The sequence below is a fragment of the Anser anser genome (genome assembly GCF_964211835.1).
Source record: "Anser anser genome assembly, chromosome: 1".
Classification (NCBI taxonomy): Eukaryota; Metazoa; Chordata; class Aves; order Anseriformes; family Anatidae; genus Anser; species Anser anser.
Genome location: NC_139720.1, coordinates 143,235,536 through 143,379,714, shown reverse-complemented (window position 1 = coordinate 143,379,714; position 144,179 = coordinate 143,235,536). Strand labels below are relative to the sequence as shown.

The 144,179-nt window shown below is 40.2% G+C and overlaps 3 protein-coding genes across 4 annotated transcripts; 1 reads left to right on the top strand and 2 right to left on the bottom strand.

Moving 5' to 3' along the window:
- Positions 1-58,265: 58,265 nt before the first annotated feature.
- On the bottom strand, positions 58,266-108,121 carry TMEM182 (transmembrane protein 182). Of its 2 annotated transcripts, none has more exons than XM_083843670.1 (5): positions 105,216-108,121; positions 83,043-83,142; positions 81,072-81,170; positions 71,680-71,817; positions 58,266-59,771 (listed from the first exon to the last, which is right to left on the bottom strand). In XM_083843670.1, the coding sequence occupies exons 1-5, from the start codon at positions 105,294-105,296 to the stop codon at positions 59,548-59,550; spliced, it is 642 nt and encodes a 213-aa protein (XP_083699796.1). In that variant the 5' UTR covers positions 105,297-108,121; the 3' UTR covers positions 58,266-59,547. The 2 variants fall into 2 exon arrangements, with proteins under 2 accessions (XP_083699796.1, XP_083699795.1); XM_083843669.1 differs by lacking the exon at positions 105,216-108,121 and adding an exon at positions 83,562-83,906.
- On the top strand, positions 94,115-104,986 carry MFSD9 (major facilitator superfamily domain containing 9). The gene is made up of 6 exons (XM_083843661.1): positions 94,115-95,132; positions 97,978-98,065; positions 99,451-99,494; positions 100,773-100,902; positions 101,202-101,411; positions 101,929-104,986. The coding sequence occupies exons 1-6, from the start codon at positions 95,046-95,048 to the stop codon at positions 102,717-102,719; spliced, it is 1,350 nt and encodes a 449-aa protein (XP_083699787.1). The 5' UTR covers positions 94,115-95,045; the 3' UTR covers positions 102,720-104,986.
- A 1,144-nt stretch (positions 108,122-109,265) lies between the features above and the next one.
- On the bottom strand, positions 109,266-142,784 carry SLC9A2 (solute carrier family 9 member A2). The gene is made up of 12 exons (XM_083843633.1): positions 142,478-142,784; positions 136,470-136,933; positions 130,893-131,143; positions 123,866-124,083; positions 122,382-122,584; positions 120,563-120,652; positions 119,063-119,133; positions 117,413-117,574; positions 116,694-116,790; positions 115,352-115,483; positions 113,367-113,460; positions 109,266-111,570 (listed from the first exon to the last, which is right to left on the bottom strand). The coding sequence occupies exons 1-12, from the start codon at positions 142,767-142,769 to the stop codon at positions 111,200-111,202; spliced, it is 2,445 nt and encodes an 814-aa protein (XP_083699759.1). The 5' UTR covers positions 142,770-142,784; the 3' UTR covers positions 109,266-111,199.
- Between the last annotated feature and the right edge of the window lie 1,395 nt (positions 142,785-144,179).

Genomic DNA, 144,179 nt, shown 5'->3' with positions numbered 1-144,179 from the left:
CTCTCACTTACACAGTTGTTTGTCAAACTTAGTTAAGATGGAAATAATTATTTTCTTATAAAAACTGGGTCTCCATCCTGAATAGTAAACCAAGAAAATCTATTAAAATCCTGACCAAACAGGACTAATTTCCAGGACTGTAAAACCCTAATCATAACCCTATGGAAGCCAGCTCAACCTGACCCATGAATTTCTTAAAGCAGTTAGACCCAAGTGGTAGCATACCAAGGTAAACCGGGATACTTCACTCCACAGCCAAAAAAATGTTACATATTTCTGAAGGAATGAACTTGCCTGTAACATACAGTGAAGAGAACTGTGGGTTAGGTAGGCTGACAATAAAAAAATAATTCCGTGGCATGCAGTTTTTTTATGCCCCATTTTTCTCTCATTTAAAAAAGCAAAATGGAATATAACAGTTTTCATTTTTATAGAATTATTGTTCTTGATCATTGTCTGGGTATGAAGCAATTGAACATTGTGTGAAATATAGTACTAACATTCAGCAGCTGGCATCTGTTGTTCCTGTGTTTTGTTTTGTTTTGTTTTTTTTCTGGATAAGCACCATACAGTAAATGAGGAAATAGCAACTCATTTGTTAAAAGGAGTGGGCATACATACTCAGAATTCTGGTTATTTAAAATATTAAGATTGTGAATAAGACAAATTATGTCAAATTCTCCATGCACCCACAAAGAACTCATGTTTTGCCATTGTATGCTTGTATAATTATTTGCATTTGCTTGAAACATTCCCATATTAATTCTGAATTGAGCTTCTACTTTACTGGTGCATGAATATAAAGATAAAAACTATAATTTCTGCTATTGCTTTTTTATTATTATTAATGCATAGCTATTAATAATGCACTATCAGAAGGATACTCTGTGGTCACAGTCAATATGGGAACTGACAAAACAACAGGCTGTAAAATAAGTAATAAGAGTAGAGTCGGGGAAAAAAATAGTTTAGAGCTTGAATATAATACCCTGACAGACACACCATTACTTAATATGTGCATGGGTGATCTTCTAAGTCTGAGGCCTGACTGCAAGTTAAAGAATAGGGTGGAACATATATAATAAAAAATGAAGGTTAAAATATTCATTATTTAACTGCTTTAACAGAAAAACAAAATACTACTTGAATATGTGTTTTATCTGATCTCAAATAGTGTCAGCAAACAGCATTTTACAATGGATAAGAATTAAACATTACAAGCATGTCTCACAGCCATGAGTTTGTATTTTACATAGGTATCATAGATGCATATGCAAAACCAGAAAAATGTAACCCATTCATTAACTGAGAAATTTTCTTTTGCATATCTAGGCTACCATTACTATTTTGGACCCTGGCTTATACTGGACGCACTAAGAGGCAATTAGGGATTTACATATTATTTAACTTCATCTTTTCATTTACATGAACTGAGCTGGCGTGGGAATGGTCCCATGTCCAGGATGTAATGTTGGTTCAATCCCCAAAAGCAGAAATCTCTGAATGAGCCTAGTACCCTAGCTATAAAGAAGGCTATAAAGAAGACTGTGGAGAGGAACCCCTCTTTCCTTCCAGACCTGCTCCTCTCTAACTTCCCCAGCTCAGAACTGTAGTTGCTCTCCTCTGACTTGTCTGGGTTGGCTGTCTCAGTGTCACCACAATACAAAGTCAACCAAATATTCAGACTTAAGTTTTTTCATTAGAATTGTAGCTTTCTAGCCAACCACTGGAGTATGTTGAATTGATTATGTGTGGGCTGAAATTTTCCATCGCTGAAGGTCAAATCTGTTTTTTGCTATTTTGCCATCTACATCCTTCAAAGATTGTATGAGCTGGTTTTAATTCACAATAGTGCATTAGATAATTAATCTAGGAGAAATAAAATTTATTCTGGTTTAAAACTGTCAGAACCAGTGCCCACACTGCCTCCCACTGACATGAGCAAATGTGTGTGGGAGATGAGAAATGACTGAGGCTACAGCCACCAGTGTAAGTCTCAGCTGCTCTTGAGCTAACAGAGTTGTGGAAGTTTGGAATAATCCACACCATTCAGAAAATGACAACAGCCTCCCTTTTTGTACATTTGACTGAGTCAGGTATGAACAGTTTGGTATTTTAAACATCTTTCTAGCATATGTGTTTTGTGCCATCTTTGAACATGAGAAAATCAAGTTTCCCCTTGTGTAAAACTTATAATTTATTTTTTTTTATTTATGTTTTTTTTTTTTGGTCCTCATAATAACCTCTACCTTAAATGCTTCGGATCTGAAACGGAAATTTGGCACGAAAATAGCCTTTTTTTTAAGAAGCAGGACATAACCTTATTCTGGATAAATTGATTTTATATGAGCAAGATGCAGACCGAGAACATGCAGTAGATTTTTTTTTTCACTATATTGATGCATGCAGTGGTGAAATGATGTGCAGGCATATAGCTGATTTGAATAAAATGAAGAAGGTCCTCAAGTGTTGCATCTTTTAGGTGTAATGTGTGCTCTTTGGGATGTTCCAGAAATACTCTGTGAAAATTATCTCTATCCTAATTGAACAGTGATTTGTATTTAGAGTATACTCTTCTGCAGCTTAAGTATGAACTCTGTGTATAAAAATGAACTTTACAGTTGTATACAGGAGTTTTCAGCATAGCTGAAGCTAGCAACACACTTGCATTGGAGATATACCCAGCAAGTGTGTACAACTAAGCAGTTCTTCGGAGTTTTGGGGAAGAAAGATATGTGTTTTCTGAGAAATCATTTAAATACATATCTTAGTATGAAGCCACTTGGGACACTGCATTGAGATCAGGAAATTAAGCAATGCATCATAAACAGGTATGTCCAGCACAGCCTGGCTGTCTCCTGCCAGGCACCTGTGAGCTTAGACAAAATGCTGTCTAAGAGCAGACAGACTAATGAAATGAGTTTTTCCTATAGATTCGTGTCTTTTAATCCTTAAAGGCTCTGCCCAGAATAACCCAGTTTTCCCTCACAGTCTCTACAACACCATCCCAGACAAGATATAGCAAAGCCACTAGACAGAATATCATTGCTGATTGGCTTCAAGTTGCTGCCACATGGGACAAACCATACTCTACTTGGTTTATTTTTACAAGGGGTTATAGGTGCTCTTTTACTCAGTTGCCAATATTTATGACAATATTAAGTGCTTCACTTACTTTGAGGCATCATCTTTTGAATCTGCTTCATTCAAAAATCTGGTTGAACTCAACAGGCTCAAAAATCATTAGTGGGGAGTGGGTGGTAGGCAGATAAAAGAGACAGTACAGCTGCATAAAATGTAGCAAAAAAAAAGGGGGGATAAGATAAGGGAGAGGACACCTTTTTCTTTATGTATTGCTATTACAACAAGCGCTGCTGAACAGGTCCATGTTCAGGATCCTCTATTTCCTTAAAGAAGGAAAGAGAAGTCCCTTTGGTTCCTCAACTTCCCTCAACTTTCCTCAACTGCAAATGGCTCCTATCTAATGAAGGCCAACATGTGAGACAAAAGCCATCTGTTTTCAAATTTTGAGGTAGAGACCAGGATTATGGATGAGACTGAAGACTGCCTTGATTCTTTGCATTCACTTGGTGTCATAATCTTGTTTTTCTCTACTGAGCCTTGGAAATGTGCAGAATTTACAGAAGACAGGCTTACATTTTGTAATACAGCTTTGTGTCAGCAAGCTGCCTGTGAGCTAGCCATCGCTCTGCATGGCTCACAACATCTGCCTCTCTCCTCGTGAGTTAATCAGTGTTTGGGACCAGGCCTATGATCATCCATCGTGCTTAATTGCTAGTATACTGCTTGGCACATTTTGGGCACATGCCAGCTAGCAGTCTCCCAGGCACTGCTCAGGTAATGGGTTGAATCAAGGACCCCAGGAGACAACAGGGACAATGCAGGGAGAAGGGAATTTAGCCGTGCAGGCATGAGCATGCCATCCACTTGGTGTCAGAAAGCAGCTCTGGTCATTACATTTACTGGGACGGAGTAGTAGATAGAGACATGCAGGGTACTGTTTCAGGTATTAAAAGCACGACGACCGTGTTATCATTGCGCTTATACTTAAGCAAGCTGGCTGAGTTTTCAGAAAAGCTCATATCCAAGGTGCCATACTACCTAGCAATTAATTAAATAATTAATTCTGGTTATTATTTCATACCATCCTTAAAAATGGTATGGAGGCATGGCAATATGATGGAAATGTCTTACCATGGCCCTGTCCAGAGCCATTTATGTATGTCTCCATCTCAGACCACAGCCGTTCTCACATTGGTTGAGCCACCCACTGCCATCAGCTAATGCAGAGTCCCAGTGCTGCCCATTTATGCAGACACATTGCCCATGCTATCAACCAGAAGGAGAAGTGGGGTAGAAGCAGCTGTGAACAGTGACTCTATCTCCCTCAAGGCAAAGAAAATGTTCATCTGCCCAGATCTACCGCAGTTATTGCTGCTTTGTTCCAGCAAATAAGTACAAAGGCCAAAGAGTGTATGTGAATTTAAGTATCCCTTGCTAGGCAAATGCATAAGAGAATTCAATTAACACTGAATGTGCACTCTTAGCTCTAGCATTCAGACGGTTCATAATTTTTTTTAACTATGAAGCTTACCCTTCATTATAAGTGGTTTTCCAAGTAATACTATGTCTCTGTATATAGATATGCATTTCTACTTTTGGGCTGCTAAACTTTTTTTCTTCTTGGAAGATATTTTTAACAAGATACAGATTTCCCACCAAATGTGCTCATTATTGATGAGAAAACCAGAAACAGATAAAAGAACAGAAATGAAAAAATGTTTATCTTTTTTAAAAAAATGCTTAGATTTAATTAATTCTTTTGCTAACTCTGTTTTGATTTGTTTTGCTTTTTAAAAAAGGGGCATTCCTCTCATCCCTTCTATACCTATATTTTTTAATAATTAATGATGTCATTGAAATATATGGGTTTGCATTTTTTTTATTATTCAAGAAAAACAAAAAACATGGGGAACATCAGAGGGGAAAGAAAATAAAAAATAAAAATAAAAAAAAATGACATTTCCCATGAAAACTAAATTACTTCTCCAACCAGCTGAAATAGGCACCTAGGAGCATTCTGATGCTTTTCAAATTGTAGTAGATAGAGATACTTAATCACCAGTTTAAGTAGAAAATGGGCACCAAGGGAATTTTTCATGGGGTGATTTAGCTATACGCAAATCTGTTGTGCACTGCAGTACTGAGGCACCCAGGAGTTGAACACTGTAGAGGCTGTCAAGGGATTAGGTAACAATGGAAATTTAAGAGCCAGGACAAAGCTAGAGGTGGGTGGGGGATAATATCCTGGTCAATATATCCACTGATGTAGACAGATAGATAAACATGTAGATAAAACTTGCCATGGCAATGTTCAAGCAAAGTGCACCACAGGCAACGAATTGAAGAGAGGCTCCCACAAGACACTGACAGCTTCTTCCCTTTTTCTTTCTCTTTACTGAGTATTTATTGTATTAGAATTGTTGTGGTAAAAACTCAGGACAGAGCCCGTCACAAACCCAGACCTTCAGGGGATGTAATTGGAAATGTTTCTCATCACTAATGTGAATCCCAGTGAGCTTTGGGTGCATGCTAGTTATTAGATAATTTATATGTGTGGATTAAAAGCAATACCCCTGTAAAGTATATGCATAAGGCATTTTTTATAAACAAACCAAAGGTGTAAATAAATTGCAGCTTCATGTATTCATAGAGTTAGTATTATGCATCATAAAAAGACCTACATTAAGATATAGTCTGCCATTCTCCAAGAATACGCATCAATTTCTATCATGCTCATAACGGCTCAGTTACTATCAGTAAAGTAGCTACAGTAAAAGCATGCCAAGCTTCCAGGATTTAAGGAAATTTATGTTCTTATCCTTGAACTCCTTTGCTTGGAGACGGGTGGCTGTTGGTACAGGAAGGTTCCCATGCACCACCCTAAAGCGATGAGAGGTTTTTATGGGGGGCAGGGCAGCCAGCTCAGAAAACAAAACAGAACAAGTGCATTATAGAAACACAATGTGGCAGCCATTTCACTCAGAGTGAGAAGAGCTTTGAGTCCAATTCAGATGAAGCAAGAAAGCTTTGGATATTTAAAAATTTAGACCAAGGATTACCAGGTGTCTGAGGTCCAGCCTTGGTCAGTCTGTCCATGCTAAAGGTCCCTCACCACCTGCACATACCAGAGTAGCTCCCATAGAGGTGACTGCAAGGGACTCACTGCAAAGTAACTGCTAAGCTGTTGGGATCCTCCAAACACATCTGTAAACATCTAAACTGCATTAGGCTGAGAGGAGCTATTCCAGAAGGTGATTCACCTTACATGTCTCTCTTAGGTAGGGGTAAACCGATCTCTTCAGACTTATATCTCTCTTTGCACTGAGGGAATTTATCTGACTAAAAAAAAGGAAGAAATGCCACCTACATGCTTTAGCCACTCCTCTACCCAATTTGGCAGAACCTCTCACCCTTTACATGCCTGATAGGTGACTGGGCAGTGACTTGGACTTTCCCCTTGCACTTCTCTTTGGGCAGTAACTTGGACTTTTTCCCCTTTCTCTTGAAAAAACAAAACAAAACAAAACAAAACAAAACAAAAAAAACAGCTGGTCTCACAGCCACCTCCATGCAAATCTGGAACACTAAGAACTTTACATAGGACAGGAAATTCATTTCCCCATCACCTGCATTGTAGTGTTGGAAAAATGCTGATCTAGAAGCACACGTGAAAATAAATCAAGCCAATGATCCTCCTCAAGTTTTGTACCACAAGTTAAGCTCTGTATTTATCACTGGGTGTGAAAGCTGACTCTCAAAGTCAGCGACTAAAAAACGAAGCATTTCAGTCCTTTTTTCACATTGTTCATCTCTTCCATCTCTCACCTTTCTGAAGGAAAATGTAAGCTTCTTTCTGCCTCAGTTTGTCATCTTAAAATCAGAGACATTTTTTTTTCCTCTCTCCTTTGTCCTTCATGTGTGTCCTTTGTAGATTGTAAGGCTCTGGGAATAGCTTTACTATATTGCAAAGGAGATCCTAATTAGGTGCCCATGTAATACACAGGAATAATGACAATTAATATCAATATCTCAGTTCATTAGATTTACTGAGTTCTGGCCTGTTAGCTAATAGGAAAGAGTTTCTTTAAAATGCATGGAAGTCAAAGTTAGTTTTGATTCTGTTTTTTGGTTGTTTCATTTGGTGCATTTCTGCAACAGAGACTGATGAAAGATTTGTTTCTGGCTGGCTTGTGCTCTGAGCTGAAAGTCCAGATTCAAGCCCAAGGAAATCAGTGCTATTGAGAGTTACTATACCCTGATACAGGCTCGGTATAGTATTTCTGTGACCACATGGCATTTGGTGCAGGAATGCCCAATTTTCTGCCAGATCTGATGCCCGGCAACTTGGTGTATGTTGAGATCTGCTTAAAGTTGTAGCTCAAAATACTTAGACTTGAGTTGACTGGAACAATATCTGTCTCCACCAAATGAACCCTAAGATCCTTAGTGGTGGCAGGAGTTTCAATACAGGAAGCCAAACAGGGAAAAGATGTACTTTGTCCTAGACCAAGTGCTGTAGAGGGGTTGGACTGGTGGGATAGGAAAGCAGGAGGCACAGTGGAGTCAGTGCCACGAAGATCAGGAGGAGTGCAGAAAGCTGTACAGTACAGTTTGCATACTCGAGGAAGGATACATCCCTGAGCAGTGTAACACAGTGACACATCTCAGCTGAGTGCTGCTTCTGATGCGCATTAAAGATCTGGCTTGACCGGCATTACATGGCTGCTGATCAGCTATGGAGGATTCTTCACGAGTGGAAGACACATGATTACTTTTTATGAGCAAGATACTCTAATTATCCTGTAGGGATTCATTTTAGGTTACAGATTTTTTATTGAAAACCATTTAATTTTCAGTGGCTGTCAGTTGAGGTGGACAAAGTAAAGGAGCACAGGAAAATTACTTAGCACGGGTCCAGACCCTTCATCATGTGCATACATCTATATAATATAATTTTTATTTTCTGCTCATACAGAATGGCAGTGAAACTGCATATATATACATATATATAATACAGTGTGTTGCTAGTGACAAACCATTAATAATAGTATGAAAAAGTATATAATTTTACATTGTACCTGTACTCATTATCTGTTTGAAATAAATAGCAAATATTTATTCACGAGTGTGTGTTACAATATTGTAATAGTGAAAATTCTGAACTTTAGTATTTCAAAATATCTACATTTTCTTGTAGTAAAGAGCAGGAAAATAAACAAAAAAAAGATTCCAAGACTTTTGGGAAAGGATGTAAATTCTTATGCTTCAGGGCATAAGTCTGTGGATTAGAAGGAAATTTTCCCTGTGGGTAAGTTGTCTTTGTAACAGCCTAACATAGAGTTTCTGGCATACTCATCTGAAGCTAGCCAATTTTATAAACAGTTTACTGAAGGAGGTGGACAGCTTGTCTGATCAAGTATGTCCTCTGTGTACCCACACAAAAAATGAGAGCTTCTTATGTATTATTCCTGCTATGAACAGTTTTGTCTGCTGCAACTCTGTCCTTGATCCTTTTCCAAATGTAAATTAAACCAAACAGTAGGTAAGGTTTTCTCTTCTATACTCTTTCCCTTTTTCCTATTCCTCTCCCTATTGCAGAGGGCTGTTAAATGCCACCTCCTTTACTCTGCAGGCAGACACCACATCAAGGAATAATATCCGTAGCTCAACAGAGGCCCTTCATTACCCATTGACAGTACTGTAGAACAGAAATATTGACAGGCTGCAAGTCTCCTCTAGCTCCCCTCCCAGCACTGGTTATCACAACTGAGGATCCTCTACACCTCCCTGTTTAAGGGATGGAGAGTGGAGGGGCTGCCTCCCCCTGTCTCTAAAGGGATGCGGGGAGCGAAGGGGCTGGAGAACTGGCACTGTTATGGACATTTGGTGCTATATTTATTGCTTTGATTTTAGGCCTCTCAGTGTGAAGTCAGTGAAAGCTGCAGGGCCTCAGCACATTGGAAAATCAGACCCAGCTTGTCTTAAACTGACTATCCAGAGCAAAAAGTCCCTTTGGAAAAAATTTACTCCAGTTCTGTACATACACCTTCTTGCCAACTTTTTTTTTTTTTTTTTTTAAGGGTATAGCAGCACTTTCCCATCTCAATCTTAATACTATATTTTTTAAAAATTTTGTTGTATTTTATTTTTTTGTATTGCTGGTTAGTACATTTCACATCACTACATTTCAAATCTTTCTGGGTTTATCTGCATGGAGGATGTATAAATCACCCATCCTGGGTGCTCCACACAACATTTCTTGATAGCTAAGCTGTGCTGAGGGTGAGACTTGTCATTGAGGGTTGGTGCACAGACTATCCCAGGTCACCCGGTCCTTAAACCACAGGAGCTTTGGTTATGGCCCATTCCTGCACTAAGTTATAGGCTCTGTTTCTCTCCACAGAGTCCAGCCATCTAGAGATACTCCTGGGCACAGAGCAATTTCCACGGCAGGACTAATTTTTGGACTGCTGAGAGAAGTTTTCAGTGCTGCTAGTTCAAGTTTGGGAACCACTGGATAGGACAACTCACAGCTTAGCAAACTGTAGCCTTAGGATTTTTTCAGGAAAAAAAAGAAAAAAAAAAGCAAAGTAAAACCATATGAATGTATACTAAAATGGTCCTCTGACTTGGGGCATTTCAATTTTAAGTCAGAGTGGAGATTGTGGGAACTCAACATTTTTACAAAGCACACCCAAATGCTTCAAATTGGCCACCCAAATTCAGAAGCTGCTTCTGACCCTTTTTGCTCTTATTTTTTATATGAATTATTAAACTGCTATGAATTACCCATTCATCTTCAGGCTTCTATACTAAGTCTGAAAGACTGTATAATACAGAAAAGACCGTATAATACAGAAAATCGAGATTATGCAGATGGAAAATACTTCCCTGCTGCAGTTGTCTCCTAAGATGTCTTACAAATGCTGAGAATCCAGTCCCTGTGCAGAATGCAGCTGGGTGTTATTCAAGCACTTCTTGAGGGATGGTACACGGAGATGCTATATGTATGGAAATAGGAATATACGAGGTTTCCACTGAGAAGCAGCAATGCCAGGAAGTACTGCTCACAGGAAGGTGTGGTGCTCCTTTCACCAGTTATATTAATGCTTGCCAATTTGTTTGGACGATAGTGCCTAAGCATTTTAGAATTGCTCCCCCCACCCCCTGCCCCTAACAAGAACTTCTGTTGAGACTGATGAATGTTTATGTTAGGACTACTAATATGTAATTTAACAACCCACCACTAAATTCTTCAGGTGCCTTTCTCCAAAATTCCTTCAGCTGTTCTGCTAATGGCCGAAGTTTGCTGAATATGTTATTAAGTAACATCCATTAATTTAATATTCCAACAAAAATTAGGACTCTAAGCGGCTTTCTGCATTAGCTCTTACAGATTTCTCTGAAACTTTGTCACATGACGGTTTTCAATCTCAGCAAGCTACTCCAGGTCAGCAAGTAAAAGGCAGTAACAAAGCAAAGCAAAACATGTAACAAATTCAATGAGCATCTATTATCAGCCTGATTACACACTGCACCACACAGAGTCCTAATGATTTCAGTGAGGCTCCATGCAGCATAAGGAGTCTCCCATGCAGATTAGTTTACAAGATCAGGGTCTCCATATGGAACATCTCCTCCCTCCACCCTTTCCCATTCTGCACAGAGCAGTGTAAAACAAAGGCCTGTCTTCTGTCTTCTTGCTTATTTGCAAGGCTTTAGTGGTCTATAGGCATGTACAGTGATTTAAACAATAATTGCTAAACAAAGATTTCTCAGTGCTATTTCAAACCTATCTTGGCTTTTCTTAGGTTGGTCACTCACTGCAATCTTCTCTGTCCAGTCACCTTTCCAGTAATCATTTTGATGCACTCCTGCTGCCACGGTGCTCTGTATCGATGCCTGAAGTTGTACAACTCTGTTTCCAGGAATAGCTTCATGGAGTGGAAGGACTGCATGTGCAATATTAAGTGAAAAAAAATCAAATGTCAGAAACTTCATATTGATACTTTGATCAGAAGCAACATGAGACCGAAAGTTTTTGAACAACAAACCATTTGAGAGTGTGTAACATGCTTGTGAAAATATTCATAGCATAATTAGATAAATAACAGATCCAGTGTCTATTTTTACTTTCCCTTGATGAGAAGCTTTGCAGGAGAGACTGCTGGTAGTTAATTCTCCCTAACAACAATCTGTGTAATCACAAACCCCAATTAGCTGTGCCTGTTCTATGCTATACAAACTATTTCCTTAGCGCTTCACATCACTACTTTGTAATTAGCTTTCATCTACACGAGCTTTGACTAAAAAAATATAAAAGAGTGTAAGTGATTGTACTGCCACTCAGTATTCTGCGAAATAATCGCTAGCGATTTCAATCAGATTAATTTTATCACCCGTATTAAGGAAAATTACCTCCCTCTTCACTCTCTACAGCTGAGGGCTATTTCATTTCCTGAGATGTTCATAAAAGCATAATATAAAGCAATCTGTAATTGTAAATATCCTTCCCTAATAACTTTGAGATATTTCCTTAATACATCTTTACATTTGGAGTTTCCGTTCCATAAAATACAGTAACAAGTGCTCTATTATGTTTTAAGTGTGTGCTGTTAAGCTGGACAACTTAGTGCTGTCCTTCCTGTTTTTACATAGGGTTATATTTAACTTGCAGATAATGGGAACAAGGTTTAAAAGTGATGGAGCGGAATAATGGCGTTACAGCAATAATATATCTTGCCTTTGTGAGGAATAGAACTTTACGGCCTATTTCAGGTCAGCCAACACCAATTCCATTTTTCACAGCCTGACAACTTTCACCTTCACCCACACTCCAGGTGGGTATTAAAAACTACTTTCCAAACAAGGCTGAGGTTTGGCTGAACCAGTGCTCTAAACCTGGGGAAAACCCTCGTAACACTAAAAATCCAAGTAAAATAATGAAAAAAAAAATTAAAAATAAAAAATAGGCAGCCTGTAATATCTGCATGCCACTGGCTTGGGTAATGAACTTTCCAGGTACTCACAGAGCAAAGCAAGCTGACCAGATCCTGCGGGAGGGGCTGTTTCAGGGCAGTTTCTGCAAAAGAAAGGCTTGCATGGTCAACTTCTGCAGGGATGAGGTTGCATTAGCACAGTTTTAGCATCCATTTTATAGGAAATGTGATGTGTGTGTTAGGACAAACACAGCAGCACAGTATATCATCTGCAACAAGACTCATTAATCAGGCTACCAGCACTTTTTGTTAAATGCAGATTTAGGAGATCTGCATGTGGGGATCAGCTGTGTGGGCAGCTCCCAACCAGGGCAGCTGGAAACACAGCATGACTCTTGCCTGACTGGGTCAGACTCTCATTTCTGTCTGCAAGAGTTGGTTCTCAGTGTACCTGTGTATTTCATAAATAAATAAATTACTTTTTTTTTTTCTTTAAATCACAAAAAGCATTGGATGACTAAAGCCCGTTCTCAGCTACCCATCTGTGTGTTGTCCAAACTGCAGGGCTTTTCCCCTACCATCCTCAGCTTCACCACAGTGGCACAGGGTGAGTGATGCAAAAAGCACGCCACTCACACCAGGACCAACACTGCACAAGGCTGTTTGAAGCTGACCCTGCTCTCCTCAAAGCAGTCTTTAAGGTTTTCGGAGGCAAAGGCATCTCATCAGCCAAGCAGCCTCATTTATACGTGCTCTGCATTTTGCTTTAGCTGGCTTATCCCTTGGCCTGTCACCCTCTCCCCTTATTATTGCAGCCTGAGAGCTGTCTGTACATAGGAAGTCCACCTGTCATGCTGGAGAGATGACTAAAACGTGATCCAAGGTGTGAGAGAGAGCATCCCTGCTGGAGAGGGGAAATCACTCTGCCTGCTGCCATGGAGTTTGAATTGTTCTCAAAAAGCAAAGGCCCTGGGGGAAATGATGTGGTTAGACCCCCTGCAGCAAATCACAAGGGTTTTTCCCTGTGAAATGCTGTGCATGGCTGCATGTCCCTTGGCATTTTGAGACTCTATGCTACGTGTGAGACAAAGAATAACACATCTTGAAATGTATCTTGAAATCTTGTGAATGAAGAGGGTGTTGTTAGAGAGGTGATACAGTTTTTCAGTGTCATAGTGTCAGGATATGGAGGATGTTACAGATAAGAGCTCACTGGAATTAAATGTATTGTACTCACCCTTCTTTCTACAGATGTAAGATAAACTTTCCAACCTTTTGAGCAGGCATGAGAAGAAACTCATTCTCAACTGGAACAACATCATGACTATCTGCAAAGATGCTTTTTTGTATACGTGGATGGGACACACCAGATAGGCTGCCATGGGTTAATTTCCTTTGCTATTCACTAAGACAGAGGACAGATATTTAACTGCCGCAGTTTCCCAATATACACATTTCCATAATGGTTGAAGACACTGAAGACCATATTACACACTGCACTTGAGCATGACAGAGGCCATAAAGGCTCTGACAGAGTCCCTAAAGAGAGCGACTTTCAATTGCCTGAGTCTCTGAAGGAATCACTGTGACTGAACCTTTCCCAAGGACAGTGTCAAAGAAGAGGCCTGGAGCCGGTATATCCCCACACAGACCAGGGACTCCTAGCAGAAGAGTCAGTCTCCACTTCCTTCTTTTCTGTTTAAGGAGCACCCAGGGAGAGGGGCACATCAAGCAGAAACACTGAATCCCCCGGGGAAAATGAGACAGAATCACCGCAAGAAGAAAGGCTCCGGTTCATACCTCTCCAGAGAAACTCAAACACATGCTGAATTTTCAGTTTTTCCTATTAAAATTTCCACTTCTGACAAAGCTGGCTAATAAACAAAGTCACCTATTACAGTTGTACAAATGTTACATCCCCACTGTTTCATACGGTAAGGAAATAAAGTGAAACTAGTCAAAATTCAGTATCTCTGGCAAATATCTGAAACTCTTTTTATGTGGAACAAGGCTACAGCTAGGGCTGAAAGAACATGTGTTTTCAGTCCCACTGAAAATTTTACTGTCTTCATATTTGCTTTTATCCCAATTTGGAACAGAAAGTCAAACATCAACTACTGAAACTTCTGAAAATCACAAAGTTCTGAAATGTCAAAACATGCCACTTTAGTATTTCTGATCTAAAGGAAATGCTGTATATTACAAAACTACAACACTGTATAACAGTTTTTGAACAAAGCCAAAGCATTTTATTTTAACTCAGTTCAATACTAATATAAGTCCTGCTGAAATGATCCTGATATCCCACAAATGCTGGCATTTAAATGCCTTGTATTATTAATTTTTCACTATGGACAGGTTTTCCGAGTGTGCCACAAGGTACATCACCATACAGATCCCCAGATTCACCTCAATGAAGACATCCAGCTGCATCCTTTGAAATGCAACCCAGCTAAGGAGATGTTTGCATAGAAAACTTGGTCGCCAGGATGCTAGGCGCCACGACACTACAGGGCAACACAGACAAATGTGGAACAGATCTGAAAAAAAGTGTTTAGGTATGTTCAACAAGCCAAAGGGGTTTGAACTGTGTTTATGCAATCCCAAGCAAGACACTCTGCCAGGTTTCTGAACACTGGCAGTGTAATTGTTCACCGTTACACGTTTCTGCATAGTGGTCGTTCTTAAAGATACTCTGGATTTCATTGAGGTAAAATAATATTCATTACTGAGTAGCTACACTGCAGACCTGTGTTACTTCATCATTATAATTTAGAATACTTTGAGCTACTTTACTGAGATAAAGTTAGTTAATGACAAGTTTTCTGACCACTATAAATACATAATGCTGTCACATTTAAACTAGTAGATAATTAATGCAGAGCCAGCTGCTACTAATATACGGCACTAAGACTTGTTAATACAAGACTCTAATAAAGCTGTTAATACTGATATTACCATACAGCATTTAAAACTGTTGCAGAATTTTCCATAGAATTGTTTCCTTACTATGGAGGATTTTATTGCATTTTGGGTTTCTTTTTTATAAATAACCTCCACCAGCATACATCATGTTATCCGTCATAAATAAAGTCAGTCCTTGCCTCAAGGATCCTGCAGTCTAAAAGGCAAGAACAAGTCAAGATGTGTTAGAGATTTAAACCAAGTAGGATTCATTATTTGTCTTATAACAGAAACCAGAGACCCACTCAAGCACAGGACTTCATTGCTGTGTGCACATTACAGGCAGAGAAGAAAAGACAGAAGAAAAGACAGTCCTGAAGAGCTTGGTTTAGAATATTTTGGATCTAGAGGAAAGTATACCTTGACAAGATTGTTTTTTCTTGTAAGCTTCTCTTCTTTCTGCTGTTCACTCAAACTGAAGAAAACTTGCAGTAGGAATGGATAGTTAAAGGCCCAATCAAAACCTCTTGAAATCTGTGGAAGTTTTGAAGTATCCCCTTAAAAGCTGAAATCCAGTTACCCAGATGCCTGAGGAATATCCTACTATAAATGAAAGGAAGGCATTCTCTTCTAATTCAGTTCCTTTAACAATAAAGCTAACTGAAAATGAGAATAGTTCTGATCACCAGAGTCAGAAATTGGTATTCCAACAGTTTCAGAGCAGAAATTGGTTTGCCTCCATTTTACTAAATTATACTGTTCAGTAGTTAGAAACTCATTTTATAAGCAAATACATAGTTACCTATTTTTAAGGCTCTGACCCGCTGCTCATCTTAATGGCTTATAACTAAGAGTGTTCCAACTGGTTGATACCATCTGTCTGAATCTGCTAGACAAAAGGGTAGCAGACTAGATCTGTGGCTCTAGCTCATTTAGTTTATATTCAAGAAACTGTGACATTAGTCTTCAGTATGGAACACTGTTGAAATATTACGAAAGCCAAATAATTGTTTTTCTTTAACAGGAAAAAAAAAAGGAAAGAAAGAAAGAAAGAAAGAAAGAAAGAAAGAAAGAAAGAAAGAAAGAAAGAAAGAAAGAAAGAAAGAAAGAAAGAAAGAGAAAAAGAAAGAAGGAAGGAAGGAAGGAAGGAAGGAAGGAAGGAAGGAAGGAAGGAAGGAAGGAAGGAAAGAAAGAAAGAAAGAAAGAAAGAAAGAAAGAAAGAAAGAAAGAAAGAAAGAAAGAAAGGAAGGAAGGAAGGAAGGAAGGAAGGAAGGAAGGAAGGAAGGAAGAAAAACCCTAATTAAACAAAAATAAAGGAGAATGACATGGCAGCTGTAGACTGTGTTATTCTCTAGTCCCTTGATACGGATGGGCATTGAAATAGCTTATATTCTGGGAATAGGATATTTCTGAGTGCCCAAAGTTAAAACCTTCTCACTAAAATAACATCAAGAGGGAAGGGTACTAGCTGGCTATACCACACTGAGTCTGCAGACTAGATCTGCAGGCTTGTGTATCTTAGCTGTGGATGGTCCTATGGTTTGTTCCCATGTGAGTTCAAGGAATACGATCACTTCCAATAAGCAGAAAAGACTGTCAGTGATAGATGGAAAAATCCTATCTGCCGCAGGAGGTGTCAGAGGACCATTCAGTGCATGGATGCTACCTGCCTTCAGGCATAAGCAAAAAGCAAGTTTGTGTCAGTGACCAGCATAGTTTCTGACATGCAATGCCCATGACACTGAATATTAAGGGTAAGAGAGATCAGTGCCTCATTTTATAGAACTCAAGGTTTATATTCTAGAAGCCTGGTTAGAGCATGGTTTTCACCCAAAGAGTTAAACGCTGACTGAAACCTTTTTAATATGAAAGGCCCAATTTGCTAATGATTTGTGTCCATGCACAATCCAACTTAATAGCACAGTTTCTGGAAATACTACAAGCAGACAGATAAGTTTCACATTCATCAAAGCTGTTTAAACCCATTTGGAGCCTTTCTTTTTTATTTTTTTTTGTGTGTGTGTGAGAGAGAGAGAGAGAGAAGCATTAAAAAGATTTAGCAGTTTAAGGGGAGATCAAGGCTATTTTCACACAATTATTTAAAATTATTAAAAACTGCCTCTGCTTTTTCTAAAATGCACATTGTGATTCCATTAGAGCAGCTCTGACAGAACTGTAGACAATGTATTTTTTTCTCCTTTTTTATTTTGACATTGTTTGGAATTGCTTTAAGGACTCTATTTTGGCCATTTGAACCAAAGCTTTCTTGTTCCCTTAATAAACAGATATTATCTGTACTAATTTGTGGAGAATAGGAAAATTATTTGTCTTTTGACACTGGTGAGTATACTTACACTCCAAACTCTTACCAACCAAAAAGCTGTCTTTAAAAAGATGGTGTTAGATTTTTTTTCTCCTCAGCAGGAGGGATGATCACAAAGTTTAGATCATGGTGAAGACTAACAAATTCTTCTTTTCTTCACAAGTTAATTAAACATACCCTCAGTTGCTGCGTAACACAGTTTTTCTGTGCTTTACAGGGTTTATCAGTCTCTGTGGCAGTTCTGAGTACCTTCACTGAAAGAAATGGATGCAACAATATTTTCTCCCATATCTCATATGTCTTGATTCAGGCAAGACAGTTAAGCATGCACAGAACAAAGTTTCCATAAATCCTCTGTGATTCAGCCCTGCAACAGCCATCAAAATTAAAATTTCCTTTTAATCCAATCTAATTAAAATTAATTGAAGGCACATGCTTTAAACTGGCTTGCCATACTGTCAACCTAATCAGTTTGTCTTATTCTAGATAAAGCTGTACCTGCTTGCTAAAGGTACACACATTCTGGCTTCTTCACTCGCCTTTGAATATTAATATACTACCCAGAAGTCAGGTGAGAACATTTTTCTTAGTCAATACTTTGGCCTTTGGTGAAAAATGAGAATAGTTTCTTACTCTTGGTACCAGCAGTGCCCCACTAAGGCCCCTGCTTTCAGAAGTTAAAATGATAGCCATACTAGCCAGAGAAACAGCCAGACCAAGAAATGAAGCTGAAACAGTCTTTCAAGGGACTTCTTCAGCGCTTAGGAGATACATGATCCATGTATTATAGGAAAGTGTAGGAAAAGGGATGGGAAAAAAATGGTCATCAAAGTGAAGAACACATACTGGAAATAATTAGCTTGCACAAATATCCAGCCAGCATTTAATGGCACCATAGGTCGTTACAAAAAACTCTTTCCTCTTCCACTGTGGGGACTGCCACATAATATTATAGACTGTGCATAATACACATCTGCTTATTGAATGAAATGAGACAGTTAAAGATAATCTGAGAAATATTTCTAAAGTACTCAAAAAGGTAAGGAGGTTTTCTTCTGGTCCCACACCTCCAATCCTTTCCCTGTCTGCTCATATTCTCCTTCTTTTTTTTGACTAACAAAGCTTAGCAGATGAGACACATACAGACGTGTATGCACGCAAACACACATACACATTTGAACATGACATTTGTTTTAAAGGTTACCATGCAATGTCTGGTGGACTCATAACATGCATCTCCAGGATACTCATACACCCACTCTGTGTTTTGGAGGGGCTTCTTTTTCCCGGAAATGATTCCACCTTTGCCAGCTTTCAAGAAATATGGTAACTAGAAAAAAAAATGTAGCTTAAAAGCCAGAGGATATACCTGGCACAGCTAGAAGACATAATGTAGGTAAATCAGGGAAATCAGCTTCTCATCAAATTATGTCTCTTCCTTTCTCTATGTTTGTTTTTGTAAATATGAATTCCTTTATTAAGGATTAATCACTTTGAACATCTCATGACCAGTGCTAAGTGGGTAGAATCAGCTCACTCATGCCCTCCATTTCTACTGTGACTTTTATAAAAAGATCTGGGAGGATGCTTCTGCAATATACAGTCCCCTTAATGCCAGCCTGAGTATTATCAGCTCTTTTGTTATAAATAAAATCACAACAGTTTTTTGGCAGCAGAGCCAATATAAGCAACCCACTTGTTTTCCTCTTCTCCGTTTCCAGCCCCTAAACATGTTTGTTTCCACCTCTTTAACTTGCACTAGTCCAGTGCAAATATTTGGTGAGCCACGTGGTAGACAGGAACAGGGATGTGAATATGCTGAAAAAAATACATCTTTGTTTGGGGCAGAAGAGACAATATTTCAGCCAAGGCAGTCCCCAGCTGTGCTTCACCAAATCCATGCTGGTAGAAACAAGTGGCTAGGAGAACACAAGGGAGCGCTGTGGTTGCTGAAGCTAGCACTGCCATTGAATTTCTACTTAAAAAAATAATAATAAATAAAATCTAAGGTCTTGCCTCATCTCAGCTTAGGATCAAAAAATTTAAGTTACCTGCTCAAGGTCACAGAGAAAGTCAGCAGAGACAGGATACAGTCCCCATGCTTACTGGTCTGCATTGCTCTGATAGAGAAATCCTGTTTGAAAAAGCCCTTAAAAAGTTTTCACTGGCTTGCTTCTCAGGACATATAATTGCACATTACTCATGGCATTTTATTCACTTCTGAAGCTACTGTCTGGAATTGCAAAGTTATTTGAAGACAAAGCAATCTCTAGAATGCATAGTCTAAAACATGCTGAACATGGAAGCCTGCATTGTTCACAGGCACAGTAACTAGGCCCTTTTCCCCCTCCTCCCTTAAACCGAATGCCAAAAGATGTATGATCCACTTTCTGAGCCAGGTCACCTTTAAGAGCACAGTGACATGCCATAGAATTACTCGCCAGTCCTCACCAGAGATGTCTGCAAGTGCAAAGCCTGTGACAAAGGACTGAAATGACAGCACTTTGACTCACTTCTACATTGTGTTTGTTTAGGAAGGTCCTAGAAATTGTATTTCACCAACCACATTCGCTATCAACACACAATTATCTGGCTTAATCATGTGGAACAGTGGCAAATTCACCTGGGGCTTAAGAACTAATGACATTCTCGTCTGAGCTGCTTTAGTGAAATGGCCTAGCACCTGAAGCAGGAACAGCAAGATTGCTCAAGAAAATTTGGTTTTCTTTTTTCATTTCACAGCATAGGGGCTCTGCTCAAATCAACAAACGCTCCTGATTAAATAGCTGTGGTAGTTGACTTATTTGCACTTGTGTGTATGGCTCTGAATGTACATTGAGAATCCCTAACCTTTACAGGAAAAGGATTGTCTGTGACTTGTTTTTAATATGTTGTCCTTTTGACATAAAAAATAGTCAAATAATGTGGTGTTTGATAAGTTTGGTATGATAAGATCTGTAAGTGGGGGTAGCCCCAAATACAGCCAAAATTGGTGCAGGGGTAAGAGAAACAAATCAAAACAAAACCACAACCTTTTCTCACACTGAATATATTTGTATCTATTTTTGCCTGCTGCCTGGGCAGGGCCATTTAAATTCTGCCTGCTCAACAGAAATTCAGACCCTCATGTTGGCCTTCCCCCCCCTAATATACAGGAGATGAGTTGCTGCTGACTATGCCACTCTATTTCAGACGTTTACAGGCTGGCAAAGATGAGAAACTGGGTGTTCAGGCTCCCAAAATCTTCAGAAAAGTGGCAAGGAGGGCTCTTGGATCACCCACTTCTCTTATTTTGACTGCGGGAAATAAACTAACCCCCTTTCCGTGAATAAAGTTAAAAAAAAATGGAAAAGAAAAAAAATATTGAGAGAGATAATAGTAGATGAGAATTTCCTACCTTTCATAGTCACCTATAGCATTTCTTGATCAAGGACCCTGTGTCCTTGAGCAAAACACCCACAGACTTGCATAGACAACTACAAAACAAGGCAGCCCCAAATCAGGTTTGTTGTGACCACTCTGCTTCCTGTGAAAATTAATTAGTGTTAACTACAATATGCATGTTGGCTCAGATTGATATACAGCCAAAATTTAGTTCATATGGATAAGCTGCACAGACACGTACTCAAAGCTGATTCTGCATTGTACTACTACAAATATTGTATCCTGGTAATGTAGCATCATCACCAAGATATATTTATAGCAGAAGCCCCACACACAAACTCTATACCCTGCTTATGAGAAGCACTTGTGTGAAGTTGTGCACAAAGCCATCTTGTCTAGGTCAGCCTTTGTAGCCCACGTTTTGGAAGCACAGTATCCTACCACTGATTTGCCTAGCCCATTGTAACAAAGCTTTGACTACAAAATCTTTGGTAATTGCTGGAGGAGTTAGTGCTTCATGATCGCAGATAGTGCTGGACATAGTCAGGCATAAATCTGGCCAAGAGAGTCCTGCTGAAAGTTAGCAAGGACAAGTCCAATCTTGGACATACAGAGCTAGAAAACAGTCATATCCTTGGAGGCCCACAAAGAAGTTATTCAAATATGGTCACAAATGAAGTGAGTTTGGTTTGAGGTTACGCTCCAAAGGAACCGGCTGCTGACATGTCATGCCACTTAGCAGTAAAGAGCTGAAAGTCTGCAGCAGATGGACTGAGACTGGAAAGAGCAGAGAAGCAGAGTTATTCTAATAAGCTTTAATGCAAAATTCAAGCACCTCAGGAGGAAACTACAGTTTTCTCATTTGCCACGGCGTTATAGGAGCTACCCCAACAGAAAGCAAGGCAAAACAAGAATTTTGGAGGCTATGAGGGAATTCAGTTCTTCATAACAAGTCTTCTGTGCTGCAAAATGTTGGGGCCTACCTGGAGAGCCTGTTACAGAACAGTCAGCAGAATAAGCTGGTTCCACCAACACCATCTTGGAAGCCATCACCATATTGCACAGTCCCTGGATGTTTTCAAGGTTCAGAAGACTTGTTTTCTAGCATGTATAACAACATCACTGACTACTATTGACCTCATGGGGTCAAGAGTGTGGGGTCTCTAGGAGCCCCCAAAGACAATCCCCCTACTTAATTAACAAGTACTGGGATTGGCACTGTCTCAGGAATTGCAAGACAGCCTGCCTTTGGTCTCTGCACTTGGCTTTGCATGATTGCAGGGATTATTTCCCCTTTGAAGTCTCACTCTGTCAAGATTGTAGTTTCATCAGCATGTCAGATCACCTCACTTTTTAAATCTTAACTCACCACTAGTATAAATCAGTATAGCAAGACTGAAGTCAAACTATTACAGGAAAAAATATTGACAGAGCATCCAGACAGTAAGTCCAACTCTCTGACTTACAGAAAGTGCTTTTTCAATGTATCTGTGCCACTGCTTCCATAAGACTTCAATGTGCTCTAAGAAAAAGGCCACGCTTTAAGACTGGAGTATTTAACATCTCAGGGAAAAAAAAAGTAGCTACCACAGCAACCATATTTTAGTGATAAATAAGGGGATAATTGCAGTTAGCATGGATTTGTGTGCCTTCCATGACATCAGTGCATTGCCATCAAGGTTAATTTAGCCCATGAGCTTGACAATATGAGGACACAATAAAGTCATTGTATGCCAGTAAAAGAGTGGCACTGTGATATAGGGGAAATGTTACTTACAAGTGGTCTCACTCCGTGGTTGTGAGGACATTTTGCTGTTAAGGCTGTAGGTTTGGTTAAATGAGAGAAGCAGGAAATGTGAGATCGGGTGCATTAATGCAGGTATGTATGTGAATCCTATCATTAAAGCATTTCATGCCAGTCCCTGCGCAGAAGTTACTATATGTACAGTCACTTATCACTAATACTAGGCTTCATCAGGCATGTCTGAATCAGGAAATAATATGGTAATTTTCACAGTCACCAAGTGGAAAATATTTATGGTGCAGCAGTTTAATATATCTGTATTTTATATTTCTAAGATTGTTCCTGATGACATAATAAGGGTTTGAGTTTAAATAACAGCTGGATGAGTTCAGGAAGAAAAAAATAAAATAAAATAAAAAATCTGCACTGGTAGAAAGCTTACTCCTTTTATAAAAAACGTTTTCCACGTTCATCAGGACTGCCAGCCTGGGGCAAGCTTAATTAAAGTCAATGGAGAAAAAAATTGAATACTTAAAAGTGCTATTTGGGGCTCACAGAGCTTGAATGACTCAAAATATGAAATATTCAATTACTAATAATTGTGAGGTTTTGTTTGGTGAGCATTTTGTCACTCACTCCACACTTCACCTCCTTCCCCTTTCTTTCTCTGCTAGACAGAGGGGTTAAAAGAGAAGACAATTAGCAGTTCAGCTCCAGGGGTGAAGAGGCACCCATGTTTCCCTATCCCCTTTCTCTTCATCATCCTGGTCTCTCCTATTGATTCAAACCTTATGTTTGCTGCTTGCTTGCTTGCTTCCTCCTTCCCTCTTCCAGGAACACACGCTATCTCCTCTCAGTCTTTCTTTTTCGCTTGTTCAGAGTGTGATCATGATTCATGAGCCGATGATCTGGTTTTGAACGTGACCTTACATTTAGCAGCTCTGTTGGCTTAGGTGCCTAAGAGAGTTTGAATTTCTTACTGACTTGGGCACGCCATTTAACAAACCCAAATGCTTTGAATGGTGATTCGGAGGAAATGATGCCAGGACTTACTTTTCAACACAAGCTCAACAGGCCTTGTAAATAGAAAATCTGTTGGGCAAGGACAATGAAACTTGAAATGGTTTTATTTACTGAAACGATTTTATTTACTGGATTGCAGTACTAGAGGAGGTGAGCTCAAATTTAAATATATGCCCTGCCCAAAGGTTCATCCTATTCCAAATATTGAGTTTAATATCAAGAGAGGCATAGCTCATTGGAATTGATGCTCCACTAAAAGAAAAATAGTGCTCTGTAAGAGGTCAAGCAATTTCCTCAACTTTAAAATTAAAAACAAATCAAACCAAGGTTTAGATCAATGTGTTAAAATGGGACACAGAAGAACTTAAGTCAGCCTGTGAGAATATTTTAAATGTTTCCTACTTTATTCCAAATATGCTCCAAGTATTATGAACAAAGGACATACTGGGATCAGTTTGGGGCAATTCATATATTCCAGAATTACTGGAAGAAACAAGGGTAAGGTTCATTAAGTGACTGATGAGGAAAGGCTATATGAGAGAAAAAAATCAGCATATTTTGCTTTCTTACCATAAAAGAAAATCCTTACCTGGAGAAATGGCAAATTAATTAACATATTCTCCAGTACTTAATGACACCTCAGTGGAAGGCAACTCTTAAAATGTGAAACCCTTGACTTTGCCAGTACAGAAAAATAAAGTACATGTCTCTCAGTGGGTAACAGGGACCTATATTATGTCCTACTGTTGGTTACAGAATTTTCAATATTTTCTTATCCTTTTTCACTCATATGAACTGCAGCTTATAGCAGTGGTAATCATTTCCTGTGTTTGAAAAAGAGATGAAAGCATTCATGGATGAAAGCAAGTTGGATTTAATCTCCTTCTCTCTCATCCAGTGCACTGTACTGATCATTTTCCAAAAAAACAAGACTTAAGCTCATTTTTGTCATGACAAAACTAGTTTCATAATAATCAGATGGCAATTCCTAGTGTACACAATTCTAATATAATTACCAGGAGGAAATGTAGAGGGAGTTGCAGGTTTGAGATAAAGAAAAGCCTGTGAATTTTGTATTAATGTCTCAGACTCTCTTATTTGTGCAAGTAATCAATCTTTCGGGGAGTAGAATAGTAATTCTTTGTGAAAAAAATGACAAGAGTCTGAGGAAGAAAGAAGATAATCTGAGTTTCATTCTGTACACAGCAGGTCAGCTGTGATTGACAAAGCTCATCACAAAACTATAGCTCCCGGAATAATCCCAATAGCAGAGTTTCATTTGCAGCCGAAGCAGTGTTAATGACATGTTTAACAGCTGCTTGTTGAAGTTTGGAATCTGCATTAACCTGCAGAGCAGTGAACAGAGAAATGAGGGGAAGTATTGAAATCAAGCCTTCATTATGCTGACAGCCCGGGGTAAGGGGTAGTGAGGGGTTTGTGGAGCAGGATGGTATAGAGGCCCAGGTTTGGAGGGTTCAGTTGCAGATAAGGATAGTCAAGGAGATGACAGCATCCGATCAACAGACACAAAAGGCTGCAAAAGGGACTGTCGTGCTTGACTCAAGACATTGAGGAAGAGAAGAATTAGACAACTGGAATGAATAAAAAGGAGAGGTGGAAAATGAAGGGCCGGCAGCATGACTTGAGAAGAGGAGAACCAACAGCACTGTGCTTTTCAGGCTATCACACTCTTTGGCCAGCGCATTCTCCACTGTGTATTTGTTCTCTTTTAACCAAAGGCCTTCATTTTCCCTATAAAAGGCACTGATTTCACAGCATTCAGTCTCCTGCTGGTAATCCATTTCAAGATAAGAGGCTATTCCCTAATGAAGAAACAATGACAGGACACTGAATGCCTTTTCATGCCACACTAGTATCCAGCAATTAGAAATTCAAAGTCCTGATCTGATTCCAATCTTCCTGCACCAAAGTACATGTTAAGACCCAGAGTGTGTGGTTGAGTTGCTCAGATTGCCCATCTACTGTACAGTTCCACACCAACCAGTTTTGATACTGGTAATACTAACATTAGTGACATAGATACAAGGAGAAGGCAAAGTCCTGGAAGTCTCTGATCTCTACGTATGTGCTTCAAAATACTGGCAGTGCCAGCAGGCCTCTCTTGATGGAGATGGAAATAATAGAGACATATACACATAGTACCTTCATAGCTTAAACAAAATGCTTCATACTGTGTCTTGTTTTCCTGAGTAGTGGGATCAGCGATGGCTTCCATGAAATGTCATTGCAAGGCCACACCTCACCCTAATTATGTTGACCTTTGTTTCCTGAGGGGCTGCTAAGTCAATGTTTTTCATTGGTTTAATTTATTCTCTGTTGTCTCATGGTATAAATGGGACAAATTTGAGCCTGTAAGAGACTATATAACTTAGTCCTTAAATTTGAGGTGGAAAGCATTTACTTTTCAGCTCAATCCCAAACTGTCTTTCTAGTATTGCTTAGGTTTCCTGATAAGTAAATCCAAGCACATTACAGCTTGACTGAAGAGCTCCCCGAGTGCCTGATAAAATGTCCTTCCAGAAGTAGGCACTTTAAAATATAGGCACATTTATGGTTAAACTAAGTCTAGCTAGGCTAGATTCGGTAGACTGATTGCAATGCTTCTGATAAACTGCTATAGTCACCTTTACCATTAACCTGAGTGACCATTCCTGGGAAGCTGGCAAAGACTTTTTATCTGACAGTAATATTTGGTATTCAAAGCCAAAATATGCCAAGGGTAAGCACAGGCCATGCACAAGCAAATACATGTGTTTGGAGGTATGCAAGTCTGACCCAAGTATTAAGGTCACAGTAATGATAAGGTCTGCCATATGAATTTCCTCACATGTCTACAGCTCCATTGTTTTACTTATTACCTCTTTTTTTTTTCTTTTTTTTTTTTTTAATTATTTTTAGTTTGTATTTCTCTGTCTCTAGTGAGGGTCAAAATCTCTGCTCTGGAACAACATTGCCTGGGAAGCAAGCCAAAATACAGATGATGCTTTCTGAAAACAGGAGAAAGCAGAGTAACATTGAATTGGCATGGTCCAGAGGCTACAGAAGGAGTCAGAGACCTGTGTTATATAAATGCCGTCAGAGTGACTTATCATGGCCATGGGCAATGTTTCTTGACATTCTTAGTCAGAAGGGTATTAGTTTACAGAAAACAAAAAAAAAAAATCAAAATTAGGCTAAATATTGAATGTTTCTATTGTCATTTTCTCTCTCTTGCTTGACAGCAAGGAAAACACATTTGAAAATATTTTGGTAAGGAGATTTTTCACAAGCACATTTGCAGACAACCTTCTGACATCTTAAAGCACATAGTAACCTATTGGTTGCAAAACACTGCACGAAGGTGAAAACAGAGATAGAAACATATGGAAAATACAAGCAATATACATCATCTCTCCCAGGCAAAATCTTCTGTCACCACAGAAAATGCATGCACTTTATCATACTAGCTTTGTGCCCAGAAAAAGCTTCTCATCCAGTGAAAAAATTCACTTACTCTCTCAGCTGTCCTGTGGACTTAGGTGTTTAAAATCAGCCAGACTTTGGGATCATTTTCTTAAGTTTAAACAGCCATTTAATGTCAGTGAATAATATCAGATACTGCTTTTAGTCTTCTTTATGCATACCTGCTAGCTATTACATTATCAAAAGACTTAGATAGTATTGTTAATTTTTCCCCTAAAACATATGCAATGGATTTACACAGATCCTGATGGTTTTGACAGTAAAATCTACTCCTGGGACAGTATTCTTAATCCATTTTCCCAAACAAACCTGAGGGCAAAGACTGAATGATAGTAAGCTATTGAATGTGAAAATAAATAACAAACAAAAGGAAATGAGATAAATCTATGGACCAATTTGGCAGTGTGTTTAAATGCCTTTGTTTTGATTTTTGCAGCTACTTTTTTTTAAATAAAATGACTAGGTTAGACAGAGAATTTTCTCAGTAAGGGCTTAGGAAGCCATATTATTTTTGGCTCAGTCTCTAATTTTGCCATGGACAGGGAATTTATTATAGGGAGTACAAAGTCAGACGCAAGGTTAGTCCTTGGATCTAAATACACAAAGATACACGGTCACTAGAACTAACAGCCAATTCAGTTGCCACTCCATGATGCTTAAAAATATCATATTAAAACTGCTATTGATGTTTACTATAATTTATCAATTTCAATATTTTCTATATGATAACCATAATTATTGAGGTGTGTGGTATAATCATGTACTACTTTTGCTCTCCATATCTGACTTTATCAAGTCTTCTGTCTTCTCCTGCTTGGCTTTTCCGCTAATTAGCTAATACATGCTAATATTATATTTGTAACAGTAAAAGCTCAGTTTAACTTGGCTGTGCATAAGTTGGAAGACAGAGTATTTAGAATTTACAATCTATGGGAGTTTCCTTGGAGATAAGTATTTCCTGATATAAGCAAGTAGCATTTAAATCAAAACAGCAGCCAGTACAACTTTGCCTGAAAACATACTTTGGGAAACAATACTGAAGTGGTCAACTCTAACGACTGTGACCTTATATCAGGTCTGCTTAATGTTACTCAGCTTTGTAAGCACTTTAGAGAGGCAGAGAGTATCATTCAAAGAGCTGAAGCACAGGGAAGTGAAGGTATTTACCCGAGACCCCTCATCAGACCAGAGGTATGCCCTTCAGCCACACAGCTTCCATGTGCATAGTACTCAGCTGACTGGCTGTTGAACTAGTAAGGCTTTCAGGCTTGTCCAAGTAAAAGTCAGCCATATTCTAGTAAACTGGAATAAACACTCATAGAAATGATGATGAAGCTACTGAAATGTCCTCCAAGCCAGGAGAGGCTAGATATATAAACATAATTTAATGTCATTTGCTTGTTTTAGTGACCACTCTTACTGGACAACTCTTTGAAAGTAAGCACATTAATCTACAGTGGTATTTATGCTTCATCATGAACTCTCCACATCCAGTGGGATCAACTCTGCTCATTAAGAAATATTCAAAACAGAAATTGTCTAGTAGGAAAATGGAAATATGCACAATGTCCCTCCTCTTGCACCAAGGAAATCCCTTTACCAAGTTGTGTTAAAGGTAGTCTTTTGGAATTGTATACCCTCAAAGTCACGTGCAAAGCTCCAATGCTTTCCAGCCACAACACTCCCGAGCAGCTAGGTGGTATTTGTCTGGCCAGGACTGCAGCGCAGTAGCAAGAACAGGAATTAATGAGGCTACAGCCACTCAATCACTCTTAAAGCTGTATAAATCCACAACAGGCCCAAAGAGGAAAGGTTTGGGAACTGTCATGGAGGTTCTCTCTGCTATGGTTTGCAGAGTGATCTTCATGATAGCAGGAATGAAAGGGAGGTAGTAGGATACAGCCTAATGGGAAATAACCTCCACTCCTAATTTAGGAGAAACGAAGACATTCGAGGAAAAAAAAAAAAAAAGTAAAAAAAAAAAGTTTGAGATTATTTTGATTTTCATTCTGTGTTGGTGTAAAAATACCCTCATATGGCTTTTTTACATTTGTTTCATTTCAGAACAAAGAAAATCAAAAAGAGAGACTCAACTTTTTAACAAATACATATAAATTACATACATGCACTATAGCCTAATTTGGTGTAAGGAAGCGAGAAGACTGTGACACCTTGTAGTGGTAGCATATGCTATAGTTACAGTTAGTATTTTGGGGCCTTTTTCATAGACAGATAAGAATGAGGTGGCAGTAGCACAAATGAGACTCAAACTCCATACCTGTCTGAACAAATTTCTTGCACTAATGGGCTGAATTACAGGAGATGATCTTGTTGCCATATGTGCATTTTGCTCCTCTTAACCATATGGCTTTATTGCTAAGCAAAATATTTCTAGATTTCTATTTTTTTCATCCTCAAGCTGGGACAAATGTCAGCATTTTGAAATTTTTCCCACATTAAGAATCAGGGCAAAAAAATTGTCTCAAAGCAGTTAAAATATTTCCTTTACATCTCAGACTTTCACAAAAGTTTATAGTATAATTAGTCTAGCTTACAAAGCAATCAGTTATTTTGGCCTAGAAATGGGGATTTTTACCCAGAGAAGGTCAGAACACAATGTTTCAAAATAACATATAAGGATTTTGGAAAGTTTGAGTTTGAATGAATCAGCATATTTAACACATAGCATTTAAGTTGAACATTTTTCCAGCCAATTCCAAATAAACATAATGAATGCTTTGTGATTCAAAGGGAAGCCAATAATCTTTGTTTTGCTGCATGAATTCTCCTATGCATAGTGCTTTCCAAGTGAATAATCTTAAGAAGAACTCAATGAGAAGGGGGAAAGAAGGAAGTGATTTAGGGAAATATTTAAGTGGGAGAGGCAGAAGGAAGAGTGGAGAAGGCAGGCAGAAGTAGGTTTTGTAGAACATCCACACAAGAATTTTCAAATCATGTATGGAGTCAAACATGGGAAAAAGCAAAGAAGATGAACAAATAATTGGTGAAGGGCAAAGTACAGTACACAGCAAAAAAAATATTAAAAAATTAAAAAAAGGAATTAGCAGAGCTTTGATAAAGACTCTGATTTCACCTGTGGTAAAGAAACATAAGTCTTCATTTGTCATTGACCTAGTTATGACTTAAGCAAATCATTGCCGTTATTTTGGACTTGTGACAGACAAGAAGTGCTGATGAAACCCTACGGTCAAGAAACAACATTAATGTCATAATGATCCCTTCCTCCCTTTAAACCTGTGGAGATGAAGATGTGGAAGTTTGAAAAGGCCTCATGAATGTTGTGGAAATATATGAAATTGGAAATGTGAAAATTGCAGCTGAATATGTCATATGAGACACATGCTAATGGTATCACGTGTACAATGTGAGCATAAAGTCATTAAAGGAACTGTTTTAGACAAAAACAGAACCCCAGAAGGCATTGTGAGCAGCTAAGGTTATACTATTAGCGTGCAATACTAATAAGAGCAATGGTAATGTCAGTTCACAATGCTATTTGGGAGTTGCAGCTCTGCTTATTTAAGCACAAGTCAGTGACAGTCAACGACAGTCAACAATCATCACAACTGAGGTAAGCACAAATCCTCAGGAAATCTAAGCAAAGATCCCTGGGGCCTGTCCATATCCATATGAGTGGGTAAAGCAGATCTGTAATGCAAAACATGGTGCAGAATACTGAAATTTACAGTACACATGTAACAGAGGGCTTGCTTCAGGATGGTACTTGCCCAAGCCTGGGGTTTCAAAACCCATTAGGACATAGAGCAGACTAGGTGCATTCCTGGAACATATCTCCTGGTTTAGTTTAAACCAAAAAGATCAGTTTCACACACTCTGAGACACCACTATGATGTGAAACGAGTTGTTAAGAAGAGCCAAGCAGCATATTTTCTTCAAAAGCATGCTCCTGAGTTGGGGAAAAAAAAAAAAAAAAAAAGTCTTTATGCACCACATCCTTGGCTAGTTTTGTATAGAAGGATAGAGCCAGTCAATGCATCCTCCCTTTTAAAATGATTTCCTAACTGGAGGGAGAAATTGTGGAGGGCTATGTGGATGAGTCACAGCCTTGTTTCAGCATTTTCTCATGAATAGCCAGCTCAAACAATGAGAAAATAATCTTTCACCTTTCCTTTGATCACAGGCATGAAAGAAAGATCAAGACCACTGATAACCAGGAGAAGGAGGATGGAGAAAAATGGGGAAATGATCTCCACCATCCAGCAAGTCAGAGATGCTGGTTCTCTGCCACATTTTTGGGCAAGGTGTTGCTGCAGTCCTGCCCTCCAGTGCCCAAGACCAGGAGGTATGTTCCCCAGGTGTGGCCTAATTGTATGACCCAACACTGTGAACACTTTTCCCAGCCACATATCCCAAACCAAGGTTATTCCACGTTAAGAAAGAAGACACTCAGGATGTTCACCTTACTACAGCTGAGGGGGTAGAGAGGGCCTTGTCTTGTTTCAGCACAAGTTTTCCCATTCCTGAATTATTCCTAGATAACTCAGGAAGTGAGAGACCTCATCCCGTTTAAATCTGCAACATTGATCTAAAATGCATTCTCTGAGGATATTGTCAGTGAGAGCAAAAATATGGGCAATTATTGCATATTTAATAATCATTTCAGGTTTTAAGAACTCAGTTATTACAAAATTAATACATGTTTTCCCTGATAATTTTAAATGTCATCAATCCTTTTCTTTAAAAGATCAAAAGCATGAACTAATACCATAGTAAATTGCCAAGCCTACAAAGTTTTGCTCCTCTGTGACATGACTTTGGTGGTTTTTCATTTCCTTGTTTTGATCTTTTTCTAGTAGCTTGCAAGTACTGTAACCTTTATGTCTGAATTGAACTCACAAACCCCTAATATCTTAGCAGGTTCAAAACCAAACAAAAGTCTGCCACATCTTGTATGCATCTTCAGCATGGAAGAATATGACCAAGACTGTTTGCCTTTAAATTAAAGAAGAACTTCTCTACAGCTGTTGCATAAACTAAATTTTAGACAGTTTCTCCATGCAGCTGCCCTCACAAAAAAAACACTAATAGTTTTGCTAGTAATTAGCTTGGAAAAGACATGTTGGATGAACCCTTCAATGGTAAACAGGATTTATTTATTTATTTATTTATTAGCATGGTAGGAAATGCGCTGGTGAAGCACCTTCCAATAGATCTTTGTTGTCCAAAACTCAAAATTAAGAAGTTAGGGGAGAAAATCAAAAACACTTTCCAAGAGGTGGGTGCTCATGCAATTTGCCCATTCCTAACTCTTCTGGATTTTGGAGCATCGTTATCTCTAGTGATGCTCTTGTGTTGGAGTCAGTTGCCACTTGCAATAGTGTTGTTCACTAAATGTACAACAGATCTCCTTCTAGACCATTTATTTGTCTCACATTGGCCATTAGCACCTGGGATACCTACACCATGATTTAATAAAGCTGGAGGCTCTCACAGTGCAACATCTTGACTCCATGAGAGGTATGAAGATCATGAAGCAGAAAGAAGGGGAGTTAGCAAAGAGATCTTCAAAAGAACTCCCAAATGATATGGGAGATTATGAGGCACTGCAGTAACATTTTGTCCTGTTTACAATAACCATAATAACCATACAAAAATCTGTAAAATTAGGCCTTTTTTTTTTTTTTTGAGACAATTTTATTTTCCTGGGGGCAGGTGGGAGTGAAGGTCTAAGCCATATCCCATCCTTGCTTGGGATGAAGTATTACTGAATGGTGACAACTGTCAACTTGTTCAAGTCATAGTCTTAGTATGTGCTAAAAAATGTTCCAGGATATACATGCATGCCAGCACTTTCTCCTTGAATTTAGAGGTATGACATATTTCTATGTAATGACAGTGACTAAAGACAAGTTTTTGTTTATTATGTGGGTAGGTTAGGAATCACATTTAATCTTTTATTCTAATGTGTACAAATTTAGTTATTTAAGAGCAAAATAATAAGCCATTAAAAAACAGCTGGCTGAGGGACTGGAGTGAGTGATTAATCTATCCAATAAATTTAGCTTTCTTTTTGAATCATCTACCCCTTATTAAAATCTTTTTTAAACTCTATGACTTGATTTGAAGCAGAGCTCTGTGGATATCTGATATCTGATAAACTTTCTCCAAGGGAATTCGGAGCTCACAACATGTTCTGAAAGAGCAATGAATTTACTGTCCCTTTCCATGTTGTCCCCAGGGACTGCTGTCCTAGAGAGACACAAGCTGGATCTCAGTAAGAAAACAGGTTGAGAACTTCTGTTTTGTTCTGGGGTGATTAATTTGAGTTTCTTATTCAGTCATCTTTTTGGGAGGAATGTGTACTGCTTCCAGCCAAATTTTGCAGGCAAACTTGAAAACCAGTATTTTATTTTGTGCATGTATGTTTGTGTATTTCAATTTCACTTCCCATTAAATTTGTACATGTAATGTCAGACAAAAGGGACACCCTGTACTGCAAGAAATAGATTTCTTGAAATGTGATCACATCACTATGCAGGAAGTGTTTTTTGGCATACTTGCCATTGCTTTTTTCTTTGTTTCAATCTGTTATATTTCGGGTTTGTGCTGTTCATCCATCTCTGATTTAAGAAGTAATATTTAAAAAAAAAAAAAAAACAAAAAACAGTTACCCAGCAAAATACACTGGACTATGCAGAATTTGCCCAGAGACAATCCTACCTGAAGGGATAGACAACCTCAAATTGTTTTTCTGACTCTGCAGTACCATGACAAAATAACAGTCCTCTCCTTGCGCAGGAAGCCAACGCGCTTCACTAAAGCTAAAATCTTACTTGAGAATTGGTTATCAGAAAGGAGAAAACTTTGATTCTCTAAGGAGTAGATGAGTGCATATCATAGCAACGTTATGACCATTTAATCGTTTTTCCATAAGAAAAGATTAAAATGCCTTAGTTATGCTAGATTAAATGCTCATTCGATAATTGCAATGGACAGTATGCTTTCAGAGTAAGAGAATTAAATTAAAAAAAAGACAACTACAGAAAATGTACTAGTGGTAGAATTAGACAATGTTTCATCAGTCCCCGATGTCTCTACAGTAATGAACCTGTCAAAAGATAATAATATTTTAGTGAAAGGTGTGATTGGATAAGTCACATTATTTATTAACTGTTACCCTAAAATATCACTTTTGTCTTATTATTAAAGAATGGTTAGAGGGCAGCAGGGATGCCTGACATAAAGCATTAAAATATGGATTATGGCTATAACAGGCCATGGAGTGTATATGCTTTGCTGTAAACTCTGTAGCATAACTTACTAATACCCAATGACTAGCAGCATTCAAGAAACCGTAAACCAGCAGAGACTTTATGTAAGTTCCCTAGCTTGATACAGTAATTCAGGAGTGTATTTAGATAGCTCCCTGGAGCTATGTTTGTCAAAACATCTAAACCATTGTGTCTACATTTTTAGGATCTAAACTTGATCTTCAAAGCATTGCATATAAATACTTTATTTTTTTATGATGGTTGTAATGGAAGTAGGCAGGGGTGTGCTATTATGGAAAAGGTAACTATATAGCAGCAAATGCCAGCAAAATATTGGTCAAAGATCACAGAAAGATCTCTGGTATTCCCACAGTACACACTTTTTTACTGTGTGCCCCGACAAGGTGTATTGGGCTTAGGTGGCACGGTTTGGGTAGCAGGGGTACTGTGCTGGTGGCCTCTGTGAGCAGAGCCCAGCAGCTGCCCCATGTCAGATCAGATACAGCTCCAGATGGCTCCAAAAGGGATCTGCTGCTGGCCAGAGCCGAGCCAGTTTGCGACTCTGGTTAGGCCTCTGGGAGAGCAGGTTGAAGAAAGGGAAAAAACCTGCTGTGCAACAGCAGCTGGGAGAGCGGAGAGAGACAATGTAAGAGAAGCAGCCCTGCAGACCCCAAGGTCAGTGCAGCAGAAGGGCAGGAGGTGCTCCAGGCAGGCAGCAGCAGTTCCCCTGCGGCCTGCGGAGAGGCCCCTGGTGGAGCAGGCTGTCCCCCTGCAGCCCATGGGTCCCACACGGAGCAGATCTCCACGCTGCAGCCCGTGGAGGAGCCCCCGGTGGAGCAGGTGGATGGGGCCTGGAGGAGGCTGCGGCCCATGGAGAGCCCCCGCAGGAGCAGGCCCCGGGCCGGAGCTGCAGCCCGTGGAGAGGAGCCCACGCAGGAGCAGGGGGCCTGGGGGGAGCTGCCGCCCGTGGGGGACCCGTGCTGGAGCAGTTTGCTCCTGGGGGATGGACCCCGTGGTACGGAGCAGTGTGGGAGCAGTTCTTGAAGAGCTGCTGCCTGTGGGCAGCCCCCGCAGGCTCAGTTCGGGCAGGACGGCATCCCGTGGGAGGGACCCCACGGGGAGCAGGGGCAGAGAGGGACCATGAGGGAGCGGCGGAGATGAGGTGTTAGGGACTGACCTCAGCCCCCATTCCCCGTTCCTTTGCACCACTCGGGGGATGGAGGTAGAAGAGGGTGGATGATGGGGAAGGTGTTTTTAGTTTGATACTAGTTTCTCACTGTTCTAACCTGCTAGTGATAGGCAATAAAGTATATTAATCTCGTCATGTTGAGTCTGTTTTGCCCATGAAAGTAATCGTTGAGTGATCTCCCTGTCCTTACCTCAACTTTTGAGCCCTTTTCCATCGTATTTTCTCCCTCTCTTCTCCACTCCCCTTTGAGGAGGAGGAGTGAGAGAGTGGCTATGATGGAGCTCAGCTGCCCAGCAGGGTAAAACCACCACAGTAGGCCAGCTGGATGTATGTAAGGAAGGAAAGGATCTTGGTTAAGTCCACTACATGAGATAATGAAGAGAGAGGAAATAAGCAGTGGCACTATAGATGAGAGCAAAGGAGCTATTATGAGAAGGGAAGGATGTGGCTACTATAATGAGGAGTCTATACCAAAACCACAGATAATATGTACATAGAGCGGGTCACTCACATTACTTCCTTTGTTTTTGTAAAAGCAGCGGAAATGAAAAATCAGGAAGCCAAACTTCTCAAGCACTGCCTGACATTTTTCAAAAAAAAAAAAAAAGCAAGGCAAAAAAAAATTTGCATTTTTTTTCCATCTGTATTTCCTCAGCTCAAGATCAGCAATTGCAAGTAGGGTTCTGCCAAATCATGCTGCCCTGTAGCAATCACTGGTTACTCAGGATATTCCGTCTTTCCTGTGGCTGTTAGATCACATCACACTGATAAAATGTATACACTAGAAGCTTTTAAACAGCAGACTGTACCTCCTTCAACTAACCTTATGAGATTTCCTAAAGCTGTTTCTCAACTTCATTCTCAAGCAAAATATAGCTTGTATTTTCAGAAATTGTTTTGATTAAGAAAAGATTAAAAGTTACCAATTATACCAAGAAAAAGCTAACTTTGTGGAAGGAAGAGCAAGTACTTCAAGTAAACCCATTCATTGATAAAGATGCAATTACTCCTGTTAGAGGCAACTTGATCCAAAGTGTGAAGTGTAGTTTTATAATCCCTCATGTTTCTTGAAATACAAAACCTTCAGTCAGGGGCACCAGCAAGTTGTTGACTTTCTCCATCATTGCCAGAAAAATTTCTGTTAAATGCATTACTTTGGGAATGATAGTGCAACACTGGACGACACTGAACTAGCAAAGTCCCACAGATGCAACCTAAACTTTCAAGCCTCATACAAAAGACTGCTCATGAATAAATCAAGATTTTTTTAATTGTAGTACACACACACACACACACAAAATACACAACACACTGGAAGAAATACCAGGAGTGTGCACATCACCTCAGCTTCATCAGTAGCCTTGCATTCCTGGGCCTGTGTTCTTACCAGCCTGCAGATCAAGCACTTGGAGTACATATGCGCGTTTGTGGTTCTCATACTTTACTCTTAGTATTGAGTAAATTCCATGCATGCTGTTCCACTAATTTATTTTTTAATGGATTAATGTTATCAAAACCAAAGCAGAGGCTACATCACTGAGAAAACCCAAACTCTAGAGCTGAGGCTACACTCCCGGTTGGTTAAGTATACAAATCGTGCTCCATTTTCCTTTCTGTGAAAAATAAAATAAAAGAAAATCCTGAAAGACTTCATGACCTGATTTGCATTTATCTAAATTATAGGTGAATCAGTATTCTGACGCCAGATTGCTGCCAGAGTCAGATGATCATTGAGACCTTTTTTATGACAAACCCAGGCTCATCAGCACTGGAGAAATACTGTCAAATATTTTTTACTATTTGATTCTTTTAAGGATGATTAATGCCAACCTAATATGTGAGTGGGGGTATCAGAAATACACAGATTATACAGGTTTAAACCCTAATGCAGGATTTAGGGAGCACCTACTATCACAGCTTTATTAAAATAATGTGGCTGTAGTAACCAAAGACACCACACCTACCATGTCACCCAGTTTCCTAGGAGGGGAGGAAAAAGGAAGTAATCAAAGCAAATTTGTGTTTTACTGAAAAGCTGAATGAGCCCAAAGTGCACACACATTAAAAATAAAAAATAAAAAAATGTAGGCAGTCAACATATCCTCCTAATTTGAACGTTTGAACGTCCCCCAAAGTGCTAGCCACTCATGACAGGAGTTGAAGAGGAGGTTTCTGAGGTGACTTGTGGAAGGGGTGTTAGACTGCTTATCTGGACTTTTATGGCTGGCACTTAAGCACAGGAAATAACACATACCTGCACACATACCTCTATACACTTACAGGAATACTCTTGCCCCAAGGAAGTTTTGGACTATATGGTACCCTTTGGAAGAAAAGTTACCTTAATGGGACAGAAGATAACCCTCAACTCAGGTTTCTAGAAAAGCTGAAAAGACTAAAAAAAAATAGCAGAGGAAAGATTTGCTTTCAAATCACAATATTAAATTGATACAATTTGTAAAGTAGCAAAGCAAGAGTTAATCTAATTCCTTAAAGCTCCTTATATAATGACAGTTCTTTAAGGGGCTGTACCTACACGTACAGCTAACGATGAAAGATGCAAGGAAGTAGAGAATCAGGCCCATTTGACTCTAATCCTACAGGGTAAAATATGTATTTGTACATTAATCAGAGTGTGCACAGAAATACCTATATAACAATACATAAGGAAATGAACGGATTAAAGCACAGAAAACTCCAGATGCTGGAAAAGATTTTGCGTCCTTATTTTTAGCAGTCAGCATCAGCAAGATTGTCTTTCAAAGGAAGGAGAGAAATTGACTTCACAAAGACACTTGCGTTTCAGGTCAGCGGTACTTAGTGAGTATTTCTGTTCCCAGATGGCTTCCTGAGTATATTTATAAGATGGAACAAATAAATAAATAAATAGAGAGAGAGACAAAGAAAATAAGGAAATAAGGACCTCTGAGCATTTTCACACTCACTACAATTTAATTTGGATATGGATTAAGAGGAGGTGCTTTCCACTGCTTGCATAACACTTACTAACCCGGTTCACATAGCAATGCCAAAAGGACTGAAGATACTTGGGCCCAAGGCCCTACTAGAAGAGCCACAGAAAACCAAAGGATGAACACACACATCAGCACCAAGGATCAGATGCAAGTTATTGCCAGTCTCTGTTATTTACTACTGAAATTCTTTGCATAAGCAACAACAATGTACAATGATCTGATAAAGAGTACTGGTTGAGGTTTTTGTTGTTGTTGTTGTTGTTGTTTTTCTTTCAAGGTCAGTTCCAAGAAACCCTCACTAGAATCAGCTAATTAATTTTTGGCCTCTTTAACTACAGGGTATTTGAAGCCACATGTTATGAATCATTTTCAGTTGAGATATTAAAATCAGATTACAAGAGAAAAGCCTTGTAAATATTTGCCTTCAAATGAGGCTAAGAATAAATATATATTCAGTAATTCATCCATATTTAGCAGATATTAAAAAGACAAAGCATAGCTTTAAATTCACTTATCATTTTATACAAAGAAGGGAAATATGAAACTTGGCTTGATTAGCTTGTTTCTTCCTATGCTTTGTAATACCTTATTAAAATTTGAACTTTGAAATTGATGTTATCAGTCAAATAATGTCAGCAGAAATATTTAATCTGTGGTTAGAGCTTTATTAATAGAACTTTTATTTGAAGCGTTTTATGTCCAAAGGGAAAAATAATAAAAAGAAAGCCCGAAATGGACTTGGAAGGTTGATTTTGCTTCACTGATTCCATTTTAAAACTCTGCATAACTTGCTTCTAAATAAAACTCCCTAAATCTAGCATCCCCCCTACACTCACACTTCGGATTTATAAGGCTACTGTGCTCTCACTGTGGAAACTTCTCCTTTTTGACTGGGAAGTATTCAGGTCTTCGTGCGACGCAAGGTTCAAATGGCCAACCACACCATGCAGACAAAGGCTAGACTGTTGTGTTCACTGAGAAAGGCTCATAAAACATGTGTTCCCTTTTCCTCCCCTGCCAACAACATTTTAACAATTAAAGAATAACTGCATGGTATAGAAGTGAAATAGGATAATCATTGTTTCTTGGCTGTTTTTCTGACAAATCAGTAGTGTTAACTGATGAAACAAGTTTATAGAGATCTGATAGACCAAACCCCAAAATTAAATATAATTATTCTAAAGAAAATGAGGATGACATTTCAGAGCCTCCAAGGGTGACATTAGAAATAAAAATCACTTAAGAGTTTCAGCTATAGAGGAGCTGCATTTATGGAAATCTGAGTGACTGTCATTCATAGTATTACATTTTGTGCTATAGTAATGTCATTGGAAATAGATTGCAGTTTCTCTGTAAAGTATCTTTTCATCTCCGCTGACACATGCACCAAATACTGCAGAGTGCACCCTATAAAGAAATACATATGAGAGAGAGAATCATGAAGTCTTGCTGTGCATTCCTGTTTTTTCCAGTAAATATTCTAGTTGTCAGCCCTGTCAGTTACGAATTTGCAAGGATAGAATTTATCTTGAAAATAGCTGAAGGAGAGAAAAAAACAAATGATGAGATGAAGGGGAAAGGGAAAGGAGATGGGGAAGGGAGAAGGTGAAGCAGAAGTGGAAAGGAAGGGCAAGGTGAAGGGGAAGGGAAAACAGAAGGAGAAGGTGGAAGAGGAAAGGAGAATGGAAGGGAGAAGGGGATGGGAAAAAGGAAGGAGGGAAGGAGGGAGGGGGGAAGAGAGGGAGGAAGGGAGAGAGGGAGGGAAGGAAGGGAATGAAAGAAGGAAGGGAAGGAAGGAAGGGAAGGAAGGAAGGAAGGAAGGAAGGAAGGAAGGAAGGAAGGAAGGAAGGAAGGAAGGAAGGAAGGAAGGAAGGAAGGAAGGAAGGAAGGAAGGAAGGAAGGAAGGAAGGAAGGAAGGAAGGAAGGGGGAAGGAAGGAAGGAAGGAAGGAACAGAACCAGTGATCAAGCTGTCCTTGAATTTAAAGAGGAAGATTTTCATGCCAAACAGGAAAAGAAAAAAAAATAATTCAGAAGTGAAGGCTTCTACTTTGTGCACCTCCAACCTCAGTCTTCATGCCAGCAATAGTCATTGCTGGATGCATATAGGTGCTACTGTTTGTAGCGTTCAACCTGCAGGATAGCAGAGTTAATTTTGCTGTGACAATATTAGCATTTGCCCTTTCTTAATAGGCGTTAACAACATGACATTACTGGCGTGCTAAAGCAGGCTTTTGAATTTTACTACTTTTATAAATAAAAAGTGTTAGCTGCTTTGAGATTGGTCACAACAATGAAGAAAAGGTGATAGCAGTGACATGAGATCAACTTTTCTAAAAAGCGTTCATTACTAATGAATGTGCTCCAAATATTTAGATATCGTTTAGTTTAATTTATTTCCAAATGCCAATGGGGTATTAAACAAAGTATTCATGTTTACCTTGATATTCACAATTTTGTCTTTATTGTAGGACAATTTAAAGACAACAGTGACCTTAAATGGGAGATTATTAGAAGGAATCAGAGAATGAGGATCCCAAGTGCCACTGCTGTTCATAGGGAGTTCTGCCCCAAACAGCAGCAGGAGCTTCTCAGAGCCCTGCACCAACACAGTGATGTGAAAGACACTTTGGATTTCCTCTCCAGCACACCATTATTCTGTATTAACTCAATTCTTCCTTTGAAATGGATGCATAGAATAGCATAAAAAGATGCAAAATAATTATCTATCTTTTTTTTTTTTTTTAACAGAGGAGCATATTTGTGATGTTTTCAGTAGCACTGAGGTCTTCTTATTAACTGGAGAGTGCAGTTGGTTTAACAGGGTTTTTATGTGAAGATGCAACTTTTGGGCAACTCCACAGGGCAGAGCAACTAGCTGAGACTAGCAATCTGAAGTATGCACAGGTGTCTCCCCTGGACATTAATACCCCGGCTTGTCAGGCACACAAAGCTGGCCAAAAAAAAGTACGTCCTGCTTAAAGAGGAGGAGCAGCTGGGCCACAAAAGAGGTAGGACCTGACCTGGAAGTTACTTCGTTTCCTCTTTGCTGAGCCCATGTCAGGAGCCAGTGCAGGCAAGTGGAGGCCATCAAGGGGATGGAGGTTTGGAAAGATGTGGCAGGGAAACCTCAATGATTAAGGAGAAAGGAGTCTGCTGAGGCATGGAGGGAGGAAGGTGGCCCAAAACAGCAGGCTGAGTCCTTGGTGTTTATAAGGAGCAAAGTAAGCAGTGTTCTTGCTTTTGCAGTAGGTATGCCAAGCATATGATTGCTTATGATGGGGGACAGTTTCAGTGAAGAAGCTGAAATCCTCTTTGTAATGCAAAGGAGGTATTTCATCACTGAGGAGCTGAGGAGCATTACTCCAGCTCTGTGTGTGCATGAACTGGTGAGGGGCATCCTGAGCCATCTGGCGTAACCCAGCTGTGAAGGCACTATGGCTGCACAGGCCAGAAAGCTGGCTTTCCAGAAACATCACACAGAATCATCTCCTAGGCTTTTATATTACCACCCTTGAATTTAAGTGGGTGGCAACTCCCAGAAGGAGAATGTCCTGTAGTTGCTCAGCATGCAAGCATAGATATATATGTGTGTATATATATATACACACATGTATACACATATACATACATATATATACATATACATATATGCATATATATACACAGATATATATAACCTGAGCACTTAAAACAATAGTTGAAACAGGTTTTAAGAAGGAAGTAGAAAAGCCACTCTCTTCAGTACAGCATTCAAACAAAAACATAGACTGCCTGATATCTTTTTGGCTTGTAATACCACCTACATGGCTGCAGCGTGAATCTCTCTCTGACAAAACTCTGCAACGCCTGGGTGGTGAGTGCCATTGAGAAACATTCAACCTCCATTCAATCTCCCTGAGGGGACTTTTTTTTTTTTTTTAACTGGTAAAAATGTTTCTGCTCAGCATCAGTTCTGCAGTTTTCTCCTTAAATGAGTGAAACCAAAGCATGGGGCCCACTGTCATACTACAGGAAAACGCTACTGGTGCATGCTGTGCACAGCCCTGCCCAATGGGTAGACTAGGCAGCCTGCCTTGGTGGTAGCACAGCAGGCCCCAGGAAGGATGCCTAGCCCTTTGTATGAGACGAGGTAGTGGGCTGCCAGCTGTTGGAAATCTTGTGTTACTCTCAACTGTGGCCTTTTGTACAGCCTACTCCACTCCTGCTGCGGTTTCAGCTGTTGGAGTGACATGGGGGGATGCAACCAAAGGCAGTAATATTGGTATTTCAGGGAAGAAGAGGAGGGAATGTGAGGTAAAGGCTAAACACAAATGTGTTATTGGAAGAGCTTTATGTACAAGGCCTGTTGTATAGGCTTACATGACAAGGTTTTGGGAAGGGGGGTTGTGCGCTATGGGGTGGCCTCCGTGAGAAGGGTCCAGCAGCTGCCCCATGTCAGATAAGAGCCAGCTCCAGACAGCTCCAAAAGGAACCCACTGCCTGGCTGTCCCCTGCACCCATGGGTCCCACACGGAGCAGATCTCCACGCTGCAGCCCGTGGAGGAGCCCCCGGTGGAGCAGGTGGATGTGGCCTGGAGGAGGCTGCGGCCCATGGAGAGCCCCCGCAGGAGCAGGCCCCGGGCCGGAGCTGCAGCCCGTGGAGAGGAGCCCACGCAGGAGCAGGGGGTCTGGGGGGAGCTGCCGCCCGTGGGGGACCCGTGCTGGAGCAGTTTGCTCCTGGGGGATGGATGGACCCCGTGGTACGGAGCCCTGTGGGAGCAGTTCTTGAAGAGCTGCTGCCTGTGGGCAGCCCCCGCAGGCTCAGTTCGGGCAGGACGGCATCCCGTGGGAGGGACCCCACGGGGAGCAGGGGCAGAGAGTGACCGTGAAGGAGCAGCAGAGATTAAGCTTTAGGGACTGACCGCAGCCCCATTCCCTGCACCCCTGTGCTACTGGGGACAGGGATGGGGGGGATGGGGGGGTAGAAGAGGGTAGATGGAGGGGAAAGATGTTTCTAGTTTGCTTTTAGTTTTCACTGCTGTTATCTGTTACTAATTGACAATAAATTCCATTAATCTTCCCCAAGCCAAGTCTGTTTAGCCTGTGACAGTAATCAAGGAGTGATCTTCCTGTCCTTATCTCAACCCACAAGCTTTTCTTTAATTGTATTTTCTCCCCCCTGTTTTTCTGAGGAAGGGAAATGAGAGAAAAGAATAGCATGGTGGTGCTTAGCTGCCTATTGATGTGAAACCACCACAACTGTATTTGCAGAGATCTGGGCCCTGTGATGTTGGAAAGGGGGTTTGCCCCCTGCAATATTGACCTGTAGCAGCAACCATTACTACTAGCTTGTTTTGTGAGTGTAACTGCTTGTAACCTCATACATGCTTTCCCACTGTCATATCATATTAAATGAGCTATAATTGTAGTCTATTAGAGTGCAATAACCTAAGAGTGATAGTGCATGACAGCACCTGTCAACACGTCACAGAGGATTGTATGGGATGCTGAATTATACCCATTTTATACCACATTAATGAGGCAGCTCACTCTTATCCAGTCATAAATAAACAGGTTTCCATTTCTTTATACACCATAAGAAGCATTTTTTCTTGCATACATACCCACAGAAGTCACGATAAGGTGATCTATTGCCTGAAAAAAAGTATCAGACTGTAGTCGTTAATGACAATGATGATGTTATTTTTATCATTATTAATTGCCCTATGAATACATCTTGGTGGGTCTGTTTCTTTCCATTTTCTGGAGGAGAAAAACATAAAAATAAGATTGGCTGCCCTTAGTAAAGTTTTAATACAAAATAAATGAATTGTCTGAATGTTTCAGTAGCACCCGAAGGACAAACCCATATGGGCAGAAACCTGCTCCCCTTCAGATCAATGGCTGTGCTGGGGCCTGGCTATAATTCATAAATTCTCTGTCTGAAATGGGGATGGAAGGAGAAAAAAGGGAAATGACTGTAAGAAGAGGAAAGACAGAGAGCAGGAGGCTTTCAGCCAAATCAAAAGAAAAGCAAATGCATCAAAGTACATGTATAGTGCCCATTATTTTCTGTAACCTAACTGGATCAAGGTGTCTTCCTTTCAAATAGCTGCTTAGGGCTCAGAGCCATAAATAACCACCTGTGCTCTAGTGCCAAGTCCACATGAGAAGAAGCTGAGAGAGTCCTCAGCAAGCCCACGTTTCCCTTTCCAAATCCCAGCAGAGGTCCCCTGCATCAAATGCACCAGGTTGGCCAAGTAGGGCTCAGCCTCCAACCTGTTTGGCAGCACCATTCCCTTTTAGCTGATGGTGAGAGGTGGTGTGGGAACAACAGTTTTGTTGGACAACTTTTCTCTTCTTCTTGCTCTATATTACTCAGATAATGTAAGAAGTAACACACTCAATAATTTTGAAGTATGATGTGCAAAAATATAACACTCCTTGAGAGAGAAAAGGACCAATAATGAGTGGACAGTATATATAAGATAGCATTTTTACAATAAGGAAAAATGGGGGTTGGAAGTCAGGAACTTGCAAGTAACCAAAACAGTCACTAAATCCTGGACGAAACCTGTTCCTTTGCCAAGCACCTCTCGCAAAGCCCATGTGATGGGTCATCTTTCAGGATCCTGAAAAACAGCCTCTGTTCTTTCTTTAATCTTTGAGGAAATCTTTGAGAGAACTCAAAACCCCAGCCCACAAAGACACATCAGCTTTTTCTTAACGAGTAAAAATGGGTGATTTCAGCCTTGGGAGCTTCATTCTCCAGGCTGACACCTGGGCAACCAGTGCAATCAGACATCAACCTTACCTGTCTTCAGCCCCATACAGAACCCTGGAGTGGCTCAGCACATCCATGTTTGGTACCAATTTGCTGCAGAAATGATAACTGAATAACTCCAGTGCAAATCCGTGATACTTACCTGAATACTCTGGCACCACATTATTTTATTCTGTTTTATTTGTTAGGACTGGTAATTGTTAATTTACCAGTAGCAGTTTTGATGCACTGTTCAAGAATAGCTATTTTTTTCATTTGTCAAGCCTTATTTGCATATTACCTTGAAAAAAATCCTACAGAATAGCTTCCCTGTAATAATTTCTTGTTAATTTTAGCTTTGTAACAGAGGAATAGGTTTAGAGTTTTGTCCTTCTTCTCCAACAGAAGTGAGTTAAAAATCCTCATTTAAAAATCATATCATTTTCCTCAGAAGTTGTTTCCAACAATTCTTCTAAGAAATGCACTATCCTGTGAAAACAAGGTTGAAGGACAGGGAGGACTAGTGTCATTATGTACTAGGAAAACATATCAGGCCATTGTTCCTGACTTTGGCTTGATTGGGCCAATATTTTAACTGGAAAAAAAAATCCAATAAAGAGAAATTATGCCATGTTTCCATAATATTTCAAGCTTTTGTTCAACAGTGATTATTTTTAAACTTCTTGAAATCAAAAATGTACTCAATAAGCATTTGAATTCCCACAACTAAATAAACTATTAACTTTGATTTCAACACCAAACCAATTTTTCTATTTTTTTTTCATTTTGCCAAGAAAGCCAATAAAATTTTGTTTCAGATCAACCCCAAATGAATGCTTTTTTTTTTTTTTTTTCCTTCAGTTTGAGCATTGAACTAAAGAAACATTTACTCACATAGCTCCACTCTAAAATGGCTTGGAATACCCAATTGCACATGTAAGCACTTTCTGTGAGATCTTATTGGTACTCTCCAACTTCTTGCTCTTTTCCCTCTTAATTGCTGTTGTGCTTTATTTTAAGTCAAACTGTAGGGTGTTAGGGGCAACAGGAGCCTTCTTGTATGTCTGCAATGTATGTGTGGGGCAATTGTCTTTATATTAATGGTAAAGAAGTAAACAAGGCTGTGTCCATCACATGTCCCTCAGCCCTCCCTAACACCTAGCCACCATCCTCATCACTACAAGTGGCATTCCTAGCATGCAGGATTCATGACCTTCTGTTTTCTCCTGAAAATAATAATTCAGTCTTCCAGACTAATCATTTAACATCTCGTATTGGTCCAGTCTACTGCCATGTGAACTGGAAGTCAGCTTGAGTACAGAAATACAACAAAAACCTTGCAAATCTCCATAGAAGAGGGAGAGCTAAGTGTTTGATTTTGAACCTGGAAGGCAGATGAAAGAAGCAGCAAATGACAGAGAAGGTTGGAAGAATCTAGTTTCTGCTTGCTCGCCAATGCTGGCAAAAGAAGAATAGATAGACAAATGAATGGCTCTCGGTATACATATAATTACCAGATCATTCAAATGCATCTTTATCTTTCACTGTCTTTTCCAGCGTTTTTGTTGTTTGGTTTGTTTGTTGTTGTTTTTTGTTGTTGGATATTTTTCTTTTTAAAAGAAACATGTGGTACTGTTTTCTGGTCTCTGCTTAGACTTGTCTAAGCTTATTTCAGTGGACTTATGTCTCATTTACTGTGCAGTAACAAAGCTTTCTTTGCATCCCAAGAATAATGCTTTGAATAAGATGTGCTGTAAAAATATTTAATTCCTCCTCGAAATGGAACAGATATTTCACTTTGACCCAAACAATGGCAGATCCTGCCAAAATCTCACTGTAGGAAGCAGAGAAAGAGGAGATAGCAAGGTTTCATTCATACAGTAGTGCCCAGATTACTCTCAATCATTCATAAATATTTTTTGGTTTTCTTTTTTCTTCACTGATTTTTAGTGTCCTTATAAAGTTTCACTGCATCCCTCTTCATCCTGTAACTAATAATGCAGTTACCACAAATCTGCCTTCAAACAACATGATGCCCAGTCTGAGAAACATGTTTTTCTTTGAAAGGAGACTCAGTGGCAGCATCTAAAACAAGCCCCTTTGTATTTGCAAAGCATTCTCCCTAAATCCTTTGTACATATAAGTCATAGCTCTCTGCCTCTGTGAACGACCGAAGCTGATGCTGAATCTCTGCGTTAGACTACTGCGTAAGGTTTCAGTGTATTGAATGAACACTGGTGGGGAAGAGTTCATGCAATGGGCATGAAACTTCTACAGAAATCCAGATGGCAGCCTACAAAATGGACCTTTCTTGACCTGTCCCCTGCCCTCCATACTCTTAGTTTCCAACAGCAAACAATGTTTGCAAATCTTTGGGATCCTAGTTAAGAAAACAAGCTATAGCAAAAGTAGCCAGATAAAGACCATGGCTAGTCAAGACCCCGAGACCAGCAAGACGTTAGTCCAAAAGAAGACTGAACATTTTTGATGCCAGTCATGGCTCTGTGGCCCCTGGTACAGGCCAAGGTCCTGTACACAGCATGGGGGAAGGAATCAGCACCTGAGACCAGGACTACAAGGGACGACTCTCAGAGCAATGTCCTACATTGCTACTAGAAAACTGCACGCTATTTTGTATGTAGGGAACATACTATGGAATACATTGTACCTACTTAATTAACTGTACTTTGCCGTTCTATATTATTAGCTGCTAAGGGCAACTGGCTGCTTGGCACCGTAGGCAGTGTGGATTACATACGCAGCCTGAACTTGCTAATTGAGTATGAGCAAGTGTATGCAGCTCGGTTGGCTGATGTCCCAGACCCTCCCGCACCACGAGCAAAGTGTCTCAGGGTCTTCTGCTGGACACCCAGTACAACTCTGTAGGTTAAAGCAGTATCACCTCCATGACCTACACGTGGTCAACAACTTGCAGAGCAGTTGCTCTCTCTATGATAGTGAATTCAAGCCCTGATTTGCAAGGGCTGTGCTGGGTATGGAAGGAAGTTTTCTTCTCCCCTGGTGAATATCTAAATGAATCTTTATCCAGCTCCCTAGTACCACCTACATTTGCCAGCTGACGCCCTGCGTCAGATTGTGGTCCTGGTTTTGCAAATTCCATGAAGACCCTGGGGACAGCTGAAGTGCAACAGTAAATATATCTGAGGGCTTTTTTTTTTTTTCTCTTTCTCTTTTTGTTCCCTGCTACTCCTTCTGTATGCCAGTGGAATTTAGAAAGATCACTGCAAACGATACAGACTTGTGTAACGCTTAACATCGATTTCAGCAACATCTGAGCTCTCTACAAAAGAACTTTGCAGTTTAATTAGAATGGCTTACATCCAGCAACTGTGTTCAGAATAAACAAAAATTAGAGCAAAGGGATGATTTTTTTTTTTCCTAACAGTAGCTCAAATAGGGAAATGGGAGAATTTAATTAATTATACTCACACAGTCATAGTTTGTGATAGAAGCAGTCTGTCAGGGCCATGGTTGGAGGCCCAAGGGGAGACCCCACAGGGTTAGATGGGGTGCATGTTGCCCAATGTGCTAGTGGGAGAAAGCAGGGCTCAGTACCAGGCCTCTCACCAGAACCCTTCTTTTTGTGGCCCCAGCTCTGCATAAAGTACAGGAAATGAGATGTGAGGCCTGATTTTCTTCATATATGATTTCCTATCTTTTGAACTCTTCTTCTTGCTGCAAGTATCATGGATAAATCACATTAGCTTTGATCTAAGCCTTTCCCAGCACCCCATAAAACACACCCTGAACATGAACAACACCAATAAAAGGGATGCACATAAGAGCAGGATTTTATGGATCCATCTGCCAAGTGTTTCTTCACAAGAGGAGAAAGAACTCATGAGCCTAAGCAGATGCCAGGACTCACCAAATTGTTCATTGCCAACAAAGCATCAAGCCAATTTGGTGCTCTCTGCAAGCTGTTTCCAAAAGAACTGCATTGTCCCTGATACATTTTTTTTTCCTACTTTGCAGTCAATGTCTGAGGACACTTGAGTTCTCCTAATGGATTTGACCTGTTGTATTCATACTTCAGCTATATGACTCATGGTGAAGTCTCATGGTATGTTTGGCCTTGCATCTTCCTCGTGATTTCTGATGGTAAATTTGGATTTGCCTCTGTCCCATGGTAGCTGGACCTGCTTTCTGTGCTTTGGGGCTGATTCTGAAGAAATCACTGAGGCACTGACTCTGAGGGAGCACTTTAGGGAAAGGTGCATAGCAGGAAATGATGCTGAAGGCACTGAAGCACTTTCCCTGTTCTCCCTTGAGCAGGCGTGGTTTTTATCTGCAGTCATGTGAGGTCCTCCCAGGCTGAAGGAGAGGGAAAGACACACACCAGATTCATAATCAGTTAAGGAGATGTCACATTCAGCCTTCCAGCGTGGAGATCTAGAGCTCAGAGGATGGCAGGGCAGAAGAACAAGCATTGCCACTGTATAAAACTGGTAAATGATATGCAGAAAATATGAGGGCACTGCTCAAGGACATGTATAAGTAAATGGCACCCCAGAGTCATAGAATTGCGGAGTTATTTTAGTTGGAAGGGACATTTGGGGGTCATCTGCTCTGACCACCTTCTCAAGATTGGGCTAGCTTTGATGTTAGTAAATCAGACATACCATACTGAGAGGGTTCAAATCAGTCAGGAAGGAGAACACGATCTGCAAAACCCTCTGACACCTGGAATAGCCAGTATTTGTTTGAGTCCCTGATGAAAAAGCGAGCAGAGACAAGCAGCTCATGCAGTGTTCAAGCTGCTGTGTAATATTCATCAAGCCTTACAATTTGGCTGGGACAAACCTCTAAGATCTTGATCTGCCCAGCGTTCCCAGTGTCTCCCATGCCCAGTTTTCCTCTCTTCCTTCTTCCCCTGTTGCTCCTGATGATGTGGAGATTCCTGATATAGCTTCAGAGAGGCGACCATGTACCCTCTGCCTCCCCAAACACCTTCCCAGCTGCAAACACAAGGGCATGGGCGAGCACGCACCAGAAGGGCCCATGCCCTAAGGGAGATGCACTATTTGCACAGACAAAAGCTCCTCCTGCGCACCTAGGCACCAGCAAAACCTGACCACCCAAATGTTTGTGCAAAGGGAATAAGAGGAGCAGGAACGTGATCAGATGGAATCGCTAGCCAGCTTTAGCAAACATGGGCTCTAATTAATTTTTTCCTCTCATTGTTTACCCAGCTTTGTATGTAACTGAGAGCTGAACTGGGCTTATCAGTAATTACCAACAGTTCTGGAAACTTTACATGTCATCGTGCCGTGTTACTACACAAGGCAGTGATCCATGAAGAAGGGTGTTTCTTCGCTCACTGCCAAGCAATATTTAAAAAAAAAAAAAATCGGAAAACTCCCCCGACCCGTTATCGTGGTTGTCACAGTGGAGGGGCAAACAGGAGGAAAGCAGAGGACGGCAGCACCTCTGCTCCAGCCGTAATCGGGAAACCTTCCTGGACATAGCGGCGTGCTCCTTCCGAGGCCGTGTCGGTGGAAGCGCTGCCTGCAGCCGGGCTCCGGCAGCCGCTCTGCCAGCCCTGGGATTGCATTTTGCCATTCCATAGTGACACCTGCCGGGAGCAACCGAGCCGATCGAGCCGAGACTCCCCCGCTGCTCCACTTGGCAAGGGGCTGTGGAGTGCAAAATGAACGGTCTACGGCAATCAGGCAGATTGATTCTCCTCCTTTCCTTCCAGATTGAGCCGGGCTCTTATCAGGGGGAAAGCGGATCTCTGCGGCGTGATTAATGGTTAGAAATGCCTCGCGTGAGCAGCCCCTCAGAAGCGGCGCTGGCGTAGCAGCCAGCGGGCTGCGGGAGAGAGGAGCAGAGGATATCACAGGGTTTGTGTGGATACTGAGGGCCAAATTCAGCCCACGTAGCAAGGAGGTGAAAGCAGGGATGGACCTGTCCCCTTTGCAGAAGCTCACCAGGAAAGGTCATGTTACGCTTGCTGTTTGCTGATAGTCTCTCTGTAAATATTGGCCGCTGCAGGGAGACAAGATCCTAGGCAGTATCTTCGATACAGCCGCTCTTATGGCAGCCTGAAGTGTGGCTTCTCTGTGCTATTCGCCTTTCCTCCCCAGGATTTTACTGCTCCTGCCCTGCACTTAGCTCCTGCCATGCCTGCAGTGGGGGCTGCAAGGCATGCATGCAATAACCAGGGAAATGGAAAAATCTGGCCCTACCTCTGCACTTTCCCTTCCCTCACTCAAAGCTGAAGGGAGAAGACAACCTGGCAGGAAAAGTGCCAAAATGTTTTAGAAATAAACGACAGACACCGGAGTCATCACACATTTTCCTAGGCAGGATAGTAATTTCTGTAATGTATTTTTAACAGTGAGGAGTGATGGGAGGGAAGCCACTTAAATCTAATGCAAACGGCGGATTTGTCAGTTAACGCAGTTTGTATAATGTCATACCTAGAAAATGTTATAAAAATTGAGGGATTATGGAGACGAGAGACATTTCTAAAATTGGAGGCCTCTGTTAGCCCCCTCACTCTTCCAGATCACTGGGAACGTTTTTCTCCGAGGAAGGACAGGAGCCGATCTCAAACCTGTGACAGCTCTCTAGGCTGCGTGTTACTTCAGAAACTCTGCTCTCCCTCTCCCTGCCGCCTCTCCCAGCTCTTGCCAACTGCTGCCTCCCCTCATTTCAGCTCTTCAGTGATCCCCAACTGTTTCGACCACAGCAGGGCAGTTTCCAAATGCTTCCAGACGATTTTCTTCCTCCCTTCGAGGAGGCGGCAGCTCCTGAGACCGAAAACCTTGTCTAATACGGGGGCTTCCCGCTGTTTTGCTTTTGGCTGCAGCCTTGGCTTAAAAGTGTTGGAAATGGGGACCGAGTGCCCGGCTGAGGCACAGCAGCTGTGGTTATGAGCATGCCTGGAAAGTCTTCGCAGCAGCGGTTCAACAGGGTTAATTGTGGTGGCCTCATTTGAAAAGCACTTGGAGATCTGTGAATGAATAAAAGTGTTAAAAAAAAAAAAAGTATTATTATTAATAATATGCATTGCTCTCACAGTTAATTATTTAAGCAATAAATTGTTGAAGAACCCTTTTATAGGAAAAAAGTAAAAAAAAAAAAAAAAAAAAAGAGCAGTACCTCAGGAATAGGATTTTGTAGAGGGTTTTTAAGCCAACGTCTGGGGCCGGCTTGCCCCAGGAATAAACAGGGGGGCCGAGACGCCTTTCAGTGAGGAAAGCTTGCCCTAAAAGCGAGGGGAGGAGGAGGAGGGAAGCCGGGCTCGCCGTTTCTGGGGAAGCATCTCCCGGCTGAGTCCTTGCGAGGGGAAATGAAGCCCCCCGGTGGCCACCGGCCGCCTTGCAGCCCCCGGCCGCCCCGGCTGCTCGCCTCATCCCCGGCTCCGGCGGGGGCATCGGCTGGCCGGGTGTCCATCCACCCACCCTGCTTGCAGCACAGGGTGCAAGGCTGTTACCTGCGTTTCCTTTCGAGCTAAACCACTTGTTTTTTGCCAGCTGTTGGTCTTAGGCTGGAGGAACACGTAGTTCAGGGGCTCACACGCTGCTAGTGCCTTGTTCCCACTGAAAAGGACACCTTCCACATCACTCACCAGCAGAATCTGCAAAGGCAGGCAGGGGGCTTTTCGTTAAATCGCTCTCTCGAGGCCCTGTCTTTTTCCATTATTGAGTGGTTTTTAAACACTCTTGCATCTGAGGGTTTCCTTGTGTCTGAATGTACAGGCAACGACTGAGTGTGTGCTCATACTGGAGCAAGCACATGACCAAATAACCCAAACGCGCTAATGATCAAAGTTTCAGATACCAAGGTGCAGGGCATTCACTTCTAACCGGGGCTTCTACTTTGGTCTCTCTAGTTCAGGAATTTCTTCCCTCTCTGAGTGCAGAGGCTCCTTATTAAATTAAAGAGCCCATAGCTGATTCATGCACAGTCTTCAAGGGATGTGCTCATTTCACTGGAGCAGCAGAGACACGGGCACAGATTACCAAGGGCAATCTGAAGGGTATTTCACTGCCATTGAAATATGCACAGAATTTGGTGGGGTTCTTTACTTGCACAGAAAAAAATGTCAGACATGCCTTTTTATAGCAATTAATAATAGGAATATAATTACTTAGCACTCCAATACATCTGAATTACGACTTAATTCTTCTTACTGCAGAAAGGTTATCCAAATATTTTCCTATTGGGTGAATCACAGGTTAGAGTTATAAGAGGGTCTCATGTACTAGAACCAGCTGTCACCATCCTGTCTTTGAGCATGTACGTCATTGCCCTGTGACGCTGACTTCTGTGGGACTGTTCCCACAATAAGGTGCAGCTAGGTTTTCATTAGGGCTGAAAAATCTCAGCTTATAAGAGCTGTTTTTTGATTTTTTTTTTTTCCTGAGCAGGCTAGAGAGTTTTTCCTGACAGTGACAGGAAGCAGATGCCTCCTGTGGACTGCACTCTCTGTAGACACAGCGAATTAGCAGTCCATCAGAAATATCTTCCTGCGAAACATGAAACTGCACAGCTTCTGTACAATGCCATATCAGTCTAACTGCAGAGTCACATCTTACCCATACCACGTCCGGTTCTGAACCCAACCAGGTATGCCCACATCCTCCTATGTCTGGATGCCTGTGTGGGTCCTGGAGAAACTCATGTAGTGATGCAGGCTTTTCTTCCAGCCCCAGGCATGTCCGGTGCTGCTGTGTGCATGGCAGCAGCACACCAGCGCTCTGAAGGATGCGGTGCTCCCCTCCATAAAGCCTGCTCCTCAGGGAAGGATGAATGACATGCTTTTGTATTGGATTATGTGGTGCACATCCTGAAGAAACAAGTTATGGAATAACCTTCACACTAGTCCAGGAATGTACACAAATATGCTCTTTCCATTGCCTTGACTAGCAATAGAAGTTGCTATTCAAGTTCAGGGTAAAGCTTTAAGGCCTGAAATTGTTGGGGGAGGAAGAAGAGAGGATAGAACTTCAGAAAAAATAAAAAATAAAAAAATAAAAAGGAATCACTGAAGGATTACATCCAAAACTTCAATTTCCTGATCAATAGGAATCACTGGTGCTTCTGGGTGTAGCACTACCCTGTATTTCCTGAGAGAGGTTAAATGCAAGCTGATCATCCCAGCTCCTCAATTTAATCTATCAGGGTTAACAGTGACCTGGGTTAGAGATCAGTCACTCTGTTTCCTATGGAAAATTCTCCTATTCTCCAATAATAAAAATAATTACATTTCCTGCAATGTAAAGTATTTATTGGTTAATTCTCCCCGTGAGTCACTTGTCTTGACTTTGTTCAATGTTTTGTAAAATTCAAGGTTTAGACTCATATTAAGAGCAGGATTCAAATCTATTTTGAATGTAATAACAGCATCCTCTCCTGCTACAATATCTCATCCTGGACTGATTATGAAAAGACAAAATTAGTCCTTTTCAAGAAGTAATGATCAAAGATCAGTGACCACCAAAGCATGTTACTTGGGGAAAAAAGAAAGAGGCCAAATTTCAAGATAGCACAGACAGTCAGTGAGACTGGAGTGCCTGGAACTGGAAGAATTTTCTTAAGTCATTCATAAATATGATATCTACCCTTGACAGGTCATTTCATTCTATTTAGCACTTTTTATTCTCTGTGGTTTATAAGCTCTTAAGCAAATGTAAGAGGAGGAAAAGCTAACGTGTCTGATAATACACTGTATCAGGCTGACAACCTAACTGAATTTCCCCTGTGGTGCTAGCAAAATGCTGTTCCAAAAAGTAATAATGCATACAAAGAGAAAAAAAAAAAAAAAAAAAAAAAAAGGAGAAAGGAGGAAAGTGGGAAAAAGGATCACAGAGATCACGGCGTCACATTTAATTTCAGAGAACAAAACCTGAAGCTGATTTCTCTTTAGATCAGTTGTATACCAGTTGGAACATGGGTGCCTAGCACTGCGACAGAGTAATATGATCTGAGCTTTAAATAGCTGCCAAATAAGCATGTGGTGGCTGGCAGCATTAAACGTGTTGCAATGAGAGTGATCTGTTTCAAAGTAAAGCCACATAACAGAGGATAAGTCAATCTGATGTGGTATAGGAAAGGAGGGGGGAACGTTTTTCATTATCTTTCAGGGTTTCTTGCTGTCTTAAATGTGTTTCCATCTTAGAGATGGATTAATTTGAGGTCTTTTTCTTAACCAGCTTAAAACCTGAATCACGTGCAAGTCATTTCAGAGAATGTCTCCCTGGGCACCCAGGGACCAGGCTGGGGGGCACAATGTGCCAAGTGTAAAGTATCATTGCCTTGATGGTACTGAGAAAATCCCATTGCTGATACCCAGTTTAGAGTGGCTGCATCCCAGCGTGAAAGGCAGCTTCCACGTGTATGGGATCCCCTTGGTTTGTACCTAATGCATTCTTGACAGTTTTTAGGAACAGACCTACAGCAAATAACCTGGGGTGACTTCTGTTCCAGGCATTCCCCTTAAGCTCACAGCAAACCACAGAGCCCGGCAGCACTCTGTGAGGACCATCTTAGAGATGCAGGGAAAAATCAGGTGCAGAGTATGGAGGTGTCTAACACAGGAGATACTGCCGGTCCTCCTCTCCTTCTCACCTTCATGCCAAGTGGCTCTCCAGATTCCTGTTGTCAGTGTGTCTCCTGGGTAGATGATAAACATTTTGGACTGGGTAGACCATTTTAACTAGTAACATGAGTAAGACACACGGAGGAAAAAGTGGTACTGTAAATACTTGTGATTCTTCAACCCTCCTGACACTTTTGATTATAGATGATTGATTATAGATGACTGGCTTCTGTTTTCAATTTCAGCATCTCCACAAACTTCAGCAGCATCAATCCAGATTTACTCTAAGTTAACACAGCAGAATTTCTTACTTTATCTAGTCTTCACTGCCTGGAAATCACACTTCCAAAGGTACAGATAGGAACAGGAGAGCCAGAGGAAAACCCAGCTGCTTCATCAGAAGGTAGATAGTTCATTTATCAGGATCAATTTGACTTCTTAAAAGGTAGTAAACACAACATATTTGACAGCCAGTTAGGATTTTGCAAGAATGGGGACAGCGATACAGGCGCTACTTACAATTGTCCTACTAGCAGTTTACTAGCGCGCTGCAGGGAACTGATGCAGCTGCAGCAGCAGCTAGATACCCTGCGGAGAAATAGAGCAGGCTTTACTTTGCATTTCCTCAAAGGAGAACATTGCTTTAGCTCACTAACATAAACATCAATAAATGACCACACATTTCATCAAGGTCGGCTCCAGTAGAACTTCCAGCAGCCACCCCAATGATTAACAAGGATAAAGCAGGGCCAAATCCTTTTCCATCTGTTTTTGTCGGCAGCTGCCTTTGCCACATCGTTTCAGCATGTCCATCAGGAATCCACAACAGCTGCACAGCGGGCTGGCAGAGGACAGTGCGGAGGGACGCTCATGCTCCTTTCTTGCCCCCATACTCTTATTTTTGTACTGCCCCTTTGGTGGGCAGTCACTGTTCTCGCCACATTTGCACGAAAATGTTTCTTACCTGTTCCTTTTAGCATCACTTTTCCAAACATGTGACTTAAAAAAATTTCTTTTCTTTCAATTTGACCACAGGCTGTTGAGCCAGCCAGACAACTAAAAAACAACCCCCGTGCCCTATAGGTTTGTGAGGTATAGAGTTCTTTGACCAATTTCACTGAATATCATGATTAGAGCATTTAATCCCCTTTGCAATCTTTTACCCAGCTTTAATCACAAAAATCCCTGCATCGCCGCCAAGGATTTTTCTGGACAAAAGGATATCTGGAAGAATGCCATGGAATGAGCCTCTCTCACTGGCCTGTCTTCCCACAGCTCTGACAAACCCATTCCTTTGCACATAGATTTTAATGAAATCAGAAGAACAAGAGTTAGACTATGCTTTTAGGTAATATTTATATGTAAATGCCTCCCCATCACGCTCAACACAATGCCCTGGTGCACAACAGCTCCACATTTTGTGCTCAGCTATAGCTATGTCCTGGTGTGAGCATGCAACCTGTCCACATCACTTCAGAAGGAACCCAACTATCAGCTCTGCCATTAGGAGAAAAAGGTGGTATCCAGTTAAAGCAAATCAACAGAGTAAGTCAGAGTGAAGAATATTCATAGTTAAGCAATTTCTACCGATGTCGAAAGGCTTCCTGAAGTTTTTAAGGAAACTCCTTGGATCTGCAACAGCCATTATGCCCGCAGTCTGACCCAGAGGGTTGCCTCCAAGAGAGGTTGTCTTGCACATAGGAGTATAGCTAATTTAGGTTGCCTCCAAGAGAGGTTGCCTTGCACATAGGAGGGTAGCTAATTTAGCTGCATAATGGAGAGAGTTCTGAAGATGCACATGGGCTGAATTAAGGGCTCCACAGGAGCCTTTGGCTCATTCCTTGCAGAGTTTATTAGTTGCTGCTGCGCACATGGTTAGGTTCCTGGAAGAAGTCCAGCTCTGAGGCACCTCTCGATTCCTCCAGCTTCTAAAAGTTGCAAGAAAGTGGCTCAAGCGTATTGCCCCCTCCAAGCTCTTGTGGAGAAGGACTCTCCCCCGCAGAGAGCCAGACAGGGTTTGGGAGGGGTACCTAGCCGAATGACTGCTGATTATTGAATTTACCTCCCCAATTACCAGTGAGTATCCTAGACTGTAAAGGGGGTAAATACCACAGATTGTATTATTTGAGAAACAGTATGTGATTGTGTAATTACGGGCAGGAATATAATACCATATGCACAAGGGGCAGGGTTAATTTCAGCATTTCCTGATTAACCAAGGGCATTATTGTGTAACCCTAATGTTCTCCGGATGGCTATCATTTATATGGAGTTCACATATAAGTTTATGAATATTTGGTTAAAATTCACCCATCATACTCTCTGACACAGTAATTAAAAACACCATGTTAGCTGCCAATAAAAATATTTTTATGATTTGGTAATTATTCCAAACATCATAGCCCCATACTCCTCTACCCCCTGCCCTTGTCATCTTCCTGTTCTGTATTGTATAATGCTAATCTTGATGATGGAAAAATAAATAAGTAGCAGGGAAGGCTGGAAATCTTCCAATCACAAAAGCTCCTGAAATGGAAGCAACATCCAATCTAGCCTACCACATCTTCTAGGTGGGCACTCCTTTCCTGCCTTTTAGTGATGCTTTTAGTATTCATAACAGCTGTGGAATTAAGCATTACGAACAAGAGGAAACCAACATGCAGTCTTTATTTTTCCCCATCAGTCTCAAACTACTCTGCATTGAGTTACAAAGTGAAAATGAACACACTCTCAGATGGATTTAATTTCAGCTTGGGCCCAATGCCAGACAAACCAAGTTTCCCCATTGTTAAAACTCCACACCATCTTTTCCATATCATGCATACAGCCCCATCCTCACCCCATCTTACACGCACAGACACACACACAAACACACCTCAAGAACCAGCCACTCCTACAAAACAGAACCAAATCCTCCTCCCCTGCTTTATTTGCTAGTCTCATTGATTTCCCTGGGATGACTAGTAGCGAGGATGGATTTGGTCTATAATGTAGATTTTTAATATTTAAGAAAAATGATGGCTACATTAAACATACATTTACATGTCGTAGGTATTATCTTCATAATAAACCTTTTTATGATTAAAAAAAAAAAAAGGCATTTGACACAACCAAGAAAATGTTTCAGGGAGGAGGAGCCAATTATTCCATTCAAAATAAAAGGGTTAAAACTTGATTAAAATATTAAAGCAGTAATTCAAAGTACAGTTTTGGCATAACTTTAACTAGTGAATAAAATATGGTATTTTGGCCTACAGAATCATGCAAAAAAAAACAAAGATTTCAGAATATAGAAGTATACAGCTTTCAAATGCATACAGAAAGGAGAAACATGTAACAGAAGTAGTTAAGCTTTTACATGTACAGACTAGCACCAAATCGCTGTTTACTGTAATTGTCTTCTCTCTTACCCTCTTCCCATGGACTCTGCGTGAACAACTGCACTCTATTTTTATAAAGTGCAGATAAGTTTGCTTGTATCGAAGCTGAGGCAAGTAGTGGAAAACAGGAGAGGAGGTAGATTAAATTACTGTATTTGAATGTTTGTTTTCCCTCCATCTTTTACTGTTCTCTACAAGCAGAAGCACAAGATACATGTTAAGAAATGTATAAAATGTTGATTTGGCCCATTTCACATTGGGCTTTCAGTTGCAGAATATTTTTGCCTTCCTCTGTTTGCAAAACTGCAAAAATGCTGCTAGTAGTACACTATGGAGAACCACGTGTGTACTTTCTAAAGAATTAAAAGCAACTAGCTAGGACTAAGGGTGGTTTCTTCCTGTATTGAATTTTGTGTCCATCAGCCTTCAACAAATAACAGAAGAAACTCCAGAAGTGTGCCTGCATACTTAGGATTGCCATAACAGTAATAATGTATAAAATTGTGTCATGAAGTTTCACTAGGTTTCCTGTATTCCCTTCAGTATATGACTAGTCTGAGCGTAAATAAATAGCACGCCCTACCAACAAGAATAGCATTCCTGCTAATAATGCAAAAAATACTCCTATTGGAGCCAGCATAAAAGACCAGCCATAGCGTACATAAACAGCAAAGTCTGGGCAATCCAATTTTTTCATGTTTGTGTAGTTTTCCAGATCAGCCACCGCCTGGACCCAGATCACATACATCACGACTACCAGTGAGAACAAGACACCTGGAAAAGAAACATAAGGTTTTAATGACAGTGTGAGACAAACACTGGGTGCACTTAGCGGTTATACAGTAATACCTAGAAACACATCCACACTTGTGGCCCCCTCTGCAAGGCACAGTCAGTGATCACTGGATATGTTTTGTCTTTGGCTTTCTCTGACAAGCTCTGTCTCCACCTTGCTTCTGTTTTGCCTGAAAGTCATATTCCAATGACAAAGGATATATCTATTTTTGGTGGGCAGACCGAAACACGGGTGTTTTTAGGGACAAAATTCACTGTTTTGAATTCAGTGGCCAGGGGAGGAAGAAAGGGGAGATATGATAGGATGATCTAGAAAACAAATTCTACATTTACTTCCCAAACTCTGATACTGTTTCTATCACAGACTTCTGGATGAGGTATGAAAAGGAGGAAGGGGTGGGAAATCTTTCTATTGTCTTCACCTCTCTACATTTTGCTTTTTTTTTCCTTAATGAAAAGGGCATGGTTTAGAATATTCAGAGTATTCTACTCAAGTATTTTGCAGACAAATTCAAATGTGTTCCATTCAAATCTTCCACATTATAAAAGAAGTTGCAGGCTATTAGTATTAACTACTATGAAGCAGGCTATTAGTATTAACCTCAGATTGTGCAGAACAGTTTCCTGGAATTAATCCACCACATAATTCACAGCATTTTCCCAACCACTCCTCTGAAAGGCCTTTGGATTGTTTACACATGCTAGCAATGGAAGCACATGTCCTTACAAACTTTGTTAATCTCTTTGTTACTATACACCAGAAGGAGATATAAGAATAAAGTGCTTTCCTAAGTATCAGTCGCATGCCTAATAATTTATTTTAGTTTAGAGGAATGTTCCTCTTTATTTTAGTAAGAGGAACACTTAAGAAATGCAAGCCTGCAGCACAGATGCTCTAGCAGAAAATCCACTGGAAAGCTGAGGGCACAAGTCTGAATTTTTTGCATGCTCCAGCCTGTACCCACATGCTCCCTGAGCTCCAGCTGTCATAGCACAGTTACAAGCAGCAGGGTTATCTATTCCAACACTAAGATATTAGGGGGACACCACCTATGTTTTCCTGCCATGATGCTTAGGTACCTCGTTAAAACCATAAGCCAGTGAAATACTTCTGGGAACACTTATTGCCAAACTTGAACCTACAGGCTGTAGGGCAGCAGAGTACAAGTCAAAGATATTTGAGGTCTCTAAATATTTACAATGCCACCTTGAACAAATATGACAAAACCCACAAATGCTCTGTGTAAGTACTCATGGAGAGGTATTTGCCTCCAGATCCAGCTGTCCTGGTACTCTTTCATGGTTGCCTTTCCTTATCCCCATGCTGAGATGCTGCCTCACCACCTCCTTGCCCTGCCATTGCTATCCACTTACCAGGGAACGACTCCTATCATCATTCTCTCATTTGCTTTGAGCAAAGTCAGACAGGTTAGCTGCAGCAATTTACATTGGTGACCTGTTGACATTCTTGTTGTTGCTTTATTGTCAGAATGTAATAGGTTTACATTCTGGATATCCTGAACATCTGACAGGTGAAAGCTCACAACTCAATGTTTATGAACACTACCTTTTGAAGCCAGCCAGAAAAATGAACTGAAGTAGTTAACCTGAGGCATAATCAAAAAGTGACTGAAAATCCCAAAGAATTTCCTGTCTATGAAATATACTAATATACTTCCAGGATTACATTTTTTGTGCAGGCTTGAATTCCTAACGAAGTTATTAAAACAAAACAAAACAAAAACTAAACTCTAAAAGACATAAATTCAAATTTGAAAATATTTCACCTAAGCAAAACTCAATTTTGATGGAATTTAGTGCTGCAATTGTATTAAACACACAGATGGTGAAACAATCAGAGAGAAGGATCACCTCGGGGCCAGATATAAACAAAATAAGAAATTAAATTGAAGAATCTCCAAATATAAGTCAAATTGAGCAGAAGATTCCTGTAACAGAAGGTATAATGATAACAGATAATGTAGGCAACATGGAAAAATTAGAACCAACACAAATATTTGGAAAGATACATCGATAACATGGTAAAATCCATATGAACATTGGAATTTACCTCATCGGATGGCTGTGACTGTTTAATTTGAAATGTCCAAAGTCTTCTATTTATTTTATTCTCTACAATAGAGCAATCTTAATCCAGAAGAATAATAATTACAGAAAGTAGTGGTGTATATTCCCTTACTATATCAGCAGGTAAGTATAACCAGGCCTTGCACATCTGGAATGCTTTTGACCTCCAGCAGGCACCCCGGGCAGACACAAAGCTAAACAGCCCAGTTAGTCAGAAGCATTAAAGCAGGAGTCTTTCAGAGGTGCTTTAATTTCAAAATGGGCACCCCTTGCTCCTCAGGCAGTCTGAAGCAACGTCTAGTTAGTTAAACTAGAGCCAGCTCCATGTAGGCGCAAAATAGCAAGCCAGTTCTGTGAGTGGTAAAACAACTCCAGCTAAGTTAAAATCCATCAGGTGATATCACAGCAAGCTGCTAACTTCGGCCTTTGTCAAATTCTTGGGTATGGAAATTTCGCTGAAGAAATGTATGTCAAGCAGAGATAAATGTCCATCTTTAAAACAGAAGAAAAAGGAAGGAAGAACATGTAAACCTTCTTAGTTAATTAAGGCACTAAAAAGAGTATTTAAGGGTTCTGACTACCTGCTAATGGAGGCTAATTAGTAGGTATGCTGTTCAGAGTGTTCAAGAAATGTTCTGAGCAGCAGAATCAGACTAAGTAAAAACTGGCCAAGTCCCACTGGTCCAATAGGATTCCATTTGTTAATGCCCATCTTTTCTAATTTTCACAGAGTTATGATTTCGTGGGAGTTAAGCACTTACAGGGTAGTATACTGAGTCTCCTCTATGTTGTAAATGGTAACATAGAGAAAAAGGAAAATAGAGAAACATTTTTTCACACGCTGACCTTCTGTTTTGTCTGTTTGGTCTTGTTTCCTGAGATGTTAGAGTACATTAGAAGCAGTAGTGAGAGCAGGGAAGCAGATCATATACTTCTATTATCACTAATGCATCTGCTGAAAATGTTTGATGTTTAGGGCCAGAGGCATTGGTTCCTTCCTATCCATTAAGCACTTCAGGTTGTGCTTAAATTTAAGCACATGTGCAAGTCTCTTTGACTTAAAGGGTTTTTCCTCCTGGCATCAACATTGATTGCATCAAAACACCCGATTCAAAGGCAAGTTATGAGCTTAATGAATGGTTACTATGCCTTGAATATTTATCTGGTTGTTAGAGTCTAAAAGAATTATGTTTCTTTTCAGAGGATATAACTTCATGCCTGTTTGCATTGTCTCTTTTTAATAAAACAGTGAGATGCTAGCTGTTCAAGAAAGGTTTGAAAGAAAAGCAGTATCAAGAACAGAACACTTTGTTCAGTGGACTGGGTAGCATGTAAGATTCAGATGCATATAATATGCGAGTTATTTTTTACAGACCACAAGATATTAATTTGGACTACATATTATGAACTGCAATGGACGTCAATTTACAGTCAGAACTTTATATGCTGTTTACAAAAATGTAGATCAAAAGCTGTTTTGTAGAAAGAAAAATGAAGCATAGAAAAAAAAAAATCTGATATTCAGAGGTTCTAAGTATTCACGTTTTGTTCTGGCTTTCAAAGGAGTTTTGCTCCTCAAAGCCAAGGCAAATTTGCTTAACATAAGCAGAGTTGCTAATAAACACACATCTATCCGTCTTCTGCCTCTCCATCCTGCTACCTTGTGCATACATCTACACTACTTCTATCCTACTTCTACACTGCAACATTCTGTTTTTGTTATATATACTTGGTGGTGGATTACCATTCACTGGAGCATACTTTAAACCAAAGTAAAGTCATCTGATTGAAGACATAACAAAATTTTACTAAACAGTTGTCTATTGTGGTCTGCTTAAGTGTTTTAAAGTAGCTCCTAAAAAAAAAAACAAAACACTCCAAAATCACAGAATCACAGCACCACAGGATGGCTGAGGCCCTCTGGAGGCCACCAGGTCCAAGCCCTGCCCCAGCAGGGCCACGCAGCGCAGGCTGCCCAGGCCCATCTCCAGGTGGCTTTTGAAGGCCTCCAAGGAGGAGACCCCACAGCCTCGCTGGGCAACCTGTGCCAGGGCTCTGTCACCCTCACAGTAAGAAGTGTCTCCTTATGTTTAGACAGAACTTCCTGTGTTTCTATTTGTGACCTCTTGTCCTGCCACTGGGCACCAGTGAGAAGATCTGGGCTCAGTCTTCATTGCACCCTCCCTTCAGGTATTTATACACATTGATGAGATCCCCCCTGAGCCTCCTCTTTCTGCCTGCGTCAGTTTATGTGTAGATAATAGAGTATTTTTGAAGAAAAATCATTTATTGCAAAAAGTTAAAAATTAATATGTCTTTACATCACCCCCAGTCACAAGATTTAGACTTGATTCTGAAGAATCTAGTAGAGTCACTGAAATACTGGTAACTCAGAAACATTGGCAATGACCATGTAAATGCAGAGATGAGAGTTAGGCGTTTTATTGCTGGAGAGTATTTTCTTAAATAAAGTTTGTACTGCTTGTTGAAGGCAACAGGGAGAATCCTTCTATTTATATAACTACTGCTATTCCACCCTACTTCTGCATCGACAAGTTTGCCTCACCAGCTTGTCTCTTTCCTTCAAAATATTAGTCACGGCAATAGAGTTGAGAAAGCATCCATTATAACTGTAATAGGAAACCCTATTCATTATGAAGGAGAATATGCTAAAATGAATATATATTTATTCAAGGAAATCTGTTTCTGCACTCTTGTACTTACTATCTATCATGAATGTCATGAACTCCCATGGCCAAGCTTCCAGGCAAAATCACTGAGATTAAAAAAAAAAACCTCCACAATTTCATGAAGCAGATATTTTTAGGAACAATGTATACTATGATGTATTTCTACATTTTCAGCATTTAGACCTTTTTCATAGCATGCGGATGTCCATTTGCCCTTGCCTTTTAGTGACTATAAAATAAAACAGCAGTTGCATGAATCAGGAATGATGGGGGAAATTATTTCTAGAACATGAAGTATGTCTGAGAGAGATTAAGACAAATAAATACTTCCCTCCTCCTCCTTTTTCTTTCTTTTTTTTCCATTTTGCATTTTTTTAAGAACACACATGTTTGATACACAGCTCTGTGCAATGTGATAAGACATGGACTTCTCTGAGGTCACTCTTTTCTGTCTTTTGCATTTATTCTTTTGAATTTCTTTCAAACAAATACTTGTGCATATTGCAGAGGAAAAAGAATACAGAACCTTTAGAAATGTCTATGAATTCAAGAGGCAGTTTGCTGGCCTTTAGTACTTATTCTTCCCACGTAGAAATGCCTTTCACTTGTCAATGGTGAATGGCTGTTTATGGCACGAGTCTTTTACTATGCAGACATGAAGACAAAAGGTCTTAGAAAGAATGATGTGAGCTTTTTGCTTCTGCCTAAAAGTTTAGAACTCTTTCTCTCACTTGAGGAAAACTTGCACGTCTGTGTATACCTATTTTTTTCAATTGCATTTTTCTGTCCTTGTCCTTATTATAGTTACTTCCACCTACCTTGGCCTCTTGTGACCTTTACTTTAAAAAGTATGGTTTACATTCAACTCTAAAGTATTTGCAGAGGATCCCACTTTAGAGTTATGGTAGTTGGCACACACATCTCTGAAGACAGATTTTGTCCTCATCTAGGAGCTAGAATTAAAATATCAGCTTTTTCACTCCTTTGGCAGGAAGCAGAAGTCATATTTCTAATCTTGCGTCTTCACAAGGGTGTGATTCTGTAATGCTCTGTGCACATCGTGAGGTCTTGCTTGCCTGACATCAGTACAAAATGAAAGTTTTAACTAACATCCAGACATCTTGCAAGAACAGGCCCGGGATAATCTGAATTTTATTGAAGGTTGCCCTAAGTGATTATTTTATGGCAGTTTCCCCTTCTTTTCCTATGACATTTGAAGAAATTATAGGGCTTCTTACAGTTTGCGCTACTGTAGCTGCTCTTGTTCCGTCCTCTGAGGCTGAAGACATGGAGGTGAGCTTGCAAAGAGACTGCTCAACTCATTGACTGTGGTATTGTTAAACTGATAGGCACTTTTTCCCCACAGGCATAGCACGTGTTTCACCTGTAAACTTGGGTGAAACTTGAAAGCTTAATACGGAAAATTGCTGGTCAATAAGCTGCCACAGATACTAATAATTGTGTCTGCCTCTCCATTTGTAGTACTTCAGAGGCACCACTCAAGAGGAGAAGCTTGAAGCCTTTAGAATCACAGAATCATAATATCATTCAGGTTGGAAAAGACCTCTAAGATCAGTTAGTCCAATCTTTCTTAAATATTGGGATGAGCAAAAGGCAGGTGTGTGACCCTGCCACAGACCAGACATCAGAATTGCTCTTTTAGGCACATTTGCTGATTTTCTGGGGCTCAGATCTGGGATGCTCTGGAGAACCTGCTGAGGCTCCCTTGGCCCTTGGAGTATAACCTCTTCCAGTTCATCCACATGGGGACTAGTGGTGCTGGCAGAAAGACCTTCAGTCATAGAATCGTAGAATGGCTTGGGTTGGAAGGAACCTTAAAGATCATCTAATTCCAACCCCCCTGCCATAGGCAGGGATGCCACCCACTAGACCAGGTTGCTCAGAGCTTCATCTAACCTAGTCCTGAACAACACCAAATCCATCTCTTTCTAATTTAGAGACAGGGATGTTGTGCAGGACAGTTTCAAATGCTTTGGACAAGTCCAGGTTTAGACAAAACACACCTTTAGGATGGCTAAATAGTTGACTTGAATCTCATTTACAATAACCTCTTCACCTGCTTTCTGAACCCTAAGATAGGACAACAGATTATACTACAAGCTTTTTCTTCATTTGAGGCAAAGTTTTTAACTGCTACCTAGTTTGTCACTTAAGGTTGCAAAACAATACAATCCAATAGTGGGTATTAAAATTGATTCATCTAGCATTCTTCTTTAAAGTACAAAAGTAGGAAAATGACTGATCTTCCTATCTTCTGCTTTCAGACTTCTACAGAAAAACTATGGTGACTGACTTCTTTCTCAGAAGCCTAATATTCTCCCTAGTATAACTGCCACTTGCACCTTGGCAGTGAGATAGCATGGACACATGGGCTGTGTGGGTACACTGACTTGTGAGAAGAGCTTCTGGTTTTGGTTTTGTGAGTGATCTGAAGTGTTGAACGGCATGATGATATTTACAGTAAGTACCTTCCTTGAGCAGCTCAGCTCTACTGGTGTGATTGGGAGTAGATGCAGTTCCTCAGTCAGAATAGTTCCTGATGATAGATCCTCAGTCAGGAACTCTGTCCCCACAACCAAGCCAAAGTGTCTTGTGCTAGCCTACTGGCTGCAGGGTCCAGTATTCTGTTACAACCACTTCCTTTTGAGAAATCACAGCAGGATTTTTCTAAATATCCTTCATTTTCAACAACAAAAATGGTAACATATAAAATAACACAGCCCTGCTCTGAAGTTGTGGTTGAGAACAGTGCTGAAGCTGAAAGATACTAAGTATATGCTTAGTAAAAGTCAGGATTTCCCTTGAAGAACATCTGCTATATAGGTTCAAAGGGTGAGAGGGGCAAAGAGACAGGCCCAAGGTCATATACAGGGTTAATAACAATGACTTAACTTCAAGAATCTAAAAATAGTCCAGATTCCCTCAGTAAAGGAAAGAGAGGTATAGATGCTCTCCTAAATGTCAAGTTGTGGGAGAAAATTAGAAGGGCCAAAGCACAGCTGGAATTCAGTTTGGCTAGCGCAGTAAAGGACAATAAAATGCTTTTATAAATATATCAACAGCAAAAGATTAAGGAGAATCTCCATTCTTTATCGGATGTGAGGGGAACTCTTTCAGTTCATCCACATGGGGACTAGTGGTGCTGGTAGAGAGACCTTCAGTCATAGAATCACAGAATGGTTTGGGTTGGAAGGGACCTCAAGGATCACCTAGTTCCAACCCCCTGCCACAGGCAGGGACACCACCCACTAGATCAGGTTGCTCAGGGCCTCATCTAACCTGGTCTTGAACACCTCCAGGGATGGGACATCCACAGCCTCTCTGGGTAACCTGTTCCAGTGCCTCACCACCCTCTGAGTGAAAAATTTCCTCCTAACCTCCAATCTAAATCTCCCCTCTTTTAGTTTAAAACCATTCCCCCTCATCCTGTCAATATCTGACTGAGCAAAGAGTTGCTCTCCATTTTTTTTTATAAATCCCCATCAAGTACTGAAAAGTTGCAATGAGGTCACCCCGGAGCCTTCTCTTCTGTAAGCTGAACAGCCCCAGCTCTCTCAGCCTGTCTTTGAAGGAGAGGTGCTCCAGCCCCTTGATCATCTTTGTGGCCCTCCTCTGGACCCGTTCTAACAGCTCCACATCCTTCTTGTGTTGGGGGCTCCAGACCTGGACGCAGTACTCCAAGTGGGGCCTCACAAGGGCTGAGTAGAGAGGGACAATCACCTCCCTCTCCTTGCTGGCCGCTCCTCTGGTGACGCAGCCCAGTTTTCCTTCTGGGCTGCAAGTGTGTACTGCCAACTCATGTCAAGCCTTTCATCCGCCAGGACCCCCAGGTCCTTCTCTACAGGGCTGGTCTCAATTACTTCTCCTAGTCTGTACTCATGTCCGGGATTGCCCCGACCCAGCTGCAGCACCTTGCAGTTGGACTTGTTGAACCTCATTAGGTTCATGTGGACCCACTTCTCAAGCCTGTCCAGGTCCATTTGGATGGCATCCCTTCCTTCTGTTGTATCAACTGCACCACTCAGCTTGTTGTCATTTGCAAGTTTACTGAGGGTGCACTCGATCACACTATCTGTGTTGTTGATGAAGATATTAAACAGAGCTACAAAGATGGTGAAGGGCCTGGAGGGGAAGACATAGGAGGAGCGGCTGAGGTCACTTGGTCTGTTCAGCCTGGAAAAGAGGAGGCTGAGGGGAGACCTTATCACAGTCTACAGATTCCTCACGGAGGGGAATGAAGGGGTAGGCACCAATCTGTTCTCTTTAGTGACCAGCGACAGGACCTGAGGGAATGGTGTCAAGCTGTGACAGGGAAGGTTCGGGCTGGATATCAGAAAAGATTCTTCTCTGAGAGGGTGGTCGCGCACTAGAACACACTCCCCAGGGACGTACTCACAGCACCAAGCCTGTCGGAGTTTAAGAAGCATTTGGACTATGCTCTTAGAATTTTTGGGTAGACCTGTGTGGAGGCAGGAGTTGGATTTGATGATCCTTGTGGGTCCCTTCCAACTCGGGATATTCTATGATTCTGTTCTATAACTGTACTGGTCTCAGGACAGACCCCTGAGGTACACCACTTGTCACCAGCCTCCACTTGGACATAGATCCATTGACCACCACTCTTTGAGTGTGACTGTCAAGCCTATTCCTTATCCATTGAATGGTCCACCCATCAAATTCATCTCTCTCCAATTTGGAGATCAGGATGTCATGTGGGACCGTGTCAAAGAACTTGCAGAAGTCCAGGTAGATGACATTGATCGGTCTTCCCTTGTCAACTGATGCAGTCACTCCATCATAGAAAGCCACCAGACTGGTCAGGCACTATTTGTCCTTGGTGAAGCCATGATGGCTGTCTTGGATCACCTCTTTGTTTTGCATGTGTCTTGACATTGCTTCCAGGAGGATCTTTTCCATAATCTTGCCAGGCACAGAGGTATGTCATTTCTTACGTGACATAAGTTGTGCCAGGGGAAGTATTGGACACTAGGAAGAATTTCTTCACAGAGGGAGTTGTCAAATATAGGAACAGGCTGCCCAGATAAGTGGTGGAGTCCACATCCCTGGAGGTGTATAAGAAACACATGGATGTGGCACTAAGGGACATGGTTTAGTGATGGGACTCAGTAGGTCAGATTGATAGTTGGTGATATTGAAGGTCTTTTCCAATCTAGATGTTTCTATGATTCTATAGAGCATTCATGTGAGCCATCTTAAGCCCCTCCTTCAAGATGAAATGAATTGCCAGCTGGGGACTTCTTACCTAACATTTTGACTGTTAATTAATGTTATTGCTTCCAGCAGGCCTCTTAGGGAAGCCAAGGGTGACTAACCCAGACTTGGGGATCTAACCTTCACTTGCCTAAATTAGGGTGGATGAAGTGACCCATAGTGGAAAAAACACACTTTACTTCAGAGGTCTCCCTGCTAGTTCCTGGTGCTTTCCCATTTCCTCCCAAACAGTTTCTGCCACTTTCTAGAGACAGCAGAGATTTTTACAGATTACAAATGCAGGAAAAGAGCATGACTTACATGGGCTTTTAATCTGCAACTCAGTACCAGAAAAACCTTAGAATTTCCAACGGATTATGAATACTTTTTTCATGTCTTTTAAAACTGGGGAGGAGTAATCCTCAATGGAGCAAATGCAAGTATTCAGGAGTTTTTCCAACAATAATATAAAATACTTCCCACACTTCACTGAAGGTCCTTTACAAGTAAATTATGATCATTATTAGTCTGTGTATGCAGAGTTCCAAGGTAAAGTGGATAAGCAAGATCAGCAGATCAATAATAGAAGGAGAAAGAGTGCCTGGGCCTTTTGATTCTGGCATGGGTGCTCTGCTCCATAGCACAATGCTGCTCTTAGAACTGACTCTCACAAGGCTGTATACAGTTTAGAATGGTGATTGAGCGCATATTATCATTTACATCCTACACAACTGTTATCTTACACATCTTCCCAGACTCTTCAAGATTAACAGAGAAGTGTCCCAGAAAGCTGGTCAAATCAGCTGAATCCTGGAAGGATGCATCCTACATATTAGAATATATATAACTCATATCCAGCCGTTAGGGCAATGAAGCTGGTGAAGGGTCTAGAGAACAAGTCTTATGAGGAGCGGCTGAGGCAGCTGGGGTTGTCTAGCTTAGAGAAAAGAAAGCTTAGGAGAGACCTTATTGTACTGTACAATTACCTCAAAGGAGGTGATAGTAAGGTGGGGATCGGGCTCTTCTCCCAAGCGCAAAGTGATAAAGTGAGGGAAAATGGCATCAAGTTGCACCAGGGCAGGTTTAGGTTGGATATCTATCAGGAGAAATTTCTTTACTGAAGGGGTTGTGTAGCACTGAAATATGCTACCCAGGGAAGTGGTTGAGTCACCATCCCTGGAGGTCTTCAAGAAACGCATAGAACTTAGTAGCATGATTTAGTGGTGAACTTGTCAGTAGTAGGTTAAATGTTGGACTAGATGATCTTGGTGGTCTTTTCCAACGTGAATGAGGATGTGGGTTATGAGGAAAGAGGTAATTCAGTTATTAACTATGTTTCATTCACAGAGGTTTAGAGCTTCCACTTACTCATATTTGACAACTATTTTGTGCGTTCCAATCACATACAAAAAATGTCTCCTATTCTTGTCATGTGAATGTGCTGTGTCTTGCAACTTCTTTAGAGTCTACCATTACCATCTTCATTGCTTTTGTGCCACTGATTAAAAAAACTCTTCTTAGCTAAAGCCCTTGAGAGTCCTTCAAGGCAGCATCCCTAAATATGCATTCCTTTTCCTGCTAAATAATTAGTTTGAAATTGCAAAGTGATTCCATGAATGGTCCTAGACTTTTTTTTGTTGTTGTTTCTATCTTAATCAAATGGTAGCTTTTTGAATGGCTTCATGACTATATAACTGTGGAAAGAATTGTCGCCAAGGCAGGCGCTCCAAAAGCCAAAGGACAGAGGCATGCACTTTTTCTTTCTTTTACCCATGATTAATATAATTTATTTTTTTTTGTCACAGAAAATGGGGTGAAATACCTTGTATCTTTTCTATTCTAACAGCTTTAATTGACTGAGCAAACAGTATACCCACCAGCAATGATGTAAAAGCCTCCTCCTGCTTTGTACAGAACGTGGCTGGCAAAAGGAGCTGCACAGATGATGAAGAAACTAGCCACCACAATAGTGAGCACTCCCAGGAGCATAAGAACTGTCCAGAAACCTCGATAAACTGCAGAAAGGGAAGAAGGAAAAAAGCACACAACACTTTTTAGAACTTAAACAAGTGACATATTTGGCTAACAAAACTTTTTCCTTTCCTCTTCTCTTTTCACTTTCCTTATTAACAAACCAAACATTCATTCCATTGTGTATGCACATTATATATCATGTGGATCAAAGTAGGTTTGGACCACAGTTCTTATCCAACTGTTGTGGTTTAACCCGGCTGGCAGCTAAACACCACACAGCCGTTCGCTCACCCTCCCCCCTCCCTCTCTGGGATGGGGGAGAGAAACGGGAAAGTGAAGCCTGTGAGTTGAGATAAAGACAGTTTATTAAGACAGGAAAATAATAATAACAATAATAATAATAATAGTGATAATGGTAATAGTATTAACAATAATAATGTGTAAGAAACAAGTGATGCACAATGCAATTGCTCACCACCCGCTGACCGATGCCCAGCCTATTCCCGAGCAGCCGCCCCCCCACCCCGGCCAGCCACCCCTATATATTGTTTAGCATGACGTCAGATGGTATGGAATACCCCTTTGGCCAGTTTGGGTCAGCTGTCCTGGGTCTGTCCCCTCCCAGCTCCTGCTGCACCCCCAGCCTGCTCGCTGGCAGGACAGAGCAAGAAGCCGAAAAGTCCTTGGCCTGGTGTAAACACTGCTCTGCAACAATTAAAACATCAGCATGTTATCAGCGCTCTTCTCATCCTAATCCAAAACATAGCACCCTACCAGCTACTATGAGCTACTTAACTCTGTCCTAACTGGAACCAGGACACCAACGATCATGGAAAATAAGATGTAAGTTACCATGAATGAAATCCATATGCTTAATATTTAGACAGTGACTTGCAACATAGCAAATTTATGCACTTTAGAAAATGGTGCACCAAAGCTGTAGCAATGATATTTTGGAGTAAATGACTGGACTGACTGGATTATTTTTTTACCAAAATTGACTGGGAGAAGCAGAGAATTCTAACATTTTGACATTGTTAGTGGTCAGAACCTCTCACCAAAAGCAATCTTTAAGTTCTCTATAATTGACTAGTGGATAATTCTCCTTACATATAGTCATATTCAATACAAGGAAATTTAAGCAGGAAAGAAGTGCAACTCAAAAATGTAAACTGAAAAACATTTTTTAAAACCAGCCTATTCCTGCTCTAATGCTCTCTGTATTTTATTAAATTTAAAATGTGATGTTTCAGAAGTCCCTGTTAGACAGTGCCAAACAGTGCTGAATTAATGGATGCAGCTGGTGATAAATGAGCCGAGAGTTTTGTGACATACTCTGGCCAAAAGAGTCTTTCTAACAATTATTTTTTAGCTGGTTAATTGCACATCCATTTAACAAAGTCATCATTTTACAAATGCTACAAGAGTGACATAAATTTCTCCCATGAATTTAAAAATTGGTACATTAACACAACCCATTAGTAAAATTATGAGTTGCAAAGATCTCCATCGTCAGATCTGAAAATCTTGAAGCACTGACAATTCAGTCAGTGAAAAACATTTCCACCCAACTGAGAGAAAGCATATAAGCCAGCTGGCATGTCAGAAAAAGTGAGTCACAAAAGAAACTGCCACTTATCATTTGACAGCACCTACTTACTGTTATAGCAAAACACAGCTAAGCAACTATTATACTGGTTCAACTCCTGAAAGTTTCAAATCCATTCAGGCTGCGAAAGCCAGCTATTCTGGAATAATTCTGGTTTGCTCTCATCTAAAGACTGAAGGTGCACTAGACATTATCAGTTTGTGTTTCCTACTAATGTGTTTCAAAAATTTATGGTTTTCAACTTGACCAGCTTAACTCATGTTAAAGTACACATCATCTTGCCTACCTCAGCCCTGTAAATGTATTAGCTAGATCACATTCACCACATCACATTAGACACACTTTTTAAATAACAACCTTTTTAATCCAGGCAAAGATTCACAGACATAATTTTCTGCCACAATGATCAGCAGATTTGGGCACAGGGAAGATGAATGTGTCTGAAAGTAGTTGGCAGAAGGGCTAAAACTGTGTTTTGGTTCATATCCAATACAAGGTTTCCTTCCACATAAACAAATAAATATGAAAATAGTAGGTAAAAGATAAGGCTGTGGTTCAGCAAATCAGTTGTGTGTTCTGCTTTAAGTACTCTAATTCTTACGGGATTGAGGCACCTGTTTAAAGTTAAACACATTGTTAAATGATTCACTTAATGCAAATGGACAGTGAATGGAGACCTAGAAAGGTAAATCTCTCAAGTCCTTCGGTCTTGGGTATTTGAAGCAATTTCATATTATTTTACTCATGGGTCTACTTTGCTAAGCTTCATCGCAGTCCCCAAGTCCATGGGACATTACTTCCTCATTTAAAACCTAATACTGCTAAATCAGCCTATAACCACCCAACTCCTTTACATGGATGGCCCAAGGTACTTCAAAGTCATGCTACATAATAGGACACATTGGCCAAAATGGACCTTGAAAAAACTTACTTCAATATCATTATGGTCAGTCACTGAAATTATATAGCAGTGTATCTATTTTCTGAATGGATGAGGACACAAGCTTCTCCAGCATTATGAAATTAGTGTGCAGCTTCATTATATATTCTTTATACAGGAACTTTGAAGATGGCTTTTAGTGAACTTTTACCAGAAAAGCTTGATTTCCTCAAGTATTCCTGAAAACTAAACATAAATGGAGTACAAATGTACCTGATGAAAATCTGTTTAAACCTCTCTGTGACTATACAAGAGAAAATTTGTTTCTCTGCTCCAACAGCATAACTGTTTTATGCATTATATGTGAAATACTGATTTGACTTACCTATCACCTGAAATAAGCTTCCACTGTATTCCTCTATACATAATTATTTTCTCTAGACAATCATGGAGATATTCTGATGATCCTAATACTTGTTTATCTAGCTAACTCCATCATTAAACTTCAATTAGAAAATAGAGAAGACAGGTAAAAAGCCTTCAGTGCTCTCAAATTTGTGACTTTTCACGCAAATGCTTACCCCTTCTAATCTACAAGACAGGAAGTCATTAAGGCCATTTGTGGCACAAGTCCAAGTAAACACCCTAAGAGCATCTAGACTTTTTATTTAATAATGGAATTAAAATGCAACCATTCTTCTACAGAGAAGACTTCACTTATTTCATATTCAGACCATTTTTACCCAGACCACATCTCCTACCTTCTCTGTTTAGATGGGCAAGATCACTTCCTGTGGAGCTAACCATTCAAAATTATAGTGCAGCCCTATTGCAGTCACTAGCTTAGCTGGCATCAACAGATGAACACAAGAGAGGTGGTTGAAATAAACCTACCTAAGGATGAAATTCTTAAGTCAAAGACTCTGCTGCTCTAGGATTGAGGAGAACTTTGACAGATAAAAAACAACAGAAGATGCTGCTTTGAATTATGCTTCTTTATAACCCATGAAAAGGGATGACACTGTGATCCAAGCAGTCTGTTTCAACTGTGGTTCAGTGTATGTACACAAGATGTTAAGAGAAGTTTGCACCATTTCAAGTCCCACTGAAGCAAGTTCATAAGATGTTCTGGTCCAAACAAGGAACACCCTTGCCTCTTCAAAGTCAGCAGGCGCTAAGTAAATGAACCTCACAGATATGTCAGAATTAGCTACCTCAAGTACTTGCGTTATTCCAAGTATTTCCTGCAGTGGAAGAAATAAAGTACAAGCACTACTGCAGAGTCTGAGGTAAACCTATCTGCAGTGTTAACCTTAGATATCATTGCTCTATGTTGCAAGAGTGCTAAACAGAGGGTTCTGTAACTTGTCTTGGTAAGCCGTCCCTTCATCAGGGTACAACATTTGTTTTGGTAGTGACAGGCAGGCCTAAAAATAAAATAGTACTTAGAAGAAAAACAGGAGTACAGCCAGAATGCTTGTCTTTGAGCTCTGCACCACTCAGTCTATATACCATGAGAATATTGCAGCTGAATTATATTCCTTTCAAATTGCGTGACCTGTGATTTTGCCTTTCCACCTGCTTTTCTCCCAAAAGAGAAACTTAGATTAACTAACTAACTTAGATTCCTCTGGAGACTTCTGCATCATTTGAAAAGTAGCTGAAGTATCACATTTTAAGTAAGGGACTGAATTTTGAATAAGTCGCTGAAAAGTACCGAAAGCCCCATTTTCTTGTATAGTAGATCCCAAACCTGTTTAGAAACTGACACCAGAGTTTCATGTTTTAAGATGTTACTGGTGCATGATATGGAAAATAAGTAATAATATATTTGACACGGTTACACAATTATGTCACCTAAAAGACACACTTTTTATGTAGTAGCAACGCACACCTCAAAACCTCCATAATGGGCTATTCAGGAACAGGTTAGCTAAGGATACAATGTAACACCCATCTAAAACTAGAGATGTTAACACCAAACTCATGAAACCACACCACATATTTTATTGCCCTTGCCAACTTCAAGTCCTTCAAAATCTTAGCCATGTAAAAGACTTGGCTCATACATTTCCTATGGCCTACAAAAACAAACAAAAAAACCCCACCACCACCAACAAAAAAAAATCACTTAATATCGAACAAGAATTATTAAGTCCTACAAAGCTGAAAATGTTTTTGAAGCGTGTGTGAGTACAGTGATTCATAAACATTACAAAGAATCATTAAAATGACTTGGAAAAGTTGTCGTGAATTTTCACCCACAAACTCAGGTCCTAAAGTGAACCTTTCCTGTGATTTGGCTAAATAGTGCATTTCAGAATATCTTTTTTACCTCTCTATTTAATGTAAGTGATATCAAAATGATTTTGACAAGAGGTATCAAAATGTCACTCCCAATATAAAATATGATGAAAGGTAAAGTGCCTGAACTGTACTATATCTGAAGTATCTTCTCTGCAGATAAACAACTGCAAATGTGATCACAGCTCTCAGCAGCAGCACCTGAGACACATCTAGCAACACAATAAACCTTGCAAAACTTTTATCAGTTTCACTCAGTAACCTTTATTATCCCTTAGTAGTAATAATCTTTTTTTTTTTTCAAATAACCTTAACAGTAAAATAAATACAATATTCACATTATGAATACATTGCTTTTTTAAATACTTCTTGCTTTATCACTGCTTAGTGGCTGGGGATTTCTCCCTTAGTAAATGTACTGTATTACAACCTCTCATGGGCAATTATGTGACCGTATTACATAACAGCATTTTTTGCCCTAAAAATAGGCTAATTCTAGCATCACACTATACAGTTATTATTTTCAGATTTCGTTGCTGATATTTCCTAGATTACTTTAGGTTAATTTCAGCCCAGCAACAAACCTGCCAATAAATTTGATCACACCAATTTAGATGTAACAGTTGCTGAACCAGAACTTCTCTTCAGTCCTATAAACATTCTGTATTCCACATTATATTAGGCACTACTTCAAATGTTGGCAATGTGCCCAGTACTGGACAAAATAAGATACAAATGGTCAGGAAAAAAAGTACTAGCAGCTACAAATCAGAGTATTAAACTGATGTGTCAGTGCAGCCCCATTAAATTGCTTCCAATTTAACCTCAAAAGGTTCTGGGGCAATTTACAACAGTTAAGAAACTACTGCATATTTCCAAATAAACTTTTTTTTTTTTTTTAATTGATGACTTGACTAAGTGATAGATCCTATACTTCTTTTTCTTAGGAATTATCTCACTGTTGCAATATGGGACTATTTGTATGAGTAAGGACTTTGTACAGTAAAAGAGTTTTATAAAAGTATGATAGCCCTTGAATATCAATGTTAAGTAATGTGATGCGATACCATGAATTAATCTAGCTTGCAATGAATTATTATTTAATATAATTATAATTATAAAAATGTATATGTAAGTATGCTTATTTTAGAATAAAATATTTAGAATAAAATAAATAAAAGGTCACTCTTCTGGTACTTTTACTGTATGGGCTATTTTTTTTTTAATTATTATACCTAGCTTGTAGTCTGTTGCACATATGTTTGTGAATCATCATATAAATGAATCTGCTGGTGACACAATGAGGTGCTGTCTGTCCTCTTAATAGCTGCACATTGTAATAGCTGTCACTATAAAACATTGTAACATCACAGAAAGTCACTAGAGTCAGGCTTCCCTGACTTCATTTAGATGTCTATTTCAGGTTAAGATAAATGACATGGCCTGCAAAATTATTTAAGTGCATAACTATAAATGATGGCTAGCACAGCTGTAGACTGCACTTTACACTGCAGGTAGGTGATCCACCAAGATGCTTAACAAAACCAATGAATGAACAAAGCCATAATACTTGTGATTAAGATACAGAAAGCTGCAATTTCAAAACAGTACTATCTCACCCTTCCAAGCTGATCATGTATCTGACAGTAATGATGAAAGGAAATCTGAGACAATAAAACATGCATTTGAATCCCCAGTGTAAGCACTACTGTAGGCTTTTCTGTCTTCACATTTCCATCTAAGGCTACAACTCTTCACAGCAAGAACTCATAGTCTAGGTTTCCACAGGAGGATGAACCAGGCCTTTTGTGTAAAGCATACTAACACACTAATAAACTTCAAGGTCTTCAGACTTTGAGGTTTTTGGGAACTATCAAACACCTTAAAACCAACACATGAAAAAATATAAATAAAGGATAGATCAAGCCTTTTTTGAATTATGGCCATGGCCCAGAAAAACTCTGAAGCAAATTCTTACTGATACTAAAGCCAAAGGAGTTATGTCAACAGAGGACTTGGTTCAGTCACTCCACTCAAAAATCATCAGAGATTTTGTAGTCCTCAGGAAACTGATTTTTGCCTGAGCTATCCTAACTGGATGGTAACATGGCACTCCAACTACAAACCACAGTTGTATTTTCACTAGTGTCTGTAATTAAATCCAATCCGCTCTGACAAGTTCTCATATTCTCTTAAGCCGAACTGTCCGTAAAAGAAGGTGCATGCCTTTGCTTGTTCAGAAAGTAACAATTCTGTTAACATGAAGCTAGAGATTTTTAGAAAATTGTGTTGTGCATATACACTTGATTTCTCTAATGAAGTTTAAAGCTTTTTATTCAACTGTTTATTTTTCAACAAACTATTTTTCAGATGACATAATATTTCTTATCCATTCCTAATTAAAATAAGACTTGGGGGTCTCACGAAAAACTTGGTGAAAAATCTTTCTGAAAAGACCAAGAGTGGTGGATTTTTTTTTTTATCCCCCAAAGTGAATGTTTTGAGAAGACTATAAGACATGAAAAAGGAAATATTGTATCACGATACAGTAGCAGAAGCAAAAAAAGGAACAAGAACCCTAATCTTTCAGTAGTGCCCTTTTGTTCTATGTTTTGTTGACAGAAAGTATTAGATACAGCCAAGTGGATGTACAAATAGCTGACAAAATATATATATAATTTTTTTTTTGCATGAAATCAGATGGAGGGCTTTCTCCACTGACTAATTCAGAGAAGCATTTCCTCCACTGTGAATCAAAGAAAACAACTTTCTAGTATTTCTTAATTTAGTAAATGCAGATTCAGTGAGGTTTTAAAAGCCTGTTTGCCAAATATCACAGGCAGGACTGTCAAAGTACAATAGAAGAGGAATGAATTTTGAACTAACAGAAGAGATGATGATATAACCTTCTTAATAATAAGTTGTGGAAGATTCTTGAACAAGTATACCTGCTCTAGATGCTGAAAATGAACTGGTGGCATTAAAAAAAAACAAAAAACTTCTCCGGTTTTAATGAGCTCCAAAGCAATCCAACTGTATCTATTTATACAGCAGGAATGGCTCTGAATATACTCTACCTGGGCCAGCATCTATAGTACAGTTCTGTCTATTTTTAATCTTGTAATATAAAATATAGATAGGAAAATTATATTTGAGCAGTGGTTCTTTTGGCAAACATTAACTGAAATTAATTAAACTTTTGATGATATTCCTTCTCCTTTCTTTATTCTTTGTTTGTCCATTTCTGTGTAATCATGCAATATGATTTGAAGATCTTTTGTGAATGTATGAGTGAATGGTGGAATACAAACTCTGTCTAGATTATTAGGAGCAGATGACTTGTCACTTTCAAATGGAAAGATAAACTGTTCTAGATGTGCTTCGAAGTTACAGATTAGATCTCTGACTCTGAAGGATGAGGTATGAATTCTTCCTGGACAAACAGTTCATAATTTCTGAAGATTAACAGAACTGTTACCAGTCCAACTTCTTTTTCATGTCTGTAGCATAAAACATGGATTCTGAAGACACTTCAAAGTCAGCAAAGGTATAATTACAGCTTCAGGGATCACTTAAGTCATTAAGTCAGCAGGCTCAGAGACATGCAGCATCCACATATCACAGGTTATTTAAAAAGTCATATGAAATAGGCATCAGAAGCAATATTTTCAAATACATTTGCATAAAGCCCTTGATCTGATGAAATGTGACCAATTTTTTAAGTGGAGTAGTAAAAACAGAGCTTTCCAGGCATTATTCAAGTATAAGGTTTTCGATTCTGTGTATTTTACCTATACATATGTATGTCTGTTACTACACTATAGTTTCTCGGTGTTAATATCTCAGTTTAAGATATCAAGTATTTTGAAATATTATAGAACATATATATTTTTTCAAAAAGAACTTAATTTACAAAACAAGATTGCACATTGCCACACTCTTGGTCTACATTATTCATGTATGGCACGCACTGTTCAGGGTAATTTTAGTGCTGCAGCTTCCTATAGTGTCAGTGGAGAGAAGCTGGCACCTCCAGCACTTGGTGCAGTATATCTGAGTTAGTTGAATAAACTTAGACAGTATCAAGGCCCCTCTTTTCCCTTCTCATAAAGTAAAAATACAATATAATTCCACATGTGGTTATTTATTTAACAAGAAACAGTTTAATTGGGATATATGAGGAGTATTTGTTTAATGCATTCAGCCCAAGGAAGACACTTTTTCTGTAGGAAAAAAAAAAAAAATAAAGCACTAAAAAGAAATGTTTCTGTTTTTAGAAATGATTTCCATTCTGCCATCATACTTAAAGCTACGCATTCATTTAAGTGCTTTGCTAAATAGTGTCTTAAATATGCATGTTGTAAAAGTATGAGAAGTATGAAACACCAAAACTCTATAAATTAAACTGTTTGGAGTGATAATGCTGTTTTGTACTGAAGCATCCAAATTGTTTTCTTGAAACTATAGGCATTGTATCCATTTGCAGCCAAAAAATTACTTACTGACTGCAGAGTCATAGGAGGTTGAGTTGTGTTCATCTCGGATATGAGGAAATGGTGAGAGGTAAGCATGTGTACAGTTCTTAGAAGGTGACTGGTTGGCTAAAAGAAAAAGAGAGAAAAAGATTAATATTATCATGCCTTAGAAATAAAATATTTTATGCCTGTTTTTCAAATAGGTAAACTGAGTTTCATAGGTCAAGATTCCAGGTTCCTTCCCAGGCAGTAGCCCTACAGTGGATTTTGCGTTGGTAAGAGATACCAGCCTTGATATCCAGCCAAGGATATTCCTTAAATGGCAGCTCAGATTTGTACTACGGGAACAGTAAAGAAGCCTCTCTTGAGAGCAGGATCTGGTACACTGCAATTTATATGCAATGCCTATGTATGCTTTTATATGAATATGTTCTTTTCTCTTGTGAAGGTTAATTATTTCTGTCTCATTACTGCATATCCCACCAAAACAAACAAACGAGCAAATAAAACAACAACAAAAACAGGAAATTAATTTTTCTCTTGTGAAAAGATAATGACAAATACCGAGCATCTTCAGAAATTTTACAGTCTCAACAACTATGAGTTCATTCTATGGAATCAATATCTCCAGAGAAGTGTTATTTCACCCTTTTTATTAAATGCCTGTAAAAAGGTGATGGTGGTGACCTTCTTCTTTGCAAAGGATAAAGGCTTTCTATAGTTTAAATCACATTCAGATTTCATATTCCTGACTGCAGAATTATCCAGATAAAGAACAAGGGGAAATTACAGTGAATATTACATTTGCCACCTAAGACCAAGCAACATATTTAGAAAAATATGGATATTGAAGTCAAAATGGTATGATGGCACCTGCTTTTCACAAGAATTGTGGAAATCTTGCGATAAGGAGAGGGAGCTCTGTATATCACGAGTAGGGTCAAACACAGTAGAAGTTTTGCTCAGTTTCTTCTTCACTGGAAAATGTGCTGGCAAAAAACTCACTATCTTCCAGAATCCTGGCATGTAGTGAAAGAAAACAGGTCATCCACGCAAATAGAAGAGGGATTTTTCTGGAGAGGATGTGTACGACACTATTCTCACCATGGAATTGCTCATGTCCTCCTTAAGCTACTCGTAGAACTAGCTGGAGAAATAGTGCAGGCAAAAACTCACAGACCATCCTAACCACAAGGCTCTTTTTCCAATGTTACAGACATAAACAATCTGTTAACAACACAAAGCAAAAGACTGTCCTGATAAGAATGGACTCAGACTTAACAGGTCAGGTATAACATAGAACTATATCCTAGAATCACAGAGCAGTTTGGGTTGGAAGGGACCTTAAAGATCACCCAGTTCCAGACCCCTTGCCATTGGTAGGGACACCTTCTGCTAGACCAGGTTGCTCAAAGTCCCATCCTGCCCAGCCTGGAACACCTCCAGGGATGAGGCATCCACAGCTTCTCTGGGCAGCCTGTGCCAGGGCCTCACCACCCTCTGAGGGAAGAATTTCCTCCTAACATCTAATCTAAATCTCCCCTCTTTTAGTTTAAAACCATTCCCCCATGCCCTGTCATTGTCCGCCTGAGCAAAAAGTTGTTCTCCATCTTTTCTACAAGTGTCCTTTAGGTACCGAAATGCTGCAATAAGGTCATACTTGAGCCTTCTCTTCTTCAGGCTGAACAGCCCCAGCTCTCTCAGCCTGTCTTCATAGGAGAAGAGTAACAAAGGAGAAGAGTAACATAACACTTCAAGAATAGACTGATATTTAAACATGTATGTTTTTGTCCTGGGGATTCCTTTAGTACAAATTACAAAAGTGTTTGTCACTTTTGAATTTATTTAAAGACTGCTGAAGAAACAAAGAAGCCAAATGAAACTGAGTGATTCACAATCACTCAAAAAAAAATATCAAGAACAACAACAACAGAAAAAAAAAAAACAGCTTTGAAATCAAGCTACGGTAGATAACAACAAAGGAAAAGAGTTACTTACTGTACCAGAACTTCCACATGCTGGAGTTATGTTCTCCTACTTTTCCACTAAACCAGCATCTCCAGAAGAAACCTTCATGATGGAAAGTGGCCTTCTCTCCCTATGGAAATAAAAAACAAAAATAAATAAATAAATAAAAAGCTATTATCATACCCTTTTTCAGCTACCTGAAAAAATCAAGTTCACGTGAAATTAAATGTTTAAGTAAAAAATAACACCATCACAATAAACTGTAGACTGTCAGAATATAGGTTAGCTATAGTATATCTATACAGTTACAGTTCCTTTGAAAGACTATTATATCACAAAAGTAGTATCACAAAAGACAAATTATTTTTGGAGTTGATAATAACTGCTTAAAAACGGTTTTGAAGTAGCCCTATTTTGAAGCAGCAGACCTCCAGAAGGTCAAAATGAACATGATCAAAAGTTCCTACAGAAGTAATTTTTTTACAAAATAAATACACCCATGAAACAACCAATATATAATTCCCATTATAAATAAAAATCCATACTAACCCCAACATCCTCAGGTGCTTTTGAACATTTTCCTATTTCTGTAGCAAGAAGCCAATAATCAGTTCCAAACGCCACCAAAAAAAGCAAAACCCCTAGAGCTGCAAAGAAACCTCCAAAAAATATTCCTACACTCAGTTTCATTATCAAAGTTATCTTAAAAAAAAGCAAGTATTTTTTAAAATTACTTAAGAAGAAATAGTAAACTAAAGAAAATTATTGTGCGAGTGACTAGAAAGTTTGGAGAATACAGCTCATGTCTGAAGAAACTCCTCCTTGCTTGACTTTCTCCCTGTGTTTCCCAATGCCCTGTGAGCTAATTTGTGTCTCCTAATTTGTGTTCCATGTGGCTGACTCAAGACTGACAGATGAAAAGGGCCATCTATTTTAGGACACTGATGGCAGAGCTTCATTCTGTTTCTCTGTCTGGGCGAGGCCAGTCAGAAATAGCTGACCTTCCCATAACTAATCAGGGATTGACTTGAAATATTATTGCAGCTGGTACATCAAAATCAGGGGAGATGGAGGTGGAGCTGCAATGGCTCTGGCAGTCTACGTGAACTGTGTTACAGAGCCCAGAGTAGCAGTAAGGACTTACAAAGTTCAGAATTGGTGGTGAAAACTTGCCTGGCTACTACCAGGGAAGGATATATGAACAACACTTTGAAAGTTACTATAAATCACTTTATGAAGTTTGCATTTGTTTGTTTCTTTATGGAACTCTGAAAATACGGCAGCCAAATCACACAGATGCCTTTGGAAAGTCCTGACCTTTACTGCAAATACACTTAGCTTTACAAATTTGCATCTTACCTGTAAAGTAATAGCTTTAATGACACTAAGCATTTAACTGCTTTATTTGTTCCCATTCAATTTATTTGCATATCTCACAAATGCATGCAAATAAAACCAAGAAGAAAGTCCTAAAAATGAAAAAGTGAAACCAATTCCTGCACCACACCAACCAAGCACCTGGTATAGAAATATCAAACTTTTTTAAAAAGAAGAGACTTCCCCATCTGTGTTCCTTGGACATTTTGGAAGGTGATCAGGTAGCACATTTAAATTCCAATGATTCACTGCATAAGAAAAAGGCTTTTCCAAAAATTCTTGTAATGCCAAGCAAGCCTTCCCTGCCATCTCCAGTGAATTACAGGGCTTCCTCCTGTAGAGATCTGTTGAGTTTGTACCATGCATCAGATCTTGCAGTCCTTACCCAATAAAATTCCACTGGTGTTATCTGTCACTGGAGTAAATAATCCTCCACTGCTTTCTTGCGCTGGGAAGTGCTGTGACCAAGAGAAAGATGAAGTCAATTTACCCCAGAAAGAACTTGTTGCAAAATTTTATTCAACAGATTTAGCTCTCCGTACCGGAATTCCTACTGCCAATGCCTACTTGGACAGTACTGCAGCATGCTCACAGAGGGTAACAGAAAAGACTGTTTCCACCTGTTCTCATTTCCAGACAGATGAAGCAGAGAAGTGTCCTGAGTGTTTTCATAACACTATATTATCTGCCTAATGCCTTATTTGCATATTACAATTCATATTTTGTTCAAACTTGATACTATACTATCTTAATACACAAGCATTTCTGATATTTGTTGGCCCTTCTGCACTGCCCAGTTTCAGTGCGGAACAGTAAACAAACCTCCAGTCAAACCGACTCTTTGTGTCATATTTTCTTTCCCTGGCAGACACTGATGCAGTTCATTTTGCTATACTTGAAGGTGATCTTTGGAGAGTATGCTATTAAAGAACAATAAGCAAAAAGGTATTCAGAAAAAGAGCACAGAATGTGTTATAACAGGAAATAAAGCATATTTTAGAGCATATTTTAGAAAATCATTACTTGCTAGTTAGAATAATGTCCAGTCAAAATAGAAGAAATAGAAAAAGTCAGATTCAGCTCAGAACTAACCTGTTCAAATTTAGACAACTTCATGTGAACTAGATGTCCTTCCATTATAATCGATACAGATCTAGTAAATGCAAAGGGTAGCTCCAGCTAGTTCTCAGGGGATCCTGCTGGCTTTCAGCTGCCACTCTAGAGGGCACTGTTTGTCTCCTGGCTTTAACTACATTTGCTAGCACCACACAGGGGTCTTAGGTACCTTCTACCACCTGAAAAGGCACTAGGAGTATACGTGAGGGTGACTAAATGAAGCCTGGAGAGAGGCATACAGCTGCCTTGCCATCATTCCCTACCAATCCCTAGCAGTGCCACTGGATACTCCAGCATGTCTAATACATCTACATTTGGCAAAGAGGGATGACAAAGGACTTAGAGGAGATCCACTCTTTTCTTAAATGACTGCTACAGGCCAAGTTCACATCACCTAAAACTGATGCTAGATACCTCTGTTTAGATGACTGAAACCAGTCTCCACTAGTTGGTCAGGTCATTCTGGAGGTACTGCTGCCTGTTTTAACTAGACCTCCATTGACTTTTACAGCAGCACAGATCTCTATTTCACATGGAGACATGAATTTCAAGGTCTTACTCTGGAACTGAATCCCACTCTGCAGGTAGGAGTTCCCAACAATTTTGCTGATGTATGGGTGGCCTTACAAAAGATTTGCCCAAAGCTTATGAAATTTTATTCAGTGAAAGCCAGAGATGTAGACACTCACAACATAAACAAAATCAATAAAACATAATCAATGTCACAGTTTTTCAGGATATCCATTTAAAAAAAAAAAAAGAGCAAAAAAAAAAATGAATTACTTCAGATGTGCTGTTCAACATAATGCCATTTGGCTCATCTTGAAAATTATATTTTTGAGTGTTACATGACATTATTTTTAACCCCCAAAATACCAATTAGGCAAGGCTTTGTATAAGTACTGAAAAACTCACTACAACCTGAATTTGGTGAATTCTGACTATGAAAATAATAAACAGGCTTTTCACTCTTGTGCTTTAATCTGCAAATCTTAAAGTTCTTTTCAAAATTGTTACGCACTGCTATTGGTACCTGTGAATAAGGAAACTGTGGCACACAATGGCAAAATGCCTTTTTCAGTGTTACATCTGAAGTGAAAAGAGGACTCCAGTCTCCTGACTCAGCCACCGAACCACATATAATAAAAGAAATAAAATGGTTGGTTTATTCTTATTGCACCCAGCTGCCTCCAGGTGGCTTCAGGTCAGACAAATAAATAAATAAATAAATAAATCAGTGACTCTGTGAACCTATTTCTGCATGAGAGTAACTTACTCTCAGGACTAGCTTCACTGAAATCAGTTTGTATGAAGTTTCACTGAATTCAAATGACACCTGAATCGCTGACATGCATTCTGTACATGCATTCTGGTCTCCGAGTAGAATGTTCTTCCTGAGATGATCTAATTTAATTATTCTCTTTTGTATTTATGGTACATTCTCTGGCAGCACTATCTTCTAAATACTCTAACATCTCCGGTATTATGCCCAACTATGTCTGGAATGAATCAGAAGACAGATTTAGATCTGTTATGTCATCATAAAAAATCACTTTTTTTCCACTACTTGAATGCTCACTGAAAGTTCCAGGGCACTTTTTCATCAATTAATTTAAATTAAATTCTGAAGGTTCCTCAACAGAACAGAGAAAGTTTCAAGGCAGTAAAAATAGGGCCAGGCTTATCAAATCAAAACAATCATTAATCTGATTCTTAAACACGGTCACTCTCCAATTACTTCCCAAACTCCTAAATTTCTACAGAAAGACTGACACTTTAAAGACATAGCCAGATTTATCCCTACTATAATGACAATGATGTAATTAAATCTGTTTTAACATACAATCAATTTGGCCAATTATGCCCAACATCCATTGATTTTGTTGATTCATAGTGTGAAGATTGAAGGCCCTCATATAATGGATGCATTCCAATCTCATTTAACAAAGCTGGCAAAAGTTTTATGATTATATTTCTGTTTATTTTTCTTTTGCAGATAAGGCTAAACTAACTCCCATATCTGCATATTTTTGTTTATTTATGTATCTAAATGGCTCCAGCATCAATATACTATCTGAGCCCCTCCTCATATTTAAAAATAGAAAAGAATTAAAAACAAAACGAAACAATAGCAGGCTGTTTCTTTCTTCCTTTTCCATCTGAAGGAGAAAAAGCTTGATTAGTTTATGGGAGGGGGAGGTTGTTTATTTGCTTGTTTATGTTTGTGTGTGATTGAGTAAATGTCGTGTGTATATGTTTGGAATTGGCAGGCAGCTCCTTATCTGTGCTGGCAGATATGTCCATGATCTAAAAACAGCCTGTTAGAACTGGCTGCATGTCTCACTACACACCAAGAAACAATTTCTGCAGCTGCCTCAGAGCTGAGTCCTTCTGAGACCTCATTGCCCATTTGCCGCTGGAGAAAAAACGTTTTGAACATCGATAAAATACCTCACCCACTGATTCAGATCCTCATCCAGGCCATCCTCCCCAGCTGGGTAGAATGTTATCCATTGCACCTACAAGATCATTTGTCAGCAGTGTGCTGGGCAGACATATAGAGTATAGTACACCTTGTCCATTAAATCCTTGGCTGGGATTCATCTTACCTAACGCTAGACAGCTGCACTGTAGCTGCCTTCAATTAAGCCAGTCACCTCAGGTTTCCTTTATAGTTATATAGGCACTTTTAGGGCACCGTCCATCTGATCTATTTTTGTATGACTACTTCAACATGCAATGAATTACACCCTAGAAGTTCAATTCCCTGAATTCACTGAAAAGGGCCTGGCTCTGCCTTCTTTGTACCCTCCCTTCTGGTATTTATATACAATCACAGAATCATTTAGTTTGGAAAAGACATTTAAGATCAAGCCCACACTACAAAGTTCACTGCTAAATCATGTCCCTAAGTGCCACATCCATGTCTCTTAAACATCTCCAGGGATGGCAACTCTACCAACTCCCTGGGCAACCTGTTCTGATGCCTAACCACTTTCCCATGATGAAACTCTTCCTGATATCCAATCTAAACCTTCCCTGGTGCAACTTGAGGACATTTCCCCACATCCTATCACTTGTCACCTGAGAAAGGAGACTGACATCCTCGTTGCTGCAATTTCCTTTCAGGTAGTCGTAGAGAGTGATGAGGTCTCCCTTCATCCTCCTCTTCTACAGACTAAACAGCCCCAGTTCCTTTAGGCACTCCTCGTAAGTCTTGTTTTCTTGTCTCTTCACTGGATTCATTGCTCTTCTCTGCACATGCTGGAGCAACTCGAAATCCTTTCTTATAGTGAGGAGCCCAAAACTGAACACAGTTCTTGAGGTGTAGTCTCACCAGTGCAATGTACAAGGCCATAATCGCATCCCTCATTCTGCTGCCCACACTATTTCTGATAGTGGCCAGGATACCATTGGTCTTCTTGGCCACCTGGACGTGCTGTTGGTTCATGTTCAAATGGCCGCTGACCAACAGCCCCAGGTCCTTTTCTGCTGGGCAACTTTCCAGCCACTCTTCCCCAAGCCTAGACGGCTGCATGGGGTTGTTACAACATAGGTATAGGACCTCACACCTGCCCTTGCTGAATGTCATGTGCTTGGACTTGGCCCATTTATCTAGCCTATCCAGGCCCCTCCGCAGAGCTTTCCTACCCTCAAGCAGATCAACAGTCCCACCCAACTTGGTGTCATCTGTGAACTTACTGAGGGTGCGCTTAATCCCCTCATCCAGATCACTGATAAAAATGTTAAACAAAACTGGTCCCAATACTGAGCCCTGGTGAATGCCACTGGTGATCGGCCACCAACTGGATTAAACTCCACTCATAATGACTCTTTGAGCCTCGCCATCTAGACAGTTTTTTGCCCAATGAACTGTACATCCACCCAAGCCATAAGCAGACGTTTTCTCCAGGAGAAGGCTGTGGGAAACAGTATTGAATGCCTTGCTAAAGTCCAGGAAAACAACATCCACAGCCTTTCTTTAGTCCACTAATCTGGTCATCTTGTCATAGAAGGAGATCAGGTTAGTCAGACAGGAACTGACTTTCATAAGCCCATGCTGACTGCGTCTGATCGCTTGGTCATCCTGTGGTATGCGATGAGGGGATCTTCTCCATGACCTTTCCTGGCACCGAGGTTGGACTGACAGGTCTGTAATATTGATGAGATCTCCCCTAGCCTTCTCTTCTCCAGGCTGAGCAGTCCCCACTCTCTCAGCCTCATAGGAGAGGTGCTCCAGTCCTTTCATTATTTTTGTGGTCCTTTGTTGGACTCTTTCCAGTATGTCCATGTCTCTCTTGTACTGGGATGTCCAGAACTGAAAACAGTTCTTCATGTGTGGCCTCATCACTGCTGAGTAGAAGGGAAGAATCACCTCCCTCAAGCAGTTGGCAACATGCCTCCTAATGCAGGCCAAAATATCATTAGCCTACTTTGTGGCAAGGGCACATTTTTGGATCACGTAAATCTTGAGGAGAGACTGTAGAGAGTATAAGTTCTCTACACATGGATGAAATCAGGCCATTCTGAATACAGACATCACCAAGTCATTCATTCTGCAGCACTGCTATGCTGGTATGTAGTATAGCTCATGAAGAAATGATGGCCCAAGGACAGAAGAAGCCCTTATCCCAGCTATAGCTTCTACAGGAACTCTCTAATGCACCAACAAGAACCATCTTATGATCCATTACATCTACACATTTTAATGTATCCAGGTATTATATCATACACGTTGCTTATTTACTGTGTGGGAGGTAATGAAAAACACAGCCTCTCCCTCTCACTTCTGTTTGCACAATCTGGTGCAACCTGCATCTGGAGGAACATGCGCCAGACTTGCAGCCACCTAGATGAACTGCAGGGTGTGTAACTCCTTTGGACCCTGCCACGTATCTTCTCTGTGCTCCAGACTTTCGCACTCCAGGTACAAGAAGATGCACCTGGGTTCCCCACTCATACCTGAGTGCTCTTAAATTTTCTTAAACGAATAGGAAAGCAGGGGAAATACCATTATTGTTTCCTGCAGCGTTTTAATGGAATACCTCACCCCTGTGTGCATTTTTCACATAAATAAGTTGCTTAATTTTAGGAGGTGTTCAAGGAAGTTTCCCATGGAAACAGTTATGTGCTTGCAATTCAGAAATGGTCAGAAATTAAGAGCTGCACCTCTCCTCAGCATTTCTATTGCTGTCTTATATGGGTCCTTTCACAGCAGAAAGCTGTTATGAAACTCAGTCTGAGGCACTAATTCTTCCCATGTACTGCACACATGCTTTTTGGTACATATTTTAGGATTTTACTCAGGAAGCCTGAGGAACCAGACTTCAGACCTTTCTGTACTCTTCCAGCATCTACATGCTGGGATGCGGTCATTATTGTAGTATGACAGGAAATGCGGGTGTGGGAAATGGACTGGAGTCAAAAGGACTTGTCTGGCCTATCTTCTGCATTACAGCAGGATCAATGGCGTCTAAACCTGACGTATTTATTTTATCTGTTAATCATTAACTGAAAGAAACATGGAAAGCTATGCAGTCTTAGTTGTGCTGCAACAGAAAACTGCAGAAGGGGAGAAAGAGGCCCAATGGCTGAAACAATTTATTCCTTTAACAGGATTTTTAGAAATGCTTTTTAAGTCACTCTGTCTTGCCCACCAGCATTTATAGCTTTGAGGTAGCAGTCAATTAAAAGATTTCTTTCCATATTCCTTAAATCTGCAGATCTTTTCAGAAAGATTACACTTTATATGCCTTTAATATTATCAGCAGCTTCCAAATTCAAGTTCTTTTACAGTTCCTCTTAAAAAGTTCTGGACCACTGGATTGTAACTCTTTCTACTGGGCCTAATTTGTATATGAAAAGTTGAAATGACTGTTAGATGTTACCCTAATGATTTGAAACTGTAAACCAGAATGAAATAAGTCATTTTTAGATTTGCTAAACCTGATGACAAATGGTACATTTGGGGGTCTTGACCTTTCCCATTTGTAATGCTGAAATTCACGAATATGTTCCATTTACTGCAATAAATTTCTGTAGTTGTCTTAGATCTGTCTTACAAAATGGCTTTAAGAACTGTATTTGAGAATTTATAAGGTTTAAAATTTTCTCCCTTGTTGAAGGAATGAAAGGATCTTTTTCACAACTTTGTTAAATTTCGGAAGATGATTTCCATCAGAGCTTTCACTTTGTCTTGGCATGGAGCACACATAGCCTTCCTAAGAGTTGGCTGAAGAAGGACAGGTGCTGACTGCTTCAACCCCTTCCTCAGCAGGTGACACCAAGCATTTGCCACAGGAGATGTGTTTAATAAAGGGTTGCAGATCCCTCATCCCTTCTCCTCATTAGCAAACTGAACCTCAGACATCCTCCCTGGATTACTTCTCCCATACATAATCTGAGGCAAGAACAGTTCAGGACGCGAGCCTTAGGAGGGTCAGATATCTGACAACCTGACATGGTAAGATATTTTCTTTCTGCCATTAAAGGCTCTTTTTTTGGACCCTTTCCCATTATTGAACATTGTCCTTCAATTACAACAGCGGAACTAGACAGAATGTTGCATTAGTATTCATATCGAAAAAAAGGATACAGAAGGAATAAAGTTTTCTGCTTTTTTACTTGAGATTCCCCTATTTATTATCAGAAGATGGAGTTAGCTTCTTTTGGTTACAGAATAGTAATAAAAACTTATTCTTCCTGATTATTTAATATGACTACCAAGTTTATTTCATAATCACTGGCTGCTACAACAGAGATATGCACCCCCTTAGCGTGGCCCTCATGCTTTGTTTATAGCTGTCTTTATATTTAGAACACTAAAATATCATGAAAGCTGAGTACTCAGATTGTATTGTACCAGTGGTACACACAATTTTCCTGGTCACTGTGTTGCCCATAATATTAATAATTTTGATACTATAGTTTCTTCCAAGTCATGAAAAAAGGGTAAGAAATGAGCGGACCCATCTAGATGCACCTCTTCCTCAGAGAAGATTCTTCATTCACAATTACAGTCTGGAGGGGTATCGAAAAATTCTGAATCCACATGCTGATGGCCATTTCTGAGCATGTATTGTTCTACTGTTTTAATCAAAAAAAATCCAGTAAAAAGACAAATACGTTACAGCAATATAAGTGTATAACATTGGCAGTATCAACCAACTATGTAATTCTGCCCTCAAAAGATATCACATTAGACTGTTTCTATTTTCCTTAAGATTGTGATAAATGGTCATTATATTTTATTCCTTTAATTCTGTGCTAGTCAAGTCCCTTATCAGTCATGCCATTCTTTATTTGGGAGCCTTTATCTTAAATATTGTAATTGAAATGACGGAACATGAATGGGATGTTCTGAGGTAGTGGGAACCATCTACCTTCAATTCAAAGGCAACAGAAATCTTCACCATGTTATTATACATTAATGCCCTTTCCTTACACATGATGTAAAAATATACAGATGCATATATATATATATAAATAACCTGATCAAGTTTGCATGTTGTTTGTTTTTTTTTGTGTGTGTGTGTGTGTTTTTGTTTGTTTGTTTTTCTCCGTGAACAGTTGGCACTGAAAATGCTATTGAAGCAACCAAAAACTGGGTTTTGTCAGCTTTACGAGCCATTCTGCATGGGGATAGCTGAAAATAGTACGCAAAACCAAGAAACAGTTCTTACTGTCAAGGAATTCATGGCTGCCAACAATATTTTGTCCCCATTATGATTGTTTGGATATTCAAAATCTGAAAATAATGCAGAATTGCTAACTCTGCCTTCTGAGACTTGTAGCAGAGACTGACATTTAGACAGAATCTCAAAATTTTCAGTTGGGCTTGGTGTTAGGACAAGACATGATCTGTCTTATAACCCAGGAATATTATCTAAATCCTTGCAACATCTTGTAATCATCCACCTCTTTAATATTTTTCCTTAAAAAGCCTTCAGGCTTTTTCCATTTCTTCTATCAAAGTTAAAATGACCAAAATTAGTGAAATATTGAGCAGACACAGTGTAGTGTCAATTCCCATGATATTCTAATATTTCAATATCCTCTAATCATTTTGTTTCACTTCAGAGCAACTGTATGTAACCGTGATCCCCATCAATGCTACATCCAAAATTTTAAAAGAATCATTATTCTGAGAGGCCTTGTTATTCAAAGTAAATGAATAGCCTTAGAGAGCTAAATTAATAGAGAGCACTGGTTAAGCCAACTATAAAATATTACTGCCACTGGGATATTAAACAACCGAGTTATTTGAGATACTGATAGCATCTTTGTCCCTATGCATACACTAGGCTATCCTTTTTGGTATCTTATAAATAAGCTGCATATTTAAGAATATTTCTTGCCTTCCAGCTTTTTTTTTTTTTTTTGGTAGCTTAGTTCTTCAGAATCACGAGAAAAATGACATTCCCTTCTACGGTTTCGTGAACTAACTCTGTTGAAGACCCTCAGCCCTGTGGTATTTATTTCTTCTTTAAGCATGAAGACAGAGGTGAAGTTATCCCATTAATTAAATAATAACTGACATTCTCAAACTTTTATGAACTTTTTTGTTCTTACTACTAATGAAAAACAAGTTTTAAGATGTCCTGTTTCATAAATCAGTATTCTTTATTTATTTTTTTAACATTTAAAACTGTGCCCCTTTTGTAGATCAGCAGCTATACAAACAATCTCTGCCGCCTCCAATATAACAATATTTTGCACGTGATAACCACTTCCATCTATGCTTCTCAGAGATTTAAGAATGTTGTTTTACTTCTTTGGATGAAAATACTTCTGAAATAGGGTACTGGTCCAGAATTTTATGTATCTCTGACTTTAGGAGAAATGCAGCACAACTAGATACACCCTAAAAAGAAACTAGGATGACCACCTCCCTTGGCTGCACTACAACCTCCAGCCAGTTTTGCATGTAGCATGGCAGGAAAGCACTTTGCCATCAGAAACACGTGAAGCAAGCAGATTTAACCCTGTGAGAGCCAAACACCAGCAGTGGTAGTAGAACAGGGACACTTCCACGTGAGGGAGGCAGAACCCGAGGCAAACAAGTTTAAAAGCTGTCTTCCTACAGCGGCCAGCAGGACTGTGCCGGGGACCATCACCATGCTGCTGGGGCATACTTCTGCCTCCAAAGGGAGAAATTAAAAATCATCTCCAAAGAAATATCTCCTCCTCTCCCCCTCCCTATCAAGGCGTTTCTACTTTCCTGGGGTGACACTGACACGTTGCGAAACTCTCTACAAACACGCAGAGAGAGGCAGAAAGGGCAAATTCCTGCAGGTGACGAGAGGAAGGCCGGGACTCCAAAAACCTCCAAAAACTGAAGGAACCCTGATTCCTCGCTTGGAGGAGAGGAAACACAAATACCCTCGCTAAAATAAGAAATAAAAAACCGCCGAGGTTTACACGACGGCACTCGGAGCACTGCCCTGACTGACACCCCCGCGCCGCCATTTTGCGGCCGCCCCGGCGGCACTGCGCACGCCCATCGCGGCCGCTGCGGGGCGCCGGGCAGCCGCCGGCCCCATGGAGGAAGATGGAGGCCGGGGAGCCGCGGCTAGCCCGGCGGCGTCCGCCCGCTTCGTGCGGTGCCTTTACGCGGTGGGCTTCCTGGTAAGCGGCGGCCGTGGGGCAGCGGGTGGCTGCGCCGGGCGAGGGGAAATGAAGCCCTCCCCGCCCCGCGGCTCTGGGGCCCTCTGCCGGGTCTGCCGCCGGGGAGCCGCCGGAGGGGCGGTGCTGGTGGTGGCAGAGGGCGCTTCTCCGTTAGGGTCCTTCAGGTGCTTGGGAGGCGCTGCAAAGCCTGAGGTTAATCAGAAATTGATTTTCTGTCTCCCTTTCTCTTTCCTCGGGCACCCGGTCAAAGCCCCCGGTGCTCCCACCGAGCCTGCGGCAGGGCCTGAGCTGGTGTTGGGTGCCCCCCTTGCGCTGCAGACCAGGTTGCCACGTTCAAGGTGCATGGCTTAGCTGCTTTCTGGAGTGTGAACGCTTGCTGAAGCAGCGGTCTGCAGCAGCTGGGATGTTTCTCCGCTGTGATCAGTCATATGGCCTGACTTGGTATGGGTTGCATCCAGCGAATGCAACAGAATAGCGTATCACCATTAAAATTTAGTCTTGTTGTACGTATATCAAAACAGTTCTTTGCTTCCTTGAACTACTAGTGCTTATTATGAACTCAAAAACCATCTGTTTTTTAAAGAAAAGTCACAGTGGAAAAACAGATTTGCTTTCTGTAGTTTACAAGCCTTGGGAAACAGGACAATTTAATTTAAAATTAAAGGGGGTAACATGGAAAATGAATACAACATTGGTACAAATTTGCACTGTGAAATGTAGCTATACTCTGTTATTTACCTTTAGCCCAGGCAGTAGAAACAATCTAACTGGTTTCAGTCCTGGAACTAATATTCCAAGCAAAAGTGCATTATAACACACGCTGCTTCTTAATACTTTCTCAGTAATACCTTGCTGACACGAAGGTTTGAGTACACACTGCAACCAAGCAAAAAATGAGTATAATTTTAATGGTGTAGGGTGTGGTGAAGTATAATAAAGAGCTGTTACCTGTTGTGCAAGTTTCCTGTAACGAAGCAAATGCAATGTTGTCATTTGACATGAGAAATTATAAGCGAAATGACAAAATAACCACCTATTAAAGAATAGCGGTCAATGGGTCTTGCCCGACCTGCGTGCCTATGACAAGTCGAGTACTACCAGGATGCATTCTGAGACCCAGACTCTTTAACATCTTTATCCCTGACCTCAGCAAGGTGGCAGACTGCAGTCTCTTCGTGTTTGCAGATGACATCTAAGTAGGGGGTGCAGTTTAAGGCAGGGGTGCCATCCAGGGGGGAACTAGGTGGGTTGGATGGATGAGCTGACAGTAGCCTTATGAAACGGAATGAGGACAACTGCTAAGTCTTGTTCTTGGCAGGAAACAACCCCTTCCAAATATACAGACAGGGGAGTAGCTCTTCTGATAAGGCCCTGGTGGGGAGTGAGCTGAATATAAGCTAGTAGTGTGCCCTGGTAGACAGGCAGTCAACAGCATCCTGGGCTGTGTGAACAAAGAAGTGATGTTAGTTCACTCAGCACTTGTGAGAATGCATCTGAAATACTGTGTCCAGGTCGGAGGGAGCTTCCTGGGCCACCAGGGTGGCTGGAGAGGTGGAGCACTTGCACCGTGAGAAGAGGCTGAGGAGGAACCTGGCAGCAGCCTTTCCTGTGTCAGCAAGGAGATACAAGAAGATGGAGCAGGACTCCACGTTGTAGTGCATGGCAAGAGTAAGAGGGACACAGGTCCTGTACGCAGTTAGAACCTCAAGTTTTCAAGGCATGACTGGTTAAAGCCTTGAGTTACCAGGTCTGACTTCAGAGCTGGCTCTGCTGGGGACTGGACTAGAAACCTCCTGAGGTCCCTTCCAAGGGGATTATTCTGTTTTTCTATGATTCTATAAACCAGTGCTTGGAATAGCTTTTTGAGCCCTGTTACTGTTTTACTGATGATGTTTGTAGGTCATGTGGGCCATTTTAACTTTCTAAGTCTTATTTTCAATCATCATAAGAGACTTAGACTGTTTGAATTTACTCAGTGGCATGCGTTGTTGCAGTTATTCTGACTGTGGGCATACTATGAACAACTAGTCTACTTCAGCTTCAGCAGTCAGTGATAAAAGGTGATCTTGCTTCAGTAGCTCTCCTTTGTAAGCTTCAGCTCTGATAAAAGACTTGTACCAGCAGCGTATAGCGAAAGCACTACTGGGTTAATGTGGTTAGCTTAACAAAAGATAAAAAGTCAAAAGGACTGAGTAGGAAATCCTTGTACTGTTCAGGATGGGCAATGTCCTTTGCCCTCCTCTTACAAGAAGTTTTCTACTTATGCTTTGCTCTATGTGTTTTTTTTCATGTTTCTGCCTTTATACTTCTTCAGTTATACAGAAAGACAGTATTTGGGTAGGCTCAGATCTATCTTAGCTTCTGCCCCATCCTGGTTCAGAGTTAAAGTACTGTAGATTTTCTAAATACACTCCCTCTGCGCAAGTAAAAAGTATTTAGGCGACTGAAATGACAGACCACTTTGAATTTAAACTACTAGCGCCAAGTACTTTTTTTGTTAAACAGGCAAGTATTCCCTTAATATATATTCAAATGTAATGTTTATATATGTATCTTCAGAATGTTTGTATCTGGAGGGGGGAATGTACTGATGTTTTTGTAGTTTTCACTACTGTGTGAGGCAATCCTTTATCTTTCAGCTTCTGTGTTTATAATTCTGTACATACAGGGTATGCTGCAGAGGTTACAACATACCACATTAGCCATGAAGACTTTTCTTTTAATCTTGTACTGATGCAGAAATCATTTAAAACTTTTGAATTACTGACTGACTGTTGTTAAGCCAGGTTGCTACCATCTTCGTAGAAGTGATCAGTTCCTAAAACTTTTCCTGCCTTCTTTTCAGGATTTGTTTGGTGTGAGTATGGTTGTTCCTTTAATGAACCTTCATATCAAATCTCTAGGAGCAAGTCCTACAGTTGCTGGAATAATAGGTGAGTTGCAGTAGTCAACTGATTTACCAAAGAATAAGATAATACGAACTGGAATATGCTTTCCTGCAAATTGGACATTGAAGCGTAATTCTTCCTTGCTAGTAGCATGATAAAAAGTAATGACAAATTCCAAATAAAAATGTAAGGAAAACCATGCTGCGTTAGATCCAGAGACCCGTCCAACCTCACATCCTGTCAGTAGCCTAAAGCATTTGCCTGGGAAAGTGCATTATTGGCAAGAAGAAGGAAGTCTTGCAATAATACTTGGTATTATAATAATAATAATACATATACTGTACATATAATAATAATAATAATAATAATACAGGTGCTTTTCCAGCATCCAAGAATTCACAGCTCAGCAATTCTGGGATCCAGAGCTGTAGCTTTTATTTTTATTGTTATTTGCAGGCTTTCCAAACAGTACTTCTACAGCTGGTTCTCCCAAGCTTTCCAGTGCTCTTGATTGCTTCCCATTTGATTAAATTCCTTGCAGGTGCCTTTTGGCAAAAAAAATATTTATCATCTTTAAGTAATATTAACGAGTAAATTCTGAAATTTTGGAGTTGTATCTTACAAATTAACTGGTAAGATGAAGTTCCATGGTTCTGAGGTTCTTATTTATATATTATGGTACTGTTTATGGTTTGCTATGATACAAGTGTGATATTCTTCATTGCCATGTGTGGTTGACTTGGGTTTTGTTATTAATTTTTTTTTATTACCTTGATTTTTTATTTTGGATGAAAGCACTTTTTGTGAAATAATTTAGTTCTGCTCTGAGGTGGCAATATTATTTTAAGCAGCAGTTTATCAAAAATACGTTTGCATTTCAACAGTCTGCTTTGATTTAAACTTAAAAAAAATAGATTTTGAGATGTATTCTTGTAAAAGAAAGAATTTGGCAAATGTTTCTCTGTGCTTTTCTTTACTGCTTCTCTTCTGTCACTAACTGCGCTAAACTCAGCCTCTAAAATGAAAGAGTAGGGTCTGTGGTTTCTTCAGGGCTTCTATGGTGTGGAATAGGTTGAAGTGCCAAGTGGAAAGTAATTACAGCCTTCCAGTAATTAAATCCTCTCCTGATTCTGAGAAAGGAGTTATAAATGCCAAGATCTCTTTTGCTTAATACGCCATGCAAAGCAACATCCTTCTACATTACATAGCTGTGTAAGTTTGATCAGCAGTTGCTTTACTTTTTTACTCCTGAAACTATTTCCCTTGCAGTCTAAACTTCATCCTTGGTTTGTTCCGTTCCCTCTTCTTTCAGTAAATTATTCCTAGAATCTTTCTCATGTTTCCTCATCTAAGATTTTGTGCACTTTTCATAACATAATAATAATAATAATAATAATTTTTCCTGTTGGTATTTTACTTGTTTGTTCTAGGATCTCTCTATGGTATAATGCAGCTATTTTCCAGCACATTTGTGGTGAGTTCTAACACTGCTTTTTAAAGTACATTGGTATTTCTATGGATTTTATGGGAAAAAAAGAGAATTAGGTTAATAATAACATTTATTGAAATTTTGAAAATGTTTATAGTGTTCATGTAAGCATTTTTGGTTTGAAGGTACCATGTGTTTTTTGCCTTTTTGTTTCACTTAAAGCGAATACCTAGATCCTTCAGAACATTTCTAAATAGAATGAAGTCTTTAGACCAAAGCTAGAATTCAGATTTGGTGTCAGTCACACAGGGTTGTCTCCAACATTGATGTTAGTAAAGCAGTTTTCTTCAGTGCAGTAGCCTTTCTAAAAAAGTAGTCTCATGAGTCAGCTCTTCATAATCCTGTTATCTAGAGCTTGCTTTCCCTGCTTCATAAGCAGTGTCTTGTAATCTGTCATATGGCCTATACTCATGCAGTGTGTCTTTGAGCTCTGTTTAGTTTTTGTTTGCGTTTTTTTTTTTTTCTTGTTTTTTCTTACATCCTGACAGAAAAAAAAGTTCTAAGGCTTGTCAAGCCCAAACTTCATGAATTCACACTTTACCTATCAATACCTTAGATACCTGCATTTAACCAGGAACACCTTTAATATTATTACCGTGGTACCTTATAGCTCTCAAGAGAGCAGATTTTGAGCATCTTATGAAAAAGTGTTTCAGAGTTTGTTATGCAGGCCACCTGGGATAACTCACTTCTGTAATTTTGTGGCATTTTCTTTGAACTGCAAGACCAGTACCTACATTCTTACAGACCTACTTCCTGTTTGGAAACTAGCTGATTTATAAATATACTATGTATAAGTTCACTGTTTGACTTTCTCATAATTCCTACTTGTCCGCTCTCAGGTGACAAACTCCTACCTAAGACCATTTGTTTTAGGATGCTCAGCAAGTGTCTACTCCACAGCAACCATTGTTGCAACCAAATATTTGTGGTTGGTTGTGATGACATTTTCAGAGGGCCACCATCAATAGTATTTGAGGGTGTTTATTGCAGGATTGTATTTTTAAAAAGAAGAATATATTTTTTAAAGCTTTATACATAATATTAAATAGAAGCATAGTTTCAGCAGCTGCACTGCCGGCAGGGCAGAACTCTGCTTGTCACTTTCAGACTTCAAGCACGTAGGAAACTTGTGTAATAAGCTTATTAAGCGTTCACTGACAGTCCTTTTAATTCTTTTCTCAGTTTAATTTAGACATACTGATTGTGCATTGTACCTAGTTAAATGTTATAAAATGTTCTTAAATTCCTTCTTTTTTGTAGGGCTGCTGGAGTGATATAGTAGGAAGACGGTATTCCCTGCTTGCTTGTATTCTTCTCAGTGCACTGGGTTACTTCATTCTTGGAATGTCCACCACTGTGTACCTGTTTGCCATTTCTAGAGTCCCTGTAGGTGAGTAAGCACTTGGCATTTTGCAATTTAAATTCTCTGTACTTTCAGCATAAGAATTGCTACTAGAGAAGTGGTGGCATGTGGATAACTACACAGCATCATCCAACAGCACCAGCTGAACCCTGCTAATGGAAACACCTCTACAAATTCATTCTCACGATTTTGAGAAGAACTTTTTGTTTGTGGAATATTAAACATACTAATCATACAGATTTTTTAATATTGATTCTTCATATAGCATCTGGAATTTTTAATCTTTTGGTTTAAGCTATACACATTTTTTTAATAATATGTTGCAGGTATTTTCAAACACACGCTCTCCATCTCTAAAGCCCTGCTTTCTGATTTGGTTTCTGAGAGAGACCGCCCTTTAGTAATGGGACGGTTCAATGCAGCCTCCAGTGTGGGCTTCATTCTGGGACCTGTTGTTGGTGGCTACCTTACAGAGTTGAAAGATGGCTTTTATCAAACTTCTTTCATCTGTGCTTCTATCTTCCTTCTGAATGCTGGTAAGTTTTGTCACATTTTGCATTTTGTGTTCCTTCACTCCCTACTCTTGTATATTTTTGTCATTTGTAACACCTGGAATTCACGGTGGCTTTTATTATTTATGGCACACATGTTCTGTATATTAATAGTACCCTTTGAATTTGAGCCTGTGTGGAAGAGCAGGAATTTTGAAACAGTTAACTTCCAGTTGCTTCTCCATTACATTGTGTACATTGCTTTTATAGTCAGACACTGGAATGAAAATTTTGTATGTGCCCAAAGATGACAACTGGAAATCAGAATTTTGGCTTCAGTCTTTAGATTAATATGTTGTGAGGGTGTCATCTCAGTGTTTGTGTTTTCATTCCTTGCTTTCACCATATTTAAAACTGAACTGTGAATAATACCGGTAATCTTTGTAATTTTTTAAAGTGAAATGATTGTTGAAGTCATTTTTTTAAATTTATTTTTTACACTAACAGTAAACTTACCATTAATGCTATTGAATAAAATCAACTAATTTTTTGATCTATTTAGGTCTTGTCTGGATGCTACCCTGGAGTGAAGAAAACACCGGCAATAGGAAACAAAAACAAGGGAAGAAAAGGACAGACAGCATCACAGCAAAACCAAATTGTGACCTGCAGTTGAAATCAGTAACTAATGGAACTGTGGCAAGTGATAGTCCTTTCCAGTCTCCGTGGGTCCAAATTGTGACAGTGCTGAAGAGGATTAAAGGAATTGCATGTTCTGACTTGTGGGATATATTTTTGGTGCGGTTACTGATGTCTGTTACTATACTGCTGTACCATAGTAATTTTAGTCTGGCCTTGGAGGAGAGATTTGGGGTGAAACCCTTGTTCTCTGGATACCTAATGAGCTATAGCAGTTCGCTCGGAGTCCTGGCTGGTTGTCTGCTTGGACCAATAACAAGACTGTATCAGCACAACACTTACAGACTTCTGTTGCACTCCAGCACTTTTACCTGCACGTTGATTCTCCTGTATGCATCAGCGCTTAGCATATGGATGGTCATTTTGTCTTCTACCTTCTTAGCCTTTTCAACTACTATAGGTCGTACTTGCATCATTGATCTTGAACTGACCATCGGTGGGAATGAGGCCAGTGGTACGCTCCTGGGTGTTGGACAGTCTGTGACATCAGTGGGACGTATAATTGCCCCGCTCCTTTCTGGAATTGCTCAGGAGTTCAGTCCTTGTGGCCCTCCAAGCGTAGCGGTTGGATTGGCTTTGGTAGCTATTCTGATAATGAATGTAAACAAACAGAAATATTGTAGCAGTGGAAATGTTAAGTTAAAAAATCAGTAGCTGCAAATTTGGATTGTATGGGTGTATCTCACAGAAGACGTAATGAATCAACCTGGGGTGATGCTTACACCTACCAGACCTGTACAGCAGTAACGGGATCTTCTATGAGGGCATGTTATGTTCACATGGACAACACGTAACAAACTAGTTGGAGACAAAAACATATAAATGTCTGCTGCAGGACTGATATATTTTTGAACTGGTACCACTAGAACTCTGCTGAGAGGGACAGATACTACTATACAGTATGGGCTGGGATTTTTTTTTGTGGACTTTTAACCTTTCTGGAGGGAAAAAGGGTGACTTGTACACAAATCCTGTTTGTAGCTAACATTTGAAACAGTATTTAGACTGACTTTAAAAGGTGCAGATGGAAGTTGATTTGTATTATTTAATCAGAAAAGAATTTTTATTATTTAATTGGAATTTACATTATACCTCGTTAGCCTTATTTTCTTATGCTGTGGCCTGCTTCCATTTGTCTGCTGTGACAATAGCTTCATTAATACGATATTTGCTCATATGATTTCGTTAAGCATACTTTGTCTACAAAACTTGTGCAGCATGATTAGACACCTTAGGGTAGCTATCCGGCCCCTGTTTTCTAGTCTCTCCCAGGTAACAGAATTGGGTATATGTTAACTTTGTGTATTAGCAAGCCTAAATTGGACGATTTTAGAATAACATGAGGACATTCAGATGGAAACTGAGACCAAACCTAAGCTTTATTGAACCTTGAACTGGTAGTTTCTGTTTAGTGCTGACTTCTACTGAGCAACTTTGTCGTAAATTATTTTTTAATACTTCCAGTGCGGGTTTTCTACCTTCGTTTTAAGAATAAATTTTCTTCTCAAGTCTTTTGAATGGCTGTTAAAGGTCTGCCAGAGCAACCAACAGTAATTCTAAGATGGCTTTGGATTAATGCATTCTCTCTCATTACCGGAGTCATAGGTGACATTTTAGTGGCAAAACAAAAAGTGTCAATTTGTTTGTATTTTGGTCTTATTTGTCTGAACTTCTTAAGTAATGAGAGCTTACTCTCAGAGCTACAGTGAGAGTTGTAGTGCTCTCTTGTGCTATTTGTTGTTCGAGCCTGTATTGCTTACCAGTCACCACTGTTTATATTTAATCTGAAACATATACAAAAAAAGTATTTTGCACTGATAATGTTCCATGTGCTTTTCCTAGCATTATTTGATGAAAGGACAAAGTCTACTACATAGAATTTTTATTTTTTGATTTAAAAAAAACACGTTATTCCCTTGAATACATCTGTGCAAATATGTTGCTACTTTAGGAGAATCTCAGTGTTTTGCACTTTATATTTTCTTTTACAGTGCCTGCTGCCATTTAAGTCCTTTCTGAAACCTCAGTCATTCCAGTGACACCACCATGAGAATATATAGAGGAAGCTCTGAGTTTTTAATTGTATATATTGACAAAATAAGTGTCTTATTACATTACTGTTATGATGTCAGTAACTATCCTCAAAATTACTTATTGTAATTATCTGTGTTTAATTTACCCTAGGAACTTGAGGCATTTTCAAGTGTGTTATCTTCCCTTGTCTTGCTTGATAGATGCTTCAAAACATTCTCACCCTCAATTTCCTATCCTCTTTCTTTCCATGTCTTAAATAAATTTTTCAGTATTTATTTTTACCTAAAACCACTCTTCTGTAAGTCAGCAATTTCTGATTTGCAAGTACAGCATAGGTTAAAGGAAAAAAGGGAGGGAAGATGGGACCTAACAAATGAATGTATTTGAAATACTTTGTAATTTTTACTATGCTTATTGGTTATGCTAGGTAACAGATAATATTTACCCTTCTAGAGTTGCTGCACTGTTTAAAGCTAAATTCTGTAAACACCATAAAATTCAGTTTATACTGTACAGCTGACAGAATATTGCTTTTCTGCCTATAAAAGCTTCAGTTTCACTGTTTTTTATACATGAGTAAAAAATGTGCTTTCCACAATGATAAAATATTTTTGATTAATATTGTTTTGAAAAATAGGTCTCCATATACACTAAATAAAAATGAAATTAAATATTTTCATTCAGAAATCTTTGGAAAGCTGTGATCTCAGGGATGTTACAACTGGTGTTATGGAAGGATTTTTTTTTTTTTTACTAGTAGGCCAAAATGATTTCAGAAGTGCCATACGAACACTTCTTCTTGAAAAGCCTCAGTTACAGAAAAGTTGTACTTTTTTCTTTTTTTTTTTTTAAGAAATAGTAATAAAATGAAATTATGTTCCACTTTTATCATTTTGTCACTGTGTTTTTTCCTCTCTGCTGAAACTATAGCATGAAAAAGAAATGGTCAAGTTAATGTTAAAGAAGTGCAAATTTTTTTTTCTATATGGACTAGCTGTTCCTTAAAATAATCATTTGAGTCTGTCTACTTTTCATGTAAAAGGCAAAGGAGCCAACCAAGTGGCCTGACAGTGAATGAAAAAGAAGAAAGAAATGAAAAAAAAAAAAAGAACTTACCAGTTGGATGGTAATGCTTAAAGCTACTGTTCCTAGTGTGTGGAGACCATGTTTGCATCCCTCATGTGTTGCCATGGCCATATAAGCAGCAAGTGATGAGTAAATGATGTCCAAGGAGAGAAGGAGATGTGATTCCCCCTTTTAAGCTGAGGGAGGAGCAGTTGCACCTATTTTTAACTACGTTCTACTGGGCTTTACTGAATTACTCAGCAGTTTCTTTAATCCAGTTGTGGCATCTGAAGATACCAAAACAGATCTAAACATGGACGAAAGTGGAAAAAAAAGTTTCAACGTGCAAATGACTGCAAAGTGAGAATTTTTTTTTGCTTTGGGTTAGTTTTCTTGGGCTTGTAGGCAGTTTTTTTTTTTTCTTTTGAAATTTTCACTTTTTTAACATAGACCTTTATGATCAGCTAATGCTAAAGAATCTGCATATACTGTGCAGTATTTCTTCTGTAAAACAACTGGTAGTGTATGATAGGTACTCATTTTGTTGCTTTTAAACGATTAAATAAATGTAGGATTTATTCCTTGTTCGTTTATGCTCTATACATTCCAACAGATATTTTATAAATCTATCAGTTCTGCATATTTATTTTTTTCCATTTTGTTTTTTGGTTGTTTTGTGTGTGTGTGTGTGTGATCTTTTTACTCTGAATTTACTCAGCACAGACCCACCACAGAGGTCTGTACCATTCTCATTTTCTGAGAACATGTTTCCTGAGGACCAGATAATGCAGCTACAGACCAGGACAAGTTTTGCTTGTCTATTGGCTTGCTGGTCACTTCAAGCACTTCTTAATTTCACTGAAGTAAAGCAGATTGCAACCACTGTGGATATGTTCAAGCACTGCCACTTCCCCCTTCTCCCCCCTTCAGTTATGGGTGCTGTGGAGTATACCTGGGTAAGTGATGCTTTATAGCTTGGCACTTTGGGATTTGGAAACTGAAACTGTGCCATTGTTGCTATAATTTTGAAGACTCACAAAGAGATCATCATGAATCTTGTAAGGAAGTTTATTATGGCCTGGACTTTGACCTCCACTCAAAATAAATTTATTCTCAGACCTTTTTCTCATAAAAATGAAATAGTTAATGGAGCTTGTTTTAAAGGGAAGTCTTGAAAATCTCTGAGGCCAACTTAGAAAAGAAGCTAAATATTTAGTTATTTTTAATCCAATGTTAGCATCAAAGAGCTATTTTTGAGAAATGCTTTGCAACTGGAGCTGCTCTTTCATTCTGTCAAGTCTATTAAACAAGGTGATAGCAATAATATGAAAAATAAATAAGCTGGGGTATTTAAAACACTTTTACCTTTCTGTGGATAAAAATTACTTCTTGAAACAAAACCTTTGGCAACTAGGGTGCTGTTGCAACTCACACAACACCAATGTGAACCTCAGCACATTCCAGATCATGAAACAGTGAGACTCACCAGATCAACCAGTGTAACTATTATTTTCCTCCTGCAATATTAGTCCCAGGTATCAAATGTCGCAGGATAAAAAGGTTTCCAAAGCTTGTCAGTGCTGTACCGGAATTGTATCAGGGTTTGACTGCATGGAGAAACAATGCTAACCCAATACCCCAGTGTGTTGTCCTATGAGAAGACCTGTCCAGCACCTGCAGAAGGAATTCTGGTGGAGAAAATTCTCAAGCGGCACAGTGCAGTTTTCAACCCCAAATCTGATTAACTCCCAAATGCTGAGATACCCTTCAAATGTCAAGAGGAGAATTAAGCTGTAATGTATATTTTTATTAAAAAATAAAATATCTCCCCATTTAGCTTGCCATCTAATAAATAAGCCAAGAGGGAGATGAAACCTGTTGACTTGAAAGTCTTAAGACATCTTCCACATGGTGGTTCGCATAAGTGACCTTGTCAGGCACAGCTGCAGCTTTATCTATAACGTACAAGTTAGTTTAAGGTGTGCTAAAGTCAGGGAGAAAAAAAAAATAAAAAAAGGCTATTAGTCCTTCTTTCTCTTCAGGGTTTAAATAGCACCCGAATAAGGTGAGTTAGGTAGTTCATGACTTCCCTCTAGTGGGTCCTAAGGCAGATCCTCATTCTCCTGCTTGGACTTGATACCTCATGCATCTTGTTTTCTGGGCTGTGCCTCCAGGCCTCTACTGTTGGCCTGGCTGGCACTGTGTGTTGCAGATGCTGTGTTTTAAGCATATTCACAATCATAGTTTTATAGGACCAAAAAGTCTTGCGGTACAAGCATGCCTCCAACCAATTTCAAAATCCTTCATCTCTTCAGGAGCTGGGGATGTTGGCAGAACCTAGACAATTCTGGAAATGGTGACTAGCTGAAGCACTTCTTGCAGTGTCAGCCTTAAAAGGTTTCTGGTGTCTGGAACTGATGGACTTGGCATCTCTTGAAAAAGCTGGTGCAGAGTGCAATGTATTTGCTTCCAGAGACCCCAAGGTACTATTCAGAACAGCATGCATGTTATTTTGGCCAAGTTTTCAACTCAGTTTGTTCCCCTATGTGATTTCTATGTGGCTTCAACAGAGAATGATATTCTTAAGTTTCTAAATTGTTATGCCGCAGGGTTATCTTCTGTTAAACACCTGTCATTTCAGTGGGCCTTGAATTACACTCGAATACCAAGCAGTACGTCCCTTAAAATTTGGTCTCTTATAGCAAATTATTCTTGTTTTCTCTTCCAAATATATGCTTAAACAGATAACTGGATGTCTATCTACACTGTAGCCCTTGCTATACCTACTTTCTTATCCTATTTGCTTTCAATTTTACAGGCCTTGGAGGCTGAAGGGAAAAAGAAACTCTCAGAGAACCCTAATTCACAGTGTAACATATATTTTCTACTGTCTTATCCCTAAATTTGGACAGCTGGGCATTTACCAAGGCAGTAAAATATTGATACTACAGCGAGCACTGGGGAGTCCATCTGGAAACAAACAACAACAACAACGAAAAGAAAAGTGTGGATTTGGCAAGTTTCCCAGTCAATGCTGGAGATGTGGTTTTCTGAAGTGAAAAGCGTGTCCCCAGTCAATACACATTATTCTCCATCAGATGGTGCTCGAGGACAGATTTATTGGGCTTCTCGTTCTTTAGCAGACAAGCTTTCTTTGATACAACATTAAGAAAGGTCTCTTCCGCAAGCTGAAGCTAGATGGGCACTCGAGGAAGAGGCAAAAGTGCTGCTGAACTTGTTTACCCTTTGCAGGAGAGAAAAACAGGAAGAAAAATAAAAGAGAGACAAACTTCAGACCCAAACCAGAGTATGAGTTGAATGAGGGGCTACCTGGGACATAGCTTGTGTCACCTGCAGCTGTCTTTGCTACTGAAAAGACCACCCAGGGAAGCAGTTCCCAGAGGTGACGAGGTCTGTCCCAGCAGCACCAGAAAAGAAAGACCCTGGAGGAGGTGGGAGGACCAGGAGAGGGAGAGGGAGGCAGCACTTGCAAGGAGCCAGAGTCCCAGGAGATGTGATTCCGCATTGCAGTGTAACCATGCTGGAGGTTTACCTCGATGCTCCTCTTCTGAAGTTCTCGAAGTGCTTTGAAAAGACAACAAAGTGCTGGTGTGTCTTGAAGTGGCAACAGGTTAAGACCATATTTCCTAAGAACAACCTCTACCTTTGTGTTTTTACAGTGGGGAACCCAGTTCAAGTACCAATGATCTAAGCAGGTGCTGTACTAATGGACAACACAGGCAAAGCTGTCAGGTTCCTGAAACCTGCATTCATTATTTAAAATTATGCCAATAAAACCAACAAACATTTTTTTTAAAACATGACGTCTTTCCCCAGACATAAGCCAATTACCTGGTCATTACCAGCACGTGAAGGAGAAAGCTCCACAGGGAGTAAACTAAGTGTCGATGTGCAACATTTTGCATTTATTTATTTGGTCAGATTTCAGATGGGCCTGCTATAAAACACCTAGTCTAAACAGTCCCATCTGCAGAGAAGTTTCAGAACTGAAGACAGAACAGAAACTTAAGGCTTCTTATTTAATCATGATCTCACTAATGCAGTGACAGAGTATTTGCTGGCAGTTTTACAGCTGAAACATTTTCCTGTAGAAAGACATTCAAATTTATTTTTAAAGCTTACTAGCTTTCTTAGAACCCAGTTTTATTTCCAAACAAGAGATGGTCATTAAAGGGTAGACAAATATTGCCTTCCACAAAAATCATTTTTTGAAAATAGCCATGAACAGCTGACTGAGATTTCTAGGGTTCACCTAGCCATCTCTCTGCAGCTTAAAATTTGCATTTGACAAACAGCAGAAATTACATAGCCTGAACAGAGGAAAACATTAAAAGACGTGACAATAAGAGAGTTCAGGCAGGTTTGACATTTTAAATACGTACATGAAATGAATATTTTGGAAAAGCTTAAGTGAAGGAAAGTCATTATCCCTATTTATAAAACTCATTTACCATCCCGGCCTACAAACCTTTGAAAGAAATCTACCCTGTGATTTTAAAAGCAAATTTGGTTTTTAATAGTTATTTCAAAACGAGCTTAAATAAAAAAGTGAATCTTATTGCCCACAGATTTAGAAATGTGCTAACGAAAAAAGAGAAGTTATGATTTCACAGTGTACATTCTTAACTGAAAGTTATGAATCTTGTAACAAGAAGAATGAAAATGATTTTTGCATTGTGCTGAAATGTGTATCTGTGCTGAAGCAAGCTCAAAACTTAAGATAAAGTGGGACAGAAAGTGCAAATTCCTGAGAGCTATTAAGTATCATTTATTTTAATGCACCCTCCCTTCTCATAGGCGCTCAGATGACAGCCATTTATGCTGGGGTGAAGAAAGTCTGCATTTCTATGGGTATTAGTAAGGTGCACAGTGACTGCAACTGATTCCAGAGCTATTTTTTTTCCAGGTCCTACTTTTACTGTACGAGAAGGAACATTTTTGTTCCTTGGAGTGCATAGCCCAAAGAAAAGATAATCATTCCCCCTTTACAGATAAAGAAACAAAAAGTAAAATGAGTTGACCAGGTTCACAAGCATGAGTGAAGGAGCTTTCTTGAACCTCAGTGGTCCCAAAACTCAAACAGGGCACTGCTGGTTTCGTCTATGTGCAGTGCTCTACAACTGTTCTACTGCTGTGTTTGCACTGCCATGGAAAAGCTAAGGTGCGAAAAGCAATTTTGAACAGTAACATATTTTATCTACTTGAAGTCTCTTTTTAGGGCTTCTGGTGTCCTTTTAAGTGCTCTAGTCATGTTGACATTAGTCAGAATCAAGGTTCAGATTTCAGTGAGAATTCAGATTTCCCTTGGTGATTCGCAGTACCATTCAAAGGCTACATATTGCCAAAAAATAAAAAAAAAAAAAAAGTAAAAATTCAAGCTATTCAGGCCTCATCTCTGTCGCAGCTTCTCTCTATAAACTGTGCAATTCTGCTCCAACAGCTTGCTCCTTCTCTTCTTCCTCTTTTTGCACATCACAGCTCTTCCAACAAACTGGGCTCCAGGAATATATTTATTCTTCTTATGAAGTCTATATGATAGGTGCATTGTGCAATTTTCAGTGTTACTCATATTAAAGCTCTGGTTAAAACAAGTATTATTTGATCATAAATAAAACCTGAAATGATATAGGTTTTTGTAAAGAACCCCTTCATCACTGGACTTTCATGATTTTTTTATGGATAGCTGGGTATTGAACTTGCATGACTTGGTTCCACAGGAGATGATGTGATAAGGCACATTTCCATCCTATCTTAATAGTGGATATAATGTAATTAAAGCATTGCCATAAGTTATTTATAAAAGAGATTTTTTTTTTTTTAATGTCCTCAGTTTTGCAATTGCTCAAGTATTCCTTTCACTTAGTTAATGGCGTTGACTTTGTCCAAATGGAAATGCTTAGATCCACATTAAGGTTTCTCTTCTCTTTAATGGATCCCGCTGTCTGATCAGAGAGTTTAGAATCCTAACTTGATATGCCCACTGCTTATTACCAATAGTTCAGTTTCTGCTGTGTTCAATACGGCTGGTTCTCAGGCTTATTTCTCTGTCTTTCCCCTTGTGACGCCTGCCTAACCAATCGTGGTGGTGGTGTAGGTCTTGCCGACCCATGGTCTGCAGTCAAATCTTCCCTGCTCAAAGTGCCAAATCTTGGTCTCGTCAGCAGTGGCTGCCTGAACCCAATGGATGGCTGAGGCAGGCTGCCTGGCTCCTGCTGCTCTCCTCGTCCATTCTGGCTCCCATCGACTTCATTCTTCCACTCCATCCTTAACTCAGATGGTGGCCGCTGCTGCCTCAATCTCTGTTCTCTCAAGATTTTCCCTGCTCTGGGTCTTAAATTGAGCACCGTGGTAGTGGCATCCATTTCAGAGTCACTGCTGTCACCCACTGTTGATTGAAAACAAAATTAAAATTTGGCACAGAAACGAGATACTCTCACCCTCACATCCCATAAGAGGCATTTCCAGGGCACTGCACGTACAGGGACTCTAGAAACTTGACTTTGGAAAAGTAACATCAATGTTCCACCAAGCAAAGGATCTCCCAAGGGCAATGACCAGCTGGGAGGAAACATCCCATTCTTAATATGCCTAAATGTAAGATATCAAAGAAAAAATACAGGGCAAATCTCACAGCTTGCAAGTGCCACAGACTCCTTCATCCCCTCACAGCAAGGTAGAAAACGGCCAAGGGAAAGCTGGCATAACTATTCAGGGAATACTCTTAAATGATAACTATCAGGTAAGCTCAGCTGGAAACATTTTGGGTGTGTGCATGTGCAATATATTTTCCCCAGCAGACTTCTTTTTAATTAACGAACATCTTCATCAAACTTGCGCACTTCAGTCATTTGGTAATCATTTTAACAATTGTTTATGAATGACTCAGATTTGTTCTTAGGCTCACGTCAGATATAATGTTTTAAATGAATCAAAGCAGAGAATTGCATATTATGCAACTGTCATAAGAGCAACTTCCATTAGTAAACTACATGTTATTTCTTTTAAAAAGGTGAGGAAGAGGTCAACAAAATATATCACCATATAATTGTCCATTCACCCAGATAATTTTATATCAAGGAAGGTCTTCATCATGCTGTGTTTGTAGGCTTTTCTTCTCCTAAATATGTCATATGATATATATTTTTGACAATTGAATAATCTGGAGGCATTTTTCCTCTTTAATATCTAATTCTAGGTGACAGTAGGTGACCTCTGTAGACATAGCTACAGAATAAAATGCATCTTACATTCAGGAGGGCAAAGATGTAATTAACAAGAGACAAAGACGTGGTCTATTGCTAAATTAATTTGGAAGAGTGGGAGACTAATTGGGTTGGGGTGTTGTTCAGAAATTTTAGTGAATATGTAGAGATTTAAACTTCTCAACTAGAGATCCTGATGATTGCTTGGCATGAAAGGGAACGTTCCTGAGCATGGTATAAGCATGGTAATGCAAATAAAAGTAATGTATAGAGTTGGCTAAGTTTTCACATCAAATTGTTGCCCTCCTCCAGATTTTTTTTTATTTCTTAATTTTTTTTAGAATTCAAGAACTCTAAAGTGAACCACGTGTGAGTTCAGGCATAAAAATAAATAAATAAATAAACATTTAGGTTGCACACCACAGACTTTTGAGAAGTTCTTCATGAGATCTATAAATCAGACCTCGTGTCCTCATTTTCCTCGCTGGTTTGGTTCTCAGGGCACTGTCGTCTGCTCTGACCCCAGTAAGAAAGGAAACCACATAGGGTCACAATCCAAGAGAGAGATCTGTATATTATTGAATAAAGATTTGGAGAATAAGCAATGAACAGAGTTTCTGGTGCAAGTGTCTCAGGCTACTGCTTGCTCACATGAGGAGATGCACTGTGAGGACCATGCTGCTACAGCATTTGAACTGAGAAAGCCCCACAAGACTGCTTGTTGAGGTATTTCTCCACACTAAAATACCTGCTTTAGAACCCATCACTGTTAATGCTCTAAGACCCCTGCTAAATATCCAGCACCTACAAATATTTTATGAAGGTATTAACTCTAGAATGAAAGCACTTGCACATGAAGCAGTTAAAGTTTATTTCAATATTAACATGCTGACTTCCTTACATCGTCCCTGGAAAAGCTTTCCTTCTATGTAGGCAAGATGAGTGCAGCACAGTAAGAGAGCAGAAAAATTTCCATTACCTCTGGAAGATGTTTTATTTCTTACACGTAGTTTCTCTGGTAGTTTAGTGTTTTTAGGAAGTGAAAGAAATCTTTTTGTATTTGCAGCAGCAGCCTGTGTAAAGAAATAAAGGAAATATTAAGTTACAGCAGACTGAAGTACCTCCATAGTGTATGTTAAGATAAACAACCGAGGCTTGAACAGACTTAGGTAGCTAAAGGGCTAGAGAGTAGTTTGGGATTAGCTAATACGTGATCTTTTACTCCACACTCAATTAACACTTACTGCTGGTTGAGGTCTGTGCTAACTAAGGTAAGGACTGGGTATTCTCAAGCAGCTTAATCAAAGCAAAGCCTAGTGCTATGCCCTCTGAGATCAGAGTTAATAAATATATGCTCTCTAACCTCAACCTTACCTGTACACGTTTTTCAGAGGAAGGCAAAGCATCATTTTATGCAATTCCAGTCTGGAACCTTATTAGTCAGCTACGAAAATTAGCTTGAGACTGAAGCTTGGGCACAAGAAGTAATCTGTATTCTGATCCTGCAAACACCTTATACATATAAATGACTTTTACAGTTGACTAGTCACACTAGTTGACGAGGAAGTTAGGCACCAGTGTGACCATTTACCAGTGCAGGGCATAAAAGCCTTGTTTTCCCAAGACTAAAGTCCCTGGGTGCAGAGCACACCTCTGGCATACTCTGGCAAACACTTCCTGGAGCATACGAGGTACTTTCCAGGACAGGGTGATTTTTAAAAAGTCAGAGATTTCTCAAGGGTATCCTTTCTCTCGTTTGTATATGAAGACCTGTTTAAAACCTTTATAATCTACCAGCTCTCCCCTGCCTGCACCACTCATCATTGCACGCTCAAAGGGAGTGTGTAAGGAAAATCTACTTTCCATGAGACATTTTTCACCTTTTGATATTTTTGTGCTTCTCAGGACCACTTCTGTAGTCTGGCCACGTGCACCGGGCACAAAGTTACAGATAACACTTCCTTGTGTGGTGGATTTATTCAAGGATAATTATTTTTAAAATAACAGCCTGTGCATTTTAAAAAGTTGTCAGACATCATCTTTCTCCCTGCCCAAAAATGACTCAGTCCTGCTAAGTGTCTTCAGTATTCCTTCTAAAAAATCAACATACGTTACTGTGGTTGAGAACAACAACACAAAGATCATTCAGAAACGGACTTATTGCTATAACTAATGCCACGGGTCACCCAGGTAATGATCACAAATGGGATGCAGCACTTATTGTAGACATCATTATCAGCAGCCTCAGTAGCTGAAGGACAAATGTATCAATGAAGTCGCTAAGTGTTCTTGTAACATGAAAATACATGTTTATAAGGTGGTTAATTTCCCTCCTAGCTAAAATGGGAGTATCAGCTTCTCTATTGTTGCTCTGTTTGGAAGGTCTGAAGTTTACAATGATGGCATAAAAGGATTGGTTCAGAGTCAAATGTCAACATGACATGCCATTTCTTGCAGATGGAGGGGTTTTTTCCATCCTGTGTCAAAACCTGAAGTCCTGACCACTTTTTAAGAATTCTAAGGAGATGATGACAGTTTTCAAATGGAGTGCTCACCCTGTCAAACTTGACCAAAAGTTCTCCTCTTTCCCGTATTTTGGAGCATACTGTAAGTAGTTTGACTGTCCCAAAGTCATTTTCTACCTCGATCATCCACTCTTCATCAAAATACTGACAGAGAATTCTGACCATGCCATAGAAGTATGCTGTGTATAGAACCTGCTCAGCTCCTCTGAGATAAAATCATAGCAGCACATCCCACTCATATTCCACAGCACTGAAGGTTTTCTGAAGGGATCAATGCAAACTAAGGGGCCCAAGTGCACAACTGAGGGTGTAAGTGTGACATTATATGTGCTGTTGTCTTTCAGATTTGGGATTTATTTTTTCTGCATTTCAGATTTCGTTCTGCATGGCATTTAGCTACTGAGAGTTGTTTTCTATAAATCAACTAAAATGCAAGTACCGGTCTTTCTCTTGACAGGCTGTTAGTTTTCCTTAGGCTCTCCCTAAGGCTGTGCCGGCGACGGATAAGAATTTCTTTGGCCTGCTTCTCATTTGCATCTGCAGCCAGGCTATGTCGGTTATATGACATTGTCTGAAACAGAAAAGCAGCGGTTACATTCTGAAAAAAGCAATGTCAAATGTTGAGCTATATGAATAGTACAAAATAGGATTTTTGCTTTAATATTTTAATAACCACCATAAATCCTTGCAAATAAAATCATATTAAAGATGATTAAGAACAAGGACAATAATTATGCTGGCATTTTTTTAGTCAGAGGCTTCGTGAGCAGCTGCTTGTTTTTTAAGCCTGCTATTTGTAATGAAACAGAAATTGCAGAAAGCTGACTTAATACAGTGCTTACCCCCACATTGTACTAGCTCAGTCAATGTCAATGGAGGATGCACATTTGAAAGTGGTAACATGAGTCACCTAGAGGGAACTCATTTTTACCTCCAGCAAGTTGAAGCAAGCTCCACTTTTGAATGTTTTCCAAGGGCGCAGACATTCAAACTACTTAGCCATAGGAGGGTAAATGTGAAATGTCCTTTTGCTTTTATTTCACTGTTTTTCCAACTCATCACCTCTGTTCTTAATACAAACAACTTCACAACTGGAGGCAAATGGGAAACCAAATCCCATATCATGAAGTGACCAAAATACTAATAGAAGTGGGACAAGGTTGGATTGAATTTGCACCTATGATCCTTTCTAAGTAATGGAAGTATATTGCAGGTAATATGAGAAAAACATGAAGCTTTATCAATAGTCTAAGATCAAGTAAGCAATTTGCATAAAGGATCACGAATATGTTGCTCTACATATGACAGCAGATTAACAGACAACAGAAGTAAATAACAGGATTAATTATTACGCTATACTACAGCAGATGCTGTGCTGGCCCAAAGATGTCATAGAACCATAGGATATCCCAAGCTGGAAGGGACCCACAAGGACCATCAAGTCCAAATCCTGGCTCCACACAGCACTACCTGAATCAAACCCTATGTCTGAAAGTAGTGTCCAAATACTGCTTGAACTCCAGCAGGCTCGGTGCTGTGACCACTGCCCTGGGGAGCCTGCTTCATGGTGCAATAAAGCTTCAGGAGCAAACCCTGCTCAAAGGTGAACCCAAGACCAAGAGGTACAAATTCACTGCACAACAGTCTTCTAATATTTCATTAGCACCTGAGCTGACAGTACCGTAAATGGAGTGTACAAAAGGAAGACTGAAAAAGCAGGAAGGTAATAAGTATATTCAAAAAGTAGTGGGGTATTTAAGTATGCAAAGCTTTATTCTTACTCGATGTCGTATTTGGTAGAGATTCTTTGTTAGAATTTCCCGCATGTTTTCCATTTCAGTGGGAGACAATGGTTTTATTTTTCCTTCATGATATTCACTGTGGCAGAATAAAAACAAACAAACAAACAAAAACACACACACACAAAAAAAAAAAAGAAAATACATGGAAGAGAAAGAGAGGAAAAGAGTATTTATTTTTACAATTGGAAATTATATTTGAACTGTTTTCTTTGCTAGAGTTGGAAACAGCATTTTAAAACAACTGAGGAAGAGGTAAAAATGTAGCAGGTAAGAATGAAACCTTGATCTCATTTGAGTCAAGTGCTAAGGCTCAAAACCCACTCTCCAAAACTTGGTATTGCTTTCACTAAATTGTAAATTCGACTAAGACACTTTTCAAAATGTCCCTCAGGCTTCCCTTGTAGCTCCTTGTAGCAGATGTGCAGGCACTGGTTTAAATCCAGCTCAGTTCTAGGCAGCAAATCAACGTTCCCTGTGAGCTGCATGCAGCTGCCCTTGTAAAACTACACGCTCTGGAAGATTGAGGCTCACTGAGTACTTTTTATGTGAGCTGCAAATGAAACGCTCCGGTTTCACGTCTGCTTACTGTTCGTGGACACAAAGTGCCCTAAGTTAAAGTGATTATCTTGCCTATGGACTGTGAAATACATTACACGACCCCACCGCAATGCTCAGCCACGCTGGCCTAGCTGGCTTACCTGAGAGACACCGACGATGGGACTTTGCTGATCATTCCACTCTCGGCCATCTCGATGGCATGCTTTATTTCCAGCTTCTTGTACAAAGAAACAATGCTGGATTTGGGCTGGTTCTCCCGGATGAGAAGTCTTCGCAGGTATTTATTGTCAAACTTTTTAAACCTGTATGAGAGGAAAACCAACCCAACCAGTTAATTTCAACTATGCATAGCTGAGGAAAGCTGCTATACTGTAGCTAAAGCAATTGTGAAGTTTATTCCCATGGAATACGTGCATATTAAGAACTTAGGGCTGGATAACACATAATCAAGGGTCAAGTTCATCTTTGCTTCAGATAGTATTAACCTATGTTTTGGTTCATCTGTTAAAGCACATGTCTCTGGCAGCAACATTTGACTTTTAGGTACTATGTGTTATTGGACAATATTGTTTCTAATTCTCCATTTTCACTGAGACAAAGGGAACATTAAATATTTACTGTAATAACAAATAAAAGGTCTACATTTGCACCCACTGCTTTTTCCTTTGAAATTTTAGCTTGCTCTTGTAAAACTTCAGAAGTTCTCCTTTTCTCTAAAGCAACCACAACTCTCTTGGATGCTTAGTGAAAAAACATTGATTAGAGCCAGGGTGACTTTGTTTGTCAGAAAATATTCTGCCCTCCAGTCATTCTGAAATTATTCTTGAATTTCAGTCAGAAGTCTTTCTGAAGGTCACAAAGAGGTGGGACTCTCCTTTGCTCCATAATCTGTTGGTTAAAGATCTCACACAGATTGGAGGAGAACCACGCTGAGTAAAAAAGAGTTGTACCCATGTTATCCATCTTTCAGGAACACATCCTCTGTCATGCCCTCTAATCATTTGGAGAGGGATCTTCTCAGCCTCTCCCACTGATGCTCCTTCCTCGGTACAAAACAATTTCTTATTGGAGCAGTGACTAGAAGGTGGGTGAGCAATGCCCATGCTTTGGGGCTGAAGGATTTGGGTGAAAAAGAATGTACTTCCGCGAAAAGAGAGTTAGATCCAAACAAATGATGATGATGATGATTCAGCAGCTAAACTGAACACATGAATGATTCAGGTATTGCCAGTGGTAATCTTCTTAACTGACACTAAGTCCTAAATAATACCATCAGGAAATGTGGAGCTGTCTGCCATTAAGATCTCTCATGCACCTCATGCCAGCCAGTGCCTTGACCTTCCTAGAGGAAGTCCCAAAGCTTTTGTTTGTTTCTCATCAGCTAGGGAACTAACCCCGCACTTAACACCACAGAGGCATACAATTTGCAGCAGCATCCTGAGCAGGAAAGCCAGCTCGGGATGAAAAGCTCAGCAGACACACAGGAAATGCTCTGAAACTGTCAGAAATAGGGAGATTACACTCACCCTCAGAAGGTAGAATACTTTACCCTGGGATCAGAGGGCTGTGCTTTTTCCCAGCTGGAGATTTTGTCCTGTTTGCTTGTGGTTTAGTTAAAAAGACATTGCTTTTCTGCCTTCTCTTTGTAACCCACACATTCTAAAAACAACCACCCGCTTTCAAGAATAAAATGCTGAAAATGAAATCTGATGCCCAACATCCTTTATTTGTTGCTGCAGAGCCAGTTTAGTCTCCCCTGTATAACAAAGAGTTTTAAATGCCATTCTTACTTATCTCTCCAAAAGTTGTGACCCCAGTGTCCACACACATCTTCAATTCCCGTCTTCACATGATCGAAGAACTAAAGGAGAAATGTTGGATCATTACATAAACTTATAGACATAATTTAGCTTGCACTTAGATATTACTATTTTTCAACTTACTTCAAAACAGAAAAGCTTACTCAGAATTCAGGATGGTGCTTGACTTTAACTAAATGCAACTAAATAATGTTAACTAAAGGCAGTCTAAACAAACAAGTGCAGGCTTGGCTTATGGATATTGAAAGGGGTCCGTCCTTGCCTCCATTCAAATGCCAGGGAGGGCAGCATGAACTTGGAGCTGGTTTCTGTTCTCCCCCCCTGGAGCTCCATCAGTTCACAGCCCCAGAAGGACAGAATTCAGCTGCCAATCTCCATGTCAATCTTGCTGATCTCCTACCTAAATCTGAAGGCAATTTGTTTTTCCTATATTTTCATTTCTTTTATGTTCTGTAACCAGTTGGGGCTATGCCTGGGCATTCTCCAGGGACTTCCCCAGGCTTCACAGTGAGCCAGGTATGACTTTGTGGAGGAGACAGCCGGAGTGGGCAGCAGGTCCCCGTGCCAGCACTGCCCCTTCTGTATGCACAGAATAGAGCTACAATAGCCAACACCAGGTCCTGAGCTCCTATTTCAGAGGACTGTGGTCCAACTTCACCTCAAAACATCCTGAGCCCCCAGTATTGGAACCACGCTCTTCTTTACTCTATTACCAATTACAAAAGGATGAACCAGTCCATCTAAGATTTCACTGGATCCCCAGAGGTGGCTCACAAGCAGCTTTGCTCTTGATTCAAGTACCATAGGAGGGGGTCTATAAAATTCAGAGGGAAATCCTGATAGATATGTCCAAAGCATAAGTTCTAGAAGTACTGACTTTTAGTTGCCTAGATTCAGTTCTCTACTGAATGTCACCCTTATTATTCCTCAATTTGGAATTTAAAACCACCTACCACAGGTATGCTGTAAGGAGAAATACATTCAAGAACATGCACAGCTAATGAGCCACAATAATTAGACATACACATACTAAATACAAATCCAGTGAGGGGTTGATGATGTGAGAGTTAAGGAAGTTTAAATGTGTCTTTAGAAGAAGTTTACATGTGTTTAATTAGACTAACTCAAACACAATGTAATGTAATTAAATTGCCAAAGGTTTCCTAATGTAGTCAAGTTCTAAAATAACACATCTCCTAAGAGAAACAAATTACAAGAGGATAACTTACCTCAACAAGTAACAAAACAAGGTGAAGATTCCCAAATAATGATACATAACAATGATAATTTTGATAATGATCAGAATTTAAATATACGCTTTACAATTATTGTGCTTAAAACAGCTTTAGAAAAGAAATCTTAGAGTGCATGTATCTCTGTAATACTGTATGTTAAATCTCTCATACTGAAAGCCATCAGCAATTTTATCTATATGAAAGTTTCATCTGTAACACTGAAGATACAACATACCCTGTTATAAATTTCTTCACTGACAGCAGGCTGCTTTTTATTTGACCTTTTGACATCAAGAAACTCCACCAGTGGACGAATTGTTATTCCCTGTGAAGAAAACAGCAAATATTTCTGTGTTTTTCCATAAACATAAAGGAAAAACAAAGCCTTTTGGTCTTCTGCATCTCTGTCAGAGCAGTGAAAATGGCTGTGGATAGCTTTTTTAGCTCCAAAAATTTTCTTAACTCAGTTATGCAAATATGTCTCAACAGTAGCACTAAAATTGCTATTGAATGGCTATAGACCAGACCCATGACACCAAGATTTTTGGTAAATATGTATCCATGTTATACTATTCTTAGAGAAAGAACAAATGTTTTGGCTACCCCTAAATGATATAATGATTTTGAACCATTATTTGTGGAAGAATTTTCATCATTTATTTGTATAGGCACACTGACACAGGAGAGAGAAATGAATCTAATGGTGTTGAGATCAGTCCCTACTATCCTAGACAACCATGTCATGTATTTCTATTCATAAATGAATCAAGCTTTATCTCAAAAGTAGTTAGGTTTCTTTGCCCCATTGCTCATTCTGGAACACTCCTCCTGAACCTCATTGTTCTGATAATTAGAAAGCAGCTTCTTAATTACATCATGGTCACTTTGTACCACTTTGTTCTTGTGCCAACATTGTCTTTTTGGCTTGAACAGTGTTCCTCCTTCTCTGGTGCTCACTCCCTGATATAAACAGTAATTACATTCCCTCTTCTCCTTCATTTTGCTGAGGCCAAGACATTCTGGTCTCCTTTCACACGACAGGCTTACCAGCCCCATGATCAGTCTAGAACATGACATTGTTTTCTCCTGGAAATACCTGTCTCAGTATGTCTTGAGATCACATTTGCCTTTCTTCTGTACGTATTGCATTGGTGGCTTAAACCCCACCCCATTATCAATCAGTACACCTATGTCTTTTTCCCTATTTTTTAATTCAGAATGAAAGGTCCCCATTTCATAAGAGAACTCCTTAGTAAGAAAGTCCTTGCAAGAACACATTTGCACTTACTCCTGTTAAATTTCATTCTATTTCTATCATATTGGTCCCTATTCGCTCTCCTTTTCCTAGTTGCTACCCCATAAGGCTGTCACCTTCCGAGGTCTGTCATCAAAAACCATAGCACCAAAAAGCTCCTATGTCATGGTCAATAACAAGAATATTAAACAAAATCATCGCCAGGAACCATCCTTTGAGGAGTTCCATCTCATCAGCCTCATCTGTCCAGGATGGTCGAACCCTGGAGCAGGTACCCAGAGAGGCTGGGGGATCTCCATGCAGATACTCAGAACCCAACTGGCCATCACCCTGAGCAACCTGATCGAGCTCTTGCAGGTGGCCCTGTTGTGGGCATAGGGCTGGACTAGAGACCCTCAGAGGCCCTGTGCTTCTATTTCCCTATAGAGGAGGAATTGCCAGCTCCTTCCTCATTCACTTTACAATCCTTCAAAGGCCAGTCTAAACCTCAGTTTAATTAACAGTTACGCTAACAATCTCCTGTGTAGCAGCTCGTCCCCCTCCCCCCCTACAACCTCATAGGGTTTTAAATGCTTAATGCTACTTACATGTTCGCATAAGTACTTAATATCTGGCATACTTTTGCTACCTGTCTGCTGACTGCATAGCATATTTTTTTGTAAGTATGACCATGGAGCAATACAGAAGTATGTTCCTTCAAGTATGTTCCTTCCAGTAATTTAAGACACCTGTTTTTCTACCCACTTCTTATTTGCAACATATTTGAGAAAGAAAAGATCCAGAAGAGGAAAGGCGTTACCTGAATGAAAACAGTAAAGAATATCACCACAATAACGGCAGTGATGAACAACTTCTTCCTGGGGAACACAGTAGAAGGAAGCAGAAACACAAGTGAAAAACAAATAGCTCCTCGGAGGCCACCATAAGCAATAATAAATTGGTCCTTAAAAGTGAGAGGAATTGTCCGGAACACATTAATGATCTGAGTCAGAACAAAAACACCTGAAGAAAAAAAATGGAAATACAAAGAAGAGAAAAATAAAAAAAGGAAATTAAAATTGCATGGAAATCCCCTACAATACTAATATTTGTTTTGAAACACCTTTATTTGCTTCTTCCTTACTCATTATAGATGAAATTAGAAGTTATATAGCAGCTCGAAAACACCAAAGAGGAAAAATTTTTAATTCCCAAGGAGCATTGTCTTAAACATATCCACCTCAGGTCAGCTGGATTTAGGACCTGAAGCACCTAATTGATAGCCATGAGACAGCCACTATGCCCCTCTAAAGTAGCAATAATTCTTGTGTCAGTATAGACTGAGACACCTAAATTATATTTTTAAATGGGATTTAAAGTGCTTTTGAACACATTGCCTTGTCAAATCTGTGCTTTGAATTCTGCAAAATCCTAGTCAATCTCTTAATTTTACTGTAATAGGCAGAAAGGATGGAGGACTGGGGATGGAACGAGAAGATATCAGTGAATGGGGGTGTACCAAAGGCACAGGCTCCAGACATGGGGCAGGCTGGAGTAAAGGCATAAAGGCAGGTGAAGGGAGCAAGCCTAAGGGCCCTGAGCTGAGGGGCAGTCAGGATGGTTTTCAGTATAAGATATTAATTGTGGGGTTACGTGTAGTGGAGGGAAAATAGTCCGTATCTGTGCAGCGAAGGGAGACTTGGGAGCTAGAAGCAGGAGTGAGGAGGCAGTCCAGAACAGGAACTGCTCGTATGCACAGATGGGCCAAAGCAAAACGAGATTGAAGACCTATGAACCTGACATCTACTTTGGTATCAAGGTAAACGAAAAAGAGCTAATACTACAAACGCAGCAGGGTCAAGCACTTTCCTCACATCATATGCCTGAAAGCACTACCAATATAGCATTTCTTGTTTTGATGCTATTAACGTCAATGATGGGGAAAAACACAAGCCTAGTAAGCATTAAAACAAAAACAAAATCTTTTTATTGTTGCAGAACTGATCATCCTTTTAAGTAAAAATGGTTTATTTGTAAATAAATGTGTAATTAGATATATGTACTCTGATTACCACGCCTACTGCTTCTGCTTTCAGATAGGCAAGATCAAGACCAAACTGATGTTTAGGTTCTGTTCTGGGAAAAGGTGGAAGCTGACCCCGAGATCTAGAAAACATTATAAATAAGAAGACAATTCCACAAGCTGATGGGACTCTGCCTAAATTTTGGCATTTTCTGCTAGAGGAAAAGTGGTAGGAGTTTTCTCTTTTAAAGAACACGACGTGCAGTCTGAGACTTGCTTACCCAGTGCCCTCCATATTAAACAGAAAAGGAGGGTGAAGCTAACGAAGGCCCAGTTCCACTCATGGTTCTTCCCAACTGTGGACACTCCCATGAAAATGAAGATTAAGGTCTCACTGACACTGCTCAACATCTTCATAAAATACTTTATCGTTGTATAGGATTTCTGGGAAACGTTTTCCTCCACATATTTATTCATGGTCATGGCACAAGATGTAATCCTGAAAGGCAAACATAATCCTGTATCATTGGTATGATTTCTTCTACCCTCTCTCATTTCTACAGAATACTATCCACTTTTCCATAGTCCTCTTTAAAGTGCAAAGCACGACTTATTCTACCACCACTAAATGTCAAAGTTATGGACTCAGTGAACCTCCAGCTTGGGGCATGGGATTTTTTTTTCCCCACAGTGGGAAGTTTTCTGAGAAGACATCAGTATATGGAGAGTTTTTTCACATACTAAATCCATGTGATCTGTTCAAGGTCACTCAAACTGTGTATTTTAAGAGAGGCAGAGCTGAGGAGAGCCAAGCGCAGCCCTAGAGAACTGGGACTGCTGCTCCTGTTGCTGCTGAAGAGCATCAGACAGATGTCCTTCAGACATCAACAGACAGGATGGAAACTAGGCCCTGGGGCTGGACTTTACTCCCTTCCCATAAGTAGTTTCCCCACCAAACCATTCCCCCTGCAACGGCAGTGACAGTAGCCAGCTCCTCTTTCCTGGCAAAGTAAGCAGCAAGCAGTAAGCTACAAAAAACTTCTCCTCCACTCTAGGACTCTGCTTGTTTTGTGTATGCACAGAGCTGACCACGGTTTCAGAAGTAAAAAACACAACCAGAAATCATGCTGGTGCTGTTGCACATATAAAGCACTCACAAATGAATGAAATGCACATCTCTACTGATATGTGAGAGAACAGACAGGGCTTACTATGTCTACAGGTCCTTCCTCTAGGCCTGTTAGTAAATGCAGACTCTTAATTAGCAGGAAGAGCAAAGCAAAGAATGGCATTACTGGCTGTACGTCATTTGCTCAGGATGGTGATGTATCCCCACAGTGCAGGGATGACTGAGACTATTCAGCTGCAAAGTCTTCAGTCTTAAAGATGTTTAGCAGTTCTAGCTAGAAGATAACCTCTAAGTGGTGCCTCGGAGTAGGGAAGCACAGTCTGAATTGCCTAATAATCATCAAGGTGGGCAACCAGTGCAAGATGAGTTGAGAAACAGCTGTCGTTCTTAGTTCTTTTACCTAAGGCAAAAGCATGTCTTCCCTCCCTGCAGCAATGTCTTTTTTGATTTCCCAGTTAAAAACAATATTATACACAACCATGCATTGATTCTGAGTCAAATGATATAGACTAAACCTAAAGAGTGAGAGAGAGGTGTATTTATGTTGCTTTTCTGAATATAGCCCACGAGGACTTATCCCATGGTTACTTGCCCCAGTACCACCAGCTTTCAGTTTGTAAACACTATTTGCCAACACAGGGGATATCTCCTCCTACTGAAATGTCCACATTGCTCTCTCTCATGAAGGAAGAAGATCAAAAGTTTTCCAGACCCTCCTTGGAAAGAAGCTGAGGAATGTTTCCTCAAGTCTCATGCATATTCCAGTGAAGAAAATCTAATTCTGCATTCTCACTGCAAGCTGAGAGTCCCATCTCTGAACAACTCAGTTGTCCCTGACTGTAAGTGCAAACGGAAAAGAAGGCAGAGGGAAAACTCAGAACAAGCCTACTGACTGGAATAAACATGTCTAGATTCTTTCCTCTAAAAGAAGGGATTCATTATTATTATTTTTTTTAATATCAGAATTAGTAGTAACTTCAAAAGGACCTCAGAAAAAAAACTTTCTTAAAATTTTGCAAGAGGTTGTCCCTAACAGAGACTGAGGCTGTAGTTGAGGCTGGTAGACTCGGAAAACATTTCTTTAATTAAATAACTTAATTAAAGTTAGTTTTGTCCAGAAGTTTCTTTCTCTTATGTGGAGCCAACATGACCCGTTTTGGAGGACAATGACCACAATGTGATATGTAGTTCTAGATCTCTGACCCAACCAACACGTCCACAGCCCCAAAAGTGACTGGGAAGCATTAGGTCTGCCATGTGAACCTGGGACATCACTGGGAGAGGGCACAGACTACTCCTCTTACCTCTGCTGAAAAGTGCAGGCATATCAGGGTGAATAAAAGCCAGGGAAGAGGGTCTGATATGGGGACAGTTGCTTGTAGTGGCTTAGAAAGGTAAGTGGATAGGTGTTAAAAGAACAGTGCACCTAACTTGGCCTTCGCTCTAGATTTCTGTACAACTACACTCGGTGATACAGAGGCAGATCTAGTCTGCACAATACAAAATGGCCATTTCTATCCAAGGACTAGCTCCACCCCTAACCAAACCTCAAGACTGAGTAGAAGGAAAGCTTGATAAAAACTGTCCCAGGTCCTCACCTGCATTTAGTATGAACATAACGGTCAGCTATCTCTCATTGTCAGCTGATTTCACCATGGTCTTGAACAGAAAGATCCTCTGTGGCCCAAGACTAGTGTGCTCTCTGGGAAGCAGATTTCGTCATGGCTACATGGGATCCAGCACAAATGAAACGATGCAGATTTCATGAGTATGCAACCTTCCTCCTTGCAACTTTCAGTTGCTTACGTAACATTTCTAGTTTAAGCATGACTAGGACAACCGAGGCCCTGATTTTTTGCCAGCACAGACTCCTCCTCGTTCTGATTTTACAGTTACCCAAACTAGGGACTTGTCAGAGATCCCACATTACACATGCCTGCACATCTCAGGAAGAAAGTGGGAGAGGACCTGGGCCATGAATGATTTTGTCCTGACATGGAGTGATGACTTGGCCAGGACACACACCCAAGCCTGGGAGCTGGCAAACATTGCCAGGTTCTTCAGTTTACAAATGACCAACCTCTAAAGTATACGTGAAGAAGGGTCTCAATTCTACTTATCACATTCACTCTCCAGAACTCTCATATTCAGGGTCAAATCAGCTGTTGTCAAGCCACAGACTGCACTGATAGACCTACAGATATCTCAGGTTATGTCACGGCCCATGACAGCTCTCCTGTGAAGGCACAGCTTATCTGCCCAGGTATAGCAATTCAGTCACATCCTCACCACCTCCAATCGATTGTACACACAGCAGAGACGGCACTGGTGCAAATGCAGGGGCAGAAAGGGCAATCTAGTAAGAATGCCATGGGCAGGCTGCAAAACAGACCCTTATAGACACACGGTCTTTTCAGGGTCTCAAAGCTGCAGCTTACTGCCTGACGCATTATGGCTGTCAGGTCTGCCTCAAAGACAAAACGAAACACTCAGTGCTATTTATTACCCTCTTAAAATAAATAGTTTTTGTGATTATAGTAATTTAGGAAAGCCCTGTAGCTTGGGGAGTAGGGAAGCATACACCGGACACAGTTTGTTTTTGGATCCTGAGGTAATGGAGACACTGTAAATAGATGTCTGATAAGAATCTGCCACCAGATTAATCGTGATCTTTACAAGGTGTAATTTAAAACACCTATCATGTTTAACCACCACAAGAATTTAAAGGGACTACACTCCTATATAAAATATCCTTTTCAGTCACATTTTGCATTCATCCAATTAGTGTCATCAGCTGAGCTGATTCACTCTTATTCTTCAGATAAATGCTATTCCACTGCAAATCATTGTTTATTTTATGAATCTGGTATCTCTTCAGAATATTTATCTACATTAGAAAAAAAAATCCAATTGAAGTCTCTTCAATTTGAAAATGGTATGGAGATAAGAGTGTTAGAATACAATATAAAATCAAATCCTTTAAGATTCAATATAAAAGCAAATCCTTTAAATTTTTATTAAGATTTTATGTAGATCACTATAAGATGTTTTTCATAGACTAAATTTTTACTGTCATCTTGATCAAATGAAAAGCTTAGGTATGTTTTATTTTACATTTCTTATCCTCACACATTACTTCTAGCTTCCATTTCTGTGACCTGAAGTAGTTGCCTTCGTCAAGAAAAGGAGGGAAAAAACAGTTAATTGCAATTAACCTGCAGCTTTCTGTGCCTCTGAAGAATAGAAATTCTCCTGCACAAACAGTAGAGTTTCTGTCATGACTGAAATAAACTAGGCCACTGGGTTCAATCCTCATGTTTCCTTGACCTACTAAATTTACAGTAGTTTCAATGTTTGTTCCTTTCAGACTGCTAATTCACTGTTGCAAAAAAAAAAAAAGTAAAAAAAAAAAAGAAAAAAAAAGTTCTGCTGCTTCACAGCCTTTATAAGAAATTAGAAGCAGCAAAAGCAGCAAATGCAGTATTATAATTACAAATGGAACCAAGCAGATAACATTCAGATTCACATCTGTATTTTTCACACCCGTGAATCTGATGCAAGCCAGGCTCTAATTACAGGAGGACCTCCTTCCTCTCCTTCTGGACACAGCAGCTGGCAGGGTGATTCAGTCCCAGAGCTATTTCAGCTGAGTAACCCAGTGCAGGGTTTTCACATGGATGCTTCACAAATCATTTGTCCCCAGGGTGAATACACAGACTTATCAGGGGAGGGACAAGAGGGCACCTCTTACTCCCCTCTGCTCCTTTGGCAGCAAATTTCTACTTGCACAGAAAGGAGGCAGTCTGTGTGTCATAATATTTATGCAAAAATCTTATTAATGCAATAACACTGCACGTTCCTGCTTATGTCCTGTGCCTGAAGTGTGGCACAGTGTGTACCTGCAAGGCTTTGTGGAGTATCTTTAAGAACCTGGTTATGAAGGAAGAGGGAATCAATAGTTCAGCAGACTCAAGCAAATATGGACCTTTCCCTGTGAGCTGAACTGCAAATGGCCACAGAATCATGTAACGACTGAACGAGCTGGGTTGTGAGGGGCACCCCAAGGTCATTTGGTCCAGCTGCTTGCTCAGAGCAGGGCTGCCTTTGAAGTCAGAACAGAGTCATCGTGACATGAATCACTTGCTGCAAAACGTGGCAAGGGGCTCAGTACTGGTGCATGCTGTGCTCTGACACAGGGCAAGAGATTCTCCCTAGCTCGGAGCCTAATGAAATACAAAGAGCGTGAGGTAAGATTTACTCCAAGGTGATGTGGGGATTACAGGAGCTGTAAGGCCCCCCTGCAGGGTGGGGGCATGCTATATGTCTCATGATAGCAGAGAGTCTACACCTCTGCAGAGAGCCCTCCTCCTTCCCACCTGTGCCACTGAGGTATCCAGCTCCCTCAGCTGATACAAATACAGCTCAGATACAAATACAGAGTCAAAACGCATATAGGACATTTTAAAGATAACTTGTTTTCTGTTGTGTTGTTGGAGGGAAACAAACAAACAAACAAAATAATCCTCAATGTTTCCTCTACTGTTTTGCACCCACTCAGACGATGCCATTATAAAAATAAAATAAAAGAATAGAATAGAATAAAAACAAATAGTTTACTTGTGCCATGTGAAGCAATGTTGTGCTGGTTCCAGGCACTGGCATACACCAGTTCCACTTACCCACCAGCAGACCCATGGTGCTCTTTCCATTTTATCCTGGATGCAGAATGTCCAATTCAGTATTTTCATGCACACTGATACATTTTTTTTTCCATGCACAGTTTAGCCACACATTTTTAGTTTAGAAGTCCTTTAAGTATCTGATCATAGGATGTCAAGGACATTTGACTTAAGAAGTGGAGGAAACTAGAAACCACACAAATGCTATGAATAGAAGCTAGGGAAAGAGATGGCTCATTTATGAACTCGGTCAAAGTGGATGCATATGTTACTTTATTTAGGCTCATATCAGAGAAAGAAACCCATGTAATCTTTACATCTTTACTTATATTAAAGTACTAACCCTTCTCGTTTCATGGCGTATTTCTATTTTTATACTACTGAAATCATCAGCTACGAGTTTCCTTGTAAATTGCTTCCTGGCCCCAGAAAACCTTATACTGACAGGACTACAATATCAAACCTATCTTCACTTTCTTAAACCATAATCATCAAATGAGGTATTATCAAGTATCAGTGGTACTCAGAAGTAACATATGAGCTTTCAAAAAAAGCTATGCTTCTAATGCTTGAATGACTCACATTTGCCACTAGAACAATACAAAGTCATTAAGGAAGGTCAGCCTTTAAAAATATTACTTGGAACCAAAGAAAACCGTATATCAGGTGTCATAAAGGCTCTTTCTAAAGTTGAGGTTGCTAAAGTATAAACAGCACCAAGTGAGAGTCCGTACTCTATCTTTACTGAAGCCCAGGAGTGAAAACCCAGGGAGGGAAAATATTTTTGTATGTTAGCAGTGGGAAGAATAATGTTTTTTGTACATAATGATGTACGCAGACAGCCTTGTAATACACAGGCACATGTATGAATATATTAAACTAAGGTGTTATACTACCATAGGACTAGATTCTGCAAATCCTACATTCATCCAATCCTTACTGTACTTGTAATCCAGCAGGAGTTTGCCTAGATGATACATGCATTGTCTTCGTTGAATGGCATTTACTGGCTGCTCACATGACTGTGTGAAGATGCAGTTTCACAATACATTGGCATCAGCAGCGAAGCCAGCTCATGAGGTTCTCAGCCACCACTCCCACTCCCTGCCGGCCACTGCTGCCCCCACGTCACTCTGTGCCACCCCTGAGCCATGCCTTTGTGACTGGTGGCAGGGTCATATGAGGACTTGGGTCACCAACCGATCTGGGTTATGAATAACCCCACCAAAAATACAAGGGATTATTTTTAACTTGGAACGTTTCAAAGATATGGTTTATGGTGTGATGCCACGGGCAGTTTTAGTGACACAGCTGGTGTGGTGGCAAGCTGAGACAATGGGATGGAAGCAGGAGGGGAGAGGCCGGAAATCTTCAAGCCAGCTTTGCTGCCATGCACAGTGGAATGAGGCCATATGGCAGAGTTTGCAAAATCTGGTCCTCTCTGCAGTTCCCTTTGGCATTCTTATTTGGGTGCTATAGGTTGAAGGTTGGGGTACTTACGCCATGATGCCCGAGAGATGAAACATTTCAGCTGTTATATATGACAAGTAACTGTACAGGAAGACAAAGAGTGGCTCAATCACTCGGATTTTATGGGTGAAACGGGTGGTAAAGGCTGCTACAAATCCCAAAAGGATTCCAATCAATACTCCACCGATCCCCACTATAAAGAAGTTAGCAATTCCAGCGAATACATCAATAACCTTAATTGTGCGCATCTGGCAGAAAGACTTGAACAAATTGTACAGGACCTATGAGAAAAAGAAAAAAGCACATCATGTTTCTGAATTCTTCTTAATTTCCTTTTGTGTTATCATGTTCCTCTGATTCAATGCTGGACTTTGTATTTCTCTATCTATCTTGAACACACTTTTGAGATATGCTGCTGTTTACTTCTGACATATTACTTGTCCTCCACAAATATCAGGGAGATATACAAGGAAGGGTAAATACAATTATTCCCATTTTTGCAAATGGAGACAAAAGACTGCAATGTCTCAACTGACATCATTCTGCAGGCCAGGAGCATAGTCATGATTGGACTCCTTACCAGGCTGATTCAAAGACCTGTCCAAAGCTCCACCTAAATTTTCTTTAAACTCATTCATTTGCAGAGCTTCTAATTTCCCCTCAAATGGCTATTTCAGATTTTCCCCAGAAGCAAAGAAATAAAAAAGGAGAAGGAAAAAATACAGCTTCATAATTGGTGAAAATTCATGTTATTTTCAACCGTGGTTGAGCTACATAGGACACCAAGAGCTGCAGCACTGAATTAGACCATAGATCTGTCTGGCATGGGGGAGATGGACTGTGACCACCCCAAAGATTACAAGAAACATAGCATATCCATGAAGTGGTCTTTCTCTTCTAACTGTTAGGAATCCAATGATTTAAAGACTTTTCAAATTTGAGATTATTTCTAGAGATTTGGATTTAATTTCCATTAGAAGACCTCTTAACATGTTATTTGCCCAGTTTCGTTTTCAAAGTTTTTACAACAGTCCTCCTAAACAAATGAGGTCAATGAGATTTTTATATTTTCTTGGCCAGAAATCTTTTTTGTTCTACGCAGGAAACAGAATGATATAAAGTCCAAATTTCTCTAACATTCAGTATGCTAATTGCTACTTAAAAGACAACAACGGAATCAGTCACTCCTAAAGAAATATTAAACGGTCTCCCCTCTTGCAGATTCATTGTATGTGTGCTCCCAGCCATGCGATACCATGATGGCTATGTGGTCTCCTTGCCCAGCCCAAAGCTTGGTCCTACTCCTATTACAGAATGCATCTAAGCCAGAAGTGTAAACTGGGGTCACAGTTTAAGCCACCTTGGTCATAACAAACACCAGGCCAGGCAGCTTGGACAGTTTATAGGAGTTAAACCTCTGCTTTCTTTCTGGGCTTCTTAGTAGACCAGACAGGTTTCTCTATCAGAAATGCTATTTGAGAGAACAATGTTTTATCAGTACTTGCATTGTGCCAACAATGTAGGTATTTGAATACTGGGAGGGATTTGTCACCTTTGCAGTCTTGTTCTCTCTCACATGACAGAAAGAAAGTTGTACAGCTCTTCTTGGCCAAAATTTGAGAGGTCTTACACAGGTAAAAGTCCTCACTAAAGACTAATGCGAAGACATGGGCTATTAGGGGTCCTTTAGGCTAAGTGAAAGGAAAGAACTGAAAAAGAAAAGAAAAAAATATATATTCCAGTGCAAGCATGAAAAAAAAGAAGGTTAAATCAAACATAGCAGGGTCACCGGTAATTTCTGATTTTCATTACAAAGCAACAAAAAGGGCAAGAGCAGGAGCACAAACTGTTCATTTCCTAAGAACGATACCCTCACGATGAGTCCACATGGGAAGAAGTGTCATTTTTCACCTCGGCAAACCCATTCACCTTGCTGCTCTGAGGCAGACTACCAGCCTTTTTTTGCCCTGTTCCTTGCTACTGTGTCCCGTGCAGGAAAGGAAAGTAATGGCATATGCTCCTGTATTTTTCAACCTGTTTTAATTTGTGGACCTTATGAATTTGCATGGAGAAAAGCATAACAGAATCAAGCCTCCTGACAATAGCTGTGCCTTTATTTTTCACCCAAAAAAAAAAAAAAAAAAAAAAAGACCCTCCAGTCCACAGACTCCCAGGGCTCTCCAAATCACAGGCTGAAGAAAAAATACTGCTGTTTTGTGTCAAGCAAGGAGAGGAGTTTCCTTAAGCTATTTCTTGGTATTTGTGACTTGTGACCCAGGGTTGCGTTATTCTTCAAGACATTTACAGAATTTGACCTTGTAGAATAGTCCCTTCGTATGTATTATGGAAGATGACTATTTTCTTTAAGTGGTGTCAAATTGTTTTACATTTTCAAAACTATATAAATATATGTATATGTATGGCAAGTCTCTGAGGTAAGGCCACTGAGAGCCACTTGTAAAGAAGCATGTAATTGTGACCTCCTCATGCAACATCACCTCATCTTCACAGCAAAGTACTCACACTGCAAATCGAACGGAGCCTGGTTCCATCAGATATCCCTACAAATCTTGAGTCTGTTGCCAGAAGTTATTTGAAGGAAGAAAAGCAATGTTCATGGTTCAAAACCAGACTGCCGTGCTAGAAGCAGCAGCTAGCACTATGGAATGTCACAAATACAATTTCAATCTTGTTCTTATTGTTCTTTATCTGCACTACTGTACATGAGATCATAATCAGGTTCAGTTCCCTTTTACTCTACAGGTAGTTCAGTTTTACAGCTCTCTTTAAGCTTTCAGGTGAGTTAAACAACAGCAACACTAGACACATTTTGCAATGCTTTTGGTATGAGAACCGGTTTTTTTCAAGTTCAAGATTTGCATTTACTCAACATCCTTTAGCTGAACTCGCTGAAGGTTGCAACAAATAATATCAGTCACCAATCTTTTCTTAATCATGTCTCCTTTCTTAATCATGTCTCAGAGCATCTCTGCTCCTCCTAGACGCTAATTGCTTATTTTCATCAGTTCTCAGTTATTAGTTTTTAATTCTGAAATTACTCTAAAGCACTCTAAAATAATGTTTTCAGTAGAGGCAGAATACAGAGTACTTCTGCAATGTTTTCTAACAAGGGAATAATATTATTGCAATGACACTAGCTCCGTCTCTGTGATTTTAAGCCCAGGACTGAAATTTGAACTGCTAACACTCTGCTTCATTTGTGATCTTGCCGTTTAGTATTATCATGGTAGTTGTCACTGACCCAGGAGGCTGGTAAAGCACCAACCCCGAATGAGAAGCACTACAGCTGACTGGCAAACATTGCCTTCAGCCAAATTCAAGCTCAGAAATCCCACCAGCAGGATAAATGGATCATCCAAATGCACAGGCCTATCATGAAACCTATTAGGAATGCAAGATCATCTGAGAAGCACAGCAGAGCTGAGATTCCTAACAAAAGAAAAGCTTTTATTAGGAACAGCCTGGCAGTGCAAGCAGGTTAGCAGGAAGAAGGGCTTAAAGTATTTAGAAAGCATGGTTACTGAAGTCACACTGTACTGCACTGCCTGTCTGTGTTGCCCCCGGGTTTTGTGGTACTTTTGTGGTTTAGTGGCTGGTGTCTGCAGGCAGGAATTGGGCAGTCCACACTGATGGCCAGCCCGACTTCAACATCCCTCCCACCCCATCCCCACATCCCACTGAAGGCACCCATGCTACCCTGACCACACTGCAGCAAGAACTACTCTGGCAGCACTTCCGTGGGGACAGGAGGCAAAGTCCACTAAGCACACCCCACAGAGAACTCATGCGATGGCCTAGGTCATGTTTTAAGTCTAAGCACATGATTGCAGGTGTGCAAAACCATAACAGGGAGCCATTAGCAGACCAGTGCTTAGCATGCGGAAACCACCTGGTCTGCTGCCAAGTACCACCTCCAAATAATAGCTGGGAAGTAAGACCAAACACACTCCAAATCCCTTTCACTCCCTCATGAATATATGTATGGCCAGTGCCATATGCTCAGTTGGCCCTACAGGCTCCTCAGAGTAGCTCCCCCCGTGCTGGGGTGTTTGGGAAGGCAGTGCGTGAGAAAGGACCCTAAAGAAGGCTATAATGATGTCTACAGGAAAGCTGCAAATCATGGTTATTTAATTGCCATGCCAGTGCCTATAAAAACGGTGCCTTGAAGTAATCTGCCATGTCACACACAAATACATCCGCCATCAGGATGCAGTGTTTTGCTAGCAAAACTGGATTAACTGCTGCTCCAGTGGAAAGGTGATTGATTTTGTGATTAGAAAAAGCAATTTCAGCTGGAAAAAAAGTCAAGAAGAAAAACCTTTATATTAACATAAAAGTAGCCCTTTTTCCCCTTAAATAATAATAATATGGAAAGAATTCCCTTGCATGAGTGGTCATTAAGAGTGAATAGCGACAAGACACAACCATGGCTAAACTGCCAAGTTATTTGAAACATGGTATTTACACCCACTGTTTTCCACGACTGCTTTAGGTAACAGATTAGTCAGAACAGGTAGTTTCAGCTGTAAGCTAATGCAAAAAGTTAGGCTCTAAGGCAAGGCCATGCAAGGGGATGTGATTCAGCTGACTGGATAGCAGCAGAGTCAGGTAAAACATGAAGCCTAGGAGAACAAAACAGTATGGGCACACAAGAAACAATTGGTATCAAGGCTCAGATTAAATATTTGAGAAATGCATGTGTTAAGCAGATGAGGCAAAGTCCTAGAGAGGAAGAAAACCAAAGGACAGTTCTGCATGGAGTGGGACAGCAGATAAGATGCCAGTGACAGAGACAGGGATGGTGCAGACCCAATTCATGTACATTCATGATCCTTCTGGAATATAAAAAAAAAATATGGATTTCCATTGCTTAGAAAACAGAAAGTATGCCAGGACATAGTTAACATGGGCAGGGTTTCAAGTTAGGCATGACTAAATGGAAGTAATGTTCCAGACATGGTGTCATCAGGTACAAACGAGGGGCATTGGGGGTGTTAGCGGAATTTGCAGATTGCTGTCTTCAGGTCAGCACCACAAAGCCAGTTCAGCTAGTTAATGATTAGAAACGGCTACCTCCGGGTGGCTGTCCTATCTCATCTGTAGCCTGGGAGAAATGTATAGGTGGTCTCAGTGCAGTTCCAACTGGACAGGCACATGCAAATGCCTAGCATCAAGTGGATCCTGTGCCTGTGGTAGCTCAGTGACTGGCCCGTTCTCCCTGCGAACTTGCAGGGACACTCCACATTGGCCCTTTTCCCTCTCCCACCCAACGACATTTCTGCAGTTGAGGAAATCCTCCAGTTTAGGATTACGGAAGTAACAGAATTAAAAGATACAGAAACTAAAGAGGTCAGGTAGTAAAATCACTTGAGCAAATATGCTACCATTACGTGTTGCTCTGCTGTAGTTAGGCTATTATAGTTTCTAAACATAAAGTTTAGAGAATTACATAAATGCATTAGCACTTACTGACTTCCCTGTTTTAGCAAACTGCAATAACCACACACATACAAGGAGATATAACACAGTGACATGCAAACAATCATTTATCATTTTTATCAACTCATCATTTATCAAGTAACTTACCACAGTTATAGCATCGTTCAGCAATGACTCTCCAAACACCAGGATGTAAAGCTGCTCATTGACATGAATATTTTCAAAAACAGCTAGCACTGCCACAGGATCCACAGCTGAAATGAGGCTGCCAAAGAGCAAATTCTGCAGCAATGTGATATCAGTCAAACCAAATGCACTGATTTGGCAAATTCCATAAAGTGAAATCCCAATGCCAATGGCATTCCAGAGTGTGCCTACCACGGCATACCAGAATATAGTACCGAAGTTCTCAAAGAAAAGACGAGTTGGCATAAAATATCCAGCGTCGAGTACAATCGGTGGTAAAAGATATAAGAAGAAAACATCACTGCTCATTACAGGTGGGGACTTCTCCTCCGCTCCAAAAATAATGCCACCAAGAAGCAATCCAACCAGAATAAGGAGGCAGCTTTCAGGTACTATTGAGGGCAACTTGTGGTAAAGATGAAAGCCTTCAAAGGAAATTCAAACACAAGAAAGTGAAATAATTGTTTGCACAGAATCCAAGACTATTCTGGATTCTGTTATCTTAGTCTCTATAGTAAACAAACAGCAATTGCAGGGCAAGTACATTTTCATTGCAAAGACTGAAATGGACCACTACAACAGGTGAATGTAAATTTGTGAGCTACAGCAGTTAATTCAGTTAATTTGGTGGAGAATCAATTTAATAGCTAGATTTTCAAGCTAACAGAACAACTATTGCCCTGTTTGTGAAACTGGTTTTTTTTTGTTTGTTTGTTTGTTTTTTACATAAAGTGGAATACCCCAGAAATATGATCCAAAGACTTTTACAGGGCAAATTACACCTGAGAGAAAAAAAAAAAATCAAAGTAACCACACCTTCCTCCATGCACAGCTTCACAAAGTAGCTTAAGAAACACACTCATTTTATTTTTAGGTGTGTTTTAGGGTCTCAAAGCTAGGGGAACTAGCACATTTGACCTGCATTCACTCACCCACGGTCACTTCATTAGAGACCATGAGGAGCACTCCAAGACACATTCTTCTAATTTTAGTGGAGCCTTCAAATTAATTTCACACACACAAAAAAAAACCATGTGTTTTTCATGAAGTAACAATAAATTGCAACCTGTACTATTATACTCATTCTTCTCTGTTATATGAATTATGGTAGTGTCAAGAGTCTCTCATAAGCAGACTGTGCAGAGTACTGAAACAAACAAAAAAAAAAAACAAAAAGAATTAAAAAATTCTGAATGACGACTTAAAGACTGACTGTTCCATAGCTCACTAAAATTCTCAAAGCCAAATAGTTTTGATTTAAAGATTCTGATTACTTTTAGAAGTTGATTACTGTAGAGGTGATTTTTTTATTTATTTGTGTGTGTGTGTGTGTGTGTGTGTGTGTGTGATGAATGGGAGATGTTCCAAAGGAACTTACTTTGGCCAATCTAATGGAATGGCCAACTGTATGCACCAAGGTCACATTCCAGGTCCTGGCGATACCAATCTTTTCCAGGCTCCTCCTTATCTATATTTGGCCCACATAATTATATAGAAAACTATCCACACCCACAAGATCCTACAATTCTTGCCTAACTAAAAAGCATTTAAATTATTTTAAATGAGAGCTGCACGGAAACACTGGGTGTGGTAATAACGGGCATCTATTTCAGTAAAACTATTTCAGTAAAAATCACACCTGTAGTCGAAACAGTTAAACTAGTGCAAACTTGGAATAGTTCACATCTAGTTTACCAGTTCCAGGTTTCTGTATCTTGTGACACTGATTTTGTTAATTCCCCTCTCATCATAGATTTTTTCCAGGTTAAAAAAAAAAAAAAAAAAAAAAAAAGCCTGAGTTTATAGTTAGGAAAAACAAATGGTTAAGAAGGACTAAGAGGACTAAGGGGGGAGCTGTTTTAATCTACAGAATTTTACTTACATATTCAATAACTGTTAAAGCTACTTTTAAAAATGAGCAACTCAAACTTCTTTTTTTTTTTTTTTTTTTCCTCCCTGGATGAATACAGTTTTTAAAAATTAGAAACACAGCCTATGTGATGTGTCAGAAGGACTGCCAAATTCACATTGTTCCTCGAAACAGGAATCACCAATATCCAATCTATTGCATGGGCAGAATAGGTAATGACCCTGGAGACACAAGAATTGCCTTCTGGACACTTGACTCTTCACCTTTCAGCTACTTCCACTTAAACATTTTATGGTTTGCCTTAGTTTCTGCAGTGGCAGGATGCCAAAATTTCTATTGCAGTGATTGAAGTTTCTCCTGGCTAAGTAGGTTTTGCTAGAAGAAAAGTTTTTAAAAGTCTTCTAAAAGTATCTTCAATAATTTTCTAAATAAAAATTGAAAAGAAGAGAATTTGTATAAATACTGCTTTCAGTGAAAAACAAACAAACAAAAAACTCCCAGCCACTTCTAACACAAAGGCAATGAAATGTCTATTATGAATATAACTTTTTTTTTTTTTTTCCTTTACAAGTCACTGTTTGGAAAGCTCATGTCTTCTCAGAGCTTTTGGGACTTTACCTCATCCTTGAAGATAACATAAGGGCTCCTTATGTTTACTATATTTAACTATGTTAAATGTGCTTTTTATCCATGTAAGCCACATCAAAACTCCTAAAAGACTACCTGCCTCCGTGAAAGGCATTCACAGGTGATCTCAGGAACAAGCTGTGGTTCCCCACTTACGGGCAGATAGCCAGGAGATGGCATCCAGTGCACACCAGCTCAGGCACAGCTGTCCTGCAGGATGAGGGACATCTTCCCTGCTCTGACAGATCCACAGCCATGTTGCCCGCAGTGTCCTGGGAGCAGATCCCCAGCAGCACATGACTATTTGGCCCTTTATGCTGAACCCAGGACCATAGCTACTTTCTCCTCCTCTGACCCTGCTTGTTTTTGGACTCCTGACTATGCAGTGGAAGCATGGAAGATGTTTGCCCTCAGGCCATTGGGCATTGCCTAAAGTGCAAGTTCAATATTCTTCAAAATGGAAGTCCTTAGAGCCCTGGTTTCCCACTTCTTGGGTGAAATCCAATGCTTTCTGATGCTGAAAATGCTATTGAGACATGTACTTATGATTATGTGTGAGTTTTCCAAGGGCACTCTGAGTTCAGGTGCTGAACAGTTTAAACCTTTTTTCAGGAAAGAAGTGTTGGAAGGATATCAGCTCGGTTCCCAGAAGCAGCACTTCTAATCATGTATTTGTGATTAAACGTAGTAATGGGAATCTGGATGAGTTAGAGAACATTCTGTAAGTTTAGAGGCATAGGAATTCAGCAAAACTGGGAAGTAAGCAGACGAGACTCACTGCTTAGGCACCACAGCATGCTTGGGGTGCACTGGATACCACCTAAAGCACCGGTGGAGTCCATCGGCATGTTAGTAACATACCTCATTTGTGGTATCACCACGCAAGATAATAAATAACTAGAAGTAGCCAGAAATTAGCAATTCTGTTCAAGGCAAGTTCTTACATTTCAAAATGTGCTCTTGTTTTATCTTGGAATATACACAGACTGTTCCTAACTTCTTTGTGAAAATGTACTTCATCAAAACTTAAGTTCTGCCTGACAACTTCAAGTTTTCCTTTCTCATGCTATGTTTTGTGCTCTCTCTAAACCTAGTCTGCAGTGACAGGATCTGAAAAACCTTTCAGATCTGTAACAATAAGCACATCTTGGAAACTTTCTGCTTCGATGAAACTGCTCTTCTGCAAAATCACATTTGTTCAAAAAGGCTCCAACTAGGCACCAAGCAGGTGCTGCGATACAGTTGTCTTTGGGATCCTACACACACCGTGAGAGCTGTTATTAAATTTGGCCATATCTTCTGAGCTCCTTGTAGCTGAGAAGAACTTAGGGCTCTGCTCATAAAGGTTTGCTGTTCAGCAGTGCCATGCGTAAGCGCTCAGTGCCTAGCCCCAGAAAGGAATTTGCGATGCCAGATTAAGTACCTAAGTTTCCTGGGCAGTGCGTGAGTCTCAAGGTGGCATGACACGGGTGAGATGCCTGTGCTGCCCAGCAGGAAATGCTGGAGAAAGGAATCTACGGGAGAGCAGCCTCTCTCACAGGCTCAGAGAGATGGGCTGAGAAACTCCTCTCCATCCCATTGAACTGAAATGGCCCAATCCTAGAAACACAGTAGGATGTGGCAGAGCCAACATTGCTGTGTCTCAGTGGTTAGAGAACTCTGCTGTCTGGGCTACCTATCAAAGAGGACACAAGCGAATGCAAAATTAACATTGTGGGAATGTGGCTTAGGAGTGATGAGAGTCTGCGCTGGGCAGGTGTAGTGACCCGATGCAGTGGCTGGATAAGGGAGTGCAAAAGGAGCTCCGGCAGCAAGAACTGGATGTTCCTAATTCCTGTCCCGGAGTCAGGGCCCCTGCAGGTAGGTGTGGTGGAGCCAAGTGCTGCCACACCTAGGGCCTCCCTTGGATCCAGCCCTCATTGCTTAGTGCACACTCGTAACAGCAAGGATAACACCCTCAATTAGCCACATTGGTTTTCATTTGGTATAAATGAAAACATTTTTAAATTATAGGCATTTCTCCTCACTTATGCTCTCTGCCTATTTATTTCACTGCAGTCAGCTTGGGAAATAAAAGTAGCCAAGTCTCCCTTTTTTTTACTTTTTAGATGCCTATACACTAGCAAAATATCATGACAATTATAATGTACACAGTCCTGCAGAATCTATATATTATTGTGTGTATGTGTTTACATGTTTCAAATGGATTGCCTGTAATCTTTAATAAAACATAAACTTTTGTCATTAGTCTTAGATTATTCAAGAGTTCTTGCTGTATCTAGACTCAGAAGCCAGAGCAATTTTGCAGTACTTAATCGGCTGAGATTAGTTCTGTACCGAACTCTGTATTTTCTGGCTATAACAGTTCATGATATGTTTGATAGGATCATATTTGAACTACAACCTGATTCTGCAAATGCCTAATTACATACTCAAGGCTAAAAAAGCATATTTGATGAATTAAGATACATGCAACCTTAACGGATGCAGCATATAATAAATCTGCGGAAAGTAATGAAGCTACAGCAAGTTACTGGGGTAGGGGATCGGGCCTCCAATTTCAACACTAACTGGGTCCTGGAGGTAAGCACAAATTTTTGGTTTTTCAGAATTTCAATTACCTGTCTTGCAATACGTAAATAACATGACACGGTCCATTTAAATGCCACAGGCAGAAGTCAAAGTTTTAAGTTGTATCAAACTGTTTCGTCAAACTATGATTGGAGCTTTTACTGAAATCTGTGCTGCCAGGTCTGGCTTCTGATTTAAATAACCAGAGTATGAGTACACCTTTTTATTTGGCTCCCCCAGCTTTATCCCTGACGTTAAGGCTATCTTCTTGTTAAGAAGACACAGAGTTTATCATTTATAGTTTTACTGATTTTTACATAGCTCTGTAGGACGCCTCTACCTGACATTCTTCACATTAGTATATTGCACTTATTCTTCTGCCCGGGCCATAGAAAGTTCATTAAAAACATGCTATATAAACCTCACAAAACAGTAAAACTATGCAATACAAATAATTTCCACATGAGGGAATAAGTGGCCTTTCTCACTCATTCGGCGCCGCATTTTTCATCTTTCACGGGACATGAGTGAACGGTGGGAAAGCGCAACGAGAAGGCTTCCTCATAAATATTTGCTTTCCATCGATCTGTTGTTCTGTTAGGAAGCTGTCATTATAGCCGGCGTTATTTTAAGAGAAAGCGCTCAAATGACAGCGGGGACGACCGAGGCAGGAAGGGGCTGAGTGAACTCCCGGCCCCGCTGCTTTCGGGGCCGGGGGGGCATCGCCCTTCTCCGCGACCCTTTTTCCAAGCCCGGTCCCTCCGGCTGTCACCACCGAGTCACGCCGGGATGTCCATGCCGCGGGAGCATCGCCAGCCCCGGGACCCCCGGGGAAAGAGGGAAGGGGAAAAGGGATGGGGTAGTGGTGAGGGGGGTTGGGGGGGGGGGGGGGGGGGCTCACCGATCTTGGCGAGGGACGCCAGCAGGATCCAGAGGGTGATCTCGAAGGGGATCTGCACGTGGGGGTAGTCCAGGGTGAAGACGTGCAGCCGCGTCTCCTCGGAGGCGGTGCCGCCGGGGCTCGGCGGGGTGCCGGCGCCCATCACCGTGCCGTCGGGCGCCGGGCTCCCCGCGACCGCGCTCGCCTCCGCCGCCCCCGCCGCCGCCAGCACCGCCAGCACCGGCACCAGCCGCAGCAGCAGCCGTGGCCCGCAGCGGCTCGGGGGGTGTCCGGCCCCGCCGCCCCCTCCCATGGCGCCCCCCGCCGCCCCGCTCCCGGCCCCGCCGCCGCTGCCCTACGGCCCCGCCGCCGCCACCATCCCGCCGCCGGCACCTGCCGCCGCCGCCGCCCCGCCGGCTCCGCCTCCTGCCGGGCACTGGGCGAGCCCCGGCACCCGGCTCCGCTCCCCCCCGCGCCGCCCCCTGCGCGCCGGCGGGCCCCGCACGGGGGGAACGACAGGCGGGGAGCCGGGGGTAGGGGGGCGACGCGCTGTAGGCACCTGTGGGTGCGCGCCTAGGTCGGTGTGCGTGCACCTCCACGCACACCAGTGAGTGTATTTTAGCCGTACGTGCGTAGAAGTCGCTCTGTGTCAATGTGCATCTCTATAAATACACGCACGTGTGAGCCCGTATGCCTATAGATCGCCGTTATCAACTACAGGAAAAGGGCTTCTGCCAAACACATCAGGGGAGACATTCTGTTCCGGCAAATTAAGAGTTAAATTCCGTTAATTTGGAGTTAAAAGAACGTTCTCTGTATAAATATACCTGTATAAATGTATACATATATACACATGCACCTACGTGTATACATATATACATTCTATATAATATATAACATATATAACATATAATGTATAACATATTATATATATGCACATACAAGTTATCTGCATGTTGCCCCATCAGACATATGGCAACATGCAGTATAACTATGTTTATGCATATACGCATATATGTATGTGCATAAATACATACATATATATATATACATGTGTGTATTTATTGCCATTATCAAATGCAGGAAAGGGGCTTCTGCTAAATGCATAAGAGAAGACATTCAGTTCCTGCAAATTAAGAGTTAAATTCTGTTAATTTAGAGTTTGAAGAACATACTCTGTACAAATATGTAGATGTGTAGGTATATATATACCTATATACATTTTATATAGTATATAGCAATACAATACATGAGGTACGTATATACATTCTATATAGTATATAACATATAATATATATGAATGTATATGTTATCTTCATGTTGCCCCCATTAGACATTTGATAACACACAGTATAAATGTGTTTACACATATATATATATACATATGTGTATAAATACATACGTACATATATATATATATACGTGTGTGTTGTCGATACTGAACATGTCACTGGCAAAATGCTGTTCCTGCAGAAGGCACTGGAAATGTGTCACAGGTTTCAGCAAGGCTGGTATTCCTTCGCCTAATGCTGAGCACCGGCTTTCCATTTTTCCTGCAACAATAGAATCACGGTCGTGGTTTACTCACAACTTCAGCACTTATGAGTAATATGGTATTCCAAAGCTCAAACTAATAAAATCTTTATGGCATGCCACTCTGCACACCTTTATGGAAAAGCATATCTTTCTTGACCTCAAATAAACCAAAAGCCAGCAGTGAGAC

Coding starts and splice junctions, on each gene's coding strand:
- TMEM182 (XM_083843669.1), bottom strand. CDS start 83,702: ATGAAACTGAGTGTAGGAATATTTTTTGGAGGTTTCTTTGCAGCTCTA. Junction 83,143..83,561: donor AAGCACCTGAGGATGTTGGG/GTTAGTATGGAT, acceptor TTATTTCCATAG/GGAGAGAAGGCCACTTTCCA. Junction 81,171..83,042: donor CATGTGGAAGTTCTGGTACA/GTAAGTAACTCT, acceptor TTTTTCTTTTAG/CCAACCAGTCACCTTCTAAG.
- MFSD9 (XM_083843661.1), top strand. CDS start 95,046: ATGGAGGAAGATGGAGGCCGGGGAGCCGCGGCTAGCCCGGCGGCGTCC. Junction 95,133..97,977: donor TTTACGCGGTGGGCTTCCTG/GTAAGCGGCGGC, acceptor CCTTCTTTTCAG/GATTTGTTTGGTGTGAGTAT. Junction 100,903..101,201: donor CATTTCTAGAGTCCCTGTAG/GTGAGTAAGCAC, acceptor AATATGTTGCAG/GTATTTTCAAACACACGCTC.
- SLC9A2 (XM_083843633.1), bottom strand. CDS start 142,769: ATGGGAGGGGGCGGCGGGGCCGGACACCCCCCGAGCCGCTGCGGGCCA. Junction 115,484..116,693: donor TCTACCAAATACGACATCGA/GTAAGAATAAAG, acceptor TTTCTGTTTCAG/ACAATGTCATATAACCGACA. Junction 113,461..115,351: donor GCCTGTCAAGAGAAAGACCG/GTACTTGCATTT, acceptor TTCTTTACACAG/GCTGCTGCTGCAAATACAAA.